Source organism: Macrobrachium nipponense, chromosome 4 (genome assembly GCF_015104395.2).
Source record: "Macrobrachium nipponense isolate FS-2020 chromosome 4, ASM1510439v2, whole genome shotgun sequence".
Taxonomy (NCBI): Eukaryota; Metazoa; Arthropoda; class Malacostraca; order Decapoda; family Palaemonidae; genus Macrobrachium; species Macrobrachium nipponense.
The window spans coordinates 77,053,884-77,186,012 of record NC_061100.1 but is presented as its reverse complement, the minus strand read 5'-3'; the positions used below and the strand labels follow the sequence as shown (position 1 = coordinate 77,186,012).

Genomic DNA, 132,129 nt, shown 5'->3' with positions numbered 1-132,129 from the left:
CTTGGATCAACACAGCAAGTCATATAGCCTCAGAAGGGATTTCTTATCAGCCCACCAACTATATCTAGAAACAACTTTTTAAATATTCAAAGGTTGTTTAACATTAGTCTTTAGGGCATTAATGTGGCTGGCCCAAGTTAATTTATGGTCAATAGTCATCCCCAAAAATTTTACTTCATTTCATAAGGAATAATAGATCCTTTTACACTAAGAGTGGGAACCTCTTCCATGCCGGCACTTGGTAAATCTTAATGCAACTGTTTTGGAAGAGGAGAATTTGAAACCATTCTCATCAGCCCACTTAGTAATAGCATTAATAGACCTCTACAGATGTTTACATACTCACAGTGAATCATATCCTGTCCAGTACTATACTGCAAGGTCAGTGACAAAAAGTGAGCATTTAACAGGAGGCAAGATTTTTTTCAACTACACTTTATTGCCAATGAAAAGAGTACTATTAGTACACTTGGATTGCTTCCTTGGGGTACACTTGAATTGCTTCCTTGGGGAACCCCTTCTTCCTGCACAAAAGGTTGAGAGAGGGAGTTTCCCACTCTTACCTTAAAAAATCTGTCTGTTAAAAAGGAATATAGAAACCTGATCATTCTTCAACATATGCCCATCTTGAACGATTGTTTCATGATGCCAGTTCTGCAGGTAGTGTCATACGCTTTCTCAAGGTAAAAAAATATGTTAATGGTCTGACATTGTTAAGCAAATCCTTGCTAGATTTGGCTGATCAGCCTCAGCAAGTGATCAAGGTTGAAGTGGTTTTTCCTGAAACCAAATGGAAATGGTGATATTAATCCTTTAGTTTCCAGGTGCCAAACTAATTTAGTATTTATAATTTTTTCCATCAGCTTACACACACAGCTGGCAAGAGCATTCGTCTATAGCTGGTGGCTTGGGAAGCATCTTTATCAAGCTTTTTAATAAGAACAATCATGGACATTTTCCAGTCCTTGGATAAAATTCCAGTTTCCCATATATCGTTTATAATCTTGAGTCAATATATTTAGCTATTGTCTGGGAAGTGTTTAAGCATTTCATATATGACTGTATCCTCACCTGGAGCTGTGGATTCACTTGAGGAGAGTGCCTCCCGAAATTCTCTAACGGAAAACTTTTAGTTGTATGGTTCAGATTTTCCTGAATCAAATTTCAAGCCATTTCAGAATTCCTAATTCTTTGAAATTCTGGTGAATAACTGTTAGGGCAGGAAAGTTTAGCTAAGTGTTTTCCTAGGTCATTGGTAACTTCAGTGGTCTCTGTGATCAGTGTTATTTATTTTTAATGAGGGTAATGGTGACACAACAAATTTTCCACTTAGTTTCCTTATTTTGTGCCATAGCACTCTCAATGGGGTCTTAAAAGAGTTTATTCCATTATTAAAATAGTAAAGCCAATATTCTCTTTTGGCTTTCTTATAAAAGTGCTGTTGCTTGGCTAGAGCACATTTGTAGATTAATTTAGATTGAGGGGGAGCCAGTAGTTTTGTAATGTCTGTAGACTTCCCAGTCACTTTCCTCAGAATACCGTCTTATTCCACCAGGAAACCGCAGGTCTATAAGGTTTGCCTTTTGTTTTTGGAATCGAGCCTTCAGCACTCTTCAGAATAGATTCAATAAAGTAATTATAAGCATCTAGATGAGAGTGAAGGGATTAAAACTCTCTATCCAGATTGACACCCTTACTGAATTTATCCAAGTCTGTGTCCTCTACCTTTCACTTAGGTATAACTTCAGGTGGAGCATTTGGAACATATTTCAAATGGATCGGGCAATGATCACTTTGATTAATTTCCCTTTACTGTCTAAAAACTGACTTTCCCAAAGGGGGCTGTGGACATTAAAATCTCCTGGAAGTTGGTTAATTAAGGACTGAATACCTTCAATGTTAAAAGCAAGGTCTGGTGGAAGGTATAAGGAGCAAATTGTTACCCTCTTTTCCAAGATGACTGAAATAGCAACAGCTTGTAGAGTCGTATTCAATTGTACAGTTGTCAGTGCTGCAGAGATTTATTAACAATAATTGCGGCACCTCCATAGGCACTATCACCAATTGGGGGATATGATTTAAATATTGAATAATTTAGTCCAGGATTATGAGTAGAGTTGCCTAACATTGTTTCCTACAAGCATATAATCCCTGGATTGAATTCATGCATTAAAACTTTAAGGTCTTCTGTACGGGCTCTAAGACCTCTACAGCTCCACTGAAGAATATCGAACATGAATACTAAGGTGGTAAAATGCGCTACTTCCAACTCCTTTTGATGGGAAGTGCTGTTCCTAGGGTGGAGAGAAAAATTCTCCTTCATAAGAAATTGTTTTCTTAATCCCTTTTCACCTGAATTGGAGTTCAGGGTTTTAGCTGACCTTCATATTTCTGATTATGATCATGATGATTAGAATTTCTACTGTGATTCTGTACACATTAATCCCATTTGTCTTACGGTGGCGAGACTGATCAGAACTCATGTTTTGGGGCTGAAAATACTTTTGGTGTCAACCTCCTATCTAGGTGGAGAGATTTCTCCCAAAACACTGAAGCCATTTGAAGTTTTTATTTTAAAGCTGTCATAATTTGGGACGTATTTCTTGTGCGCTTCTTAGTAATTAGTTGTAATGTAGCTTTGTTATCATTTTTGTTTGTGGCTGTGGCAATTGATGGGTCAGAGCTAGCTCTATCTAATTAGGATTGCCCTTTTGGCTTATTCTTGTTAGAAGTATTTTGGAACATCTTCCCGAATTATTAGTTAATTTTGTTTTTGGAGATGAATCTGCGATTATCATAGAAGTCAAATTTGTATCGACTTTGGAAGTTGAATTTTCTGTGCTTTTGGAAGAACAACTTTTGGTACTATTGGACTTCAAAGCACCAACTGATGATAGCTCTGGTCAATTTGGAGATTTTCATTATTATTTGCAGTCCGAGAAATAGCAAGTTTGTGACAGCTACTATCAGATGCAGTTATTGGCGGCCATTCATTGTTGGAATTTTTATTAAGTTTTATTACTGAAGCATAGTTAGAGTTGGCACTTTTTTTCCCCATTACCGTGAGTTTTGCTTCATCAATGCTAATACATTCATTATCAGCCACTGCCAATACTTCTTCAAATCTATAGCTGGGGCAAGCCCTAGAATTTGGAGAGTGACCACCCTTACATAAAGAACAGTAGTGGCCTGCTTCGCACTCATCAAAATGATCGTGCTCTGCAGAGGGAACATTTTTACCGTTTTCACAAGAGTTTTGAATGTGGCCATATTCAAAGCATTTGCGATACTATTTTCGATTTCTTTTATATTTTTTAACCTGCATCCTCTCATGGCCAACAATGATGGTATCAGGTAAGTATCTGGAACAGAAGGTTAAAAGGATAGCTGCATCCCCTCCCAATTTTTTTACAAGATACACAAGAAGGACATCCATGAAGAATCTGCTCCTCTTTAACCCTTAAACGCCGACTGGACATATTATATGTCGACTAAAATTGTCTGTCAGGTGCTAAGTGGATGTACGGTACATCAACTACAAAAAGTTTTTTTTAAATATTCGCGGAAAAATAGTTATAGGCCTAATTTGCAAAAAATTTTAAATTACGTGCCTTGAGGGATGCTGGGAGTTCACGGATCACGCTGTTGTTTTGTTTACAAGCATTACCCAGGCACGCAAGCGCGAATTGCTTTCTTCTCGCACTAGAAAGCATCAGTGACGCATCTCAGAAATTCTTTCGTCACTTTGTCATAATTTTTGCACCATTTTATATTAGCCATTACAGAGTTTTATATATAAAAAAGTGCGCAATTTCATGTAGAATACAAAAAAAACCATGGTTGTAGCTTTCATAAGTTTTGAAATATTTTCATATAAATCACGATAAGTGCCAAAATTTCAACCTTTGGTCAACTTTGACTCGACCGAAATGGTCGAAAAATGCAATTGTAAGCTAAAACTCTTACATTCTAGTAATATTAAATCATTTACCTTCATTTTCGATTTATGGTGAATTTTAGAAAAAACTTTTTCCTTACATCCGCGCAGTAACTCGGCCGAAAATCTCAGAAATTCTTTTATCACTGTTGTAATTTTTGCACCGCTTTACATTAGCCTTTACATAAAGTTTTATACATGAAAATGTGCGCAATTTCATGTAAAATACAACAAAAAACAACCCATGGTTGTAGCTTTAATCAGTTTTGAAACATTTTCATATAAATAATGATAAGTGCCAAAATTTCAACCTTCAATCAACTTTGACTCGACCGAAATGGTTGAAAAATGCAATTGTAAGCTAAAACTCTTACATTCTAGTAATATTCAATCATTTACCTTCATTTTGCAACAAATTGAAAGTCTCTCGCACAATATTTCGATTTATGGTGAATTTTTGAAAAAAAAAACGTTTTCCTTACGCCCGCGCAGTAACTCGGCCGAAAATATCAGAAATTCTTTCGTCACTTTGTCGTAATGTTTGCACCATTTTATATTAGCCGTTACATAAAGTTTTATATGTGAAAATGTGCACAATTTCATGCAGAATACAACAAAAATAACTAATGGTAGTAGCTTTTATCAGTTTTGAAATATATTCATATAAATCACGATAAGTGCCAAAATTTAAACCTATGGTCAACTTTGACTTGACCGAAATGGTCGAAAAATGCAATTGTAAGCTAAAACTCTTACATTCTAGTAACATTCAATAATTTACCTTCATTTTGCAACAAATTGGAATTCTCTAGCACAATATTTCGATTTATGGTGAATTTTTGAAAAAAAAACTTTTCCTTCCCTCAGCGCGCGGTAACTGCCGAAAATCTCAGAAATTCTTTTGTCACTTTGTTGTAATTTTTGCACCGTTTTACATTAGCCGTTACATAAAGTTTTATATATGGAAATGTGCACAATTTCATGTTAAATACAGCAAAAAATAACTCATTGTTGTAGCTTTTATCAGTTTTGAAATATTTTTTATATAAATCATGATAAATAGAAAAAATTTGACCTTTGGTCAACTTCAACTCGACCTAAATGGTCAAAAACTCCAATTGTAAGATGAAACTCTTACAGTCTAGGAGTATTCAATCAATTACCTTCATTGTGCAACAAACGGGAAGTCTCTAGCATAATATTTCGATTTATGTTGAATTTTTGAAAAAAACTTTGTTTTACGTCCGAACGTTACGAATTCATGCATCATTTTGTGATAATATTTTCTCTGTGTTGCTTTAAATCGTTTTACAATTTGTTACATACCAAAATCATTGTAATTTAGTGTACAATACAAAAAAAATTAACTCATTAGCTTTAACCATTTTGCTCACAGCGCAATTTTTATACAATTATATATGAAATTTTTTTGCGCTGTCATATATTCCAATATCTATATATGATAATGATATTTTTTTTCATTTCTGATGGTTGCATAGTAAACTTCAGGCAATGACAAAAAAAGGCCAAAAATGAACTCTTAATCTTAAAAACTTAGTGTACTGTGATTTAAAAAAAAAACTTTTTTTCCGCTTCAGTGCTAACTCCCGAACGCCGCCGGCATACGACAGACACTTTGGTAAATAGAGGCTTGGTGTTTAAGGGTTAATTGAAAACATGCAAGTTTTTTTTTTTTTTTTTTTAGCAAACTACCCCTTTCAGTTTCTTAAAAAGTCTGTGATGAAAAACCTTCAAAATTTTCATTTTCAGGAGGCTTAATGTTGGATAGCAAAATTGCTTGAGTTTCATTACCAGCTTTTATTTGAAAGCTCTTTCCATAGCATTTTAAATTTTCAATGGGAATGGAACCAACCTTGCTCTCAATACATTCAACAGCTTTTATAAAAGTTTACCCTCCCTCCTTGTAGCTAGTAGCAACATGCCATGCAGGGGGAGGAAGCATTCTGGTACATGGGGATCATCCATGTTCTTCAGTCTTGGGAATAAAATAAAATGGCTCATCATTTACGTTTTTCACTGAAAACCTTTAGAGTTGAGAACTGCATCATGTAGAATGTGGCCATGGAGTCTTTGTTGGGCCTCACTAGCTTCCAAGGGTGAGGAAAATTTAACAAAAGCAGAAAATGACTGCTTATTTTTTTCTAGAAGTAATTTAATTCTCTCAACTTTGCCAAATTGTTTTACTACACTATGCAAGCATTCATAATCTAATGACAAGCCTATGTTAGTGCAATATTTGAATTAAATCCACCAGATTTACTAACAAACTGGTGTCTCAGTGTTTGGCTCTGTTTGATAGCCAAGCTGATATCCATGTTCATGCCAGAAGTCACTGCCAGTAACAGTAAGTCGTCGGATCCAGGGGAGGGGAAACTAGTAGCCAAAGCCAAAAATTTAAGCCAGTCCATGTGCAGAAGTCCTAAAAGTGCACATCCAACACCCAAGAACTCCCACACAGACCCCAACAGCACATCACAAAGGGCTCCCCATCCTAAACACTGCCGAACCCTACGAAGAGACCTCAAGATGCCAAGCATGTACATGTACAGTAAGTGCCAAAAGTGAAGCTACAATTTTCAGAGGATTTTGCTTGAAATTCACCAACTGGCAACTACAACACGTACCTCATAACCTTATTTTTTCTACATTGAAAGCTCTATCAAGCAAAATAAAGTTAACATATGATGCTCAAATATCAAATCTATGATATCTATAACAATCATAAGAAAAAATTACTTTAATATTAATTATTTCAAAGTACTATAGTAATTATTTAAAACTATAAAAATTAAGCAATTTGAAATTTTTGTTCAACACAGGATTACCAACATTACCTTTGTATATTTCGAGCAATGTGGAAACAAATATTTAATATCATAGTGTATTATCAATTATTTTAGCGAAGATGCATAAAATCATACAAGTATCAATAGAATATAAAGGGAAAACATCCGTAACATTAAACATAATCAACCATGAATGCACCTAGATTCAATAGAAAAGTTGAGTGTGGTTGGTAGTTCTGATTTCAGCTTCTATACCCTATTAGCTCCTTCAAGGCAATTTAGGCGTTGTCCCCCACGTTGCCAAATGTACTTCTCTCGAGTTTTTAAAGGCCTACCCTTCCCATTTACCCCTTTTAATCCGTGCGTCAGTCAAGGAGGGGTTAACCTCCTTGGCATTTGTTAATGTCTCCTGGGAGCAGTATACTTCTGGGTGTGCCCTATTGCATCGACCCTCCTTCGAAAATATTTCCATTCTTCCAGGTCTCCCTTTTTCATATAGGCCTAATTAAATTTCTTTTTGGACCTTTCTTGTGATTATCACAAGCTACTGGAGTTCTGCACTTTTAATTTACTTGTTTTTGTGTCAATTTACAGCATATATATATATATATATATATATATATATATATATATATATATATCTATATATATATATATATATATATATATATATATATATATATATATATATATATACTATATATATATATATATATATATATATATATATATATATATATATATATATATATGAGAGAGAGAGAGAGAGAGAGAGAGAGAGAGAGAGAGAGAGAGAGAGAGAGCTATTGACATTTGAAAAGGATTGTGTATGTAGAGTAGACAGATAAGAGAACGCAGCATAAATGTACATAGGTTACGCAAATAAGATTATCGGAAGCTGTTTAATTTATTATCCATTCATAATATGGTCCTCCGTTTCTTTCCAGTAAGTATTCATAACATTTTTCTATTCTTATATCTTCTTTTCTTTACAGACTTAGTTCCAACTTTGCCATTTACTCGGAATTTCTCATTGTTTTTTTCTTTGTTTTTGTATCAGTTTTTATCGTTAATGTACAAAATACCTTTGCGTGAATGCCATACCCGATGGAAAATATCTATTTATGTTTTCTGGGCTCAGCCTGTGTCGCTCCGTGAAATAGGTTCCCTTGATACTATTTCTAGGTATAAATATTGCTATTCATACCAGAGACAAAGAGAAACAATAGTGCCAAGATAAATGGCTCGCTCACCTTTTAATAAAAGGTGTCGGTATAGATAAAGAGCGAGTGGACACCACTACCAGAGGTCCCTTGCTATTTAGCTTCTTCCTCCGCCAAAACCTCAACTACAGAGGAGCCGAACTAAAGCCCCGCTACCCTCTACTACTACAGTGAGCGCCTCTGACGTCATTCCTTTTGATAGCATCGTCGCTAACACACGCTTCTTTCTTTTGTGCTGTGTTTTTTGCTTCGTCTTTTGGATTTATCTGTCAAGATGGCTCAAGCTTCTGCATCCAAGTTGAGTACTGCTTTTAAGGTTCTAAGATCTCATTTTATGAAGATCTCTCTTGTTTTATTGTGTTTAAGGAGGAGATAAGGTAGTGTGAGCTTCATTGTCCCCGCGCCGGCTTCTCCCTCCTCGCCCGCATGGCGGTTCACGTACTCTTTTGGTCTCCCATACCATAAGAGTTACCTTTTAGCAGTATTTTATTGTTACCATATCTGTTTTATTTTGATTTTCATGCAGTTAGTTTGATATTTATTCAGCCTAGCCTTTCACGGGGACCCTCACTCCGACCACATGTTTGGATCGTAGCCTAGCCTAGCCAGATCCCGATTCGTTAGGAGTTGTATTCTTTTACGTTAGGACCTTGCCCCTTCGTATTTGTGTCTTTGCTCCTAGTCTTCTGGCCCCGAATCTCGGTACAGCATACTGACTAGCCGCTTGTGGGTTAGGTTAACTCACCCAAGTCGTCAGCCTTGCGATTAGCCTACCCCTCCAGGACACTCTTTCTCTCACTCTGTTATTTATTTCCTTTCCCCCGTGTTAGTCTAGCTAGATATCTTGTTATTATCATTATCTGTATCACGTGGTTATTTATTGTTTGTGTTGCTATGTGCGACTTGGTTGGCCTACTGGCCCCTCATGATCGTCTGGTCCTCCCCACCGCGTGTCTGTTCACCCGGTTGGAAAGGTTCTTAGTTGATCGCGTACGAGCCACCCTGTTGCTGTCCTCCTCCCCCTCCCCTCCTCTTATCCCCCTCCACACAATGCCCACCCACCTCGGTGGTGTGACGGCACCACGAAGGTTGCCTCACGTGCTACGCCCTGGTTGGTGAAGCCTCCACCGAAGTAAGTCTCATTGCTCCGCCACTAATGATACATTAGGTCCATTCATATTATTATTTGTACTCATCTATGTGCATATTTATATTTGGAATTGTTCTAATACGTATACGACCTCGGTCGTTTCACCTCAATTGCTAACTCTAACCCTTCTTACAGGGCTTGGAAGCGACGAGGACAGCATCACTGGTCTCCCTGAAGGCCTGGGTTGGGGGTTTTGGGGGGAATTCTCCCAAAGGACGACCGTATATCCTGGCCCAGGATATGGCGGACCTGATTTTCCCAGGAGCCAAGAAAGGGTCAGTTGTGGACCCCCAAGTTGCTCACCATCCCAGGGCGGATAAGATGAAGGTTGCGTCTTCTTCATCTTCGAAATCCCCTAAACACAGGTCTCGGAAGGAGAAGGCTCAGGCCCCCTCCTTCGACCCCGAAGCTTTCTCCTCCAATATTCTGGAGAGGGTGGGAGATGTTGTCGGGAACCTGGTCAACGCTAGGTTCCAGGAAACGTTCTCCCAGCTGTCAAGCTCAGTTGAGGCCTCGGGTCAGTCGATCAAATCCCTGGCGTAGAGGATGACAGCCCAAGAGAATGCTATGACAGGCATTCGGGATTCGATTACGGCAGGACATTCGCAGTCCGGTCAGGTAGTTGTACGTTCCGTCATGCCGGACTCGTCGAAACTTCCTACCTTCAAGCCCAACAACCCTTGGAGGATCACAGCATACGCTCCCTTTGTGGAAGGTATGCTCTCAACTGAAGGCATTGGAACTCGGAGGCTTGAGGACTTCGAGTTCTACCCCAAGGACCTTCAACCTCCGTTTATGGGCTACGTCCGGCTAACAGACGCAGCCATGATGAGAGAGGATAAAGTCCCAAAGGAGACTGTTATCCTCCCTTGCGAACAGGCGCAGCAGGCTTGGCTAAGGAGTTTGGATGGGTGGGATTGCGAAAACACTCGCCTCACCGCCTTCAAAAGCCTTTTCACTATCTTCACCACGGTGGAAGGCACTCCGCTCCCACTTACCTTTAAGGTAGTGGAAGCAACTTACCAGGCAGCTCTGAAGGATGAGCCTATGCCCCAGCTCCGGGAAACGGAGCCGACCTCTCTTCTGATCCCGGATCAGAGAACTACTTTGAAGGTGCAGCGCCCACCTTCACTGTAGGAAAGTTTAAACCAGACTGCGCCACAACGCTATTCAGCGAGAGGCTCCCCAGACTGTCCGAGTCGTTAATCCAGACGGAGTATGACGCCTGGACTAGACTTAGTAGGTCGCTTTCCTCCTTGACGATGGTGGAGATGACGGATCTTATTTACGAACAAGAGCCGTTGTTTAAAGTCATGGCAAAGTTGCTTCTGCATACAATGCAGTGCGACTTCTATGACTTTGTTGTCGCGAGAAGTAACTGCAAGAAGCATGTTCTGGCGGAGGCCACGATCCGCCATGAACCAAATAGGCTGATCGCTTCCTCTATTTGGGGGACAGACCTCTTCCCTGCTCTGGTAGTGGCTGAGGTTCTACACGAAGCCTCCAAGATCAATCAGAGCCTGAAGGTCAGGTAGGGTCTAGTGACCAAACAGAAGAATGAGTCTTCCGGACCCAACCCCAGATTGAAGTAGAAGCCTAGGAAGTTTCAGTCCTTCCAGGCTCCACAACAGGCTCTGGTCCAGGCGGTGCAGGTACCTCGGGTACCACAACACTCCTCGTCAAAAGCACATCCGCAACAACAGTATGTGCTTTTGACACAACCACCCCAACAGCCCCAGCCATCAACCTCCTTTGCTGTCACGCCAGCCTATAACTTGGCTTTTGAGGCCCAGTCCTTTCAGCCGTTTAATAGGTTCGCCAGAGGCAGTCGGGCCAGGGGTGCCTCTCGCCAAAGAGGATCTGGCAGGGCCACCAACAGGGACAGAGGTTTCCGGGGAGCACGGGGAGGTCGCCCCTCAGCAAACCAACAGTGAGAGTCCCAAGGTAGGAGGGAGGCCGTACCTCTTCCGCCAACGGTGGGGGTTCAGCCCTTGGGCTCAAAGCATAGTAACCAAAGGTCTGGGGTGGAGCTGGTTAGAAGGCCCTCCTCCACCCAACAATTTCTACCAAACACCAACAGCGGAATTGATAGAGTATACCCAGGATCTTCTTCTCAAAGGAGTAGTATCAAGGGTCAAGAACTTAAAATTTCAAGGACGCTTGTTCAGCGTGCCAAAGAAAGACTCAGGAAAGCGAACAATCATCCTAGACTTGTCCCATCTAAACTTATTCATTCCCTGCGACAAGTTCAGGATGCTGACTGTTTCGCAGGTACGGACCTTACTTCCCCATGGGGCCGTCACAACCTCTATAGATCTTACAGATGCCTACTATCATGTTCCAAGAGCCAGACACTTCCCCCCATTCCTAGGCTTCAGACTAGGAAGCAGAGCTTATTCCTTCAAGGTAATGCCATTCGGGCTCAACATCGCCGCCAGGATATTTACGAAACTGGCGGAAGCAGTCGTCCAAGAGTTGAGAATTCAAGGAATAATGTTAGTGGCTTATCTGGACGATTGGCTCATATGGGCAAAGACCCCCAAGGAATGCCAGAAGGCAACGGTCAAAGTAATGAAATTCCTGGAACACTTAGGGTTTCAAATAAACAAAACCAAGTCCAGACTAACACCGGAATCTCGATTCCAGTGGTTAGGTCTACAATGGGACTTGGGTTCACATACTCTGTCAATCCCGCCATTGAAAAGGAAAGAAATAGCCAAGTCCACAAGGAGAGGATCTTAGGCTCACTCCAATTTGCCTCAGTCACGGACATTCTCCTAAAAGCCAGACTGAAGGATATAAACAGGGTCTGGCGTTCAAGAGCAAACCGCAGTTCCCGGTACAAGCTAGCCTCTATCCCGGTGATCCTACAGAAACGTCTCTGCCCATGGACGGAGGTAAAGAACCTATCAAGGGCAGTACCCCTTCAATTTCCCCCACCGTCTCTAGTGATCCATACGGACGCATCACTAAGTGGGTGGGGAGGGTATTCGCAGTACAAAAAGGTCCAGGGAACCTGATCCCTACCATTCCGCCAGCTACATATCAATGTACTGGAAGCCATGGCAGTGTTTCTTACTCTGAAAAGGCTTCGTCCACACAAGAAATCTCATGTCAAGCTGGTCCTAGACAGCGCAGTAGTAGTCCACTGATTTGGGCGGATCCAAATCAAGTCACCTGAATCATGTCCTAATAGCCATATTTTCTCTGGCGGACAAGAACAAATGGCACCTGTCAGCCACCCACTTAGCAGGGGTAAGGAACGTGGTAGCAGATGCTCTGTCACGCTCCGCCCCGCTAGAATCGGAGTGGACCCTCGACAAGGAGTCATTCAAATGGATCTGTCAAAAAGTCCCGGGGCTTCAGGTAGATCTCTTCGCCATGGAGTCGAATCACAGACTTCCTTGCTATGTGGCACCCAACCTGGACCCTCTGGCTTATGCCCTAGATTGGAATGTGTGGGAAAAGATTTATCTGTTTCCCCCAGTGAATCTTCTTCTGAAAGTACTGAACAAACTCAGGTCGTTCAAAGGCCGGATGGCTCTAGTAGCTCCCAATTGGCCCAAAAGCAATTGGTTCCCACTACTTATAGAATTGGGACTCCGGCCCCTACAGATTCCCAATCCCAAACTGACCCAGTTAGTGCAAACAAGGACTGTGTCCGCTTCCTCAAGGATTCAGAAAGCCCTAACTTTATGGATTTCATGAAGTTTGCAGCTCGCAGGAACGCTAACATTGATCCCCAAAATATTACATTTTTGGAGTCAGATAAAAGGGAATCCACCTTACATCAATATGACTCAGCCGTTAAGAAACTGGCTATGTTTCTTAAGGGCTCAAATACACAGATTATGACCACAAATTTGGCCATATCCTTCTTCAGAACATTGTTCGAGAAAGGTCTTGCAGCAAGCACAATTACTACTACCAAATTGGCTCTTAAAAAGATCTTCCAGTTTGGTTTTGGTATAGATCTAACAGATTCTTACTTTTCCTCTATACCGAAAGCTTGTGCTAGACTTAGACCCTCCGAGAGACCTAAGTCAGTTTCTTGGTTTTTGAATGATGTTCTTAAGTTGGCCTCAGAAATAAATAATGAATCATGTGATTATATAGCCCTCCTGAGAAAAACTTTATTCTTGCTAAGTTTAGCGTCAGGAGCTAGAATTTCAGAACTGTTGGCTCTTTCGAGAGAACCAGGCCATATTGAATTCCTTCCCACAAGAGAAGTGCTTCTCTCTCCAGATCGTCAATTTTTGGGCCAAAATGAAGACCCACAAGATAGGTGGGCCCCATGGAAAATCCCACCACTTCCACAGGACAAGTCCCTATGTCCTGTCAATTCCTTAAGGGCTTACCTGAGTAGGACGACCTTAAGATCTTCAGGTCCATTATTCATCAGGGAAAAGGGTGGTACGATCTCCTTAAAAGGTATCAGACAACAAGTTCTGTATTTTATTAAGCAAGCCAACCCGGAATCCTTTCCACGAGCTCATGATGTGAGGGCAGTTGCCACATCCATCAATTATTTTCAACACATGAATTTTGACGATCTTAAGAAATACACAGGCTGGAAATCTCCAACAGTTTTTAAGCGCCACTACTTAAAGTCTTTAGAAGCCCTTAAATTTTCAGCAGTGGCAGCAGGAAATAGTTTCCCCTGACACTGCTTGATATACTTATCAACCTTTCTCTGTAGCCTTCCCTTCTACCTGCCTCACTTCACCCTTGCTTAGCTAGGTCGCCTCTATTGTACATATTGCCTTGGATGTAGTTGTTCATACATTGTTTGCTTTGCAGTAGGGCTCAGTTCCCTCGTTTGTTTTGTATAATTGTCAACTTATTTGTTTCTGTAGCATACATGTTTACCACTAAGTAGCTTTAAGGTTATTAATCTAAGTAGCTTTAAGGTGGTAAATCATATGGTTTTATCTTTCATGTACTTTTGCACCATTTTGTATCTTTAAGTTGTACATTATACCAACTAATTTTACTTGTGTTTATTTCATCTGCTATTTCAATGTTTTGTGCAGTCTTCCAAGCTTGGTGGAGCCAATTCTCTGGCACTATTTCATGGAGCGACACAGGCTGAGCCCAGAAAAGGGATTTTGACGGAGGAAAAATCTATTTCTGGGCAAGGACCTGTGTCGCCCAGTGAAATCCCACCCTCTTATTTTGTATTCCTCACCCTGCTTGGCCCAAGCTTGGGTGCTATCTTCAGGAATGACGTTAGAGGCGCTCACTGTAGTAGTAGAGGGTAGCGGGGCTTTAGTTCGGCTCCTCTGTAGTTGAGGTTTTGGCAAAGGAAGAAGCTAAATAGCAAGGGACCTCTGGTAGTGGTATCCACTCGCTCTTTATCTAGATTTATAATAAAGGAATCAACAAAATTATCAATGGCTAAATCCAGTGAAATATCTTCCTGTTGAAGAGTCTCTGCATGATTAACTGCATTTTTCCAGTTTTCTGCTGTTACTTGTTTAACGCTTCACTTACAAGTGGTTTGAGGTCAGACATTTTAAAATTATTCTTCTTTGCAACATACTGTTTGACCTGGCTCCATATTAATTCTATTGGGTTATATTGACAATGGTATGGTATGGAGGAAATCTTACCACTTTGTGACCATGTTCACTCGCAATATTGTCAATTTCGTACTTGCGTGGCCATCTTGATGTATGTTGCTTTACCACTGCAAGCAGATCATTCTTCAAGCGATCGTCTCCGGGGGTTTTTCCTTTTGCGATAAGCCATCTTTGATAATTGCCTTTCTATCGGATGCAGTAGGTGGCTTGTCCATTTGAAAAGTGATAAGAGGCATTGTCCATTACTATGATCGAGGATGCCGGTATATTTCGAATTAACTGCGTAATGAACCACTCCTTGAATACTGTATGATTCATTTGTTTGTGGTAATCGCCATCATTTTTAGCTTGGAAAACAAGTTCGCAATTCGGAACAAACCCGTTTTAGGTTCCAGCATGAAGGACGATTAATCGACTACCTTTCCCAGTAGAGGGCTTAATCCCGGTGGCTTTCTCCGAATTGGTGTCAATCCAACATTTCCCTACTGTGTGGTTTTGGTTGATCCAAGTCTCATCCAGGTATACGAAGGAATCATAACCCCTTCTCTTTAATGCCTTCATTTCTCTTAAAAACTTAGTTCTGGCCGATGCTACATCATTTCTCTCAAGCAGAAATTTTCTCCCATTCACAATACTATATCGGAAGCCAATTTCACGAAGAACTTTGTGCACAGAGTCCCTGGAACCTTTAAAGCCAATATTTTCTTTTAACACCTCTTTGATTAAATCAAGCGTTGGTACTTCCTTCCTTACATAAAAGTCTAATACAGTTCTACGCAAAACGCTCTTGTCAAAATCATCAAAATCTGTCTCGGTTCTCGGTTGATGCTTCTCCCGTTCCAGGAAAACTGCTGTGGCGCATCTCTCTTCCGTATCTTTGCCTTCTTTGCAAATCCTGCTGATTGTTCTCTCAGGGATCATTGTTGCTTCTGAGGCGCATTGCAGTGTTTTTCTGACATCCACCAAGGGTCCATGGTTTGCCTTTTCTTTGGTAAAGTACTTAACGATCCTATGAACGATTTCTCGAGCCCGTGGATGAAGATTAATGCGAGAACGAGGACCTCCTTCCATGTTGTTTGTAAGGCTACCGACTCCTTAATGAGTCAGTGACAGTGAGTGTTTTGACGAGCTTCCCTTGTGAGGGCGCGGGCTGTTTGACATCTTTATGCCCTGAGCTTAAATTGCCGAAATTAATCATCAACCAATTATATTTGTGTTGTACAACTTATGCTGCCTTCATATACCATAAAACGTTAGAGTTGGAATATTTGATGTGGCAGCGCCGGCAACGGAGGAGACCACACCTAAATCGCCATGAAGGAGCCGATAGGGTATAGCACCATAACATTTAGACTCTGCTTCAGCTTTGGCTTCGGTTTCGACCCCCAACACAAACATAATATTATCTACCCAACCTATGAATCACCAGCTGTGTCGTATGGGCGGGTATGACTTTGCCCTAATTCCCCCATCGCCAGCCAGTGGATACCAGGGTGGGGGTGGGGGGTGCCTTGACCCCAGGCCCCAAGCATCAGCCGTAGTCGCAGCCACTGGATGAACACAGTGATTTCTGACACTTCGGAACAGTAATATTATGCAACCTCTTATATCCAAACAAAAGGAGAGAGGTTAAAAATAAGTGCAAAAAAATTCTTCTGGAAGAAAAGAGAGCAAAATGAAGAGAAAAAAAAAAGATTCTTCAAGGAGACAAAAGAGCAAAACAGAGGAGAAAGAGCAAAAGAGAAAGAAAAGGCAAAAAAGAGAAAAAGAGACTATGTGAAACCAAGCATAAAACACCATCTGCAAGAAAGGCTCTTGCTGCTGCTACCTTCAGGACTAGGCCTAGTTCCGGGCATAGCAAGGATTACAATGCAGGGCCATTGTCTGTTGTTTAGGCAAAGATAGAAAAATTAGGCACACCAGGACCTGTCCTTGCACCTGGGAAACAGACTCGCTATATAAAAAATAAGGAAGACGGTTGCAAGCAACCAGAACACCCGTAAAATCACCACCTGGTTAAGTCGGGAGACGACAGACCCCAACCAACCCTCCTCCCCCTCGACTCTACCTTTACTCACAATCCAAACTCCACCTTTTTCACGTCAATCTTTTGCCTCAGATCTTCTAATCATATTCCAACCGTGAAATTTAAGACTGAATTTGCATAAGTGGACGTATCATAAGGGTGTGATATCACTCAAATTTATATTCCCACGGGCAACCAGTAATCAATTCGATCCAGTCAAGCATTATTGTATAAAATAAATTCATGAGATTTTTGGGGATTTATATATTACACACACACACACCAATAGGCTTAGTCCTTGATTCTTAAAACAGGCCTTTGGTTATTCCTGACTAAATAAAAAGGTCCTGAGAGAGAGAGAGAGAGAGAGAGAGCATAATAGGAGATACTCGAATTAAAATAATGCTCGCCAGGCATATTCACACTCCAGATCATATGGACAAGAATAGTCTCACTTATGCACTAAAAAAAAAAAAGGTGGAAACCTACAAAAATACTTGTTTGATATGACCCTGAATGCAATTCCACATACAAAAATTTGCACGAGAAATTCGATGAAATTATTAAATAATAAGCTGGAAAATATATTTCCTTGATTATTAAAATAGGTCTAACCATGTGTTAAAGCTAAATGCACATACAACTTGGATTTTTTTTTTCACCCCAACTTGTCTTATTTATATATTTCATTTAATCAGGTGCTAAACTTCTTTGTGCTTTATCAAAAGAAATCATAATAACTTTCGATATAACGCTATAAAAGTAGAAAGTTAATTTACAAATCACATTAGGCCAATGCTTAAGCACTCGGTTCCTGCTGCCACTCAATGGTGAACACTCAATATCACCCGCTGAGAGCCGCAAATGTTTCTATGGGGAATTTTTTTTTCTTTCTAATAATCAATTATTGAACTAACAATGACCATTCACTGGGGGAATACTTTCTGTGGTTCTACAGTTAATCAGTGATACGTATTATCAGATAAAGAGGATGACAATAATTGGAATAAAATACACTAACTGGCAACCCACAAGTTTCTAAAGAAGTATGATCAATTTTGAAATTTGTAGCCTCACTTTTGTCGCTTACTGTACACACCAGACTCCCTCACACAAACTGGGTCACCCACCCACCCAAAACTGCTTGGTTATATCAAGAAAGTATCATGGATCAGTCAGGTATTCTCATTCTCCACCAATGGCACAAGTGGGAGTTGACTCCCAATATGTAGTCCAACCCATACTCTACCCTTACGAGATAGCACCATTACATTTGCAGTGGCCCAGGTATAAGCCAATCTGCCTGCTAGCAGTTCTGCTCCCCGCACTAATGAGGACTGACTCCCCACTCCAAATGTATTGGTGGGATTCTGGACAAAAGCCAGGAGTCCCATCCCCAAAAACCACCCCCTGGATTCCAATGGGCTGACACCTAGAGATGATTCTATCCTCAAAATAGCAATAGGAAAATCCCATAACTATCTTTTAGGTGCAAACCATATCGGGTGATGACTCAACCACCAAAACTCCCATACGTTAATTACCTTTGAATGCAAAGCCCTTCCAAACCACGATCCCTTCTCAGACTCGCCTAGGCAGTTAAATTTTGCAAAAGTGGAAATGTCCACACCATTTAAACCAAGAACTATGTAGGATGATTCGTCAGGGCCCGGGTCTGAAGGCCAGGGTACCTTTGCCCCTCGCCTGGTTAAGGTATCCTACTTGAGGGGTGAAAATTGTAGGGCTGCACTCTAGCTTAAAAATCTCTATCCTAGGTAGCAACAGAATGACCACCTTGCAGACCTTATAAAATATGTTTAAGAGCAAGGGAAGGAAAACGACCTTTGGCTTGACAGTTACTGTGAAATGAACGTATTGTCAAGTGCTTTGATGAAACCATTGAGTCATTGGTCTTGTCAATCAGTCCGTTAGCAGCACCATGTCAATGTTTAGCAGACACAAGGGATCTCTAAGATGGGCCAATTTTTCAGGGTTCATTAAAAGTATCAAGATAACATGCCCAAGGCAACATATCTCTTGTCCAGATAAGTTAAGTATATCTTAGTTTTACCAGACCACTGAGCTGATAAACAGCTCCCCTAGGGATAGTCTGAGAGTGACAAGTAAGGACAAATGTTACCCACATTCAATGATGAAGAGTGATTATCATAATATATATGTGATCCTGATGTTTATTAACACATTGACAGATAACTGGTGGTGCTACTGCTTATTTTTCTTTCAATGTATTAATTTTCTCCCACTGTACTATTATGAATGATGAGAAGGATTTTCTCTTAAACCTACCTTCTTTAGTAGTAAATGGTAAGAATTGTGAAATAATGAATCTGACATTATAAATTTAAATATTAAACAAACTTGGATTGTGGTGTTTTTCACACTACAGGAAAAAATGCCCAACATTGAGGTAGCAATACTATTGAATCTTCAGATAGGTCAAAGTCATCTGATCCAAGTGTATTTAATGAATAACCCACACAATCCAATTTCTGAATGAATAGAATATTAAAAATAACCCACACAATCAAACATATCTATAGTGAAACAAAATACAGCATCAGAACAAATCCTTGAAAGAAATTTGATCAGAATCTTCAACATTTTCAGTTTTTCCACTTGTAAAACTTTTAGGGTATTACAATTTATTCAATAAAATCTATGTAATATAATAATTAAATATAAACACTTTTGGGCCATCCATGTAGGGTTAAGAATGTTAACTCAGTAGTCTAGTTGAACTATATACATATCCAAAGAATTAATGTAAGTGTTACCCCTTGATAGAATTTTCTTCCCAGACTGAAAAAGGTACAGTAGTTGTTTTTCCCACATATTGCATAAAGTTCCATGTCCTTTTTTTCTGTCATTACTGTTGCAGTTTTGTAAGTGGTTTTGACTATGAACATTTACAATACAGCTATGAATGAGTTTCTTTTGCAACAACCATTAAAATAATCAGTAGTAACTAAACGGATACTCTTCATATAAATTTTCACATTACAAACTATCTCAACCTACAAGGTAACTCATTAAGGCAATTCACTTTTTTTCAAAGAATAAGTTATTTTTAGTTTTATACAGTGACTTGGAATTGTCTGCAACAGGGTACTAGATCAAACCTTACAATTCTAGGGGATCATAGCACTGCCATCATCACCACCACCATCATTCCGTCACTTTCTACAGGAAAAACATTGTACTGAACTTTACACTTATATTTCAAGGTTAATATATAATATTGCAAAAAACAAAAAAAACTCTTTATTTACTTACAAATTTTTACATAATCAAAAACTATGGACATCACAACTGCATGTAGAATACATGTTAAGCTGGGTATTTTCCAAAGTATTTTCTATCTACATCCTTCAACCATATCTGGCAACCAGTCATGTTATTTTGTATGATGTATTTGAATGTAAATGGATTGATATTTTCTCTTTCCAGCCTTTCTTCCTCAGCTCGGTCAGCTTCAAGCATTTCTTTGCTTACAACCTTTGCAGGAAAAGGTAACTTTTCAGCAATCATTTTCATGAATGGATACACCTGTAGAGGAAAAAATATTCAGTAAGGGTAACTTGGGTACTACATAAGCAGAAAAAGCATGTGAAAAGTAACAAATAAACTCCGCAAAAAATGACTCCCAATAGTTTTCAAGAAATTTTACAGAATTCAATTGTACTCTGGCCATTGTCAGAAATACAGTATATATAGTAAGTCTGAGTTTTATAAAACTAAATTAACTTACAATACTCAATAATTTCCATCCATGCCAAACAAACAAATCTAGCAGTTTAGAATCCCTGAACAAAAAAAGGAAAGGCTGAGGTTGAGGACTGAGGATCTTCAAGCACTGAACGTCAAGGTTTACAATTGCAAAAATATTGATGCTGTTTCTTCTTTTTATTTTTGTTAAGAAACAAACCTTGTGGTCACCGTCGGCATGTTGTTATCCTTTGAGTGATATGGAGGCTTTGTTCCAATGAAGGACTATACCTGAATACCACATACTTTTAAACTTGTGCCAGTTGAAAAATTGCTGAAATTTTATCAAATGTCCAAACAGATGGCTGTCTCCACAAATCTTCTCCCTCATCACCATCATTATCATTTCTAAAGTTTCTCATTGGTTAGGGTTCTTAAACCTGTCATTTGTTTGCCTTGATGCTGATCATGATCATGACACATTGGCCTTCTTACCAATTTCCCCTTGCAACATTCAACACATGACTTCTGCATCAATAGTAAGGAAGCCCTTGAACTACTGACTACTTCCCTAACAAGATGACTTCAAACACATGATCAATGTTTCAAGCTTTATAACAATTATAGCGTGATATTGCAGTCAAAGTTACGTCCAAGACATCAGAAATTCTCCCAAGCATGAGGCAACAATAAATTATCTCAACCCTAAGGGCTGGACAAAAAAATCAATATACGTATACAGCAACCCAGCCCGGGGAAACTTTATGGTTGGCCAATTTAAGAAAAAACATGTCAATGGAAAGAGAAAGATATGCAAATGCGCATGGTGCAAGAAAAAAAAAAAAAAAATTTTCCCTACCTTCTACGAGAAGTTGAAAATGACTATTTACAACCACTTGACAAGACAATCGTAAATTTCATGTCTAATAAATAATCTTACTTTATTTTTGTAAAATTATAATTACAGCTCACATAGTATCAAAACAGATAAGAACTAATATCAGTGACAAATTCTGAGGAGATTTGTTGTAAAACATTTACATAAATTTACCGAGATCGAAGATGCAGTAGCTTTTTTGGATTACATATACATGTCTTTTCTAATATTTCTTTACAAAGTTACAATTATAACTGACATACTATCATAAAAGATAAGAACTAAAACCAACAGCAACCCCTGGGTATATTTATGAGCAAATTTATAAAAAGGAATCATATGAGAGAGAGAGAGGCAGTACATGCTCCCTTGAAGTCAAGATCACAACTAACTCATGAGCCACCTACTTCTTGGTCTTGGCTAGTCTAAAAGTTGCCAATACATAGTGAATTTATGGCCTATAAAAGTATTGGAACCTCTCTCCCACAAATCGATGGTGTGTAATACTGATGCTCACTATGAGTGAATCCATCCACCACCCAAAACCTGTTAGTATTACTACTCATATGAGGGTATCCATCCATTAAGGATTACTTCATTTGATAATACATACCTTGATCAAGTGACTACAGGAGTGCTAAGAGATAGGAATACGTTCCCACTCTCATCCATTACTGAAGCCTCCTTCTCTTATTCTTATGGTCTATGTCCTGCTCGGTAAACAAGGCCTGGTTTAATCTCAAAACCTGCTGCATTGCCACAATGCACAAGAATTTAAGTCCAATTTTCAAAACCTTGAAATTAATGGACGTAAGTACGATTTTCTCCAAAGTTATTCTCCCTCTTTCTTGTGTGAGTTTTTTGAGATCTGCGAATACTGATTCTCCCAAGATCATTCAAGTTCTTGAGGTTATAATACTTGACATAGCATGACAGCTTGAGAGAATATTTGTGTGGTAGTAGGATTAACAACAAACACTTCCATATATTTTTTCTGTTGTCCTTTACTGAATGGATGTTCTGTTTATTCTAAGCAACCTTGCAGCTAAATCTGGCAAAGACTATAATAATTCTGAAAAGCTCTTGGCAAAGACTATAATAATTCTGAAAAGCTCTAAGATTTCTATTTAATCTTTATAAGTAGAAATTTCACAAACATTCGTAACTTCTGAGAGCTTTATTACTATTTAACTGTTTTGTATGAGGCACTATTCATAACAAAGGCTGCAATTTGTGAATGAATTAAATGACATAAATATTGCAGATAAAAGTACTGAAAAAGCTAATGATGTCAGCTAAGTCATGGTTAAATGGGGGGGCAGCTCACCCACACATTATGCTTTCAAATTACTTCCTCAAAATGGATTTTGTGCACTAGTCAGTGGATGGCAGAATCAAATTTAGTATTTCGGAACTTCCAGGAACTTTTGGGGCTTAATACTTTCTTCATAGCATTTCTAAATCTATGAAAGTCAAAGCCAAATATGTTGTCTTCTTTTAATCACATACACTAGAACAAACACCAGACTGTCTTACAATTATACCAATAACTTTTTTTTACTGGCCTAAATGTGCTAGGTTTTTGTTGACTGATGAATATGGAGGATTAATGATGGTAGTTTAGATTTGCGGAACTTTTGGGGCTTAATACTTTCTTCATAGCATTTCTAAATCTATGAAAGTCAAAGCCAAATATGTTGTCTTCTTTTAATCACATACACTAGAACAACAGACTGTCTTACAATTATACCAATAACTTTTTTTACTGGCCTAATGTGCTAGGTTTTGTTACTGATAATATGGAGGATTAATGATGGTAGTTTATATTTGGCAACGTCTCCAAGGGTTGCGCGAGAGAGAAAGAGAGAGAGAGATTGGTGGGAGAATAAATGGGAGTGCTTGAATGGCGGTTGTAAGCGTGCGTCTATTGTGGCGCTCTGTTGTGTACATCAGTGGCGGGAGTCTGTTACGAGTCGAAAGCAGTGAGGCGTTCGTTGAAGGCATAATGTTGGTTTTGGCAGCAGTCTTGTCCGTTGATGGCCAGTTGATGGGTTATTTGATTGATTTTGGTGTTTTAAAGTTGTTGTGCGTGTGTCGGTCTGGTTGTGGTGAAGCTGAAAAGGTTGGTATTGTGTTTTGGTGGCTGTGAGTGGTGCTTGGGGCAGTGTTGGTGTTGGCAGGTTGTTGTGCTGGGGTAAGTCATGTGGTTGTCGTGTTGTTTCGAGCTGTTGGTGTTCTGCTCAGTGATTTGTCAGGTTGTTGTGGGGTTGTGGTTCTCGGTTGGTTGATTGGTTGTGGTGTGATTATCAGCGGTGGTTGTCTCGGCTAGCCTATATCCAGCGGACAGCACAACCTAGCCCTGGCTGACTATCTGGAACCTGAGGTGAATATGTGTTTCTGTTTTGTGTGTTCGGTATTTCGTTGAACCAATTGTTCTGCAGGTAAAAGGTAAAGTAAAGGGGAAAGTGGGGCTGTGGGAAATTTTGTCAGCTTGTACGATTTAACCGTTTACAGTCAAACGTTCCCATTTTGGGAATATAATTTTCCTTTATATTCCTAGCTTCACATTTTCAAATATAATGGTTTGATCATGTTAAGTATAATTTTTAACATATAATTAATCATTATATATGATGAAACAAAAAAAATTTGAAAATTTTCCATTATTTTTTACTTGTGTTTTCTGAGATTTTTTTTAATATTAGCGACCCGAAATAATGATTTTATTTCAATAAGAAAAAATTCATATTTTATTCGTCATATATACCTTAAATACTTCTTCTTCAATAATAAATTAACACTTTGGTATGCCAGATACCTTGATTTACTCAACATCCAAGGTCTGCTTTCCATGAATGGTAAAAACTTTTATGGGTGAAGTTTTATCATTTTTTATTCATATCAACATTATCAAAATCATTACCATCATCATCACTATCATTATCATCATCATCATCATCATCATCATAATTTTTGTTGTTGTTGTCGTCATCATCACATTATGTCATCATTTTTCGTTATATGGGTGCTATATCATCATCAATTTTTTTGACAACCACCACCACCATCATCATCACCATCATCATGTTGTTGTAGTTGTTGTTTTTATTGTTGTTGATGTTGTCGTCGCTGTCGTCATCGTCGTTCGTTGTTTTTTATGCTGTTTATATCTATATTTTTTTATTAAAATCACAATTTTCTATAGGACTGACTCTGCACTTCATACGCAGTTATGGTGCATCATACTTCTTAGTGGAAAAACATAAGGTTCATAAATTATAACTGAGCTGTTTTGATCAAATGCCTTATCGATTCCTACGTGTTGCTGCTGAAATAGTAACTCAATCAAATTCCGCTGAAGATATTATCTTGATATCGTCATTCTACCTCCCTCTACTGGTGACCAGCCTGCTGATAGTGATGAAGAAAATTATGATAGCCTTGATAGAGAAGGGTTGCTTGATGTGATTAGTGGAGAGCTTGAAGTTCATGAAAATGAAGATGAAGAGGTCAAAATCTTCAGAGAAAATGGAAGCTGGCGTAAAAGGAATGTTTGAGATATATAAACTGTTCTTCCCAGATGAGATCATTAGTCATCTGACAGCACAAACGAATTTGTATGCTCAATAAGATAAAAAGGACAAGGATTTCTGTATTGATGAGGAAGATATGACAAAGTTTTTGGGATTAGTTTTGTAAGTGGGTATCATAGTATGCCCTCTGAGAATGACCATTGGTCGACAAGTGATGACTTAGCTATGCCAATATTTCATAACACTATGAACAGGGAAAACTTCAAATCCACCAATAAGTATTTTCATGGTGCAGATAACAATAATCTGGCAAAATAAAAAATGGCAAAGATTTCACCCCTGCTTGATATGCTCAGAGAGAAATGTAAAAAATATGGTATTTTTCATGAATTCCTGAGTATTGATGAATCAGTGATCCCTTATCATGGCCATCACAGTGCTAAGCAGTTCATACGAAATAAACCTGTCAGATTTGGTTATAAGATGTGGATGAAGTGCACAGGAAAATGCCCCCTTTCACCAAAGAAGGAATTTGAGAAAAAGAGAGAGGTTCTTGCGACTACGTACAGATCAGATGTGCAACATGGAATGATAACGGTATTGTTGCAGTTGCCAGTAACTACTATGGAGTCAGAACCATTCAGAAAGTTAATAGATGGGTGAAGAATAAAGCAAAAAGGACAGTGCAGCAGCATTATCTAATAAACATGATATTGTTATGATACAATAAAGTTTGTTCATACTTACCTGGCAGATATATATATAGCTGTATTTTCTGAAGTCCGACAGAATTTTAAAAACTTCCGACACACGCAGTGGTCGGTCAGGTGGTTAGTACCCATTCCCGCCGCTGGGAGGCGGGTATCAGGAACCATTCCCATTTTCTATTCATAATTTTTATTTCCACTGTCCCCTGAGGGGAGGTGGGTGGGTACTTGATTATATATATCTGCCAGGTAAGTATGAACAAACTTTATTGTATCATAACAATATCATTTTGTTCATGAAACTTACCTGTCAGATATATATATAGCTGAATCCCACCTTTGGAGGTGGGAAGGGACAGAATAGAAGGATTTTGGGAAACAAATGCATGCAGATGATTTACATCTTGGTTCCACCTGTTAGCATAGCTGACTTCGTGATTACTGTCACCCAAGTCTGCTTCTGCTTTACTAGAGTTGCCAGCGAGGTAGAGACCTATAAAGCTGGTGCACTCCAGATGATCTGTCAACGGGGGCGTGACCACAATGTGACTAGACCATATTGACCATACCATGAGGGCTAAGAAGTAAAATAAATATATATATATAAATATATATATCACCACCTGACCAACCTAGCCAAAGTTAAGGTGTGTTAACTAAGGCTTAAGAGTTAAGAAGTCGCCGTTGTCGGCGACTCAACAACTAAATTAAGAGCTCTTCCTAACCATTTTCTACAGGATAGGATGAGTGGTACTTCTTGCCCCCAAGATTGTGTCTGCAGACACGTATGGCCCTAGCGAGCAGCAGATCTCATATGCCTTCTTCACATCTCGCAGGGAGTGTGAATTGAACACAGAGTTGCTTCGCTAAAACATGGTACTCAGGATGTTGCTGAGTGCCATGCTCTGTTGAAATGCTTACGAGGCCGCGCCCTCACCTCGTGAGCATTCAGATAACAAGATTTCAATTCTTTGTGCAACACAATGAAGGAGCATTTTTTAAAAGAACTCCTTAACACTAAAGCCAGGGTGTTCTTCGATATGGGCAAGTCTGGTCTTTTTCGGAACACTGCAGATTGCCCGAATGACTTCGACTTTCTTGAGTTTTATGTAGATAAAACTTGAGAGACCCGAGAGGGCACAGACTCTCTCTGGCTCCTGCCCACTAACTTGTGCCATCCTTGCTTCCAAGCTCCTGGCCCAAGGACAAAACGGGTTTCCATTCTTAGGCCACAACGGAAGGCTTAGAGAGCACACCGCCTTGTGTTCTCTAAAGCCAAAACTTGTGACGATGGCTTAAAATTTCACTAACCCTCTTTGTCGTATCTAGGGTGGTTAGAAGAAGGCCTTCCTGATCACATACAAGAAGTTAACAGGTAGGAGAGGTTCGATGCTTTGACATCAAGAACTTCAGACTACGTCTAAGTTCCATATTGAAAGCTTCGATCTGGACATGCACAGTCACTACGTCTGTACTAAAGTCAGGTGACCGACCAGTTGACCAGTCAGACGAATCAAGGACACCAAGGCTGTACCCTGAAGACCATAAGGCACTATTCTTCGCTGAAGGATGAGTGTCTGGACTGCCTGGGCGATTCAATCTAAGCAAACCTTGGGGGTGTATCAACGCAACCCAACGTCGTCAGCGAATCAACTCCTGACTCAAGCTTCTGGTGCCAGGAGAAAGGAGCGAGGAGCAAAAAGGCGATTCAGTCCCGAAGGAAGAATGCCTGACAGTCCAACCTGGTCTCATGTTACACGATCATCGGGGGTGTATAAACGCAACCGACTTCGTCAACAAGAAACTCAGGGCTACTATATGTCGCCTGATCTCGCACGAGTGTCTGACTCCGAGAAAACAGGTGAGACAAAAAGTAGATGGTTGAGCGAGTTTCGAGATTCCACAGAACTCCACAAAAATCATGAAGGGCTTTGTTGTTTGACAGACGCAAATCTCTGAGCCCAAAGGCCGTCAACAACATATTTGCGTATTCTTTAATAGTTGTGACTGCCAGCTTATCCCATTCTTCAGACGGAAATGGAAGACGGTAATCTTATTCCTGTCAACATCTCGATAGTCTGAACGTAGTCAGACTCAGAGCGGAGAGGTTATAGGTACCTTTCGAGTTAGAGTAGACCGACTCTCTCGGAAAAGGTCCTTGGAAAGTGAACTAGGAAGTATGTGACCTCTGTGAATCCAGGATCCTGAAGGCCAACATGGGGCGATCAGCGTCATTGTCGCTCCCTGTGACGTCATAAATCCTCTTATTACATTTCCTAAGCGATTGAAAAAGGGGAAAAGAGACTAAACATCCATCCCCGTTCAATATCATAGGATGGCGTTTAATGGTACCGATCCCGGATCGAGAATAAGGGAGCAGAGAAGAAGAAGCCTTTTCGTCCTCAACATATCGAAGAGAAGAATGAAAGGGCGTCCCTAAAGTCTACACAACTCTCAACTTACTTCTAAAGAAAGATTCCACTCGGAAGTGAATAGTTGCTGCCGTCGATCGAGACGATTCGTACGGACTTTTGCAATCCTGTAACGAACCTGTAGAGGATCGTTACATTCTACGCCTGTTGTTATAATAGGCTCTTTCTCGTAAACTCGAACAAGGACCGAGAGAAGATACTTCTTAAGATATGAGAGAGCTGTGGAATATCAGAGTTGATCTGGACCACTGGTTCCCAAAAACTCGTTTCGAGGACTGGAGGGACTACCGAATCGCTTTTACTTCTTTCAGATTAAGATCCAGGACATCTGAAACCCTATCCAGATGTCCGGCACCTTCTTTCTATCACCTCAGGTGATAGACGCACTGAGAGATGTTCAGAATCATTCCTAGATCTTGAATAATATTTCAGTTTCCCGGTAGGAAAAAACTGTGGTCTGAATTGCAGTCTATTCGGGGAAACAAACTTCTTCAGGAAGGAAATGGTCCCCAGCAAGCTCATCCATTCCCTCCGCGAGTATGCTTACTTCCCTAATAAGGCTGCGCTTTGCCTAAGCAGGAGAGCATATAAAAGTGCAATGTTGCGGTAGACTCGTAGTTCCATACCGTGCGGTAACGAGCACCGAAAGGATTAAGAGATAACTCTGTTGAACATAGTAAGGCAAAACGAATGCAACGTTTATTCATTCACGTAAGAAATCCCCTCAATCTTAGGCTAAAGTCTGTGATTGTAGGACAGAGATACAGTTAGTCAATCAATCCCGCAGGAGAGACATAACCGTCAGCACAGAGATACGGTTAGTCAATCAATCCCGCAGGAGAGAGAGAGCCGTAACCTACAGAGCATGACAGCGCACGATCTGTTACTGGCTCGGTTGGACTGGAGGACAGACACAGCGTGACAGCAGCAGCCAGCAGCTTACGAACGTCGTCTCTTAACTTTATGTCTGGGTTGCCAGCTACCCTATTCTACGAAGAAATAGGTCCGTTATTTTTTGAGCAGAAAGACTCTCAAGCTGGTATATTTAAGCGAAACAGAAAACGCTAAATATATAGATGCGTTTGTGTCGTCAGAACACTACCATACAACGGTAAAAGATAAATCGGAAACTCCTGGAAGGCTGCAGGGAGTAACGATTAAATGTCCTTAAAATAGACAATAGACCTCTCGGTTGCCATCCGAAGAGGTAACTACAGCAAGCGTATATGACTTGAACCAACCAGAAGTAAAATAACGCAAGGCAAAATATGAAATTATATCACAATAAAGTTTGTTCATACTCACCTGGCAGACATATATATAGCTGAATTCGGAAATACAGCTACATACATATCTGACAGGCAAGTTTCATGAACAAAACTTAAGAGAATCGAAGCAGTCAGCTCAAGATTCTTATGTTATTGGACATAAGCGTTCATTGACGTAGTCTACAAGTCTATTTCTTGTACGAGTCTGCGAATGACGAATGAGAGCTCTTCCGAATCTTGTCACTAAGAGCTTATTCGCTTACGCAATATCAAGTTAATGAGATGTTTGTCAATGAGAACTAACCCATTTACGGGACAAAGAGATATTTTGTCAATGAGGGGATACCCACTTACTTGACAAAACGATAGTATATTGTCAATGGGGGAAAGTCACTGAATTGACAAAACGTAATCCAGGAAGTCGAGCATTTAATTTTTCCGATTCCCGTCTCAAACGAGGAAGGGGCAAGAATCCTGTTAAGAGACTGGGCTTACGGCAGGTAGAACGACGATGTTCAATTCGGCAGCGTAGTCCCGACTAGAAACTAACAAAATCTATCATCTGAAAAACCCTTTCAGATGGGCTAAAAAGCTTGCAAAATTATCCTGGGAAGAGGAAGAAACTCTCCAACCAGCTTCCTCTCCCGTATCACAACTAATGCCTGCTAAAGCTTAAAATTTATTGGCAGTATGGCAAAGGAAGTCCTGTCTTGCGCTTTCCTGAAGAGCGTCCTTTTGATGAGTGCCTTTGCAAGAATCCTACTGAACGTTGCCGAGAGTCCTGACGTGCAGGACATCGAGCCTTTATAACCCGTAACTGCCTTATCGCAAAGTCTTGACTGCGGTAGTGGCAACTTAAATTTATTGGCAGAATGGCAAAGCTTGCGGTAGAGCAAACGAGATCTTCCCTTGAGCTTTCCTTAACTCCATCCACCTATGCAAAAAGCAATATTAATTGACAGAGACCTCTTGAATTCACGAAACCCGATGTCTTGCTGGGTTTCGAAGAAGAAGTTGTCTGTTCACTTTAAGCTTTCTCCGAAGCACTGCCTACTTCACATTCTTTGCAGGTGAGGTAGAAGGTATCACCGAAGGTAGAGGTAAAAATTCTTTAGGCCCAAATCTGAAACAAGAGCTTGAAGAGTTCAACAGAAACGTTCAGCCAGGCGATACACCTGGCGTGCGCTGGTGCACGCTCGGCGTCCACTGGCGCGCGCTCGGCGTCCACTGGAGCGCGCTCGGCGTCCACTGGCGCGCGCGCTCGGCGTCCACTGGCGCGCGCGCTCGGCGTCCACTGGCGCGCGCTTGGCGTGCACCCGCGCGCGCCTGGCTTGGGCGTCCGCTCTCAAAAGCTTCCTGCTACTATGACTTCTTTTACGTATTTCTCGGTGGAAAGACGGACACGAGTTCAGGCGACGTTCGCCTTCTTACTTCTCACTTGAAACGCATAACGAGAGAGAGAGAGAGAGAGACGTGAAGCGTCCTCTTCTATAAAGCTTCTATTAGAGGGCGCGAGTCCTTCCGAAAGCTCCAACCCCTGCACGGGGAGGACGCTTCGGCGGACGAGAAGCAATCTTTCAGGATTCGTGCACGCGCACGCACTTTGGCAGTCTGGGGATTTTCATAGAAACTGCCGAAGGCACGCCAGATCGGCGTGGGGGTTCCTTGTAACCCTCCTTAGGCTTTCGACATGCTCCCTCCCCGGGTCCTGGGAGTCAAGCAGAGGTCCCGGCCTAGAGGACAAAAACGAGGGGCCGATCTGACGCACCCTCCACTACACAAGGGGTATCACTGCACTTCTGCACTTCACTTTTACTCTCTAAAGCAAGCACTTTCGATTCTAAGTTACGAATCGAAAGAGTATCAGAGAAAGGGCAATTCCTCTACAGACACTGCTTAGGGCCCGAAGGCAACAATGCAGGGTTAGGAGTAACAATTACAGAAGTAGCACTTCACAGCAATGAAGGAGAGCGAGCACCTCTCGTAGACATATTCATAGCCCGTAGGCCATACTACAGCGTTAGGCAAAATAAAGTCTACAGGAAGGTTAGCAGGTTCACTACCCTGACTTTTGTTACTGATTAATTGTGTACATACGAATCATATGTCTTCCTTACGGAATTAGACATGTTTACTGATTATTTGCGTACATACGAATCATACGTCTTCCTTACGGAATAGACAAAGTCTCACACTCCTTACATGACAAATCTCAACAAAGAAGCAAGACCCATACCCCTCGTACATACCAAGTGCGGATCTACCGAAGCTTTCGGTAGCCACACCCTATCTTTGCAGACAACCCCGTCTGAAACTAGCCTAACTAGATTCAGATATTTTATGCAAAAATGAATCAAATTCAAATCAATTTAAGATAGCGTATGCCTAGCCACAAATCCCACAAATCCAAGTAAATAAATCAAAAGACAATTAGGATACTTAGCAGCAATGATGTTTCCAAAATCCTAAGACGGAGGTACTGAAAACAGGTGTTTTCAGCACCGGCGACAGAAAAATTATGAATAGAAAATGGGAATGGTTCCTGATACCCGCCTCCCAGCGGCGGGAATGGGTACTAACCACCTGACCGACCACTGCGTGTGTCGGAAGTTTTTAAAATTCTGTCGGACTTCAGAAAATACAGCTATATATATATATCTGACAGGTAAGTTTCATGAACAAAATGTATAATAAAGGATTGTTTGGGGTAGATGTATGTGACAAAATGTTGTCTACCTACAAGCCAAGGCTGAGATCAAAGAAATGGTGGTGGAATATTTTCTTACAACTACTGAATCTCTCCATTGTAACTAGCTACAGTTCTACCAGCATGTGAATCCTGGCTCTCGTGTAACCCATAAGGATTTCAGGCATAAAGTAGCCTGTACACTGGTAAAAATCCAAACATCCAGCAACAGACAAGGGGAGTGCAATATAAGATAAATCACTTCCTTGAGCAATGATCTCAAGGTAGGTGCTATGTGTCTGTAAGAAAAACACCCACCTGAATTGCAAAGTGTGATAAAAGACTCCCATAAGAAGTGTAGTATCACATTCCACGAGAAGTTCAATTTGTTCTCAAATAATCAAATAAACAGCAAAGTAATCAATATTAATGGAACAACGTCTTTAAAACAATGTTATATTGTAAGATTTACACATAAATGCAGTTTTTTGTTAATTTTGGTAAAAATTTCTATTTTCACTTTTTATACTGAGACTGAACCCCCCAAGTGTCCAACGTTCCTATTTTGGGAATATCAAAAAACAATAAAGGAAATAATAAAATGAGGATTTTTGGTTTTCTCATCATAAAGTGCACCTAAACGAATAAGTTCTGAGATATTCATGCCTACGTACTCAATTAAATCAAACCTTAAAGGGATATGAATGAAATCACAGCTAAACTCAGCTATTTCTCTAAAACTGCTTGCCAACAGTAAGGTGGACAGACACAAGAAGTGACATTCTTACCTTAAGAACCAATGGTCTATAAGCCCACATGTAACAGGCACTCTTCGTAAACTAAGACAGTAAACTCAAGAATGGAGTGTCTAGGATTCATAATGATCACAAACTGGGCTATAATGGGTTGGTTTGTAAATCGAACAAACATGACATTTTTATGATAAAATAAAATTTTACTTATACTTACCAAGTAATTACATAGCTAAGTTTCTAGCACTGGCAGCTAAAATTTGGAACTCACTGTAGCAATCTTTTTTTGATTTGGGTATAGGTAACTAGTCCCACCCACTTTTGGGAAGAAGAGGAACAACTGAGCCAGTTACTTCAATTTGTTTATAACTAAGAATCCATGTGTGTGGAGCAGGGGGGCTCCCATTCTGTAATTAATTGGTAAGTATATGTAAAATTTTATTTTATCATGTAAATAGGATATTGTAATGATACAATAAAGTTTGTTCATACTTACCTGGCAGATATATATATACAGTGGTCCCCCCGTATTCGCGGGGGATGCGTACCAGACCCCCCCGCGAATAGTTAGAATCTGCGAATGTTTGGAACCCCCCCTCTAAAAATGCTCATAAACTGTCCTGGACATGCAAACACCAAAGTATCCCTTAAAGACCATCCTTCATCAAATATACATAAAATATCCTATTATGGTTCATATTAATCTTTGAAATATTATTAATACTATTTTTAAAGTAAATCTTACATTTTATGTTATACATAAATACTATACTATGTACGTACTGAATAACTTAGTTACGTATGTGAAAATAATTCAGTCCCCCCATAAGTATTCGGTCATGCACGTTTTCTTTCATACTGTTACTATTTGAGACATCCATTTTCTTTTTGTGAAATCACAAATACCAAATGTCTACTTAATTAAAGTATTATCCTACATCAAATATACCATTGAATTGGTATTATTAATATCATTTTAAAGTAATCTTAAACATTTTACCATTAGAAATATATAAACAGCCAATAGCAGAGAGCGAGAGGAGAGAGAGAGAGAGAGAGAGAGAGAGAGAGAGAGAGAGAGAGAGAGAGAGAGAGAGAGAGAGGGTTGTCCTTATTTAAGAGTGAAATGGATAGATTATTGTAGTTCTTTAAAATACTATCACATGTGAATTTTGAGATTAGTTATATTATTATTATTATTATTATTATTATTAGCAAAAATATTAATAAACATACACATGTACCATAGAAATTATCTCATATATATCAGCAAAAGAGAAAGAGATGGCAACACTGGATTTGACAGTTGGAACCCAGCCAACAAGCTGGCTACGCAACAAGACACGGGGTTACATAATTCTTTTTATTTATAAACTAAAATCTTGCTAATTCACTTTAGTATTTTCTTTAATGAATTTATATTATTGCTGTTTACATTAATATTGATATTTGAAAATTAGTAAATCATCATCCAAAAAAAATACATCGCTTTAAGAGAGAGAGAGAGAGAGAGAGAGAGAGAGAGAGAGAGAGAGAGAGAGAGAGAGAGAGAGAGATTATCGTAGTATTTGTAAAATACTTTCACATATGATTTTTGTAATTACAGTTATATTATTATTTTTATTATTATTATTATTTGAAAATATTAATAAACATATTACGCATATATGTACCATAAAAATCTCTCATCTCAGTAAAAGAGAAGAGAGAGAGAGAGAAGAGAGACGGAGGAGACGTAGAGAGAGAGAGAGACGAGAGAGAGAAGAGTGAGAAGAAGAGAGGAGAGGAGAGAGAGAGAGGAAATTTGATGCCACTTGATGACAGCAACAAATCAGCTCCTTCCCCCTCCGGTCACTTAACTTGATATGTATATCTGAGTTTTTTTTAGAAAGAATCTGACTGGGATTTCCTTCATTCTTCCATAATTTTTAAAATTTATAAGCAAAAATGTTACTAATTCACTATGGTATTTTCTTTAATGAATTGATATTATTGCTGTATAAATTAATATTAATATTTGAAAATAGTAAATCATTTATTTATCATACAAAAAAACATACATCTTTGTAGTAGAGAGAAAGAGAGAGAGAATTATTATTTTTATTATGTGATATTTAAACTTATTAAACTTACTAATACAGTATTAATCAAAATTAATATTTGAAAATTAGTAAATCATTTTTGTATCATAAAAATGTATTTAGTCATGAAAATAAACATCAAAATACACTAATTGGTGATTATTTTCGTCGGAAAATTCCGCGAATGGGCGAGTCCGTCCGCGAATAATTTCTAGATAGGTTCCAAAGAAAAACCCGCGAATGTGTGAGTCCGCGAATCCGGAGAACGCGAATACGGGGGGAACACTGTATAGCTGTATTCTTCCGAAGTCCGACAGAATTTAAAAAACTTACAACACATGTAGTGGGAGTCAGGTGGTTAGTACCCATTCCCACCGCTGGGAGGCTGGTATCAGGAACCATTCCCCTTTTCTATTCATATTTTTATTCCCACTGTCTCCTGAGGGGAGGTGGGTGGGTACTTTGAATATATATATCTGCCAGGTAAGTATGAACAAACTTTATTGTATCATTACAATATCATTTTGTTCATGAAACTTACCTGTCAGATATATATATAGATGAATCCCACCTTTGGAGGTGGGAAGAGACAGAATAGAATTTTAGGAAACATATGCATGCAGATGATTGATATCTTGGTTCCTTACCTGTTAGCATAACTGACTTCGTGATTACTGTCACCCAAGTCTGCTTCTGCTTTACTAGAGTTGCCCGCAAGGTAGTGACCTGTGTAGCTGGTGCGCTCTAGATGATCTGTCAACGGGGGCGTGACCACGATGTGACTAGACCATTTGACCATACAATGAGGGCAACAAAGCAATAAAAACACCACCTGGCTTAGTCTACCAAAGGTTAGTCCCACTAAACTGGGCTAAAGGAAGGGAGATCCGCCTCAGGCAGTCGACCCAACAACCAAAAACACACAACATTAAAACTCACCTAACCACTAAAGGATAGGATGAGTGTTACCTCCTGCCCCCAAAAGTGTCTGCGGCGACGTATGGTCCAAGTGAATAGCAATGTTCGTATGTTGCTTTCACCTCCTGCAGGTAGTGTGAAGTGAACACCGAGTTGCTCCGCCAAAAGGTGGCACTCAAAATGTCACTGAGTGCCATATTTTTGTGAAAGGCTACCGAGGTAGAAATAGCCCTCACTTTGTGGGCGTTCACTTTTAAAAGCCTCATATCACTGTCACTGCATGAGGAATGAGCTTCTTTAATGGTGTCTCTCAAGAAGAACGCTAGAGCGTTCTTAGACATAGGAAGATCTGGCTTCTTGACAGAGCACCACAAGTTACCAGAAGGTCCTCTACACTCCTTCGTCTTTTCTAAGTAGAATTTGAGAGCCCTGACAGGGCACAGGACTCTCTCTGGTTCTCGACCCACGATTTCCGTCAAACCCTTAATCTCGAATGTCTTAGGCCAAGGGTTGGAAGGGTTTTCGTTCTTTGCCAAGAACGTCGGGCTCAAAGAACAAACGGCATTGTGGATCTCGCTAACCCTCTTCGCCGTCACCAGAGCAGTTAGGAAAACCGTTTTTCTAGTCAGGTTTCTAAGCGAAGCCGTGTGAAGCGGTTCGAAATGGCTGGACATAAGGAACTTAAGAACTACGTCTAAGTTCCAAGATGGTACTTTCGGTTGAGGTACCTTCGTAGTCTCAAAAGACCTTAGGAGATCGTGAAGGTCTCTGTTATTGGCCAAATCCAGCCCTCTATGACGAAAGACTACCGACAGCACACTTCTGTAGCCCTTTATCGTCGGCACCGCCAGTTTCACTTCCTTCCTCAAGTAAAGGAGGAAGTCCGCTATCTGGCTCACAGAGGTTGAGGTGGAGGAAATGCCCTTCTTTCTGCACCAACTCCTGAAAACAGCCCACTTGGATTGGTACACTGCAAGAGAGGAAGCTCTCCTTGCAGTGGCCATCGCTCTTGCCACAGGTCTTGAAAAACCTCTCGCTCTGGCCAACTTCTGGATAGTCTGAACGCAGTCAGACTCAGAGCGGGGAGGTTTTTGTGGTACCTCTCGAAGTGGGGCTGTTTGAGTAGATCTGTCCTTGGCGGCAGAGTCCTCGGAAAGTCTACCATGAAGGACATGACCTCTGTGAACCAGTCGGTCGCAGGCCAGAAGGGGGCTATTAGTGTCATCCTCGTTCCCTCTGAAGCTGCGAATTTCCTCAGCACTTCCCCTAGGATCTTGAACGGGGGAAAGGCGTACAGGTCTAGCCCCGTCCAATCCCAGAGAAGGGCGTCTATTGCCACTGCTCCTGGGTCTAAAACCGGTGAGCAATACAGTGGAAGCCTCTTTGTTCTCGAAGTTGCGAAGATGTCCACGAGAGGACGTCCCCACAACTTCCACAGCTTCTGGCATACGTCCTGGTGTAGGGTCCATTCTGTCGGCAGCAGCTGACCTTGCCGACTGAGGAGGTCTGCACGGACGTTCTCTACTCCTGAGAAGAACCTCGTCAGGATAGTAACGTCGTGCGCCCTCGCCCACAACAAGATCTCCTTTGCAAGGTAGAACAGGGACCGAGAGTGGGTTCCTCCCTGTTTCTTGAGGTATGACAGAGCTGTGGTGTTGTCCGAGTTGATCTGCACGATCCTGTGAGAGACTTCGTCTTGAAAAAACTGGAGCGCAAGATGAACTGCTGCCAGTTCCTTGAGGTTTATGTGCCAGGACACTTGTTCCCCTCTCCAGGTGTCTGACACTTCCTTCCCCCCTAGTGTCGCTCCCCACCCCGTGGTAGACACGTCGGAGAACAACACTAGGTCGGGGCTCTGAAGCTTGAGGGAAACTCCCTCTGCAAGCTTCAACGGATCGAACCACCATCTTAGGTGTTCTCTCACCTCTTCTGAGATCTCCAAGATCACCTCCAGGTCGTCCTCGTGCTTCCAGTTGTCCGACAGGAAGAACTGAAGAGGTCTGAGGTGCAACCTCCCTAAGGAAACAAACTTCTCCAGCGAGGAAATGGTCCCCAGCAGCCTCATCCATTCCCTCACCGAGCATGATTCTTTCCCAAGAAAGGCTGACACTTTGCTTAGGCATTGTTGCTGTCGCCCCTGGGACGGAAAAGCCCGAAAAGCCACTGAATCCATCTGAATCCCCAGATAGACGATGGACTGTGAAGGGGTCAGATGTGACTTTTTGAAGTTCACCAGAAGTCCCAGGGACTTTGTTAACGTCAAAGTCGAGTGAAGGTCCTCCAGACACCGGGCTTTCGAGGAGGCTCGAATGAGCCAGTCGTCTAGGTAGAGAGAGATCCTGACTTTCGACAGATGAAGCCATCTCGCAATGTTCTTCATCAAAAAGGTGAAGACCATTGGTGCCGTGCTCAGTCCGAAACAGAGTGCCCTGAATTGAATAACCTTCCCCTTCAGGACAAACCGCAGGTACTTTCTTGACTGGGGATGGATGGGGACGTGAAAATATGCGTCCTGGAGATCTAGTGACACCATCCAATCCCCCGGTCTTAAAGCCCCAAGCACTGACTGAGGCGTCTCCATCTTGAACCTCTGCTTGATGACAAAGAGGTTTAGGTTGCTCACATCTAGGACTGGTCGCCATGCTCCCAACTGCTTCGGCACCAGGAACAGTCGATTGTAAAATCCCGGGGATTCCAGGTCGAAGACCTGTTCTACCACTTCTTTTTCGATCATCTGATCGAGCAGATCGAAAAGAACTTGTTGTTTTTCCCCCCGGTACGAGAGCGACATATCCCTGGGTGTCGTAGACAACGGGGGTGATTTCAGGAAAGGGATACGGTAACCCTTTTCCAAGATGTCCAGCGACCATGCGTCCGCACCTCTCTCTCTCCAGGCTTCTGCAAATAGCCGAAGTCTAGCTCCTACCGGTGACTGAAGGACTTCTTTTTCACTTCTTGCCCTTTGGAAGCGCAGGGGCTCTGCCTCTGGAAGTCCCTCTTCCTCGAAGGGCCGGTCTCGAGGAAGATCCACCTCGAAAGGGCTTCGAATTCTTTGAATTCGGAACTCCCGAAGAAGTCGAAGGGCCTGCAGTTCTTCGAGACAATTGGGCGAGGAGATCCTGCGTTGCTTTTTCTTGCAGACTGGTTGCAAGGTCCTTAACCATAGCCTGGGGGAAGAGATGATCCGAAAGAGGAGCAAACAGCAACTCTGCCTTTTGCGAGGGAGAAACTGATTTCGCAGTAAAGTTGCAAAACCGGGATCTCTTCTTCAAGAGTCCTGTGCAAAAATGCGTAGCCAGCTCCTCCGAACCATCCCTGGCGGCCTTGTCCGTACACGACATGACGCTGGACAGCTCCCCCAGGCTAATCGAATTGGGACTCCGAGACTGGGTATCTAGAACTCCAAGACACCAATCCAAGAAGTTAAAGACCTCTAACGTACGAAAGAGGCCTTTAAGGTGATAATCCATCTCTGTCGTAGACCATGTCACTTTGGATGAAGAAAGGAGGGACCTCCTCGAGGCATCCACAAGACTTGCAAAGTCTCCTTGTGCAGAAGAGGGAAGTCTGAGACCGACGTCCTCCCCTGTCTCATACCACATCCCTGCTTTTCTGCTAAGCCTAGAAGGCGGAAGAGCAAACGAGGTCTTGCCTTGAGCCTTCCTTCGCTCCATCCAATCGTGGACTTTGCAAAAAGCCCTCTTAGTCGAAAGGGACTTCTTCATTCTAACAAACCCTGAAACTTTGTTGACCTTCGAAGACGAAAGTTGAGAGGGGGGAGAGTGAGGAGCTGCAGGTTGAAAAGTGTCTCCGAATGCAGACTGAAGAAGGCGGGTCAAGACCTGGTAGTCTGAAGAGACAGGCGCAAGTGGTTGCTCATCATCAGCTTCTTCTGAAGCCCCGCTCACCTCACCTTCCGACACAGGTGAAGTAGGAGGAACTAGTGACAGTACAAGACTTTCAGGTCCAAGTCTTAAACTGGAACGCTGTTGAGAAGTCGAAGGTAAAGCAGACTCATGAGTTTCTTCCAAAGCCTCCGATACATGAGCTGGTAAAGGCGAAGAATGAACACGGTGCACCTCTTGAAGGCGTGAAGAATCTTAAGAGTGTCCTCGAACACGCACGGGCGTCGACGAGCGTTCACATCAGCGTCCACCCGAGCGTCAACTGGCGCGCGCCTGGCGTCCACTGGCGCACTCTTGGCTTCTACTGGCGCGTGTTTTGGAGGTCCAACTGGCGCGCGCCTTCGGCGTACCACTGGGCGCCCGCCTGGCGTCCACTGGCACTCGCTTGGCGTCCGGCCGAGCGTCCAGGTCAGGCTGAGCTTCAACAGAAGCGTCCAAAAAAAGCGGCATGCTCCCGACAGGTGTCAAGCTTACGAGCAGGAGCAACTGCCTTACGCGAAGAGCAAGAAACAACATCTTCGTACCCTCTAGAAAGCCGCTGGGGAGCCGCACGAACTCTAGAAGGCAACGATACAGGTGAAAGAGACGAGCGAGGAGATGGAGAGGGAGACTGCCTGGATCTCTTGACGGGCAGCCTGTCATCCTTCCTCCGACGACGTGGTTCCGTCTCTCTCTTGGAAATCACACAAGCAAGTTGTTGCTGTAAAGAGCGAAGAATCTTCTCAGTAGGAGAAGACTCCCTATCAGGAGAGGGGCTGATCCTGTGAGAAGGCGAGGGGCGAGGGGACGCCTTCTTCCTTCTCACAGGAACCGCCACTGAGCGAACTCTGGAGCAACTGGGGCGCTCGAAGGAGTCATCCTCTGATGACGCCCTACTCCTCTTCTGTGGCGGGAAGGCCGCGAAGGCACTATCAGGCGAAGACCGCAGATTAGCAGAAATCCCAGGACGTAAAGCATCCCGTTCACAAACGCTCCTTTTCAACGGGCGTGAATCCGACTGAGAGCTCCACCCCTTATGCGGGGAGGAAGCCTCGGATGACGAAAAGCACTCCTTGAGGAGGCGTGCACGCGCACGCTCCTTGGCAGTCTGGGTAGCGTCAACAGAAACTGCCGAAGGCACGTCAGATCGGTGGGGGTTCCCCGTAACCCTCCTTCGGCTTTCGACATGCCCTCTCCCTGAAACCTGGGAGTCCGGCAGAGGTACATGCCCTCTCCCTGAAACCTGGGAGTCCGGCAGAGGTCCAGGCCTAGAGGCGAAATGGGGCCGATCTGACGCACCCTCCACAACACAAGGGGCACTGTCACTGCACTTTGCACTTTAACTTTTGCATTCTAAGGCGAGCACTTTCGATTCCAGATTGCGTATCGACTCTAGAATCAAAGCAAGGGTATTACCCTCCACAGACACTGTTTCAGGGCCCAAAGGCGGCACTACAGGGTTAGGAGAAGTAACTACAACAGGAGGGTTAGTAGGAGAAACATGAACGCCCTGACGTTTACAATCTGAAACGCTCCTGGAGGAAGACCTCCTCAACCTATCACGCTCAAGCTTACGAAGATAGGTTTCATACGCCTTCCAAGCAGAATCAGAAAGACATTCACACTCCTTGCAGCCATTCTCATACAAACAATCATGCCCTCTACAACTCTTACACAATGTATGTGGGTCTACCGATGCTTTCAGTAGCCTACCTCTACATTCATCCCTACTACAAAACCTGGCGCTAGCCGTACTAGACCCAGACATCTTAGTTTTAAGAGAAATCAAGCCAAAATCTAATTAAATCCACAAGTAACGTGTGCCTAGCCACCGATCCAAAGTCAAAATACCAAAAAATCAATCAGGATACTTAAGCAGCCAAAAGTTTCCAAAATCCAAGACGGAGGTACTGAAAACAGATGTTTACAGCACCGGTGACAGAAAAAATATGAATAGAAAATGGGAATGGTTCCTGATACCCGCCTCCCAACGACGGGAATGGGTACTAACCACCTGACTCCCACTACGTGTGTCATAAGTTTTTTAAATTCTCTCAGACTTCGGAAGAATACAGCTATATATATATCTGACAGGTAAGTTTCATGAACAAAGTCATTTTTACATAAGTAACTTACTAAGTAATTACATAGCTGATTCCACACTGACAGGAGGTGGGGTATTTGGACTATTCTACCCCAAAACCATTATATAATAATGAATTTGTGAATAGAAAAAGGCTCACATTTTAGAAATACATGTTGCCTCCTTACCTTGTAAGAGAGCTGCTGCAGGGATATACTGACTCTGGTTGGCGCTCATCTTACATGGTAGAGGCTGGGTAGTTTGGCTCAGGTCGCCTGCTACCTTAGTGAGAGCTTTGAAACGAAGCTTATGGTCTAACGCTTGCAAAGACTAAGAACATAATGCCCCTGCCCAGGGCGTAATACCAACAAAGACCAGAACAATAATGTTCCCTATACCATAAAAACCAAATTCCAACCCTTAACCAAATACAACTGGAGGGTCTCCCAGTGTCAAGTATCCCCAGACTCCCAAAAACTCAAAACCTTAATTCAAGGCAAAAAAGGTAAGATGGGATGCTTCCTAGGCTCCCTTCCCCAACACCATGCCAGCCACTGATAAGGGGGCTAACATACTGCATTTACTGCACTACACTGTTCCTATCTCTTTTAGATAGTGTGATGCAAGCACTGACTTGCATCTCAAGAAAGTCGCTTGAAGAACATCCAAAAGGAATAGTTCTTCTTGAACATTAAAGAAGTGGAAATTGCTCTGATTTCATGTGCCTTTACCATGATAATAGGCAAACATTCCTCACCTATTTGAGAATGTGATTCTCAAATCTATTCCCTTAAGAAGAATGACAGGGCATTCTTAGAAAGAGGATATGAGGGATCCTTAACTGACATCCACAAATTACTGGAAGGTTCTCTAGCCTTCTCCGTCCTCTTCAGCTAGAACTTCAGAGCTCTCACTGGGCAGAGGACTCTCCTCTTCTTCAGGCCCTAGTAACTATGATAGACTCTTACTATGAAAGAAAGAGGCCAAGGTCTATTAGGATTCTTGTTTTTGGCGAGAAAATTAAGACAGTGAACAAATCGCATCTCCTTTAGAGAACCCGATTCTTCTATCCATAGCCTGTAGTTCACTCACTCTTTTTGCTGTAGCTAAGGCTATTAGAAAGTGTCTTCTTTGTCCGAGTCCTGAATGAGGCATCTTCCACTTGTTCAAAAGGGGGCCTGAAAGCCATTTTAACACTACATCTAGGTTCCAGGCTACTTTTCCTCTTTTATAAGTATCAAAAGATTTAACCAAATATGTGATGTCTTGGTTTACAGACAAATCTATTCTTCTATATCTGAAAACAGAGTTGAGCATAGGTCTATAACCCTTAATGGTAGATGCAGATAAGCCCCTGAATTCTCTGAGAAAAAGAAGAAAGTCTGCAATTCCTGTTAGCTCAGAAGACACAATACCTTTCTGTTTGCACCATGTGTGGAAGATTGCGCACTTATTCTGGTAAACAGCTGCAGAAGATTTTTCTTCATTCTGAAATTGCTCTTGCAGCCTTTTTTGAAAACCTTTTTGCACTAAGCACATAATTTGTTGACAGTTTGAATCCTGTCAGAGCAAGATGAAACCTCCTGAAGTGAGGTTGTCTGAACAAATTTGTCTTCTAAGGAAGCAATCTTGGGAGGTCCACTAGAAGTTCCAACAGATCTGGAAACCACTCTTTTGGTGGCCAGAACAGGGCTATTAATCTCATGGACACATTCTTGTGAGTTAAAAACTTGTTTAGTATATACCTCCCTTATCATCCTGAATGGAGGAAAGGTGTGAAGAAACTTGTCCATCCAATCCTGTAATATTGCGTCCATCGCCAATGCTAGAGGATCTGGTACTGGGGAGAAGACTGTGGGTAGTCAAAAATTTCTGTGTTGCAAAATGGTCGATCAAAGGTTTTCCCCACAACCTCCAAAGGGACTCACAGCCCATCTGATTTAGTGTCCATTCTGTCAGGATCACTTGATTTTGCCTGCTCAACTGATCTGCAAGGATGTTGAGTTTCCCTTGTACAAATCTTGTGAAAATTGTTGTCTGATTCTCCTTGGACCACAAAAGGAGGTCTCCTGCTGCTTTGCACAGTGAAGAGGAGTGTGTTCCCCCTTGTTTGCTGATGTATGCCAGTATGGTTGTGTTGTCTGAGTGCACTGCTACTGTTCTGTTGTACACTTCCGAAGCAAACCTCTTGAGACCTGAGTGAATAGCTTGTGTTTCCTGTGTCACAGGAAACAACCGAATTGGGCTGACTTTTTCTGTCCAAGCTGGCCCTGAGGTAGAACTGAAACTCTCTCATATGGAGTCTCCCTAATGACACGAACTGCTTTACTGAGGCCAAAGCCCCAAGCAGGCTCATCCACTCATTGGCTGAACAATGTTGTAGGGTGAGAAACTCTTCTATTGTCTGAAGGCAAGACTCCACTCTTTTGGGGGACAGAAAAGCCCAAAAAAGACAAGAGTTCAGAGTCATCCCCAAATAAACTCTCTTGAGATGGAACCAGTTGAGACTTCTGAAAGTTCATCAACAAACCTAAATCTTGAGTTGACATTAGCAGCGTTTTCCTTAGATCCTCTGTGCACTGCTCCTTTGTCTCAGAATGAAGGAGCCAGTTGTCCAAACACAGAGCCACCTTTATTCCTTCTAGATGCAGCCATCCTACTAGAGGTGCTAGAACCCTGGTAAAAACTTGTGGAGCCGTCGACATACCAAAACAGATTGCCTGGAACAAAAACACTTGTACTTGAAATACAATCTTAGATATTTCCTTGATTTTGGATGCAATGGAATGTGGAAATACACATCCCTCATGTCTATGGAGACTATCTAATCTCCATGGCGCATTGAAGAAAGAATGGAACGATTCATTTCCATGTGAAATTTTGTCTTTTGAATGAAGACATTCAGGGAGCTCACAATTACTACTGGTCTCCAACCTCCTGTTGGTTTCGGCACCAGAAATAGATGATTGTAAGCACCTCTGAGCTCTTCTCTCTAAATAACTCTTGCTCTCTTCTCGAGATGGGAATGTACTTTCCATGAGCTGAAAACTTCTTTAAGCCTACTGAGCAGGCAGTCAAGACAATACACTTCTTGACTAAGGGTTTTTTTTCAGGAATGGAACTAAATACCCAAATCTTAGTATTTCCATTACCGATGGTCCTGCACCTCTCCTGCTCCATACATCCCAAAATTGCTGGAGTTTGGCTCCTACTGGGGCACGGAGAAGATCACTTTCACTTTTTGGGTGCAGGTCTTGTTGATGTCCCCTTAATGGCTCTAAGTTGACATTTGTTCTTGGTTGATCTCTGTCTGCTATCACGAAATGGAAAAAGCTGCAAAGGCGACAACGTTTTCACACTAGTTGCAGTAGCTTCTTTCGGGTGTCTCGTGGAGTGAGCCAACAAGTCTTGTGTGTACTTCTCAAGACCTGTCACTATGTCATTAATCAATGACAGAGGGAAGGAACGCCAAAGCTCCCTCTTTTTCAACACCCCCATAGCATACAGGGAACCTATTTGTCTTGCTGCGTCCCTTACTCTCTTGTCCGCAAAAAATAAAGACATCAAGAAGTTCCAATTCTATGTCTGAAGGGAAGCTGGGATAGTCTTGAATCTTCTTCGCCAGGGCTCCTTTTGACTGATCCAAAAACCCAATTACCTCCAAAATCTTGAATATTTTTTCATAAAATGATCAAGGCTCTGCTGAGGAAAATGTTATCTTTGCAGCAGAAAATACCAACCTTCGGGCTGACTCTGTGAGACTAGAGAAGTCCCCTTGAAAGAAGGCAGAAACTCCCAAAGAAGGAGCTTCTCCAGTCACGTAGTGCACATACCTCCTAGAAAGAAAGTGAGAAGGGGGATAGCTAAAGCAAGCCTTCCCTTTTTCTCTCTCGTCTGCTAGTCAAATGTCAACTTCCTTATGAGCCTTCTTAACTGAAGTTCATCATACCATCTTAGGCAGTTTGGCTGAGTCAGGCATAATGCTTAACTGAAGCATTGTAGGAGAAACAGGAGCTGCTGGAGAGAAAAAGGCAGGATATGTGCACAGCAAAAACAGTAACGCTGGGCGCTCAGAAAAAGTTGGGAGCTTTGCCACCGGCTGGTGCTCTAGAGCCTCTGAACGCTGGGGCACTAACTGGCGCGCTTCTGGGACAGCTGCACTACTAGGCGCAGAAGAGCACTTACGTCTATGGACTGTAGGCGTGCTCCCAGGAGAGAACCTCTCTGGGCTATCCCAAAAACTGCACGAAAGTACAACCTCTTTAGGCTTCTTACACAGAATCACTGGCGCCGCAGAAGCGTCCGCTGCATACCTTTTCAGTGGTCTGGAAGTATCACTATAAAGTTATTGGCACCTCCTTTCCAAGCTGGATGCCTCAGAACTAGAGGAAAAACGGTGGCCTTCCACAAAGACACCTTTCCAGTGCTGTCTGCTGTCTTCACTGGGGATTTAGCAACAGGTAAGACTGAGGCCAACTGCCCGTGGGCAGACCCTACTGACCTCCCTTGGGCTTCCAGTATGGCTTCTCCCTGGTGCAGGAGAGTATGCCAAGGACCTTTGCATGTGAGAATCGGCGGGACGGACAGCCAGCTCGTCCACTTATGCTTCACTCACATCACTTTTGCACTCCATAAGCACTTTCACTGACTGACCTGAGTCACTGTATTGAACAATACTTTGAACTTACTGTCAAATTTACTTTCCAAGGCAGCAAAGGTGTTGGGGTTAAGAACCTGGGAGCTGGGATCAGGATTAGGAGGAATAATAGAAGGGCTGGGAATGGGAGAAATAGCAGGAACAAAGGCAATTGGAACCTCAACAGATCTATCTGAGTCCTAACTAGCAGTCAGTCTGTCTTGTCTAATACTAACCTTTCTTTATCTATCCCTTGCTAACTTAGATAGATAAAAAGCTTAAATCTTCCACTGCCTGATATCCCATCCCTCATTCCATGCAAGTATTATCTACTGAACAGTTTTGCTCTCTACAGTTAACACAAATTGTACAAGTGTCATATCTAGCAGAAGTTAATCTAGTCCTGCAGACCTTACTCAATAACGAGTGCTAGATACACTAGTGTCAAACATCATTGGTATAAGGGAATGTCAAAATCAGTAACTGAGTTAATTATCTAAATTAACTGACTAATCATCTAAAAATTATCAAGATTCCTGACTAAATAAATGTTGAATGGCTACCAAAAAACGAGTACTTCACTGATTTCCAGGAAAAATAGAAGAGAATTCAAATTCTGAACCAACTGCCGACTCACAACCTCATTGTAATTCTGCATTAACAAATTGAAGTACCTGGCTTAGTTGTTCCTCTTCTTCCTGAAAGTGGGTAGGATTAGTTACCAATAGCAAAAAAAAAAAAAAAATTAAATAAATATTGCTGCTGCAAATTCCAAATTTTTGCTGCCAGTGCTAGAAACTATTGGCTATGTAATTCCTTGGTAAGTTACTTATGTAAAATATGAATTTACCAGTATAATTAAAAAGAACTCCCATAGTAGATTATTCTCATTAATTACAATCCATGCTGCTCTACCTAGTCTGAAATTCATTACTTAGTGTCTACTCAGTCTTAAACCACCATATCAAGTATCAAGAAACAAATTACTGTAAGTTTGCAATATTCTTACCATAACCTCTCTAGTAAATAAGATTTCACTAGCATTGCAAAATAAGTGTAATTTAGGAATGTACAAAATTAAAATAACTTCATATCTTTTACAATACTAGTAGCACTTACTTCTTCAAATGAACATTTGCCTCCAACCTCAATGATAATCCGCTCAGCCCTTACAGGAGTAACATAGTGATCAATTGAGCCTTTACCACCACCCATACGTTTTCCTTGACCTCTTTTAGTTCTTGGTAACCAAGGTGAATCTATTCGCCAAACTGCAAACATCTTTTTTGTATTTATTTTTCGAGCTATACCCATTCGGATCATTTCAATGTGACCCCACTTAAGCATCCCTCCTCTTTTTGCCTGAAAAGAAAAATGCTTGTAAGATGTCCTTCCCAAGTATAAGTCTTTTTATCATGTCACAAAAGTTGCAAGTCACACTCCAAAGGATTCTACTTATAAACCTCTTCTGAGTAAAACTCCAGACTAGAAGCTTAGGCTTCATGCTTAGTCAGGCTAGAGAATGGTTAGGATAAAAAGTGGATCTTAAACCCACCCTGAGTTCCTACATTTCAGAACACATATATATGCATATCATTTTCTATGAACAGTAAAGCCCTGAACTATGAAGCTGTGGATATGCAAGTCATTTTTATACTTGGTAGAGTAGACCGTCAAAATAAACACAAGTTATAAACCGTCATATTATTCAAACAAATATTCACCTTCAACCTATAAAGTATTCTAAGGGAAGTCACCTGACTCTTCAGGGCCTAGGCTGAGATCTGTCATGACTAGATAATTAACTTTGCTATGACATGAAAAACTATTTCTCACAAACTACCTCTTTTCCTTAAGCATATCAACATCAAAATGGAGTCATAAGGCTACGGTCCTGGACAGGTGCCAAATCTCTTGGTTTTCATATTCAATATAATCAGTTAACAACAATATTAAGGAGACTCTTACTGGGCTAACAGCCCACACTGATACAACCGACTCATATTAAAGTTATTACATACCATAAAATATACGTACTTTAAGACTGAAAATAAACAATGCTGTGTTCACATGTGGTCTACTTCAATTAAAATTGCCCCACACATATAATTCTACAAAAAAATATGAGAAATAATTCTCTTTTAAAGGCAATAAAATGAAGAACAATAATCACAAACCTGTCATTTAAAGGAACTAAAGGTTATCAAAGTGTATGAAAAGAAAGTCACAGAGCAGCATATCCAAGGATTACTGATTTCCAAAGAGGTAATGTGGGAAGAGGTATCCTAACAAGTGTTCCTAGTACCTAAGATGAGAAGGAGAAATTTTCCCCCAAGTTCATGAATACAGTGATCAACATAATACTTGCAGAGCAGAGAGAAAGAAGAGAGGAGGGAGATCAAGAGATGATGTGAGAGAATCTTAATCAAACTGCAAAAATTCATTTGCATTGCTTCTACCTACTATTCTTCACCAAGACTGAATCTGCCTATGCTCAGTAAAAATACTTTACAAAATCAATGTAAAGCAAACAATTTACAGTACTGCCTTTAAATAATTCATACTATACTTACAATAATTGCATATTGTCCATGCAATAGATCTCTCTGAATTTCTTCCTCCCCTTGAATTAGATCTATTCTTCTTGTCATTTTTGGGGCTCTAACACCAGGGGGATATTGAGGCACCTTTTCAAGAAAGCGCAATTTCTGTCGTTCCTTAGGTATGGTGATGTCTGATAACAATGAAAATCTTTAATGTACTTTGCAACTTACACAATATATGGTTTAAACATCTCTATGTCACTGAAATATATGCTAACCAAACAATTTTCACATAAAATAGAAACTAAAGGAAAGCTGAATTTGGTAAGACAAACAAACAAAAACTTATTTAGATGCAGTACTCACGTTCATAACTTGGAGGCTTGGGGAAGTTCTTATACTCTGCCTTTTGTATCCATGTGCCTTGTATGAAACAGAAAAATTAGAAGCAATTAAAGATGGCAAAAATAAAACACACCAGACACAACCCTGAGGTACAATTCAAGTTGACTACTTGCTACTCTAACAATGAGCAAGAATATTTCAAATTTTCCATGCAAATGCCCAGTCACAACATACATATTTAACTCTAGTTAGGGGAAAAATTAAAGAGAGCATTACTGACTTCAAATATTTTTTGTCTGTCTTTTCACCTACACTTTATACAGTAATAGCTAATGCATTATGTTACAAAACTGGCTCCAAGGTTAAATACAAACTCATCTGGTATTCAAAAAAAAAAAAAAAAAAAGAGAGAGAGGAGTAATGCATTAATTACAATGGTGAGTTAAGAAAAACTGAGGAACTGAAGGTAAATGCCTATTGCACTTTAAATCTTATAGGAAAAATAGAGCATTTAAGTTAATAAAGACAATCTCACTATAGTTGTACAGGAACTAATGAATTGAATTTTGCCTTTTGTGCAATGTACTTCTTAAAACAAGAGCCCTGGTATGCCACTTTCTCTTGAAATAAAAGGAAAGCAGTGAATATTCTGAAATCTAGGATTTCATAAAAATGGTGTTACATGCAGTTATTTGCATTGTGTTGTGCATGTTTCAGTTTAACCATTTTGTGATTCTGAACTGCAATGCAGTGGTCCCCCCGTATTCGCGGGGGATGCGTACCAGACCCCCCTGTGAATAGTTAGAACTCGCGAATGTTTGGAACCCCTATAAAAATGCTGAAAACAGCCTATTTTGTTAGTTAAAACTCAAGAAAAACCACTAAAAATTTTCATACTTGGTTTTTTTAATAGTTTTATCACAAAAAGTGCATTTTATAATGAAATTGATAAAAAAACCAGGAATTTGTGGATATTTCTCATAGAAAAATACCGCGAATGCGCAAATTTTCCGCAAATAATGCAGGGAAACGTTCCCGAGAGGAATCTGCGAATGTGTGAGTCCGCGAATCCGGAGAACGCGAATACGGGGGGCCCACTGTACCATCCTCATTTACTAAGGGTTGTAGAAAACATTTTTTTAAAAAGGAGGCAACATGGTGTCCCAGAAGCAATTTGATGTACTGTATATCTACAATTGCTGATATCTTCAAGGTTAAATCAACACTATGATACTATATCCTCCAATAAATTCTGATTTGACCTGCTCTACTAATGCCACCACTTCTTAGTTCTGTTCAGCATCAATAATCTAGATGTTGTGACACCAGTTTTAATAATAGTATACACCATTCATTCATTCATTCTTAGTTCTGTAGCTTTTGTTTCTATAAGCATTAACAAGGACAGGTGATCATGGCATCTGTGAGCTATTTGAAAGAGTTCCATACTTGATTCCCATAACAATTTTGAGATTTACCAAGAAATCTCATAACTTCACTCAAGCAGGAATTTCTTGACTTGTTCCAACAAAATTGGTTGAATCTGCTTTTGAGGCCCCTCAAATGGTAAAAGTAAGATCATCTTCGACTCTATCAGCATGTTAACAAAATTAAGAGCATTTGAACTGAACATCCAAGCCTGATATGATCATATGACCACAATACAAATGTTCACTTCTATATCTAAATGAGTCTGGTTCTTAAGTACAATAAGGACTGTCTTATGGATCAATTAAGCACTGAAAAAATCCTTTCTCAAACAGAAATAATGAGAACAAAATTCTATGATGAAATGAGCTATTCAGATTAAAGGCTGATCAACTTGAACTAAAAGTTTTGAGTAAATTAGTCAAGTGTCAAACTCAACTGACATGTTGGGCAATACTGCAGCTCCTCTCCCTCCAAGTGATAGTTTATGAAATGAGTCTAATGCTCTTTTGTTCTGAACAAAGAAATTCCTTGGAACACCAGTGTGATAAGAATTGATTTATTAGTTTATTACTTGGTAATTTATGAATTTTATATACTAGTTTGTTTTGCTTCAAATTGAATAAAACACTCTTACTATTAAGGCATTGGTACCATAAACAAATATTTTTCACAATTCTGGGCTGTGAAAGTTGTCCAAGACCAAACAAAAGGCATCTTAATAAACCATCACCAAAACTGGTGCAATTCCGGATGAACCATAATCAAACAGCTGTACCCCTACTTGAGAAATCATGTGTCAACCTTAAAACTGACACCCATGGACATTATTATTTTTTTTGTCACAAATCAATAACATCAGAGATGTTTTCATTCCAGCAAAATCTGCCAACATGAGTGCTCAAAATCATTATAAATGTTTTAATGTCAAATTTTCCCTTGAAAGTTTTCTCTCCCCCTTAATTCCTAACAGGCATGGACTTTGTTTAGCCCATTTTTCTAAATGTTCCTGGGCCTCCCTACAGGTCTTCATTTTGCTATGTACGTATTTCTATACCAACTGCTTGTCTAAACCATATCAATCTTTGATATCTCAGTAATTTTGCACCTTCTTGAAGCTAAATTTCTGCACCAATTCCTAATTCATAATACAATCTTTTCACTGTACTCCAGCCATGAATCTTACCATTATATAGTGATACCTTTTCAAAACTCCATTTTCCTTGTCAGTCCCCATGCTCCTGTTGTACAAAGTAGTACTGTATAAATAGGTGGCATTACTTACTCTTCATAAGAACTTTTCTTTACTAGGATATTTTCATTCACCAGTAATGTAGCTATCTCCTGCCATTTTACCCATCCTTCAGTTACTCTCTCTCTTACTGTTCTCATAATTAATTCTTTATAGTCATATGTGTTCTCAAGGTAACTCTAGAACAAATCATGTGATTTGGCTACCCAGTTTTTGTCCAAAGCACTGACAATAGTGTAGAAACATTGAGATATTTAGTTGGTATAATTTAGTAATACAATAGTTGCTGATTCTATGACCTTTAGTTAATACAGTACTTGCTGATTTTATGACCATCTAAAAAAAAACAGAACAACTCTGAAAAAATTCAAGTACTAGTGAATGAAAAATTACCCTTGCTATGAATGGCACAGGTTCGGAGATCGAGAAGGTTGGTGTAACTGCCTGTTGAGTTTGGGATTACTTAACACAGTAACCAGCACTTCGATGATGGGCTGTTATTTTCTCGCCCTGCCCACCTTTTTAGATGCTCTTCGGGAGGAAACTATCTTCTCCATTTACACTTTAATGTATTTTTACATAGAAATATATTTTTTAATATATAACTGTGGATTTTTTAACAATAAATCTCATTACTTACCAGATATGACCAGATCCAGAAAAATACAAATATTATGTGCTTAACAAAATAAAGTACTAATCTGGTAAATGCAAAGCCATAGTAGATGCTGCAACAAAAGCCTGATGATTTCCTGCTTAACCCCATAAAAGTTTAATTCTGTATTCCAGGGTAAAGGACCTGTCATGCCTCACTTTGTGAGCACCTGAGCCTGTCACTGTTTATTTCTGCCTCATAAAGATTCTGCATTCACATCAAACAAATATTTTGTGCATGTGTTTCTGCAATTATATGTTAATGTAATGTAATTACATAAAGTGAAAGTTAAATTTAGATTTTTAAAAAATGTGTTATTTAAAATGAAAGCATCATTCTTTGTTCACCTTGTGAGCACATGCTCTGAAATTCTAAGGTGTTTGATTCAATACAGTGTAACTGTAATTACTCATGTACAGTACATATACATAATGTAAAGAATACTACTATATGTAAAGTATACACATTATTGTCATTCTGAGTCATACTTCAAAACAATAATTATGGTGAATTCTCTTGAAAATGACTGTGTACATCATCAATGCTCATCTTTTGAGCTCTTAAAATTCTAAGTTGTGTGTGAAAAAAGACCAGTTATTCATATGTGTTCTACAAAACAGGCAATAATTGTTAAACGCTCGAAGCAACACATAATGTGCAAAACATTCAAGTCATTGCGTCCCTCTTAATTTAAATTGCAAGCCTGTTGTATTCAAGGTAAGATTACACACACACACACACAATTACTGTAATGCAACTCTCTCTCAAGAGATATTTACCCTAGAAATAATAGATTAAGGATTTGCGCAGCGACACGGAGCTGAGCCCAGAATGGGAGATTTCAATACAGCAGTACATTGGGACACAATGATCACATCAAATGTAGAAGGAAAGAGACTTTTAGATTTGTAAAAAAATGATAGTTAGTATACAATAAAGTTTTGTACATACTTACCTGGCAGATATATACGTACTTAGCTTACGTCTCTGACGTCACGACAGAATTCAAAACTCGCGGCACACGCGACAGGTAGGTCAGGTGATCTACCTTACCCGCCGCTGGGTGGCGGGTGTATGAACCAATCCTACTTTCTAGTCAGATTTTCTCTTCCATCTGTCTCCTGAGGGGAAGCTGGGCGGGCCATCAATCGTATATATCTGCCAGGTAAGTATGTACAAAACTTTATTGTATACTAACAATATCATTTTTGTACATGAACTTTCCTGTCAGATATATACTTAGCTGATTGACACCCTTGGTGGAGGGTAAGAGACAGCTCAATAACATAGAAAAGGGAAACAACACATGTTGTAGGATATAAAAAACCTTGGTTCTTACCTGTTTAGGCAGGAGACTTCATAGTTACTGTCTATTAGTCTGCGTTGCCTGAAGAGCTACAGCGAGGGTGTGACCTACAGCTGAAAAGACTCTTTGGGTCTACCAAAGGGATTTGTTATCACTTACTTGGTAGAATCCAAGTAGGATCTTGTCAAAGGGGATTCGCCCGCTTATATGACAAAACCTGTCCACTACCATTGCAAGGAGCTCAAACACCAACTCGATCACCTAACCAATCTAATTGTTGTTAGAAATACGACATGAAAGAGATGCCTACCCGCATCCTCTTCCATACAACCATAAAAACACAATAACAAAAAAAAAAAAAGGGAAATAACTACAAAGGATATGCTTCAGCTCCCTGCCCCAGCACTGAATCCGCCGATAGGTATGGGCCTAACGCGAAGCACTTATCATACGTAATTTTCACGTCTCTCACGTAGTGGTTGGCGAAGACCGAGTTGCATCTCCAGAAAGTCGCTTTCATGAGATTCTGTAGCGACATATTCTTCTTGAAAGCCAAGGACGTGGTGGTGGCCCTAACTTCATGAGCCTTGACTTTAAGAAGCTTAAATTGATCTTGATCGCATGCAACATGGGCTTCCTTTACAATGCTTCTAATAAAGAACGCCAGAGCATTTTTTGACAATGGCTTGCTGGGATCTCTTACAGAACACCAGAGGTTGTCCATATTGCCCTTAAGTTTTTTCTTTCTATGAAGATAAAACTTAAGGCTTCTTACCGGGCAAAGAGTCCTCTCAGATTCTTCTCCTACAAGGGAGGATAAGCCTTGCACCTCAAAACTCCTGGGCCAAGGAGTGGAGGGGTTCTCGTTCTTGGCTAAGAATGAAGGAAGGAAGGAACAAATCACAGAATCTCCTTTGAATCCCACATTTTCTTCTAAAGCTTGTAGTTCACTTACTCTTTTGGCGGACGCCAAAGCCATGAGGAACAGGGAGTTCATTGTCAGGTCTCTAAATGAAGCTGACTGAGGTGGTTCGAACCTTGAGGACCTCAGGAAAAGAAGGACCACATCAAGGTTCCAGCTTGGGGTTCTATTCGAGACTTTCTTGGACGTCTCAAAAGACCTTATCAGACCATGAAGATCCTTATCTTCCGAAATGTTCATGCCCCTGTGTCTGAACACTGCGGCTAGCATGCTTCGATAACCTTTTATGGTTGAGACTGCCAGACCACATTTTTCCCTAAGGAAACAGAGGAAGTCTGCGATTTGGGTTACAGAGGTACTGGAAGAGGAAAGCTTCTGGTTCCTGCACCAACGGCGAAACACATCCCACTTCGACTGGTAGACTCTAAGGGTAGAAGGTCTTCTTGCAGTGGCAATAGCCTTTGCAGCCTTTGCCAAAAAACCCTTTGCTCTGACAAGACTCTTGACAGTCTGAATCCAGTCAGATTGAGAGCGGGGAGGTTCTTGTGATACCTGTCAAAGTGGGGTTGTTTGAGCAAATCGATCCTTTGTGGCAGGGATCTTGGAATGTCTACTAACCATTCCAGTACCTCTGTGAACCAGTCTTGGGCGGGCCAGAATGGCGCTATCAGCGTCATCCTTGCCGCTTCTGAGGACGCAAACTTTTTTAGTGTCTCTCCCAGAATCTTGAAGGGAGGGAACGCATAAAGGTCTAGATGTTTCCAGTCTAGCAGAAAAGCATCTATCGCTACTGCCCTTGGGTCTGAGATCGGGGAGCAGTAGATGTCTATCCTCGCGTTCTTGGAGGTAGCGAAGAGATCTATGTGAGGTCTGCCCCACATCTTCCACAGTTCGTGGCACACGTCTGAGTGAAGAGTCCACTCCGAAGGAAGGACTTGATTTCCTGACTCAGGAGGTCTGCCCTGACGTTTCCTTTTCTCCTGTACGAATTTCTGGTGAGGAGTCTTATCCCCCTTACCTCCGACCACAGCAGAAGGTTCCTTGCTGTTTCGTACAGGGAGAAGGAGTGCGTCCCCCCCTGCTTCCTGATGTATGCCAGGGCTGTGGTGTTGTCCGAGTTGATCTGTACTGCTGCATCCCGGACTTGGGGCTCGAAGGCTTTTAAGGCCAGCCAAACTGCCATCAACTCCTTTTTGTTGATGTGCCAGGACACCTGTTCCCCCTCCCATGGTGCCTGACACGTACCTTGATTTCCGAGCGTCACTCCCCAAACCTGTGTCCGAGCGTCGGCTCCCCAACCTGTGTCCGACGACGTCGGAAAACAACACTAGGTTGGGGTTCGGAATGTGTAGGGATAGACCTTCCACAAAGCGAAGAGGGTCTGCCCACCAGAGAAGATCCTTCTATATCTCCTTTGAGATCTTGAAGGAGAACTCTAGATCTTGAGATGAGGACGGCTCCAGTTCTGGTGCAAAAAGAATTTGTAGTGGTCTCAGGTGCAACCTTCCTAGAGAAACGAATTGCTCCAGCGAGGAGAGTGTCCCAACAGACTCATCCAACTCCCATCACGAGTACCATACATCTTTCTCTAGAAAGGTTGTGGACCTTCTCGTAGCATCGAGCTATCCTTTCTGGGGAAGGATACGCCCGAAAATCCGGAGAAACCATCCGAATCCCCAGATAAATCCGTTCTTGGCTGGGGATTAATTGTGATTTCTGGGTGTTCACTAAAAGTCCCAGCGAACTTGCCATAGTCAAAGTCTTTTGTAGGTCCTCCAGACATCTTTCTTTTGACTTGGCTCTGATCAGCCAGTCGTCCAAATAGAGGGAAACCCTCACTCCCTCCAAATGTAGCCATTCTGCTATGTTTTTCATGAGCCCCTAAACACTTGGGGGGCTGTTGATAGGCCGAAGCACAAGGCCCTGAATTGGAAAATCTTTCCTTTCCACATAAACCTCAGAAACTTCCGTGAAGAAGGATGGATAGGCACATGGAAGTAAGCGTCCTGAAGATCTAGGGACACCATCCAGTCCCCTGGGCGAAGAGCAGCCAAAACTGAAGACGTCGTCTCCATGGCGAACTTTCTCTTCTTCACAAAGAAGTTCAGGGCGCTTACATCCAGAACCGGTCTCCATCCTCCTGAGGCTTTTGGAACTAGGAAGAGGCGGTTGTAAAAACCCGCAGAACAAGGCTCTTTCACTAGTTCTATAGCTTCCTTCTCTAGCATTTGCTCTAATGCTAGAGCAAGGGCTTGGTTCATGTAAGGGTCCTTGTACTTGGCCACCAACTCCCTTGGAGTTGTAGTCAAGGGCAGCCTTGATGTGAAGGGAATGAGGTACCACTTCCTGACGATCGAGAGGGACCAGTTGTCCGCCCCCTTCTGAGCCCAGACCTCTGAGAATCTTAGTAGTCTGGCTCCTACTGTAGTCTGGAGGACTTGGAAGCTACTTCTTTGATCTGATCGATCGAGAGAAGGTCATCCCTCTCTTAGGGGGTCTAGTTCCTCTAGTGGAAGAAGATCGGGAGGGAGGACCCCCTCGAAAGGGCTCCTGCCTCGAGGGTGTCTCCTTCTTTGTCTTAGTCTGGAAGGCTGCTCAAGGAATCCTAGCCGACTGCGCCAACATATCTTGAGTGGCCTTCGCCGAGAGGGCTCTCGAGATGTCCTGGATGATCCTCTTCGGGAAGAGCTGGGGCGAGAGCTGCGAATATAGCAGCGAGGCTCTCTGAGCGTGTGATACCCCTTTCGTTAGAAAAGAGCAGTACACCGCCCTCTTCTTGATAACTCCTGCTCCAAAAAGAGAAGCCACCTCGCTTGAACCATCTCTCACTGCCTTGTCCATACAAGTCAGGACACTATGAAGATCATCAGGAGAAAGGGAATCCGGGGATTGAGTCCTCTTAGCTAAAACCCCCAAGGACCAGTCTAAGAAGTTGAAGACTTCCAGGACTCGGAACATTCCCTTCAAAAGGTGGTCAAGCTCATTCATTCCCCACATAGTCTTGGCAGAAAGAAGAGCTGAGCAACAAGAGGAATCCACCAATGAAGAGAAGTCCGAGTCCGCAGAGGAGGGAAGAACCAAGCCCAAAGGTTCTCCCGATTCGTACCAGAAACCCATCTTTCCTGTCAGCTTGGAAGGCGGGAAAGAAAAAACTGTCTTCCCTTTTTCTTCTTTGGAGAGAAGCCAATCCCCAAAACCTCTAAGGGCCTTCTTCATAGAGATGGTAGGTTTCATTTTTACATATGAAGAAGTCTTCGTTGTTTTTGAAGTCGAATACAGCGAAAGAGGAGGAGGAGCAACAGGAGTAAGGGCATCTCCAAACTCTTGTAGAAGCAGGTCCGTAAGTCTCTTGTAGGAAGATACCGAAGAGTCCTTGGTCAATTCCTCATCTGTAGCCTCTTGTTCTTCCTCTACAGAAGAACCATGAATATCCTTAGAAGGGAAGGCCATCTTATCAGAAGAAGAGCGCCTACTAGGAGAGCGCCTACTAGTAGAGTCACGCCTGTCAGGCTCAAGTTCTTGTCCAGGGGGGGGCGGTTGCCTGGAGAAGAGTGTCTGCTTGGAGAAGAGCGCCTGCCAGGCTCTTGGCGCCTGCCACGAGGAGAGAGGCTCTCAGGCGAAGAGCGCCTACTAGTTGAGTAGCGCCTGACAGGCTCTAGGCGCCTGTCCAGGGGAGAGCGCCTGTTTATAGATCGGAACCTACCAGGCTCTTGTCGCTTACCAGGCTCCTGGCGCCTGCCAGATTCTCGGCGCCTGCCAAGAGGAGAGAGGATGTCTGGCGAAGAGCGCCTGCTTGGGGAAAAGCGCCTACCAGGCTCAAGGCGCCTGTCCAGGGGAGAGCGGCTGCCTGGAGAAGAGCGCCTGCTCGGAGAGCGGCGCCTACTAGGCTCCTGGTGCCTGCCAGGCTCTTGGCGCCTGCCAAGAGGAGAGAGGATCTCTGGCGAAGAGCGCCTTCCAGGAGCGTGCATCCTTACAGGCTCTTGGCGCCTGACCACTGGAGAAAAGTGTCTACTCGGGGAGTAACATCTATCAGGGTCTATATCGGCCGAGGAGCGCCTGCGAGGCGCTTGGTACTTCTCCGAAGGAGACAGGAAGTCGACAGGACCTCGCTTAGACTTCTTAACCGGGAGAGATACATCCTTCTTACAGCGAGAACTCCCTGCCAAGGAGTCAGCCAGAGCCGAAATCTGCGCCTGCAAACCCGCTAAAATACGAGCAGGTGATCTCTCGAAAGCCTCAACTGGGGACGAGGCTCAAGGGCGGATAGGAGAGGAGTACTCCTGAGATCTCCGGGGTCTCTTGATGGTTCTCCATGACCCCCGGCACCTGTTAGGGCTGGTTCTGGAACAGGCAGGGGAGCTGAAAAAGAACAATTAATATTTATAATGCTATTGCTAGTATCCTTGTCTTCATTTACCTTAGCAATGAGATTTGCAAAAAGGCTCCTCATACTCAAAGACAACCTATCTTCTAATATCCCAAATAAAACAGGTTCAATATTTTTCCTCCTCTACCTTCTTAGGTTCTGTTGTTTGCCTACGCTTATTCTTAGAAGCTAGTGCCTTCCTATGTTTTAAATAGATATCCATTTGGTCTACCTACCAATCCCTACATTCATCACATCTCTGTTTAATAGTACACTGCCCCTTCCTAGCTAATGCATTACCCCCGGCACCTGTTAGGGCTAGTTCTGGAACAAGCAGGGGAGCAGAAAAAAAAAACCCAGTAGTATTTACAATGCTATTGCTAGTATCCTTGTCTTCAATTATCTTGGCCATGAGATTTGCAAAAAGGCTTGTCATACGTACTCGAAGGCAACCTATTTTCTAATTTCCTAAATAAAACGGATTCAAAATTTTCCTCCTCTGCCTTCTTAGGTTATGTTGTTTGCCTATGCTTATTCTTAGAAGCTAGTACGTACCTACCTTCCTATGTTTTAAATAGATGTTCATTTGGTCTACCGACCACCCTACATTCATCACATCTCTGTTTAATTGTACAATGCCCCTTCCTACAGCTAACGCAAAGAGAATGTCTATCATGTCTGAGTGTACTCATCCGTTTCTTGCAGGCTGTGCAGGAATGGTGGGCTCCTACGTCACCACTGCAGGGCTACTCCAAAGGCGCAGCAGATGAGGCGGACTTCGAAGGGATGGACGAAGGTGCTTCTTTCTGGGGCGTGTCCATATTCAGAAGCAGAGTCAATCCATGTCTTCAACTGTAGGCAAAATCCAACTTGTACAGTCATACCCCTACATACGAAAAATCCAGGTTACGAAGGCAAAGACAAAGATTTTTTTGCTTTTGTGTACGAAAATAATTCAGGTTGCGAAAGGGTGTATGTACTGTAAAGTCAGAGATTTCCCCAGGCTGCCGAGAACAATTTTAAAACTCGCACGCCGCCAACTCAGTAGACTTGCCACCATCCTCCCCCTCTCCCATTGGTTCCTAATGCTAGTCACCGCTGTAAGACTCTGCTCTCCTATTGGTCAGCATCTGTCCCATCATGTATCTATGTAAAGGCATTCCTTGACCATTTTGTTGCGGGAGTGTTATCGTAAACACCTGGAATTCGTTCGTTCACAAAGATTTAGTTTGTTAACGTAAATTCGTGTTAGTGATTTCGCTTTCGTTGTACTATAAGTTACTTTATCTTGTTGTGTGTGAACTTAATTACGGTACTTACATTATTAGCCATAGGTCCCAAGAATGTTGCTGAAGTTCACGGAAAGAAGAGTATGCTTTCTATGGAGACGAAGATGGAGATAATCAAGAAGTGTTAATGTTTTCTTCCATTTTTTAATGTGTTTTGTAAAGTTTAGTGTTAATGTTTTCTGCCATTTTTTAATGTGTTTCGTAAAGTTAAGTGTTCATGTTTTCTGCAATTTGTCCTCCTCCTCTGTCGCCACTTCCGGACATCGCCTCACTTGAAAGGTAAGGTTCCATATTTTACTAAATACGTACCTACATGTACGTACAGTATTTCTTGTACCCTGTACACTAATACACTTTATTTACAAGTACAGTCACGGTTAGGTTAGGTATTGAATGGTCCAAATTGTTGTATTTCATTGTTTATTGGTCAATTTAGCTTTATTATAAAATTTACTGTGGTGTTTTGTAGGGCTTGAAACGAATTAGGCAATTTACATGTAAAACGTAGTTCTAGATACGAAAAAATCAGGCTACGAAGGCCGCTTCAGAACGGATTGATTTCGAGACCTGAGGCACTACTGTAATCCAAAGTCGTCAACAGAAAATATAGGCCAATTTAAGCTGTGAGGGTTACATGGAGTTACAAGGATTAGGATGTCTCAAAGACTTGTTAGTCCATCCGATGAGACATCGTATGCTCACTTATCTGTCTGTAGGAGCAGGTTTTACTGTGCATTCACAGTGTCCTAATGATTTTGTCTAGCTTTATTTTAAACTCTTCCACACTGTTGCTGTTTTACAACTTCTGGTGGCAGCTTATTCCACGACTCACATATGATTTATGTAAAGAAGTTCCCACAATGGGATGAGTTGTATTTCTTCAGTTCTAGTTTCCAACCATTATTTCTTGTCTGGTTTTCATTTAATGTAAATAGGTTACTGTCTACTTTTGTTATGCCGGTCAGTATTTTAAATGTTTCTATAAGTTGTCCTCGCAATTGTTGTGTTTCTAAGCCATGCATGTTCAGGCTCTCTAGTCATCTTTGGTAACCTATTAGCATGATGGATGGAATTAACTTTGTGGCTATTGCTTGTACTCCTTCTAATCTATTTATGTCTTTTCTTAGTGTTGGTGACCAAAACTGTACTGCATATTCAAGATGGGGTCTAACTATTGATGTGTAGAGCTGCAGCACTGTTTCCTTGTAAGAATTTACTTTTCTCTTACTTCTGTTTTTGGCGACAAAATTTAAGCCCTGCTCTTTTACTATCGAGTCTTCGATTAAGATTGTTTCCTCTCCTGCTTCTGAGAGCACAGCAAATCTATTCGTTGTGTCGATTCCTTTTGGGAGACAATTGTGTTTTCTGGCTGCTATCTCTCTTCTACCAACAGCTCTCTTGAATTCATCATTTTTATTATTGTAAGCTTCTTTCTTTGTACCTAGTCTAGTACTTGTTTCTGTTTCATTTCTGGTTCTGGTCTTACGCAACTGTTTTCCAATCTCTACTATACTCTCTCTATTTTCTACTATGTTGTTGTTCAATTCCTGTATTTTTCTTAAGGTTTGTAACTTCTCTTTGTAGGTCTCCAGTTTCCTTTTCCATCCTGTCTTCTCTTCTCTTGCCTTCAAATTTGTCCTTTGTCAACTCCTTTAGTTCCTTTGCTAATTCTACTTCCCTCCTCAGTTTAGCTATCTTCTGTTCTTGTTGACAGGAGAGACAGACACTGAGAGTACCTAGCTTTGATGAGCATGCCTCTTTGTAGTCTACGCACCTCTTGTTAACACTGCATTTTGCATGTGTGCTTTAACTTTAACTTTTCTTGAGTCATCTTTGTGTCTTGGTTTCAATATTTAGAGAAACGAAACGGGCAATGAACCGGGAAAAGGCCAAGAGAGGAAAACAAAACTCTCCCCCAGGCGGTTAAGAAAGACTGGCGAAGATGATAGGTGTTTGACCACTCTTCACCCGATCTACGCATGCATTACCAGATATCACAAATTCCTTGCTTTCATCTGCTTTTTAACCGGATCCAGCTAGGCGCTAGAAATTATCCTATTGTTAAGACCGAGGGTTTTTAGCTATGAAAAATGATATTGTTATTGTACAATAAAGTTTTATACATACTTACCTGGCAGATATATACTTAGCTATAGACTCCGTCGTCCCCGACAGAAATTCAAATTTCGCGGCACACGCTACAGGTAGGTCAGGTGATCTACCGGCCTGCCGCTGGGTGGCAGGAATAGGAACCATTACCGTTCTAGAACCAGATTTTCTCTTCCAACTGTCTCCTGAGGGGAGGCTGGGTGGGCCATTTAATCGTATATATCTGCCAGGTAAGTATGTATGAAACTTTATTGTACAATAACAATATCATTTTCATACATTCAACTTCCCTGTCAGATATATACTTAGCTGATTGGCACCTTTGGCGGAGGGTAAGAGACAGCTAATTACTGATTAGACAGGTAAACAACATACGTTGCAGGTAATAAAATAAAAATACCCTGGTTCCTACCTGTTTTGGCGTAAGATTTCATAGCTACTGCTTAGAAGTCTGCTTCGCCTCAAGAGCCTCAGCGAGGATGTGACCTATGGCTAAGAGCTCTTGTGAGGACTGTCGATGGGGTCTTTTCCACTTACTCGACAGAACCTGATGGCCTTTGTCAATGGGGTCCTATCCACTTACATGACAATACACCTATGCCTAATGGCATAACAAAGGAGTACAAGACTGATCCCGATCACCCGATCCTAACCGTGGATTAGTACTAAGATTGAAAGGAGTTATCCCCAACCACCTTTCAAACAACCTTAAAATTCAACATCAAACTATTTTAAAATTAAAATCAAACAAAAATTAAAGAAAATTTAAGGATCAGTCTTATCTCCTTCACCCAGCACTGTATCCGCTGATACATACGGACCCAGAGAGAAGCATTTCTCGAATGTTACCCTAACATCTTTTAAATAATGGGAGGCAAACACTGAGTTGCACCTCCAGTACGTAGCTGCTAAGATGTATTTCATTGACATGTTCTTGTTGAAAGATATCGATGTAGCAACTGCACGTACCTCGTGCACTTTAACTCTCAATGCTGCAAAGGATTCACTTTTGCATTTCATGTGTGCCTCAGTTATCACGTTTCTAACAAAAAAGGCTAAGGCATTTCTCGACATTGGTCTCTTAGGGTCCTTAACCGCACACCAGAGACTCTGATTGCAACCTTGTAGCTGTTTCTTCTTCTGCAAGTAGAATTTTAAGGCTCTAACCGGACATAATGAGCTCTCAAGTTCCTTTCCCACAAGTTGAGAAAGCCCTTTAACTTCAAAACTCCTGGGCCAAGGTCTCGAAAGATTTTCATTCTTTGCTAAAAACAAAGGACGGAAAGATACCACTGCAGAGTCTCCTCTAAAGCCCACTCTCGAGTCTAGAGCCTGCAATTCGCTGACTCTTTTGGCAGTAGCGAGAGCCATCAGAAAAATACATTTCCTCATAATGTCTCTGAAGGATGCTTGATTAGGAGGCTCGAACTTCTCTGATGTGAGGTATTTAAGAACCACATCTAGGTTCCAGCTAGGGGCAAGTGAAGTCTTCGATTTTGACGTTTCAAATGATCGTATCAAGTCATGAAGGTCTTCGTTATCCTCTATGTTCAGGCCCCTGTTCCTGAACACAGCAGATAACATGCTCCTATACCCCTTTATCGTAGATACCGCCAATTGAGAGACCTCTCTCAAATATAGCAGGAAATCGGCAATTTCGGTCACAGACGTATCAGAGGAGGACAGCTTCTTCACCTTGCACCATCTACGGAAGACTTCCCACTTCGATTGGTAGATCCGCATGGTAGAGGATCTTCATGCTCTCGCAATTGCTTTTGCAGCTTTGCGAGAAAAGCCTCTCGCTCTAACCAATCTTTCAATAGTCGAAAGGCAGTCAGGGCGAGAGCGTGGATGTTTTTGTGATACCTCTGAGCAGATCTGTCCTTTCGGGAAGAGATCTGGGGAAGTCCACCGTCCATTCCAGTACCTCTGTGAACCATTCTCGAGCGGGCCAAAAGAGAGCGATTAATGTCATCCTCGTTCCTTTCGAGGACACGAACTTTCTTATCACTTCCCCCAGTATCTTGAACGGGGGAAAAGCGTATGCATCTATGCCCGACCAATCCATGAGCAGGGCATCGATTGCTAGGGCTCTGGGATCCTCCCCTAAAGAGCAGAAGTTCTCCATCCTTCTGGAAAGGAACGTCGCAAACAGATCTACTTGAGGTTTCCCCCATAGAGACCACAGCTTCTGGCAGACTTCTGAATGAAGGGTCCATTCTGTAGGAAGGACCTGGTTCTTCCTGCTCAATCTGTCTGCCCTTATATTCCTTCCTCCTTGAACGAATCTTGTCAGGAGTACTGTCTTTCGTTCCTCCGCCCAAATTAATAGAGCTCTTGCTAACTCGTAAAGGGAGAAAGAGTGTGTCCCCCCCTGCTTTCTGATATATGCCAGAGCCGTGGTGTTGTCCGAGTTGACCTGGACCACCACGCCTCTGACATCCTCTTCGAAATGCCTCAGAGCCAAATGAATGGCTAGAAGCTCTTTCGCATTTATATGCCAGGACATCTGTTCTCTCGTCCAGATGCCTGACACTTCCTTCGTCCCTAGTGTTGCTCCCCATCCTGTTTCCGAGGCATCGGAGAACAATACTAGGCGAGGGTTCTGCAGAGACAAGTACACTCCCTCGTTCTTTTTCAGAGGTTCTAACCACCATCGTAAGTGGTTCTTGATGTTTTGCTGTAGAGGAAAGGAATCTGCCAGTTCTCCTGTCTTCCTGTTCCACATTCTCCTCAGGTAGAACTGCAGAGGTCTCATGTGCAGCCTCCCTAGAGAAATGAACTGCTCTAGCGACAAAAGGGTGCCCAGAAGACTGAGCCATTCCCTCGCCGAGCTTCGCTCTTTCTCTAGGAAGGCCGAGATCTTCTCCAATCCTCGCACAATCCTTTCTTGGGATGGAAATGCTCAAAAACCCCGAGAATCCATCCGAATCCCCAGATAGACAATGTCCTGGCTGGGGATCGTCTGAGATTTCTCGAGGTTCACGAGCAATCCTAGAGATTTGACTAGATCCAGAGTTGTTTCCAAGTCCTCCAAACACTGCTGTCTTGACTGCGCTCTTATGAGCCAGTCGTCCAAGTAGAGTGATATTCTCACCCCCTTCAGATGTAGCCATCTTGCTACGTTCCTCATCAATGCTGTAAACACCTGAGGAGCCGTCGAGAGGCCAAAGCACAAAGCCCTGAATTGGTAAATCCTTCCCTGCACCATGAATCGAAGATATTTTCTCGATGAAGTATGCAGGGGGACGTGAAAGTAAGCGTCCTGAAGGTCGAGGGAGACCATCCAATCTCCAGGACGCAGAGCCGCAAGGACCGAGTTGGAAGTCTCCATGGAGGACTTTGTCTTCTCCACGAAGCGGTTCAATGCACTCACGTCCAGCACAGGCCTCCACCCTCCCGAAGCTTTTGGCACTAAGAAAAGGCGATTGTAAAAGCCCGGGAGTGAGGATCCTGCACTTGTCTCGATGGCCTCCTTCTCCAACATTTGCTGTACTAAACCCAACAGGGATTCCCTTTTTGCAGGATCTTTGTACCTCGCTGACAGCTCCCTCGGTGTCGTCGTCAATGGAGGTCTGTCTCTGAAGGGGATGAGATATCCTTTCTTGAGTACTTCCAGAGACCAAGAATCTACTTGCCTCGAGGCCCACGCTTCTGAAAACTTCAGTAGCCTGGCCCCCACTGGTGCTTGGAGGACTGGTATCTCACTTGGACTTCTTCATCGCTCTAATGGAAGAAGACCTTCCTCTTCTTTCCACTCTATGGGGCTCGGCCTGATGAGCTCCCTCGAAAGGGCGGCTGAGCACTTCTTGGCTCCCTCTTCGTGGCAGGAACAGCTGGTCTTGACTTTTTAGCTGATTGTACAAGCAAGTCTTGTGTTGCCTTCTCAGTCAGCGAGTGAGAAATATCCCTCACTTAACTGAGAAGGGAACAGCTGTTTAGACAGAGGGGCGTATAAGAGAGACGCCCTCTGAACTGGAGAGACTGCTTTCGTTAAAAATGAGCTAAAGACAGCTCTCTTCTTTAGAATTCCTGCCCCGAAAAGGGATGCCACTTCTGCTGATCCATCTTGCACTGCCTTATCCATACAGGCGAGCACACTATGCAGGACTTCGGGTTCCAAGAAATCGGGGTCTTGCGTCTTCTTGGCCAAAGCCCCAAGGGACCAGTCTAGGAAGTTAAAAACTTCAAAGACATAGAATACTCCCTTGAGGAGATGGTCCATTTCCGACATAGTCCAGCTTGTCTTAGCAGATGGAAGCGCGTGTCTTCTTGCCGAGTCCACCAAGGTCGAGAAGTCTGCGTCTGCAGAAGCGGGAAGAGCGAGTCCCATTGCTTCCCCCGTGTTATACCAAAATCCCTCTCCTTCCCGATAGTCTGGAAGGGGGACAGGTAAACACAGTCTTCCCCGCCTCCTCCTTGGATTTAAGCCAATTCCCGAAAGCCTGCAAAGCCCTCTTCATTGAGATGGTAGGCTGCATCTTCAAAAAAGAGGAAGACATTGAAGTCTTCGTGCTTGAGAATAAAGACCGAGGAGAAGGAGGGGCAGCAGGACTCAGAGACTCTCCAAATTCTTTCAATAAGAGGGCTGCCAAGGTCTTATAGTCCAAAAGACCTGCCCCCTTATTTGCTTCCGAGTCCAAAACATCTTCCAAATCTTGAGTAGTGACACTAGGAGAAGAGTGCGCAACCGGAGGAGGACTCCTCTCTAAGCAAGGTGAGGGGCTCTTAGCAATACCGACTCTAACCTGACAAGGGCTACGGCCGCCTGTGCGACGTCTTGAGTCCCTGCCAGGAGAAGGCCAATCTTGCCCTTTGCCTTTACTTGCATTAAGACTATCCTGATAAGGACGACGGCCGCCTGTGCGACAACTAACGTCCCTATCAGGAGAAGGTCTTGAATGTTTAAAACCTCTCACAGAATCAGCCACATCCTGACAAGGGCTACGGCCACCTGTGCAACGTCTAGAGACCCTGTCAGGCGAAAACTGATCCTGCGAGAAGTTCCAAAGAGGAGCCTCTTGGTCCGCTTCTAGCTCCATGTCCGATGAAGATGGAGATCTTGGTTCATGGCGCCTGGCGCCTGGTTGACACCTGGCGCTTGGAAGGTGTATCAATCCTGGACAGTCTATCATGGCTGGTAGTCGCCTCAGGCGCCAGGCGCCTGGAAGGAGCCTCAGGCGCCAGGCGCCTGGCAGGCGTCTCAGGCGCCAGGAGCCCGGACGGAGACTCAGGCGCCTGGCGCCTGGTAGGAGTTTCAGGCGCCTCATGCGCCTTTCTGTATTTATGGATACTTGTAGAATCCTCCCGCCTCGTAGGCGTTTTGCACCTGGCAGGCGCCTCGTCTGAGCTGTCAGAGACTTCCACCGGACGGAATTTCTTAACGGGAAGGAAGCGATCCTTTCTCCTGGGAGGATCCTTCTTCAAAACTCCCACCAACGAAGATATCTGCTGTTGCATTTCCCTCAGGATTTTAGTAGCTGCGTCTTCTTTCTCCGTATCCGATCTAGGGGAAGGAGGATTTGATGAATACAGTGGTCCCCCCGTATTCGCGGGGGATGCGTACCAGACCCCCCCCGCGAATAGTTAGAATCCGCGAATGTTTGGAACCCCTATAAAAACGCTAAAAACAGCCTATTTTGTTAGTTAAAACTCAAGAAAAACCACTAAAAATTTTCATACTTGGTTTTTTTAATAGTTTTATCACAAAAAGTACATTTTATGATGAAATTGATAACAAAAACCAGGAATTTGTGGATATTTCTCCTAAAAAAATACCGCGAATGCGCGAATTTTCCGCAAATAATGCAGGGAAACGTTCCCGAGAGAAATCTGCGAATGAGTGAGTCCGCGAATCCGGAGAACGCGAATACGGGGGGTCCACTGTATATCTCCTTCCTCTTCTTTTCCAGCGGATATTCTTCCGGGACATCTTCCGGGCTGATGAAGAAAAACACTGTTTTAGGATGCCCTTCCAACGGCTATCCTTGGCAGTCTGGGATGCAACTACAGAACCTGCCGAGGGGACGCCTGACCGGTGGGGATTCTCTGAAACCTCCCTGCGGCTTTCGACATTCCTTCTCCTCTGGGCTTGGGAGCTTGGAAGAGGTCTAGACCTGGGAGCGAGACAGAGCCGATCAGATGCACCCTCCACTTCACTGGGAACACTTTCACTTTGCTTACCTTCTAAATCCTTCAATTTGCGTTCCATCTTCAAAAGGGAAGCTTTCAAATCTGCAATTTCCGATGTTGAACTTGCAGAATCAGATAATTGAGAAGGTAAAGCTGTATGGGAGGAAGCAATTACATTAGAGATAGGCACTAGACTACTAACTGGCTCGTTAGAGACTGACCTACTCAAACTTTTGGAAGAGGCTTTTCTAGCCCTATCCCTTTCCAATTTTCTTAAATATGAATTAAGAACCTTCCATTCCTACTCATTTAAATTCTTACATTCATCACATGTATTCGATTGTGAACATTCATTCCCTCTACATCTCTAACAAGTAGTGTGAGGGTCTACCGAAGCTTTCGGTAGTCTCACATTACAACTTTCATCCACACACACTCTGAACGAAAAACTAGAGTCAGACATTCTGAGAAAAATCCAAATCCAAATCCAAATCCAAAAAACAGTCCACAAAAGCGTATGCCAGGCCAGAGATCCAATACGTCACCAAAATATCAGTCTAGAAGATCAACGGCAATGAAACACGAAAGTCAAAGTCAGGAGGAACTAGCAACGATGTTACTAGTACCGGCGACAGAGAAAATCTGGTTCTAGAATGGTAATGGTTCCTATTCCTGCCACCCAGTGGCAGGCCGGTAGATCACCTGACCTACCTGTAGCGTGTGCCGCGAAATTCGAATTTCTGTCGGGGACGACGGAGTCTATAGCTAAGTATATATCTGACAGGGAAGTTGAATGTATGAAAATACAAATTGTATTAGAAAATTTGTCATTTCAATTCATTATTCTTTCCATTGTGACCAGTTGACAAGGAAAAAGGAGGGGTGGTTGAGTACTCCCACAGTCGCCCCATCCGCTTATCCATGGACAGTTTTCCATAGTTCGTCGCCAGGATACCTTTTATCGCTGCCACACTAACATATGGTCTCGCTGTTGTTAGACGATCCCAAACGTGTCGCAGCTCCCAACTGAGCAACACAATTAGCCTAAGCAAATTATTTTTCACCAGGAGTGAACAGCAGCATCCCTTAAATTACTAAACTCCCAACAGTCATGAACAGCCAGAATCTTATGACCTGAATGCTTCTCCACCAACCATGAAAATCCCCAAGGAATGGCCACACCATCAGGGCCCATGGGTAGGAAGTTCCATAATCAATGTCACAGAAGCTCGTCTGGGGTTTTTAGTTGGCTAGGACTCCAACAAGGAACAAAATCTCCACAACCTCAGAGCAATTTATCCTTCATTCACAGGGTAGTGGTTGCAGGGGTGGTCATTCATTACACGAAGGAGTGAGCTTAATGGGGCACAATAGCAACACTCCATTTCTGCATCCCCAATTGCCCCAGGATCCCTTCAATCCTGGTCTTTGGAAACCTGCAAGCATCTACCCTGCGTTATTTAAAGAGGTTTCAAAGCCTCTGTTCTGACGCATGAGGTAGCTGTCAGCTCCTTACATTAATCTTATGTCTAAGTTTTATATATACTTTTTTTTTTTTAAAAGATGTACAAGGAAGAAATCCTTGCGGTCACAAGGTAAAATAAATCAGAGAGAGAGTGGAATGGTAAGGTGGTAGAAAGGTGGTTTGAAGGGAAGTAAAGTAGAAGATTTAAAAGAGGTCGCAGCTCAGGGCTGAAGGAATGCTGCAAAAAACACCTTAATTATTGCCTACTGTGCACCAGAAAAGTCACACTGCAGGCATTACTCCCCGGGCTACAAGACCAAACAGTTTGCTTGTACCAGGATACGTCCTGTCAGACAAGCGAACAAGAAGCAATTGAGTTGGCCGGCCTCTAGCGGCCAGTATTTGCACCAGTGTTGCCAATGGGACCTCAGGTAACTCATCTGTCTAGATTTCACCTGCAGTGTTGGTAGCGCTGACAGTTAAAATTACCCACTTTGTGGGTAAATGTGTGGGGATATGGTTCGGGCTGGTCAGTGACCAGGGCTAATTCAGGTGTTCAGGAAGTGTATTGCAATTTGAGAATTATAATCAAAATCACTTACATCTAAACAAAAACAATTATGACAGTTAGAATGGAAAAAGCAAAGGTCTCCCATTTCAAAGGCACCACTTTTGCCCCGTAACACGACAGGTGAAAGAATAACTCGCTGAAAGTGTGCACAATGGTGACTCGCTTGTCTTGAAGTATAAATACCCTACCTCTGTAACCAACACTGGCACCCTATGGGTAAAATTCACCTTTGAGTGGTATAAAGGAGCTTACCTTGTATGTAAAATATTGGATTGTTATTTGCAGAGGAATAAATTTGTACATACGTACTATATTAAGAAAATACAGTATCTATGTTTATCCACGAATATATGGCTTTCTGTACATATTGTACTCTTGATAGGGATTATAGATAAATATCCTAAGAAGAACAAACTTTATTTTATTCAGAGAAAACTAATGATAGCTAAGATCATTAAAGTAATCATGCTTTTAGGAATGACTGGCTAACATCCTAGATATCTAAGGGTCCCATAAGGAATACATTCAGTTATTGTATACAAAACAGGTGCTACTACACAACAATATATTTCAAATTTTTTCCTGACAGTGGTGATTGCTGAGATACTGCTGAAGGAGCAGATCAGCAGCATCACCTGGGGATATGAAACCATTCATAACTTCAAATTCCATTTTCTTTAAGTTTTCCTCGATTTCAGGAAATTCTAAAAAGGAATTTATCAAGTTTTCTTTAAGGTGAGTCCACAACCAGGCACAGCGCTGTGACTGACGACGCCTGATCAATTCACCACTGTCTTCCATTATTTTATTGTAGTCTTGCATAAGTGCCCAGAGTTCTGGAACACCTTCACCAGTAAGGGAAGATATACGCTTAACTGGTGTTTTCCAGTATTTGTTCTTGGGAGGAATGAATTTAAGAGCAGATATATACTCATACTGCATACGCCTAGCAGCAGGTACTAAATCTCCATCACTTTTATTAACTACAACCAAATCACTCATTTCCATAATGCCTTTTTTAAGGCCTTGCAACTCATCACCACCACCTGGAGGAATTACTAATGTAAACAGATCAACCATATCAACTACTGAAAATTCACTCTGACCAACACCTATAGTTTCAATAATCACAATATCATAACCTGCAGCTTCACACAACACAATTGCTTCATTGGTTGAACGAGTGACACCGCCAAGGTGACCACGTGATGGAGATGGCCTGATATAGGCATTCATATCTCGAGACAGTTCTGGCATTCGAGTTTTATCTCCAAGCAGTGATCCTCCAGTTCTGACAGAGGAAGGGTCAACTGTTAGAACTGCAACTTTTTTATCCATACCAGTTAAAAATTTTCCAAAAGTCTCTATGAATGTTGACTTTCCTGCTCCGGGGGGTCCTGACAAACCTAGCCGAAAACTGAATGACTTGTGCCCACGCAAGTACTGAGAATTTTGAGCATCCTTTAACACATTAGTTAACAAATGTCTTGCAAGAATCTTCTTCTTAGGATGTGATGTTTCAACAAGAGTGATAGCTTCAGCTAAGCTTGCACGTTGACCACTTCGTAATCCGTCTAGTAATCGCTGAACCAGAGGATCAACTGTCCCTGTCAAGCAGGACAGATTTGTTATCGGTAGTTTAATAAATGAAATGCTTAAGTTATGCTATACTAACTCGTAACAGCAAAGAGGCACCTTTCATTCAATTTTATGGGCATGATAAAAACTCCTATACAGCATATCACAAAATACGTAGTATGTAATGAAAGATCCAGATATATATAATGAATCCCACTACATTCAAAGTAAAAATATGATATATTCCTCTGTTTCTGACCCATGTTTCAGTATACAAGAATTAATAAATGTCTTTGCATATTACTGGTTCATAAAAAATCATATAGTACAGTACAAATACAAATTTCATTAACAGAAAAAATCAAACATAAAATCAAATAGAAACAGTAAATAAAAATACCAACTCTTTTGATTATTTTTGTCATAGAATGATAGAAAATTTTAAAGATACTACGAGCATAAAAAAATAACTTTTGTGTTTCAAACATTGTTAAAATTAGGACAGCAGAAAGATCCTCCCAGCTCCTGGTTTAAGATCACAACTGAAGAGGTTATGATTCACATACGTAGATGCATGGCAGTTGATTTTGATTACCAGTTGGTTTTATGTCAATAAAACTGAAATTTTTCATGTAAAATGACAAATTTTCTAAAGCAATTTGTATTTTTCATAGCTACAAACCTTCGGTCTTAACAATGGGATAAGCTTCTACCACCTAGCTGGATCCTGTTATATCGCAGATGAAAAGCAAGGAATCTTGTGAGATCTGGCAATGCGTGCATATATTGGGTGAAAACTGGTTGAAAACTGGTCAAGGACCACACACCCACGCTACTGCGTTCAGTCTACATATTTCTTAACCGCCTAGGTGAGAGTCGCGGTTGCCCTCTCTCAGACTTTTACCCGGTTCTTTGCCCGTTTTCGCTTGTGATTCTGTGTGTGTGTGTGCTTCTATTATGGCTTCTTCTGCTCCTTCCCGGCCTCACCAACGTATGTGCCCGGGAACTCAAGGTTTCCTGTGTTCTCATTTCCTGGCTTCTTCAGCGACAGACCCACACTCCACTTGCAGTAGGTGTCATTCTAATGTTTGTACCATAACGAATCCCTGCCCAGAATGTAATGCGTGGCCTAGAGAGCAGTGGAAGTTATTTTATAGTAAGAGGGAGCATCGTAGAGTTTCTACTCTTCCTTCATGGGAGGGATTTTCATCGCCTCTCCCTGATGCTTCATCTCCTGCCGCAGTCACACCCCATACTAGTGCAGTGCCTTTGTCTACTTCTTTTTCTTCCATCGATTCATTGTTGGAAGTATCAGGAGGCCCTCCGGCTGATTTATTATGTAATGTCGCCCCCTCTTCCTCAGGAGTTAACTTACTTCCCGTGAGGGTGGAGGCTTTTTCATCAGTTTCATTTGTTTCAGTTGGAGACGTCCAAATGGCGGCACTCTGGGGGTCGCTTGGGCTACGGAGTTCACCCTCCTTGGAGGGTTTGCTGACGCACTTCATGGAAGCTCGCCTCCCACCTCAGGCTACCCAAGCTCTCCCCCCACCTACTAGCCTCGTCTTTATTGGTAGCCGGGATCAGCCGCCACTGACGCTTGCCGCTTCTTTGAGTCAAGAAGCCGTGGCGTCAGTGCTGCTGGTGATGTCATGGGGTCAGCCATTATGAATCACTCCGCCAGTGGCGCCTCCTTCCTCCTTGGGTCAAGGGGAAGCCATGACATCAGCGCCGCAAGTGACATCACTTCTATCAGACGTCGCTCCCAGTTTCCTTTGCTGTGCTGCCTTGCTCATCTGTGTTATCATCGTTTGCTCCCGTTGCCATCCACTACGCCCCATCTCCCTTCCATGTCATCGGCGCCCTCTCTTGCTGATTCGTCTGAGGCTTTATATCAGCCGGTTCTTAAGAGATTGGACTCTATTTTGGAAGATAGGTTTGCTTCCATGTCGGCTGGGAGGACTGGGAACAAGCGTGTTGCAACTGGCCCCTCCTCCTGCCAAGAGATTGTGTAAGGTGTCAGTGCTGTCTTCCTCTCCTTCTTCGACCCCATCTCTGCCGCGTCAGCATATCAAGCATTGGAAGGTTAAGGACTTTGTTCCTGCGAGTGTTAGTGTTTCATCCCTGGTGCAATCTGCAGTGGCTGCTTTCATCTTCTGCATCGAGTCGCGAGTGTGTTGCAACCTCACGTGTTATGCGGATGATGCTGATTCTTCCGCTCCTTCAGCACCAGGGCCTATTTGTTGACGTAAGGGTCTCAAGGAACCTGTGGAGAGATTGAAGGTTGTGAATGCAAAAATAGTGCAGCAGTAGTGTGTCTCTCCCTCCCCTTGATGCTACTACCCAGGGTTCAACTCCGAAGAATTCTTGTTCTTTGTCAAGTGTTTGAGACGCTTCTCCTTCACACATACGCGAGTCATCTATTGGAAGTGTGCATAGGGATGTTCCTAGCGTTGTGGTTGGTTCGTCGCAGGAGTTGGCGCTTGGCTCCAGCCCAGTCAGATCGGCTGACATTTCAGACTGTTCAGCTGCTGCCTCTTCTGTTGGTTTACACGAGGAAGGCGTGTTGGATAATTCTGCATCTTCTTCTCGTCGTCAGTCTCAGGAGTTTTTGTCTTCCTTTACTGAAGTTGTCGATCTCATTCGTGGATTCAACAATTTGGAGAGTAGGACTCAGGCTTGGTTGTCTTTCACTCCTTCCTGCTTGGAAGCCTTGCTGGGGGCTATGCAAGATCCCAAGTCGTTGTTTCAACTTCCCTTATCAGGGCATGTCCAGTCGGTCTTGTATAAGGTGAACGCCTCTGTGTCAGATTGGGATGGGTCTCTTCACTCAAGGGGCTCTGCCAAGTTGCTTCCCCCTCCACTCATGGGGCATAGCAAGTATTATGCTACGAACTCTGCCTACTTAATGTCTCGTCATCTTAACCCGGACGTCATTCATCTGAAGCCAGGGTTGACTTTGGAGCAGGTTAGGTCAGTGGCGCCATTCTCGTCTCCTCAGGATGCCTCACTCGGTTTCTTGGTTGGACTTCTGGTTGATGGTCATTGCCAAGACCGCGTCTGACAGGTCCCCAAAGGAGTTGGTGAGTGCTTCTTCTCTTGCCAGTTTGTTGCAGTCTAGGGGCAAGGCGTTCTCGTATCTCGCAAACCTCAGCGTCAATTTGTGGGGTAATCTTTTCCTGATCAGAAGAAACATGGCTTTGTCCAGGATAACAAGATCAGAACCTGAGTCCTTGTTGGCGTTGAGGAATGGAGACCTTTTAGAATCTCAGTTTCTGTTTCCTTGCACTGGGCTGGAGGACGCGACAGACCAACACCAGGCTGACACGAAGGACAGGTTAGTGCACCAAGCTGTGTTAAAGTCAGAGTCTCTTTCTTGAAGACATCTGGCCCCTCCTCATCCCCCTACCCAGCAGCAGTCTCGGAGATTGTCGCCTGGTAGGCCGTCTAGGAGTTCGGTTTCAGCAGGACCTTCCCGTTTGTCCCAGTCTTGGTCAGAGGACCAACATTTTTCATAGATACATACTGTGGTAACCTTAATCTAAGCCTAAAAGAAGGTCTCCAAAGAAAAGGCTGGTCAGGTCATTGGGACCAGTAACAAGATGGCTATAAGTACACATGGCAAGCTCTCGCTATACTTTGGATACAGGGACATATGCAGGGTTTTTCAGAGTAGGAGATTTGCTGTAAGAGTAAGGTTTTATATTAGAAAAAAAAAGTTGCTTTAGAAGAGAAATTGCATTTTGTTCCTATAAAAACTACTCACCCCTTAAAAAGATGTGTTGTCCAACTAAGAAGCTGCAGAGTGTTTGCAATAATGAGAACATGTAGTATATGCAAAAACTGAAAGCCATTCAATCACCACCTGGAAATGCCAGTTGCCACACCACATTTGTGAGCAAGGCAAGGATGACTACTGAAACCTTCAACACAGCCTGGCATATAACAATGCAGAGGTTGATATGGCCCAATGTGAGTTTAGTCAGGTATGTATTTGTATGAATATTATACTCTCAGAAGAGTTAGGGAAATCTATTCATACAGAACCTTAAATATTAGATGAAATCTTTTGGCAATAATAATCCGATCAAAACCTTCCCACACCTCCTATTTTAAGGAAGACGTAGAGAATCACAGTCTCCACATAGGATACTCCATTATGCAACTCACCAACATCAGGCCAGACCAGCATGAACCAAGACTATTGGTTGCCTGCAGTGTGGGAAAGGCCACCCATACTGCACTGCAGGTCATGTCCTCCATGATATTTTGCAATGCATTAAGCAGCAATTGCAAGTCCTAAAGAAAAGGTATCTAAGGACTTGTGGGTAACATCCCTAAAGCAGAGGGAAGAAAAGGTGGTATAGCAATCCCTGACAACAGACCTTACCACCTGAGCAACCAACAAATCCCTCATAAACAAGAGAGACAGAGTAATTTTTCAGTTGGACCTATGATGGTATCTGTCCGAATTTAGACATTCGAAAGAAGTCCCTCATCGTGAGACTAGTCTTACAGTACTTCTCACTCCTTATTATAGTTGAGCATGCTTGAGGAACCGGTAAATTTCCAGGTTGTATCCCCAGGAGAATGGAACCTTTGCTTATATGCCAGAGAGGTTTCAGTTTTTCTTAACCTTCACTCTCTCCTAGACTGTGCTATTCATTTAAACAAGACCACAGTGCTTACATTTTTACTTTAGCACTCTCCACCAAGCAGCAGGAGAGTGTTTACTGCGAGTTATTAATAGTTTTTTCTAATCCAACTGAATTTTCTGGCAGATAAACAGAACTGTCAGGAACTCACTCTTACTCCCGAGTGGATCTGGAAACTCTGATCTGTCAGGTTATGTGCTCTGTCAGGTTATGTGCTACCTTTCGGGCAGGCCGACCTTGACTCTGCCACCTTAAAGGAACCTTCCAGTATGGGCAACAGATGCCATACTTCAAGATCATTCCAACCTGGACCTTTACCTTCTTCTGCTGTTCAACAGGGTTACTGAACGGCTGAACTTTTTCCGACTCTTCAGAATGCTACAATGTTCCTTGCAGCCCCATTCTGAACCATAATTTATTGTTCCTGAATTGGTACGGTTGATTGGTGAACTCTCCAAGAATCTCCTTTTTTTTTTTTTTTTTTTGCATCTTCTCAAACCACCTCATTTCAAGAGACACCACCAAAGATGGTACACTTTTACGTGGACAGGCTTTGGTCTGTCCTGGTGTTTGTCAGGAAGGAGGGTTTTTTTTCCAGGGATGCTACAAGAGACATTTGAAAGATGCAGATGTCACCTAGCTCAGTCAACCAATCTAAGTGAGCAATGTTCCAAATCAGGTGTCTTAGAATCTAAGTCTCTTCTGAGACACTTATGACTCAATGGCAGCACTGCCTCTCATGTTCCATTTTTTACGGATATCGAGCTATGTCTGACTCAGTAACACAGTTTGCTCATTTACCCTGGGATTTTTAACTGGGAACAAGGACCCTCCCATGACCTGGATCCATTTTCTCTATAGCTGAGGACAGTGTTCTGGGGCTACCAGGTACTCCCACCATACCAAGTTTTTACCTCACCCGACTTCCAACTCACCTGGTGCCAGCTTCAGTTGGACTCCAGCTCTTCCCCAAGCTCCTAGGAGTGCCAGCCAATTCCCAACTGATTTAGTTACCTAGCAGCCAGCTCAGCTGGCGCCACCTACAGCCTGGCACCAGCTCAGTGCACCTTGTTCTTGCATGGACTTGTCCTAGATTCAGGAGAGCTTTTGGCCTTTTTTAAAGTGAAAGCTAGACATCGGAACAACCTCTACCTCATTAGCTTTCAGGCGCTGTATGCACCTGACATCTATTCTACAATCAGCCTTTTCTGAGGCACTCTCAGAATTAGGAGAGCATTGTCCTCTGTTTAAGTGAAAGTTAAGGATGTCAGAACAGCTTCTACTTCATTATGCCATAGATGTCAAAGCCTAAATTCCCAAATTGGAAGACTGTCTTATAAAATGAAGTATCCAACGTATCCAGGCACTCTGTTCAATCACCCTGGAGAATGGACGACAGGACTGTTTGGTTCGTCTCTGTAGTCAAACAAACTTGTAAAACATTGTGCAGACTTGCAGACAACTAAGTGGCTTAGTTGCCAATCATGCCAATACTTGTCAGCCACGGACATATGGCCATCAAGGTGAGATCAACTTCTATATGATAATGTCTTGTGTGGACTCAATGACACCTCACACAGACTGAGCACATATGTGGAACTGTACTTGGCTAAAAACTAATATCTAACACATTTATAGGAACTTAGAAAGCCCATAAAATAAACAAAAAGCCTGCCCTTGAGACAATGATCTTGAACAAAACCAGAACTGACAAGTTCTGCTGCAGTCAAACACATTGCTCTAAAAGGAAAAAATCCATCAAAAGGAGTTAGGCAATCAGCAGCAGGAGCCTATTATGGCTAGAAGAGTCGCGCACTCTGGAACAGGTGCCGGGTGCATGGGAATGGGCACCGCTTGTGAGATGGCTCATGGCACTTCTCTTCTGCTTGGAGCCCAAGAAAAGTTTCTCATTAAAAGAACACTCAGGAGGGAAGAAAACATCATTCAAAAAGAAAACGATTTGAGGATTAGAGACATGCCATCAAGGCGCAGCTGTAATTCTCTTAAGAGGTAGACAGCTGAAGGCGAAGAAAAGGGCTGATAGCAACAGTGCTACTCCCGGTAAAAAAAAAAAAAAAAAAAAAAAAAAAAAAAAAAAAAAAAAAAAAAAAGGAGCCTTAAACTTCCCTTCTTGTGATCCCAACGAAGGGGTGGAAAACTAAAAGAACTAAATCAACAGGACTAAGAGACCAGCAGACTGCCACTCCTTGAAGCATTTACAGGAGAGAGGCAAAATGTAAAACCATCTGACAGTGCCTCTTCAACGGCTGATATTCACCACTGGAGAATGATTGGGGACAAAGCTGACAACAAGCTCAACTGAAGGTCAACTACCTGGTGCAAAACCCTTTTGGAATCCAAGGACCAACATGACAGTATGCCTCCTCTCGGGTTTAGAGTCTGACAGGGACTGGATTTGGGAGATTCAAAGGAATCAGATAGCCACCCTCTCCTCTATACATCCAATAAGTCACCTTTTCAGGGACTGTCTGTTGACTTTTGGGACTGGCAACAGGCTCGACTGAGGGAGCAACTACCCAGGGAACTTCCCACCAGCCTCCAATGGATTTTCAAGCATCTCCTCCCAGGTTTAGGGGAGTATGACAGTGACTTAGATTTAAAAGAATTGCCAGACCAGATAATTACCTCCTCCACTACACAATATTTCAAATTCACAAGGTTAATTTTGTTAACCCATAAACAAGACTGGCAAAGTCACGGGAAGGAAGCAAGAGAGCTAGGAACAGGAGCAAGTGGAGAAAAATAACAAGAGTCAGTAGTAGGAGAGAAATGATGAGGGAAGACAGTTGGTGCTGGGAGTTCTCAGCTGTCACCAGGCTATAGTTGACGCCAGGCTAGCTGGGGGGCAGATGAGCTAGTGGCTAGGGAGCTAAGAGCTCAAGAGCTGATGAAAACTTTGGGTGCTCACAGAACAGTCCCTGTCTCATAAAAATGGCTACTCTCCTCAAAAAAGCAACTAAAATTAAAGCACAATTTATTCCTTATTAGGTACTGCCCCTAAACTTCCAATTTTCAGCTAAGAAAAGTGTAAGATGTTAAATTGATCAGTCCGGAGGCAATCACAATATTTACGTTTATAACTCTACTCGGAAAAGGAAGGTTAACCTTTACCAACCATGATAGAAGTAGACAGAGTACCATCAAACAGACATATCTCAGTTCCTATCAAACATTGTTTGAGATTACAGATACAGTCACCTCTCAATTAATGCAAGGGTTACATTCCTGGAGAGCTCACATTAATTAAAAACCCTTTATTTAAACATATTGTTCCCACATGAAATCACAGTAATAAGGGGGGTTTATGTTTCTGGACTTGAGGAACTCTGTGCTTTTTTTGCTAAGTACCGAACTGGATAACAACAACATCCATTTAGTGTATTTCAACCATCGTACGATAATAAACGATAATAAACAATTACCGTAGTTATGTTATAAACAATGTTATGTAGAGTAGGACTGATTTATTTTTATGTAATAACTTTATTTGCTATAGATCAAAGATCAGCAAGGAAATTTGCTGTTAAATTTAAACCAAGTTGTAGCTGAAGCTGAGAAAACTGTTCAAGCTGCTAATGACTGTTACCATACATCGGCAACATGGATAAAACTCCTTTAAAGTTATGCCATCAAACACAACTGCAGATAAAATTGAGGGAAAATAATTTTAATCAAAACAACTGGGCTTGAAACAACAAATTTTAATGATCATCAGCTCCTGCAATTGTCGACGGAGAGGAACTAAATTCTCGTCTTCTTGAGTTAAAGTCATAGCAACTGGGGTTGTGGACTTCGACACGATCGACACCGGAGGTCTCGGGCCAGTTGAAGTATCTGTCGCATGCGAAGTCGAAGATAAACTTTCGACAGTCTGATCAGTCAAAGATCTCGACGGACTCAGAATCGGCCGTTCTACAATCAAGTCGAAGGCAGCTGTCGCTGTCGTGAGAACCCGAGGTGAAGTCCATGTAGCTACACTACATGACGGAAGAGGGTTGTCTACTTTTCTGTTCCTCTTCAGTCAAACATCTCTTCAATGGACGTGAGACTGAAGAATCACGCCACTTGCGATGTCTAACCGGCGACGAATCACTCCACTCTGTTGTCAACTTATTACTGAATGACACACCTTTCCAATAGTGTTTAGTCGAATCCTGCTGTCGCACCACAAGATCGACAGAGGAAGTGACTGTCTGTGGCCAAACCCCGACAGTCTCCCTTGGACCTCCAGTATGTCTTCTCCCATAGGGGGGGACAGGGATAGGGACCTTCGTCTAGGAGATCTATCGGGACAAACAGCCAACCCCCTCAGATTGCTGCACTACCACTTTTCACTTCACTAGAAGTCTATTCCAAGAAAGACTTTACAGATCATCCTAACTGCATAACAGTATTAGCTAATATGTACATCAAACTTCTTTTCAAATTTAGACTCTAGGCTGGCAATGGTGTCAGGAGAAACTCCGTGGGAAGTTGGCAAGGGAGTTATAGGTGCAGGAGTAGGAGGACTCAAGATTGGAGACATAGTAAGAGGAGAAGAAGAAGGGATAGGTTCAGGTGTTTTGATAAAAGAAGCAGAAGAAGCTATATTAGTCTAACTTTCAGCTCTAAGAGCTGCTTTCCTCTTCCTATCCTTAATTACCTTCCCTGAGTGAGAAAAAAAACTTTCCACTGCTGTTCACTCCAATCCTTGCATTCATCACAAGTAGACAATCTAGAGCACTCACAACCCATGCACTTAATGCACTTGGTGTGCAAATCATATACAGTGGTACCTCGAGATACGAAAGGCTCAACTTACGAAAAACTCGAGATACGAAAGTGGACACGAAAAATTTTACTGCTCTACATACGAAAAGTTTTCAAGATACGAAAGGTTTCTGAAAGTCTGAGATTCGCCCGATAACAATACAATTTTGAAACTCACGCCTCGTGCCGCCATCTTAGTTCTAGTAGACTCGCCACCATCCTCCTGCTCTCCCATTGGTTCCTGATACTAGCCAAGCCATGAGATCCTTCTCTCCTATTGGACAGCATCCCTCCCATCATGCATCTTACGTGGTGGCGTGCCTTTGCTCGGCCACTTCGCACCCGAAGCTTTATTGTACGCATGCGGCATTCGTTCGGTCCAACGATTTAGTTTAGTATAGTAAATTCGTTAGTGATATCGTTGTGCTACTTTATCATGTTGTGAGAACCTAATTAGTATACGTACTACATACGTAACTTAATTACGTACAGTACATATAGTCATGGGTCCCAAGAAAGTTGCTGAAGTTCACAGAAAGAAGAGAATGCTTTCTATGGAGACAAAGATGGAGATAATAAAAAAGTATGAAGCTGGCTTGCGGTTGAGTGTGATCGCTAAGGAATACAGCCGAAATCCGTCGATGATAGGCACCATCCTTAAGCAGAAGGAAGCCATCAAAGCAGCTACACCTTCCAAGGGCGTGACTATTTTGTCCAACAATTGGAGCCATGTGCATAATGAAATGGAAAGGCTGCTTCTTGTATGGATCGAGGACAAAGAAATCGATGGCGATACGATAACCGAGACGGCAATCTGCCAGAAGGCCAGCGCTATTTTTGACGATTTGATTGCCCAAGCCAAAGACGACGGCGGAGAGGGGACATCAACGGCAACCCCAGAGTTCAAGGCTTCTCATGGGTGGTTTGAAAAATTCCGTAAACAGACTGGCATCCATTCGGTGGTGAAGAAATTGAAATTACGTAAAGTATAAAAAAGTAAAAAGAAGTGTAGTAAAAATAAAAAAAAGACAAAATAAAATTTTATTTTAAGTTTTTTTGTAAAGTTAAAGTGTTACAGTTTTGTTAAGTGTTTTGTAAAGTTTAAGTGTTAACAGTTTTGTTAATGTGTTTTGTAAAGTTTAGTTTGTTTCTCTGACATTTTTTTATGTGTTTCGTAAAGTTAAGTGTACGTATCTGCCGTTTGTCCTCCTCCTCCTCTGCCGCCACTTTCGTCGGAGATAGCCTCACTCGAAAGGTAAGCTTCCACATTTTACATTACAGTAATAATATTTCTTGTACACTAATATACACTTTATTTACAGGTTTTGCATTTATATTATTAAGTTACGAATTGAATGGTCCAAATTGTTGTAGTATTTCATTGTTTATAGGTCAATTTACCTTTATTATAAAATTTACTGGGGTGTTTTTGGAGGGCTTGGAACGGATTAGTCATTTTACACGTAAAATGTGGTCCAAGATACGAAAACCTCAAGATACGAAAGGCGCCTCGGAACGGATTAATTTAATATCTTGAGGTACTACTGTACAGTCATTACCCCTACATACGAAAGTCCCTACGTACGAAAAGTACAGGTTACGAAGGCAAAGACGAAGATTTTTTGCTTCTGTGTACAAAAATAACTCAGATTGCGAAAAGGTAAAGTCCGAAATTCGCCCAGGCTGCCGAGAACAATTTTAAAACTCGTGCGCCGCCAACTCCGTAGACTCGCCACCATCCTCCCGCTTTCCCATTGGTTCCTGATCCTAGTCACCGCCGTAAGACTCTGCTCTCCTATTGGTCAGCATCTGTCCCATCATGCCTCTTTGTAAAGGAGTTCCTTGACCATTTTTTGCGGCAGCGTTATCGTAAACACCCGGAATTTGTTAATTCACATAGATTTCGTTTGTTAACGTAAATCCGTGTTAGTGATTTTGCTTTCGTTGTACTGTAAGTTACTTTATCGCGTTGTATGTGAACTTAATTACTTACTTTATTAGCTATGGGTCCCAAGAATGTTGCTGAAGTTCCCGGAAAGAAGAGGATGCTTTCTATGGAGACAAAGATGGAGATAATCAAGAAGTGTTAACGTTTTCAGCCATTTGTTAATGTGTTTCGTAAAGTTTAGTGTTAATGTTTTCTGCCATTTTTTAATGTGTTTCGTAAAGTTTAGTGTTCCTGTTTTCTGCCATTTGTCCTCCTCCTCTGTCACCTCTTCTGGACATCACCTCACTCGAAAGGTAAGGTTCCACATTTTACTACATATGTACGTACATGTACGTACAGTATTTCTTGTACCCTGTACACTAATACATTTTATTTATAGGTAGAGTCATGGTTAGGTTAGGTATTGAATGGTCCAAATTGTTGTATTTCATTGCTTATTGGTCAATTTAGCTTTATTATAAAATTTACTGTGGTGGTTTTGTAGGGCCTGGAACGAATTAGGCAATTTACATGTAAAACGTAGTTCTAGATACGAAAAAATCAGGTTACAAAGGCCGCTTCGGAACGGATTAATTTCATAACCTGAGGCACTACTGTACTGGTTTAACTAACCTAGTTTTGCACCCTCCAGCGCAAAACCTAACTACTGAAGGACTAGAGTCCGACATGATGGTAAAGTCACAAAATTGCAGAAAAGAAATTCAGCTAACTAGTTTCAATCCCACAAAAACAAGAAGTTGAATACTTCACCAATATTGGTAAGAGATACTTCCCAACAAATGAAGAAAATGTCTGCACCACCACCGATGTTCACCAGAAGCCAGCAGAGAACGAATTGATGTTACCTGGATAGCTCCCTCTTGTAGCTTGTAGCTCCCTCGAGGGGAGGGAGATGATGTCACCTACATCAGTGATGGCAGCGCCACCACGGAAGTTTTGAATCTATTGTCTGCCATTCGTAGGGAACCTACAGCTGTATAATTGTTCAGTAAGACACTGCAATAAAACTTTTGTTTTATTGATAAATAAACAAAGTTTTTCCCTTTATTAATAAACACATACATACTGTGCTATGTCTTTATGTCAATGGCCGTCATATGCAGTGCTGATGCGCAGGTGATTTGAAAACAATGCTCAGGCGCCAATTTGCGTTAAATCAAAATTTTCACGTTATTTAAACACTTTAAAATATTTTCTAGTTCGTGTTACATCGAAAACGCATTAATTGAGAGGTGACTATATGCATTATTTACTAAAAAATTCAGTCTGATATGGAACAAGATATTAACATTTATTACTCTATAGGCAAAGAAAAGTTAGCCTTTACTGACAATAATTGAAGTACCCTGAGTACCATCATACATACATATCTCAATTCTTAACAAACATTACAGAGACTTGTAGATATGCATTTCATTACCAAAAAAGGGATTTTGACGTAGGAAAAATCTATTTCTGGATTTGGCCCGTGTCGCTCCGTGAAATAGGTTCCTTTAGCACTATTTCTTTAGAAGGAAAGCAATTTACGTTTATTTCAGTAAATTACATTACTGGCAATTCCTGGGGAGGGCAAGACAATTCAAAATTTCTCATTACCATGGATAACTCCACTGAAGAAGAAAGATCCAGGCCCCTTCAGCTTAAAGACCTACGACAAGGCTGAGTGACAGCCTTCACGGCAGAAACTGAAAGGATCTTGTCTCAGCAAAAGTAAATAAGGAAGTCTGCAATCTGCTGAACACATGCTTTGATAAGATACCCCTTATACAATACTAATCACAGATGATGGTTCACTGAATGAGACGGTGATGATGGCTCCTCTGAGTGACCCATAGAGGAGCGAAGAGTTCTTTACCTGCTGCTGGAGCAAGTGCAGTCTAGGGACTGAGTATGAGCAATGCAAATGGGCTGCACTTGCCCCTCTTTATGTAACTTATCGGAGGCACAAGGTAAGGGGTTGTCTTGAGTTTATGTAAAAGGCTCTGGTTTGTATTTACAAAGGAGGATTTGCTAATTACAAAAATAATTCTAGATCTACCACAAATTTCCAAGAGTTATATTGATACCCACTTGGATTTTTTTACTGTTACCCACTTGGACATTTTTTATGATATGCAGTTTTGTTAACAATGCTGAAACATGATTAGTTCTTCTCTTATAACTTTTACCAATTAAGTGAGATTTGGAACTCAGGCATACAATAACTCTTGTTCGATTTGAGTTCCTTTTTTAGTGTTTGAACATTTCTGCTATTTACTTAGTTAACAAATGATTTGAAGATACTGGAACCCCTTACGTATATCCAAAAATTATATAAAGGAGCACCATGAAATACATACTGGGGTTTTTAAGTGGGAGGAAATATTAGTAGTACAAGGATTCAATTCTAACAACCCCATGATACTTCTGCAAGTTCTAATTCTTATTATGAGAAGGTTTACTGAATGTTTTTAAGTGATACCATGCACTTGATAAGTAGACTAGGACATCACATGGAATACAACCTAACTTGATCTACCTCCACCTAACCTTAACTCAGCTGAGGGCCTGGTGACCTAGGTTAACGCCCATCAGTTAAGGACCCCATGTCCCACCGGTTGGACTACATCACAGCCCTATTTATTTAGATTTACATTATATCTGGTCTGATAGGATGTATTGTGTCGGAGGAAACAAAGCCCCTGTCCAGTTAAGAATCTGGCACCCTCAGCCGAGTTAGGTTAGGTGTGGTTGAATTAAGTCACAACCCTCTCATGGTAGTTACAGAACTCTATGTTAAGTCAGGTAGGTGGTGCAGGTCTCCAGTCTGTTGAAGTATGGACCTGGCACTGTTGGTTAGGGCAGGTTGAATACATCCTAATACGTATTGCACTCATTTTGTGCTTTCTGCGTCACACATAAACCTCACCTCACTACTATGGCTGCCTGTAATTGTAGGATATAAAGGGAGCCCAACAATGCTAAAACTATTCATACGCTAATGAAATGTGTGCAAGAGTAGGGTAGTTCTATGAGAGAGCTACACACGGAGATATAGTTCATTCAAGAAAAGGATTTATATATAGCAGTACAGGAGAGATAAAATAAGGAATATACAGATAGGCTAATAAAAAATTTACTGTCTTTTGCTCATGTTTTTACGTTCATCCATGATGGGCTCATACTCAACATGACAGAAGCTCTGCGAGATGGCGTGTTTATTACCAGCCCCTCCAAGTTGAAAATAAAACATAAATAAAAGGCATTAAATTTCTAAAGTTATCTCACCTGTACTATAATATAGCTGTACCACACCCTTTTCTGTACTGTTCAGTCAAAAATTTTATTAATAAACAAAAAATATTTCTGTGCTGAGCTCTTCCTTAGAATTACCAAGAAAAGTTCAAAGCCCACATTAAAATATGGTTAAACCATTCTTTCACCTATGAACTTCAATTACGGTTTAATGCAAAAATGTACCCAGAAATGAACAGACGAACTGTAACAAATAGGTAACAGGTCGGATGCAGAGTAAGAGTCACAAATTACTTGTGGGGGGGGGCAGACCAGGGGGAGACTCCGGCCAGGTTAAGACATGACACCTTAGTTAGGATAGGTTAAGGTAAGTCTAGCTTTATTAGGATAAACAACAGGGCTGTAACATAGCAGCCACCTCTATTGGAATGTGCCTACTTCCTGAAAAAGCACTGGAATTATGCCATTTTGTAATTTAGGAGAAACTATTTACTTCAACAGGAGTGTAGAGGTCTTGGTGTGCTGCCAGGATGGTCCACTACTCTTGACTGATGCTCATGGAAGCGAATTAAGGTTCTTTTAAGGAAGGTGGCCGCTATGTCATTTACCATATATAGTAGCTATTTATTCCCTTTGAAATGCCTACTAAGCCTACAGTAGCCCTGACCCTTTACTCTGCATTCATTCTCAGTAAGCAGGTGCTTGGGGGAAACAACCACCTAGAATCCATAGTACTCAGGTAGATCACCCTTATTCACTTGATATTTAATTGGTGAAACAAAAATACAATTACATCTTTAAGCTTACCATTCAAAACATTGAGGTTTCATCAACATAATGTGATATATAAAAGAGCCATACGAACTAAAATAAGCATGTGAGGTCTTCATAAAATATGTTTTCAAGGCAGTTTTAAAATCCAATAAGGCGTCTTCTGCATCCGGTCCATTTCGTAACCAGCATCGATCCCACATCCTTCCCAGCGCTCATTTGAACAATATTAGCGTATATATGTAACGTTTATTGGTCTTACTCAAGATTGCAGTTGTAATCAGCACAATAAAACAGCATTTTGTTGCCTATATTAGTGAAAGTATGAGACTTCTTATTCCTGGGGTCATGGTTTGAACTGAAATTCATTTTTACCTTGTAATCAGTGGTTTTTATCCTTACTGCCATCACAAATGAAACTCCACAGTGCTTATTTGATTGTATTTATACATATTTTGTTCTTAATTAACTCCAAATTGCACTTGAAATACGTTGTTGACAGCGAAGCCATGGCGCGAACAATTTTTTTCTTAATGTACAGGGTGTCCAAAAAGGCTCAGTATACCATTATAAGTTTCTGAGCAATAAATACTTGTAATGGTATTGGGACTTTATGGATACCCTGTACGTACATTTGGCTGTCAAAAGCACCGGCGAGCAGACGACAGATTAGTAAATTGTTTATGACAAAAATTTTTGTATTTTTTTTATAGCACTTTTCATTGATTCAAGTCTACATTACTATTTTGATTTTGATTTTTAATAATTGTACTTATGCCTGAAATAAATTTAATGCTTGCATGCTAGGAATGGCAAAATTTCATTGTTACCAATTTAGTGGAGCTTCACACATACAACGATGCATTTACAAACTGTTTCCATGAATTCTAGTTGTCCTAGTAATGCAATAATGATAAAATTGCTCTAATATTTATGTATACAACAAATAGATATGCTAATTAAACTTATTTCCCTGGTTTTGTGTAAGTTTTAGTATACCCAGTTTGGAGGGTAAACACATACCAATTGGTAACACTGATAAACAATTGGAGAGCACGAACAACACTGTAGGTACTGTTTACAAGCAAAACTGTTGATATTTGAGTCAGGAATCTAGTTACTTTTTCAACAACGAATATTTTCAAATTAATAATCATGAATATGTATTAATATTTATGCAATTCATGACCTTATACTGCCGTTCAAGTATTTATTTAAATAATGATCTAATTTTGTTTGTTTGTATGGTGCTTTAAAGTTGCATGGAACCCGTGGTTATTCAGCAATGGGACCAACGGCTTTACGTGACTTCCGAACCACGTCGAGAGCGAACTTCTATCACCAGAAATACACATCTCTCACTCCTCAATGGAATGGCCGAGAATCAAACCCGCAACCAACGAGGTGGGACGCCAACACCATACCAACCACGCCACTGAGGCCCTTAGGGTAAAAAATTGCATGGTACAGGGGTGGACCATGTATGATCAATGTGTACAACCCCAAAAAAGGACATTAAAACGTGTCCTGACATCGGAGATGGGCATCAGACGCGACTTGTTGTTGGTGAGAAACGGAGCTAAAGACCTCTACTCCGGTGTCAGGACGCGTTATAATGTACTTTTCTTGGGGTTGTACACATTGATCGTATATGGTCCACCCCTGTACCATGCGGTTTTTTTACCCTATAGGGTAAAAAACCCGCATGGTACAGGGGTGGACCATGTACGATCAGCGTGAACAACCCCCAAAAAAGTACATTATAACGCGTCCTGACATCGGAGATGGGCATCAGTCGCGACTTGTTGTTGGTGAGAAACGGAGCTAAAGACCTCTACTCCGGTGTCAAGACTCGTTATAATGTACTTTTCTTGGGGTTGTACACATTGATCGTACATGGTCCACCCCTGTACCATGCGGTTTTTTACCGTAATTATCTAGTGAAGGCTTCTTCTTCTTCTTCTACAAAAAATTGTAGTTTCCTTAAAAAAGTAGTGGTTGGAATTTGTTCAAATGAGTGCTGTGAAGGCTGGGAAAGATGTTGGATCCTTTGCGGTTACGAACGGCACCTCAGGCGGTTGACCCCATATTGGATTTCTAAACTCCCTTGAAAACTTATTTTACGAAGACCTCACATGCTTAAAGGCTGATCCATGCGATGACGATGGATCCACTGCGGTGTTTCCCCCTAGTATTGGTATCTAGGTATAACCTAGGAAGTAGGCAGGTAGGCTGGGGTATGGTAGGCCAGGCCTCAGCGGCCGTTTCGTAATACCAGCTACCTACTACCTAATTATGAGAGTAGGGCTCGTTTTCACATACCTCCCATGGACATCGCATTGATTGGTGTTCTTGAGAGAGTTCTCAAGCAGTGTTTTGGAAACAGAGTTAATGCCATCGTGCCAATTTATGTAATTAACAACTTAGTCAAAAGAACATTTCCTCGGCTTAGTCGGCTGGAGTCCTGGACTATGTAGTAGTGTATTAGTAGAAGTGGAATTTGTCTTTGAAACGGCTCCTAAGCCGTCCTTTGCTCGTTTTATTCTTCCATTGTTTGTGCTTATTTAAATTTATTGTCTTTGTAATACCACAAATCTTTTATAAATTCTTTCATATTTTCAATTTCTTCTTTCAACAGGTCAGTAACTAGAAGTGCATTAGCCACCAGTTCCTCTTTATTTTCTTTATATGGCCGCTGCCAAAATTCGTTAGCCTTTATGTAATGATGCATCTATTTAACGGTACTTCATTGCTTTTCATATCTCTCCAAGGAACTCATATCAGAGTCTCTTGTTATATTATTCATTTTCAGTTCTTGCCTGGTGAGTATATTTTGAGTATATAATTACTTTCATGGGGAATATATTTAGTTATACAGACAACATAGAGTACCATTAACTTGCATACAGTATGTTTACTGGAACAAAACATGGACAAATGCAAATCTTTATAACAAAGTGATAGTTATTTTAATGACTCTTGTATAATAGAACAAACGAATGGAGGTATATGTCACATGTCTTTGCAGATACTGAGACGTCCACATGGGAACAATTAAATATATTATTGCCACCGTCAAAATCTGATGATATATCACCTTTAAACTCAGTAAGTGATAGTGAACTGGCAGAATTTGTTAGTTGGTGATACTAAGCAATTGTGAAATTTCTAAAACTAAATTTCTTTCGATGTAAATTTGCATCCTTTAAATCTGTAGGATAACTTCAAAGTTATTTCCATGATATTCAAAATAGCTACTAGAAAACGCAAACACATAGATTTTTGGTATTATGCCAAACACTGGGGCAACTAAGGCCATTCAGCGCTGAAACGGAAATTAACAGTATAAAGTTTGAAAGGTGTTACAGGACGAAAACCTCGCAGGTTGTACTATGAAACAATTGTTAGGAGAGGGTGGACGGTTAGATGGAAGAAAGATAATGTGAACGGAGGAACAGGAAAAAAGGAATGAAAATACATAGTTGCAGCGAGGGGCCGAAGAGACGCTGCATAGAACCTTAAGTAATGCCTACGTTTCACCGAATGAGGTGCACTGATGGCGCTACACGCCCCTACCGGGTAGAAAACGCAAACTCAATAAAGTAAATTCAAGAGAATGCTCAAACTGCTAGAGTTTAGTTCATAACACGCCCATGTAGGGACAACGCTTTTCCCCTATTTTCATTGCATCCAAGCATCAAGTTGCGTTGTTCTTAATTCCATCCGATAGAGTGTTCCGTGGCCTTTCCCCCGATGTATAATACGTACATGCAATTCCATTATTTCTGGGCTCAGCTTGTGTCGCTCCATGAAATGGTTCCTTTAGCACTCATTTCTAAGGTATAAATATTGCTATGAATACCAGAGAAAAAAGCTAATATGGAAACCCCAGAGTATTCTGGCTCGCTCACCTTTATTTAAGGTGTCAGTATGGTTTCTGGGGTGAGTGAAACCACTACCAGAGGTCCTTTGCCATTTATTCTCTTCCTTCTTCAATATCCCTCATCTACAGAGGAGCCGATCTAAGGCCCACTACCCGCTACCGTTACGGCTAGCGCCTCTAACGTCATTCCTTTGATAGCACGACCCACGCTGCACACGTTTTTCTTTGCTGTGTTGTGTTTTTCCTGGAATTTATCTTACCCATCATCATAGAACGTCAAGCTATTGCTGTATCCAAGTTAAGTACTGCTATTAATGGTTGACACTATTTAGGAGCTGCCTTTGGCACGTTTAACCAAATTATTTAGGTTTTTATAAGACGGTGTCCTATGCAGCGCCGTCCCCGTGCCGCCATACTCAGCTCACTCCCTCGTATTACCTTGTTTCGTGTCCCAGTCAGTCCCCCATACCTTTTGGGCTCGATACTTGGTTTAGCAGTACCTTCCTATGATTATCAGTGATGCATTTTATTGACGTTTTTGTTATCTTAGTCCACACGGGGGATATTGTCCGAGCACATGCTCTCGGTACATAGCCTATGTTGTTACCTTTCAGTCCAGATGTTCATGCATGCATGTATCTTTTAGTTATTAGGTTACTTCTTCGTTAGGCGCCCTTGTATGAAGGACCCTAGTCCTTCTCCCTTTTTGTCCTCGAGCCACCCTGGCCGCCTGCCCCGCGTTTTTTCGTCACGGCATATAGGCTAGCTGCTCGGAATTGCCAGGCTTTGGCCATCCTTCTCGCTTGGCTCTGCCCAGCTTCTCCAGGACATTGCTTTTTCTCTCTCGTCTCACTTTTCTTCCTTTCCCCCCGTGTTAGGATAGGATGTTCATTTTATATGTTACATGTTATTGAGACGGCTTCAGTTGGCCTATAGGCCTCCTTCGATCTCCTGGCCTTTTTCACCATGTGTATGTTCACCCGGCTGAGAGAGTTCCAGGCGACCGTGTACGAGCCACCCTGCTTCCGACCCTCCCAGTCCCCCTTCCCCCCACCTTGGTGGAGGGACGCTCGCTCACGCTGTCTCAGGTAGCCGATCCGAGCAAACCCTCCCCCTCCCCCTCCCCCCTCAAGGGGGATAGGGGAGGTGGTTGGAGGGCTCTCGGCGAGCTGGCCCGCTACCCTGCCATTCTCCCCAGAGGAGTAGGGGGGAGCCCTGCTCGGCCGAGCCTCGGTTGGCCACCAGGCTCGGTGGAGCTCGGTTCTCCTCGGCTCACTGGTCGCGTATCCCTATCAATAGACACCATCTCCTCCCCGCTCCGGCGGATGCAGGACCCCGGCGTAGCCAGGTCCGCTTTTGTATGGTTGATTATTGTGGAGGCTCCGGCCTCCCTTAAAGGGTACCCTATGTTGCATGCATGTTCTTTTACATATAATAACATCCATTGCCTTTAGTTTAAGTTTTGTTGGCGGAGTCATCCAACTCCGCCAGGGATCATCTCCCACCTTGTTCTAGTTTTAAGTTACTCCTACGGTGGAGTTGTCAAACTCCGCCGTGTAATTTCCTTACCTGGTCTCCACCTGCTCCACACCCGGTGCTTGTTCAGACTACTCCTTACTCCGGCGTATGGAATAGGTGGTTATCCTGATTCAGTGTTTAAATTGGTCTCCAGTATCGCCGGAAACACACTGTTCCAAGCTCTGTTCTACCAATCCTACTGGATGCTTCGCCATGGTACACGGCTAAAGAGCAGGTCGAGACTGGGCCATATTACTTATTAACACCGGAGCACTCCTGCGTCATGGCACATCACAACCACGGACCTAGTCCAGAAGGTTAGTGGTGATACTCATGTATCATTTCACTTACAGGTCACCCATTGTATGGAGGTTGGCTGCAACGCTGTCCTCCAAGACCCCTGTGGGCACAAGGTCTGCCGGACCCACTCCACCTGCACGATCTGCCTTAACGAGTCCGTGGTATGGCACCACGAGAATTGTCTCATTTGCTACGAGCTCGTAGACCAAGTCTCTGAGGTAGGTGGTGTTCCGGAGTACACACAGTAATACAATGAGGACCAATGAAATTTATGTCAATTTGATATGCGCTTTACAATAAGTTATGGTTTAACCTAGGTTAGTCTTAAGTATTAACGTTAACCCCTCTTTTTACAGGGCGTCCAAGCGGTCCAGGAGACTGCTTTATCCACCCTGAAGGTTCAGCAGACTAATTACAGCACACCTACCAAGGAGTGTTTAGGCATTCGCTCTGTTTACCCGGTTTTGAGGGAGACATTCCGCGCTCCACAGCAGCCAGTACCTTAGGGGAAGCCAACAGCCCCCTACCCCCACCTCACCTCAGAGTGCAGACACATCTCCTTCTGTGAAGCTACCACTGTTTGCCACCAAGAATCCAGCCGCATGATTCCAGATTGCAGGTGTCTGTGACGAAGTCTTGAAGGCAGACTTCATTGTGTCGGCCATGCCAGATGATGTCTATGAGCAGATGTGCCCATGGATGATCGCGCAGCCAGACGCGATATGCAACACCGATCTGAAAGCAAAAATGATTGACACCTTCTTCCTCCCCACCATCGACAGAGCCGCCCGAATCCTCGATCTGGTAAGGAGCCCCATTCGAGATAGAGACCCATGGGTCTCCTGGAATAGACTGATAGACCTCATCCTCCTGCCAGAGTGGGACATGATGGGCAATGCAAGGAGATCAGCCTTAAGCAGGAGATATTCCTCCGTCAGTTGGAACCAGAGGTAAGAAAGCAAATAACAAAGATCCACGTCCTATCCGACGAGGAATTGTTTGCGAAAGGCTCTGAGACTTACCAAGGCCTCCCGGGTGGTCACCTTTTCCACCCCATCGACACCTTCAACCAACTGCCTGATGGAGGACGACACAGCAGGAGCAGAAGCGGCAGAAATCAACACCATACAAAATGGATCCCAACACCGCAGCGAAGTGGAAACCCAGCATGGTGTTTCTACCATAGGAAAATCGGCAAATACGCCAAACAGTGTGAGAAACTATCCTCATACAACCAGTCAAAAAACGGGGAAGGCACCCCCCCCTATCAGCAGCCATGACCATGCTCCTACAGAGGCCACAACCCAAAGGTTTCTACGTCCATGGCGAGATCTCCGGCAGGAGGATGTTAGTAGACACCGGAGCTATGCAGTCGGTGTTTCCACCTTCGGAGGATGATTGCAGCCATGCTCCCAATGCCACCACTGCCCTGATGGCCACGAACGGGACCCCCATTCGCTCCTTCGGTACGAGATCTCGCAGGATATCCATCCTGGGTCGGACCTACGTGTGACCTTTTATCATCGCCGGCGTCAAGGGCCCCCTCCTTGCCACAGACTTCCTGGCACAACACAGGCTCCTGGTTGATGTGGGCAGCAAACGCCTCCCTATCCAGGGAGGAATTGGTTGTAAAGGCTCGGAGACTGACTGAGACCTCTCGGGTGGCCAACTTTTCCACCCCATTGAAGGAGGACGACGCAGCATGAGCAGAAGCAACAGAAATTAACGCCATACAATAAGCATCCCCAGCACAGCAGAGAGGTGGAAACCCAGCATGGTGTTTCTACCACAGGAAATTCAGCAAATATGCCAAACAGTTTGAGAAACCATCCTCATACATCCAGTCAAAAAACGGGGAAGGCACCCGCCCCCATCAGCAGCAATGGCCGGGCTCTTTCAGAGGCCACAACCTGTAGGTTTCTACATCAACGATGAGATCTCTGGCAGGAGGATGTTAGTAGACACCGGAGCTATGCAGTCGGTGTTCCCACCTCCGGAGGATGATCGCAGCCATGCCCCCGACACCACTGCTGTCCTGATGGCCATGAATGGGACCCCCATCCACTCCTTCGGTATGAGATCTCGCAGGATATCCATCCTGGGTTGGACGTAAGTGTGGCCTTTTTTCATCGCCAATATCAAGGTCCCCCTCCTCGGTGCAGACTTCCTGGCACAACACGGGTTCCTAGTTGACATGTGCCACAAATGCCTCCTCGACACAGGAACCTGCTGGTCTTTTCCCTTTGCCGTAGGACCAAGAATTCCTACCATCTGCTCTGTAGCACCCCACAAATACAACCCCCTTCTTCAGGAGTTCCCCGGCGTACTCAAACACGGCATCTACCATCACATCATGACCACTGGCTCTCTCATACTCGCAAAGTTTTGCAGGCTACCATCGAACCAACTGTAAGACGCCAAAAGGGCCGTCTCAGAGATGGAGCAGATGGGCACCTGCAGGAAGCCCTCCAGCCCGTGGGCATCACCCTTCCACATGGTCAAGAAGACGGACAGGACCTGGAGACCTTATGAGGATTACCGTCAGCTGAATTTAGTAACTACTTCAGATCATTACCCCCTGCTGAACATGCAGGACCTGACGGGGGCCCTTCATGGAGCAACATTATTTACAAAAATGGACCTTCTCAAGTCATATTTTCAGGTACCGGTCAACCCCGAGGACGTCCCTAAGACAGCCATCATCACGTCCTTTGGGTTCTACGTCTTCTCCTACGCCACCTTTGGCCCGAGGAACGCCAGAGCCACCTTCCAGCGCCTGATGGACAGCATACTCGACCTGCCCTTCTTTGTTTGCTATGTGGATGACATCTTCATTTTTACCAGGTCACTGAAAGAACATCTGCGACACATCTGAGCAGTTTTGCGGCGCCTTCAAGAGAATGGATTAATCGTCCATTTCAACAAGTGTACCTTCGGCTCCGAGAAGGTGGACTTCCTGGGGCACAAGATCTCCACAGAATGCATCCGCCCCATGACGTCGATCAAGGCACGGCAGAAATTCATCAGGATGGTGAATTATTACTGCCGATTCATACCCGACATTGCCCACACCATGTCCCCCTTGACAGAGGTCCTGAAGGGGAAACCAAAGAAGCTGGTGTGGGAGACAGCACAGTAACAAGCCTTCCTGCAGATGAAGATATCTCTATCCAGGGCGACAACCTTGGCTCACCAAGACCCTGCAGTGCCCATACAGCTCACCACTGATGTCAGCAACATTACCTGTGGAGCAGTCCTGGAGCAGGTGATTCACGGAGTGCCCCAACCACTCGCCTTCTTCAGCGGGAAGTTGCAGCCCGCCGAGACCTGATGCAACACTTTTGACAAAAATTACTAACGGTCTATCAGGCCATTCAGTATTTCTGCTACCTGCTGGAGGGAACCCTTTTACCATCAGAACGGACCACCAACCACTGATACACGCCTTTACCAAAGTAGGAGATGCCTGGTGTGCCAGACAACAGCAACACCTCGCAACCATCATGGAGTTTGGTTGTACCATCTGCTACGTCCCCGGCAGGAGAAAACCTGTGGCCGATGCCTTTTCCCGAGTTGAAATCAGCTCAGTCCACCTCAGGATCAACTACGAAGACTTAGCCTGGGAACAAGCAGCCGACCCTGAGTTGCTAGCCTACCTAACCGCAATCCCCTCCCTCAAGTGGAAAGACGTGCCCTTCGGCCCATCACCAACAACATTCCTCTGTGATGTCAGCACAGGATGCCCTCGCCCGCTAATCCCGGCATCCCGGAGAAAGAAGGTCTTCAAAATTATCCACAGCCTCTCACATCGCCTCCTGACAGAGAAGTTCGTGTGGCATGGCATCCGAAGGGATTCTCGGAAGTGGGCGAGACAATGCATCCCATGCCAGAAGAGCAAGATCTGCAGGCCAAGGAGAGATTCGGCCATATCCATGTAGACGTCGTAGGGTCCCTTCCTCCATCAGGAGGTCACAGATACCTCCTCACAGTCATCGATCAGTCCACCAGGTGGCCCGAAGCGACACCTATGATGGAGGCCACCACCAACGCCTGCACAGAAGCCCTTCTCTCCAGCTGGATCAGCCGTTTTGGAGTGCCGGACAACATCACGACGGACCGAGGAGCCGCTTTTCTGTCAGATCTGTGGGCCGCCCTGGCTCGCTTGATGGGGACGTTGCAGCAAGGAACAAATGCCTACAACCCTGCAGCCAATGGTATATTGGAGAGGTTCTATCGCTCCCTCAAGATCTCCCTGATGGCGAGTTGCTCCTGTGACAATTGGAAGACGCAGCTACCTTAGGTCCTCTGCGGCCTCCCCACCGCTCTGAGGGCCAACGGCGAAGCATCACCTGCAGAAAAAGTCTACTGGGAAAACCTTGGCAGTCCAAGGCGAGTTCTTCCCATCGTCAACTGATACTGAGGACATCTTAATTGCCAGGCTGTGAAAATCTGCAGGGAAATTCACCCCTGCCTCAAGACTTTCTTTGACAGGACAAATCATTTCCAGCCCAAGGTCCTAGAAACATGCAAGAATGTCTTCGTCCGCTATGATGCGCACCAGCCGCCCCTGACAAGACCATACCACGGCCCTTTACAAGTTTTCTGCCGCTCGGAAAAGGCCTACCTCCTGTGTATCAGTGGACAAGAGGATTGGGTCTCCGTCAACAGATTGAAGACAGCTTTCCTGATGGAGGAGGGCACCACTGGAGACGGACCCACCAGCCACCCCAGAATACCACCAGAAGACCTGCCTTTCACTGAGGTCCCAGGCTATACCAACGGCACCGCTGCCATCCGAAGACAGCAGTCGAACTCCCCAGGATTTGCTCCAGGGGCTGAATCCTGCTGCCAGGCCCTCTCAGAGGACACGGAAGACAAGAGCCCCCCGAAGCAGTTAGTGTCACAGATGAGGGGCACCTCCGCTCTCCAATGCACTACAATGACTAGCATTCGGCCTCCCAATTCGTATTTATCATCCAATGTTCACTGCCATAACCATTGTCTTTGGGAGGGGGGGAAGTATTTGTAAGGACAACGCTTTTTGCCTAAATGTACATATGCAGGTTTCTTGTCCGCATTGTACCTCATATCATAATATTAGGCACTTAGCAGCCTTGCCATCGACATATCATTCATATCTGTTAGCATCAGTATGGCAAATAATATTCATGTAAATTAACATGTCAAGAAACACAAATCCGGGTTGGATCATGTCATTTTTGTGTCAGTTTCGGTCACGCACTACAGATCTGCCCGCATACCTGTTTATAACCTGAGCTCACCTGTAAATAAATTATCATTACCCAGCTACCTGTCTCTCTCTCTCTAAACTTCACACTCTTACATTTAATTGAAATAAAATGTAGTCATAAATAAAATTTTTAGTTCTGTAACAGAGCAATTTAACGCTTATGTGGATGTTGTTAATGTAATTGTTGATAACATGTGTATGGGCTAGCCATATTCTTGGGAGTACAATATGTGAGACAAGGGGAGTGTGCCTGCATTGTACAGCACAGCAAGGAGAGTCGGTTGCATCATCCCGCTGGTAAGGATCACTAGTATCCATTATTGTCCTGAACTCTGTTTGGACTAATAAAGCTTCAGAGGTTAGCTACCTTTCTCTAGTCCTCACATGGTTCAGTGACAATCAAGAACCAAGGACTTAATCAAGATGAGTTGACATGTATGAATGGCCACGCCCGCAAGAAGGTCTGCAAACTTGCCAGCTGCCCCAGCAAAAGGAGCCGGCAGGATCTCACGTGCATTGCAGTCACAACAAGCGGCGATTGAGGCATTGACACGTCAGTTATCAGCACTTCATGGGAATACTTCTGTACCTCTACAGTCTCCTGTGTCAGGCACGGCCCCAGCAGCAGCGGCGCCCGAGAAGTGCAAGTTAGACATGTCCCTGTCTGCATTATGAAGTTGGAGGAGGTCGGTAGTGTTGGCTTCACCTGAACAAATGGGTGGGAATGGAAGCCGTCATGCACCTGCGTCCCTGGTGTGAGGCTGGATTGTAAAGAGCTTTGGACGCAAAGGTGTCATCAGATGAAATATTTGCGATGACATCCTCGGCGATGCTGGATACAATACAGGAGCTAGTGACATCGTTGTCCCACCAGGCGGTGCTATGGGACACTTTCTTTAGTAGCCATCAGTCAGCAGAGGAATCCATTAAAGTTTACTTTAATAAGTGTCTTCAACAGGCAATTGATTGCAGATTTAAGTGCCCATCGTGTTCTAGCAACTTAGCAGAGTATATCCTTGTTAGGATACCCCTATGTTGAAAAGAGAGTTGTATCAGTCAGCAAAGGAGTCTATGTCATTGGAGGATTTGAAAACGAAATGCTTAGCATTTGAGGCAGTAGCTCGTGACTCATTGGGGGTTAAACCCAATGTTTTTGGGGTGGTAGTCAAACTGTCTGATGAAGAGGAGCCACCTGCAGCAGAAGTCGGGGCTGCAGGTATAGGTAAGCAGCGGAAGGGCCCATCAAAGGATAGGTCTAAGTGTAGTAGCTGCGACAGGTATCATGGGCAAGGATGCCAAGTCTGTCTGGCAAGGGATGTTGAGTGCTTTAATTGTGGTGGTAAAGGGCATTTGGCCAGGTGTTGCCTGAAAGGAAAGAAGAAACGTCAGGGATAATAATTCTTTGGCGACTGTTAGTGTCATGTACTGGTTCTAGTAACCTGCCTAAAGTGAAGATAGACATTCGCATCCCTAGCAACGGGAAATGGTGTCAGGCAATGGCAGTGGCCGATACTTAGGCAGAAGTGTGTGTGGCTGGCACTCAGCATCTTAGTTTATTGGGGTTGAGCAAGGGTCAGTTGCAAAAACCGAAGTTGAAGTTGGTGGACATTGTGGGGAAGGCAGTACCAGTATGGGGAGCGACCTTGTGTCGCATTAAAATAGGTTCTGGGAAGATTGAGCATATGGTTTATTTTGCTAAATCATCATCATGTGTTTTCTTATCTTTAAATTCATGTAAAGAGTTATATTTAGTGCCAAGAGATTTCCCTTATGCTAAGGTGTCTAGTGTCTGTGAGAGCAGTGAAATTGCTTATACCTTTGGCAATGTCACATCGTTGGGTCCCCCAACGTATAATCCATCAGCCTCATTGACCAAGTTGGGCAGTATCCCAACGGTCTTGGCCCCCTCCCCTTGGTCGAGATGAATGTCGACTGATTGCATGAATGGCTCTGCAACATTTTTCGGCCACCACATTTAATACGAGCAAGTGTCCCCTCCCAGTGATAGAAAGTCCCCAATGCCATATTCATGCTGTGCTAAATGCTAAGCCTGTGGCATTTCATACACCGTTGCCTGTTCCCAAGCATTGGGAGAATGAGATGAAGAAACAATTAGAGAGAGACGTAAGACAAGGTATCATCCGCAAAGTGCCCGCTGGTGAGGCCACCGAATGGTGTTCTAGGATGGTAGTAACTGGCAAGAAAAATGGCCAGCCTAGACAGACAGTGGATTTTCAACTGCTAAATGCTGTATGCTTACAAAAAACCCACCACACAGCTGCCCCCTTTGATATGGTCTCAAATGTCCCGCCTCACACTTTTAAAACTAGTGGCTGATGCATTTTCTGGTTTTCATCAAGTGGAACTGGACGAAGAGAGTAGGAGGTTGACTACCTTTATTACACCATGGAGACGATATCAGTACCTACATACCACCATGGGCCATTGTGCGGCTCCAGACGTGTACATGAAACATTTTGATGATATCATAGCAAATGTTGCCAGAAAGTGCAAGTGCATTGAAGATACCCTACTATATGACACGAGTGTTGAACAAGCGTTTTGGCATGTGTTTGATTTTTTGGAGGTGTGTGAGAAACATGGGATTACACTAAATCATTCTAAATTCAAGTTTTGTAAATGTGAAGTAAAATTTGTGCGTTATCAGCTGGGTTGGGATGCCTACCAACCAACAGCTGATAGGCTATCAGCTGTTAAGGATTTCCCCATGCCATCAGAGCTGTCCATAACTGACACTCGTGCATGGCATGGATTAGTGAATCAGCTGGCCCCATTCATGGCCACGGTCCTTGTGATGGCTCAGTTTAAGGATCTGCTTAAGAAGCTATCAAAGAAAAGTTTATTGGGATGATCAGCTGCAACGAGAATTCGAGAAAGAAAAGAGTGCTATATGTCAGTTAGCCAAAGAAGGCTTGATGTACTATGACAAATCATGGCCGATGGCTGCAGTGACAAACTAGTGTAGAGGGGGTATCGGATTTGTGGTAATGCAACAACATTGCAATTGTGTTATGGTGGATACCCCTTTCTGTTGCCAAGGGGGATAGCGTTTGGTGTTTTGTGGGAGCAGACATCTCACCCCTATGGAAGCAGGGTATACTGCGGTTGAGGAAGAGGCCCTAGCGATAGTGTGGTGTCTAAAAAAAGCCACACTTTTCTTGTTAGGTTGTCCAAATTTGACATTGGTTACGGACCATCATCCCTTAGTGAAACTGTATGGCAACAGGGAGTTAAAGGATATTTCTAATCCCAAATTATGTATGTCAAAGGAAAGGACATTGCAGTATCATTTCAGCATGAAATATTTGCCTGGAAAAAGAAACTGCGGCCGACAGACTCTCCCGCTACCCCTCCCTCCATGTCAACCCTGAATATGAAGATTCGCAACTCAGTGATGACCTCACGGTTGCTATGGTAACGTCCTTGGTGGCAGCGCTTGAGGTGGAGAACGTTGTCTTAATTAATGGATCAAGAGACTGTCCATAGTGCTGCTTGAGATGACCTGGTGTACCAGTTACTGCTAACGAGAGTTAACAACGGTGATTGGCCTCAGAGTAAGAGTCAAGAGCTTGAGTGTTTAAAACTTTTCTTTGGTGTGCAAAAATGGATAGCTGTATCAGGAGAACTGATAACATATACCCATGACCAAGGATGTGTACATTTGATCATCCCAGAAAGTTTACGGCAGCGGGTAGCGGTTAACATGCACAGCGGGGCATCAAGGTCTCGACTCTATGTTAAGAAGGGCCCATCAGTCGGTGTATTGGCTGGGCATAACAGGTGACTTGAAGCATCAAAGGGTAGTGTCAAGTATGTGAGACGCACACCCCATCACAGCAGCAAGAACGTTTGATCATGACGCCCCCACCAGAGTACCCCTTTCAACAGGTTGTGGCGGACCTCTTCCAGGTCCACGGATGCACGTACTTGGCTTTTGCTGATAGGTTGACTGGTTGGGTAGAGGTGGTGCATCTGCCTAACGGTGCCGCGTCAGGACTTCTCATCAAGAAATTCAGAGAGTATTTTATGAGATGGGGTGCCCCAGAGGAGCTGGCTACCGACGGTAGAACCAATTTGTCGAGTGAGGAGATGAATTTCTTAAGGAGATGGGGTGTGTCATCCAGGATATCTTCAGCTTTATATCCCGAATCAAATGGGCGTGCAGAGGCATGTGTCAAGGTAGCAAAATGCACCGTCAGTGACCACTTAGGGCCTGGGGATAGTCTGGATATGGATCAGGTTGTCAGAGCCCTCTTGCAGTATCACAATACACCATTGCATGGAGAAAAAATGTTGCCAGCTCAGTTGGCTACTGGTCGATGCCTGAGGGACTTGGTGCCCATCGCCCACCAGTATTACCGAGTAAATAAATATTGGAAGAAATCTCTTAGGTCTAGAGAATTGAAAATAGCCGAAAAGAATGAGAAGGTCTCGGCAAAAACAGAAAGAAACTAGCAGACTCTGAAACCCCTTCAAGTGGGACAAAATGTATGCATTCAGGACCCCACATCCAAACTTCGGGATCATTCGGGTGTGGTAATAAAAGTCATTGGAACTGGGTACCGTCAGTACCGCGTATGGTTGGATAGAAGTGGTTGGGTGTCAGTATGCAACAGGCACCACCTTCGCGCCTCAGTGGCACCAGCGTCACCAGTACCTGCGGATCAGGATTCCCAGGAACCAGAATCTTTTCCGGAACCTCGACAAAGAGATGCAGGAGGCCACCTGCGTGGCATGACGATTATAAAGCCCCATGCACAATATGCATCACGATGCTCGCAGTGTTAGATGGATGCGTTGAAAAACGACTTTTTCAACAAGAAGCCGCATCACCGTGTTCATGGGTCAGAGCCATTTCATTACTCAGCTCAGTGATGTACCATGACTGAGAGGGGGAGGACATGCACTCAGCTCCAGCGCCGATGGCTCAATCGCCACCTCTCGCCAACCCCTTGAGTGGACAAGGACTAACACAATACAGTTTATTTGTAAACTGTACATTGTGGAATGAAGACATTACTAAAAAGCTGCATACCCTGAAGACACAATTCTACAGGGAAATGTCTGCAATCAAAGCATCACAGAAGTCTGGAGCTGACACGGAAAATCTCTGCACTCCGAAGTTATAGAACGGCAGCCCTGACCATTGAGATACAACGAATGAGATACCAACTGTAACCCTTACAGGTATTTAGGAGTAGACTTGTAAACTGAAATTGACCGTCTGCCGAAAATATATGGGTGGCTTATTTAACAAGTCCCACTAATTGCTTGTTAGATTTTGGGCCTAGATCCAATATATGAGATACCAGATGAATCTAATATATAATATATCTGCAGACTCTACTGATTATAGAATGACCATGACAGACATTTTGGAGGGTGGGTTCCCCTTGACAGATGCACTGAAAAGGGGGTATTAATTGGATCTAGATCTAACTTAGGAGATACCGAGTAAAATTTACACTACAAATAGCACTGTACATCCTAGAATACTGTTGTGGTAATGACAGATATTTTAGTGGGTGGTTACCCCCTGACAGATGTCCCACAATGAGTGGGGAGGGGGAGACAGGATCTGCATCCAACATTGGAGATACCAAGTAAAATTTGTACTACAATTGCACTGCACATCATAGAGTACTGCAGTGGTAATGACAGACATTTTAGTGAGTAGTTACCCACTGACAGACACCCCACAATGAGTGAGGGGGGAGGGAAGGGGGAGAGGGAGACAGGATCTGCATCCAGCATGGAGATACCAAGTAAAATTTGTACTACGATAGCACTGCACATCCTAGAGTACTGCAGTGGTAATGACAGACATTTTAGTGGGTGGTTACCCCCTGACAGACACCCCACAATGAGTGAGGGGGGAGGGGGAGACAGGAACTGCATCCAATATAGGAGATACCAAGTAAAATTTGTACTACAATAGTACTGCACATCCTAGAGTACTGTGCTGGTAATGACAGACATTTTAGTGGGTGGTTACCCTGTGACAGACAGGATCTGCATCCAGCATTGGAGATACCGAGTAAAATTTGTACTGCAATAGCACTTTGTATCCTAGAATGCTGTGATGGTGATGACAGACATTTTAGTGGGTGGTTTCCCCCGACAGACACCCCACAACGAGTGTGGAGGGGGAGAGGGAGAGGAAGACAGGATCTGCATCCAACATCGGAGATACCAAGTACAATATATGTACAATATATGTACTACAATAGCACTGCACATCCTAGAGTACTGTGGTGGTAATGACAGACATTTTGGAGGGTGGTTACCCCTGACAGACACCCCACAACGAGTGTGGAGGGGGAGAGGGAGTGGGAGACAGGATCTGCATCCAACATCGGAGATACCAAGTAAAATTTGTTTTACAATACACTGCACATCCTAGAGTACTGTGGTGGTAATGACATACATTTTAGTATGTAGTTATCCCCTGACAGACACCCCACAATGAGTGGGGAAGGGGAGACAGGATCTGCATCCAACATTGGAGATACCAAGTAAAATTTGTACTACAAAAGCCATGCACACCCTAGAATGCTGTGGTGGTAATGCCAGACATTTTAGTTGGTGGTTACCCCCTCACAGATATAACCTACGATTTGAAGGGAGAGATGGGACACCTAGAAATTATTCTAAACCTATCATTGGCAATATTAATATTAGAAATATGGTAATTATCTGAAAATCGTGAGCCTAATCAAATGTAAAAGACAAAATATTCAAGAAATATTGTGATGTTTCAGGATAAGAATTACTGCCGAGTTATTTTTTAAAATTCCTATTGAAGTATGGAATATTTCTCTTCATTAATTCCATTATATCTATATGAAAAAACTATGTATGAGACTTACTATGCTTGGTCTACTTTCATTAGTTTCACACACACAAACATATATATATATATATATAATATATATATATATATATATATATATATATATATATATATATATATATAATATATATATATATATAGTAGATATATGTATATATATATATATATTAATATATATAATATAATATATATTTTTATATATTATATTATATTAATAATATAGTATATATTATAATACTATATATATATATATATATATAGAATATATATATATATATATATATATATATATATATATATATATATATATATATATATATATATATATATATATGTTTGTGTGTGTGAAACTAATGAAAGTAGACCAAGCATAGTAAGTCTCATACATAGTTTTTTCATATAGATATAATGGAAGTAATGAAGAGAAATATTCCATACTTCAATAGGAATTTTAAAAAATAACTCGGCAGTAATTCTTATCCTGAAACATCACAATATTTCTTGAATATTTTGTCTTTTACATATATATATATATATATATATATATATATATATATATATATATATATATATATATATATATACAATATTAGCACTATCCTTTGGTGTGGAGTTACCTCACGCAAAGTAGTATTTTATCTGAATGGGAGGGGTCACAAGTGACAACAAGTACAAGTATGTGTGCTGAGCCATTTTTGAATAATTAAACCAGTCATATGGTGCCACTCTCAAGTCTTCTAAAAAAGAAATGTAAGATAAGTATTTTCGTTTTAATAGCGTCTTTGGTCATTTTCTTTTCTTGCCTATAGTTAGGGTACTGCAGCCATGTCGAGGTTCGTAGCCCAACGTGTCTTACCATAACTGAATGTTCTTTAGTTGCTGTTGGTTCGTGTGGATGAAATGAAATTTTTATCGGATATGGGAGTTCGATTGATATTAAGACCAAAGTCCCATTATAAAGAGCTGCTTTAACACCCGCACATTCACAAAGAGATGATGTATCACAACACAAATAATTACTGGAAACGGAAATGTGAATGAATTATTCAGCCTATAAACATTAAAACATTTTCACCCATTCAATTCCCCCTCCCGAAGTTGACGATCATACAACTTGGATCTCCTGACTCCCAAATTAAGTTGGCCTATAATATCCTATCAATTATCTAATACAGAGGCGTTCCTAGAGTATTAAGCACCCGGGGCGAGTTATTCCAGGCTAATATTCCTTTACACCTCCCTCCCCACACCAGCCCAATAACTTGAGAATTTTGATAAGGAATAAATATATAGCATTTTTGGGGTTGATCTCTTGTAATAGTACTTAAACAATAATAGTACATTGACATTTCATTCTTAGCCACTTGTAATACGTACATGCATATTGTAGGCTAGATAAAACCATAATCGTAACTAAAACAAATTTTGTTTTGCAACAGAAAAGATCTCAATGTAAAACAAGCATCTTTAAATAAAGCTAAATATTCTCCTTCTGATTTACTAAATAAGACAAATTTTACACTTTCATTCTACGTGACTTAGCAGCACCAAACTTGTCGATGGCATCATCAAAATTAATATTCTCTACATATTCATTTTCTATAGAAATTATAGCAAGACTGTTCAATCTTGCCTGACTCATTTTTAATCGAAGATAATTCTTTATAAGCTTTAGCTTAGAGAAACTTCTTTCGCAAGATGTTACTGATACACAAATTGTTAAAAAGAGTCTCATGCACAGAGATCATTCTGGCAAGGATTCTCCAAAGCCCCATTCGACAATGAACTTGAGAAACTGTAAGATTATCCACGTGTTCAGTCTTTAGTCGTGATTTTGGCGGCCTCCAGGTGTCTTCTGAGTCACACAATTTCCACTTTGACCTTCTCTTCTGGAATTTCATAAAAAATCTTAGACATGCTTGAGATGCTTTCCTGAAGTTGTTCTTAATTTACAGAGAGCAAAGTTTGTGGCTGAATGACTGCAAATGTTGACATCACATTATCCATGGCCTCTGATCGAACATTCAGTTCTTGACTAAACTTATCTTTACATTCAAACAATGATCTCATTTCCTCTTGCAATGTCAGTCCACTATCCCTAGCAAGCTCTCCAGGCATTCTTTTCTTTATTCTTCCTCATCTTTCCATGGATATCCCCATTTCTTCACATAGTTGACTTGCATATACAATTGCTTTCTCTACAATTCCAATGCGCTGATTTCTAAAGAACAAGTTCAAACCTTTGATCTTTACACAGCATTTCTCCAAGCTTATTCCGTCTGTTTGCAAATATTTTTGTGAGGTCCACTTCTTCCAATGTATCACACCAGAATGAGAGAAATGACAAAAATGAAAAATCACACACACTGCTTTTAGTAAACTTTCAGCTGATCCTCTTGTATCTACATTTTCTTTTTGTTCTGTCAATGTCTCCAAGGCTGTAATCAGTTTTTCAAATTGTTTCTTGACTGGCTTTACAGCGACATAATGTGTACTCCTGATGCAGAAATCACCCGTTTTCTGAGGCAGACTGCCTCAGAAAATCACTGATAATAATAATAATATTTTATTAAAAATAGTGGCAGAATTCACAGAATTGATTTTATATAAAATTCTTTCAATTCTCCTAATTATTTGTCTTTCTGGCCCACTTGTATTATAAAGCAGCTGTCCAATATTCACCTTGCTGTAGGTCGTCAACGGAATTTCGGACTGGTGTTATTAAAGGCAACTGGTTATCAGGGACAGGCTGGGGTCGTCAACAGGTATACAGGTGCATCCCGTAGCTCGGGAACAGGCCCATGTTGAACAATGGGAAGGAGCTCTCCTGACGTAGGCGCTGATGGTGGTGTCCTTATAGCACGCCCTTCGAGGGGACTTCCACCATCACCAATAGGGATGAGGCTCCGCCCACGAAGAGGACAGCCAACCAGCAACCGGCCCCCTGATGACATCACTCGCGACGTCACAGGTATTACCCAATGAAAAGTGAGGTACCATCTCCTCAAACCACCCGAATGCAATAAATAGCGTGAATCCATCCAACAGATTACGATTTACGGGCTGCTCTGTGAGCAAGAGCCAGTGCTGACACAAGGTCAGCTTAATCAAAAACAACAAACAACCGACACAGACCTTTGCACTCAGCTATCCCGTCCCGAAGGTGGCCAAACGAGCCGGTTGAAACGTGTAGATGCCTATAGAAAAACCAGAAATGGATAGACCACTGACGACCACGGCCTGTTCCCGACCTACGAGATACACCTGTATACCTGTTGATGACCCCAGCCTGTCCCTGATAACCAGTTGCCTTTAATAACACCAGTCCGAAATACCAGCGTGCCAGAAAGACAAATCATTAGGAGAATTGAACGAAATTTATCTAAAATCAATTCTGTGAATTCTGCCACTATTTTTAATAAAAACATATTTGAAAGAAGGTCTGTTTCCAGCATACACAAATAATAATAATAATAATAATAATAATAATAATAATAATAATAATAATAATAATAATAATAATAATAATAATAATAATAATAATAGTAATAATAATAATTGAAAACATCAAACGGAGGAATTGGATATAATCTATGAGCCTTTATGACACCCCCCGTCAAGCTGTCACCCTGGGCGGCCTGCCCCCGCCCCCTTCCCCCGATTTAGTACGCCACTGATCTAATAGTCCACTTATTTTCGGCTGCCTCACTCAAATTGATCTGTAAGCTATCACCATACAGCCTATGTAATGCGTTTCAATACATTCTATCGATGCTGGCTTTGACGACCATTATTCGGCTAATTTTCTCCCTAGTAATATTTTTACTTTAATTGTTCATTATGTTCAGTAGACAGGCACTAGCATCAATTTCTATCCTCAAGTCTGTTCAATGTATTTACCATTGCTAATATGATTTATAATGCGTCTCCAACAGTCATAAAAATAGGACAACCGAATGTGCAAATACGTCAGTTGTGTGCAAGGCATAGCGTGTCAATCACTGGAGTAGCGATCTCCCTTGTCGTCAAGGCCTAAGCATCTGCTCTTGGATATAAGCAGTGTCAAGCATAAATGGTTCCTGTGTAAATACAGGACCAGTAGCGAAGCACTAACTAAACAGTAATGTAGTACAATCACTAAACACTAACACTCACAATGCACTTACTCAGTAAGCACACACTAGCATTCATTCACTATACACACACACACACTCACTTAACATACACTCACGCTCAATAACACAAAACACTCTGAATACCCAACACTCACTAAACACTAAATTCTCATTAAACACTTAAAACACTAAATTTACTAAATACTCATTATACCCCAACCACTCGGTAAACAAAACATTCACTAAAACCCTAAACACTCACTGAATACTTACACACTAAATATTCACTAAACACTACCATTCACAAGACATTCACTAAAGGCTAACTTAACATTCACTAAAACCCTAAAGACAAAACATTCACTGAATACTGACACAATAAACATTCACTGAATACTTACACATTAAACATTCACTAAACGCTTACTTACTAAACCCTAACAATTCGCTAAACACTTACTCATTAAACATTAACGATAGAAAAATTGATAATCGCACTAATTTTTCATTTTTCTTGTTTTCTTTACATTAATGATAGGTGATTATTATTATTATTTTTTGGTCTAGTTTGCTCTTATATTTATTCATAATCTTCTTGAGAGAATGGAAATGTTCGAAATAACTTGGTGTGAGGAGAGATTGTTTAAAAAACAGAGATCCTCTGTGTCCTTTCTCAGCCAGTTGTATTATATCTGACGAATTTTACACCAGCCGAAAAAAAATCGACTATAATAACAACAATATTCATTCATAAAACTGATAATACAAAAATGTATCCACGATTTCATTAGTATGAAAGTCACTTGAAACCAAATGAAGGTAGTCCTGCTTCGATAAAACAAACCGAGTAGACTATAGCGCAATTATTATGATCTGTACTCTCAATATAGCCTATATATTACAAATGTATTACTATCTATTTAATGGGTGCGTATTACTCTATTTAACAAATGTTATGCACATAGACATTTTACAGCAATAACTCTAATAATGATAAGAACTTGTATGCTACTTTACAGTGCCAGTCTTCCAGCCACCGCTACATTAATTTTCATCTCGTAAACAAAGCTAAAGCGAGTACTATAATTGCAGTCACTTGCTTGCTGGACAAAATAATATGATTGAATTTATTATGGGCCTACAGATGACTGTTATTTATATCAAACAAATAAATAATTTTTGTGTTAGAGTCAGATAAATACAAAGGATATAGAAAGGATAAAAATATTTATTAAATATATCACGATAATGTATAATACGGGTCAATAGTAGCCTACTATACTAGTCTAGACGTTAATTATCAGGGCTTGCCCTTCCCCCTGCCCACCTGTTAGGGTGTGTCTGTCAGGGGGAAACCACCCACTAAAATGTCTGTCATCACCATCACAGCATTCTAGGATATGAAGTGCTATTGTAGTACAAATTTTAGTTGGTATCTCCAATGTTGGATGCAATTCCTGTCTCCCCCTCCCCCTCCCCACTCATTGTGGGGTGTCTGTGAGGGGTAACCACCCACTAAATTGTCTGGTATTATCATCACAGCATTCTAGGATGTGCAGTGCTATTGTAGTACAAATTTTACTTGGTATCTCCAATGTTGGATGCAGATCCTGTCTCCCCCCTCCCCACTCGTTGTGGGGCGTCTGTCAGGGGGTAACCACCCACTAAATTGTCTGTCATTACCACAACAGTATTCTAGGATGTGCAGTGTTATTGTAGTGTAAATTTTACTCGGTATCTCCCAAGTTGGATCTAGATCCAATTAACACCCTCTTTTCATTGCATCTGTTAGGGGGAACCCACCCTCCAGAATGTCTGTCATTGGTTATTCTATAATCAGTAGTCTTCAGATATATTATATATTAGCTTCATCTGGTATCTCATATATTGGATATAGACCCAAAATCTAACAAGCAATTAGTAGTGCTTGTTAAGTAAGCCACCCATATATTTTTGGCAGACGTTCAGTTTCACAGTTTACAAGTCTACTCCTAAATACCAGTAGGGGTTACAGTTGGTATCTCGTTCGTTGTATCTCGATGCTCTGGGCTGCGGGACTATTATGGGGTTTTGATGAGCTGCGTTTCCTGTAATAAAAAAAATATCTGTGTACTTTGTATGTATATTTGAACCTTACCTTCAAATAATCCTCCTTAAAGACATTATAGATGGCCTCACAGGTTTCAAGGATGATTAGATCGAGGCTCTGTTTTGAAATCCTAGTTGAATATTGGAGGCTTGCATACGATCCTCCAGCTGCAAGAAAGCATAGTGTAGCCTTCAGACGAGCTCTAGGTGATATGCTGTCTCGAAAGCTGGTGTCCTGCTTACAAATGCATCGTTAAATTTTTTCAAACAATTTATAAAATGCAGGGATTGGCATTCTTGTGTAATTTTCAAATTCTGTTGGATTTTCCACTTGTAGCTCCAAAAATATTTCATTGAAGCTTCCCTTCAAAGGTCTCTGAGAAAGCCATTGCTTACACCACAAGGTTCTATGTTTCTTCCTCAAAAATTTCTTTTTTGCAGCACACAGAGAAACTACACCCCACAGTAGAGTCTCCTGGCAAAGTACATCATCGGCAGACATCCTTTCGTTGAAAGCTGAACGGCAAGAACAAGTGAGCAACGTTGCAGTAGAGTTTGGCAACTATTAATTTTATTCAACACTACTACTGCATCACGTAGCTGATACTTGATGGCATAGTGTGTACCATGCTTAAGATGTAATTATGTTGAATTCTGTAATCTGTCGTATTTCAGTAATGCTGGGAGAGTTGTATTAATTATTATGTTATTATTTTCTCTTCTTTGTATTTTGTTATATTCACAGTTAGCTAGGACAGCTCCTGCAAAAGAACAGGGTACTATTGTATCTTGTAGAAAAATATTTATTCTTATATATATTTATACATCTTGTGGGGGCATGTATAGGCCAGCCGTATTCTAGGAAGTACAATATTAGTCCCGCAGCCCGGACCATTGAGATACAACGAACGAGATACCGACTGTAACCCCTACTGGTATTTAGGAGTAGACTTGTAAACTGTGAAACTGACCGTCTGCCGAAAATATATGGGTGGCTTACTTAACAAGCACCACTAATTGCTTGTTAGATTTTGGATCTAGATCCAGTATATGAGATACCAGATGAAACTAATATATAATATATCTGAAGTCTCTGATTATAGAATGACCAGTGACAGACATTTTGGGGGGTGGGTTCCCCTTGACAGACACACTGAAAAGGGGGGGTTTAATTGGATTCCAGCTTAGGAGATACCAAGTAAAATTTACTCTACAATAACACTGCACATCCTAGAGTACTATGGTGGTAATGACAGACATTTTAGTGGGTGGCTACCCCCTGACAGACGCCCCACAACAAGCCGGGAGGGGGAGACAGGATCTGCATCCAACATTGGAGATACCAAGTAAAATTTGTACTACAATAGCACTTCATATCCTAGAATGCTGTGATGGTAACGCCAGACCTTTTAGTGGGTGGTTACCCCAAACAGACACCCCACAACGAGTGGGGAGGGGGAGAGGGAGGGAGAGACAGGATCTGCATCCAACATTGGAGATACCAAGTAAAATTTGTACTACAATAGCACTTCATATTCTAGAATGCTGTGATGGTAACGCCAGACATTTTAGTTGATAGTTTCTTCCTGACAGACACCCCACAACGAGACGGGAGGGGGATACAGGATCTTCATCCAACATCGGAGATACCAAGTAAAATTTGTACTACAATGGCACTTCATATCCTAGAAGGTTGTTATGGTAATGCTAGACATTTTAGTGGTTGGTTTCTTCCTGAGACACTCCACAACGAGTGGAGAGGGAGGGAGAGACAGGATGCAGATCGATCTGCATCCAACAGTGGAGACACCAAGTAAAATTTGTACTACAACAGCGCTGCACATCCTAGAGTATTGTGGTGGTAATGCCAGACATTTTAGTTGGTGGTTACCCCCTGACAGACACCCCACATCGAGTGGGGAGGGGGAGTACAATAGCACTCAGGTGACCAGATTTTGAAAACTGAAATAGGGACACCTAAATTGGAGTGGTAGTTAAACAATATAGTTACGTACACAACTTACGTGAAGTCATGCATGCAGTGACGCAGTGCGAAGTCCTTCTCTGCTGGGTCCAGATTGTCCAGGACCTACTTCATTGACTTTTTTTTTTTTTTTAAAGTGTGTTCATTGTAGATTTTGTTACAAACATCTGTTCATTACATATGTGAAAGCATTACAGTATTGCAATCAAGCATGTTTTGCAGCTTTAAAGGATATTATAACCAAAGTGACTTCCATAATATATTGAATAAATTGCAGACAACAAAATACATATGATGGAAGCCTTTCCATAATCCTTTCAAAATTATTTTCCTCATTGTTGTTATTATGTTATTTTCCATTTGTCATATTTTGCACTGATCCAGCAGCCCTCAAGAGATGGTGTTTGGTTTGAGCATACCCCGTATTTTGCCAAATTTCACTAGTATATTGTATTTTTTTCCAAATATTGAAAATACGGGACAAAAGGTTTCCCAGGTAGGGTCGATATGGGATATGAAACAAATGTCAGGACCCTGATAGCACTGCATATCCTAGAATGCTGTGACGGTAATGCCAGACATTTTAGTGGGTGGTTTCCCCTTGACAGACACACCTTAACAGGTGGGCAGGGGGGAAGGGAAGCCCTAATAATTAATGTCTAGGCTAGTAATGTAGTAAACTACTCACCCGTACTATACATTATCGAGATATATCTTTTGTATTTATTTAATACAAATATTGTTTATTTGTTTCATATAAATAACAGTCATCTGTAGGCCCATAATAATTTGGTCATATTATTATTTTGTCAAGCAAGCAACTGACTTCCATTATAGTACTTGCTTTAGCTTTGTTTACGAGATGAACATTAATGTAGCGGTGGCTGGAAGACTGACATTGTAAAGTAGCATGTCAATTCTCATCATTATTAGATTTATTGCTGTAAAATGTCTATGTACATAACATTTGTTAAATAGGGTAATACGCACGCATTAAGTACATAGTAATACATATGTAATATATAGGCTATATTGAGAGTACAGATCATAATAATTGCGCTATAGCCTACTCGGTTTGTTTTATCGAAGCAGGACTACATTCTTTTCGTTTCAACTGACTTTCATACAAATGAAATCATGGATACATTTTTGTATTATCAGTTTTATGAATGAATATTTTTGTTACTATAGTCGATTCTTTTTTTTCGGCTGGTGTAAAACTCGTCAGATATAATACACATGGCTGAGGAAGGACACAGAGGATCTCTATTTTTTAAACAATCTCTCCACACACCAAGTTATTTCGAACATTTCCATTCTCTCAAGAAGACTATGAATAAATATAAGAGCAAACTAGACCAAAAAAATAATAATAATAATCACCTAGCATTAATGTAAAGAAAACAAGAGAAATGAAAAATTAGTGCGATTGTGAATTTTTTTTATCGTTAATGTTTAATGATTAAGTGTTTAGGAAATTGTTAGGGTTTTGTGAGTAAGCGCTTAGTGAATGTTTACGAGTATTTGATGAATGTTTAGTTTAGGGTTTAGTGACTGTTTAATGTGTCAGTATTCAGTGAATGTTTACTGAGTCTTTAGGGTTTAGTGAATGTTTAGTGTGTAAGTATTCATTCAGTGAATGTTTAGTGAGTGTTTAGGTTTTGTTAAAGTTTCCTCATTGTTTGAGTGGTGAATGTTTAGCAAGTATTCAGAGTGTTTAGTGAAAGTCTTGTGACTGCTAGTGTTTAGCAAATGTTGTGTGTAAGTGTTTATTGAGTTTTTAATGCGTGGATGTTCATTCACTGTTTAGTATTTAATAAGTATTTAAGGTTTGGTAAGCATTTAGTATTTAAATAGTGCTTAGGGTTTAGTGAGTGTTTAGTGTTTAATTAATGTTAAGGATTAAGTGAGTATTTAGTGAATGTTTACCGAGTGTTTGAGGTATCATGAGTATTAAGTGAGTTTAGTGTTTTAAGTGTTTAGTGAGGATTTAGTGTATACTGAGTGCCTAGTGAGTGTTGGGTATTCAGTGCTTAGTGTTATTGAGTAGGTGTGTGTGTTTGTAGTGAATGTATGTAAGTGTGAGTGTTTACTGAGTGTAAGTGCATTGTGAATGTTTGTGTTTAGTGATTGTACTACATTACTGTTTAATTAGTGCTTCGCAACTGCATGTAAAGAAATTCCTGTAAATTCCACAGGAACTATTTATGCTTGACACTCCTTAGATCCAAGAGTAGACGCTTGATCACAATGGTTGGAGTGCTTATGCCTGTTTTCGTAAGGTAATTTTTCTCTGTGACATTGGGTCAAATAATAATAATAATAATAATAACAATAACATATAATAATATAATAAATACGATAATAATAATAAATAATAATAGATAATAATAATAAAAGAATATAATAATAATAATAATAATAATAATAATAAAATATAGAACTTAGAGCTGGACCGAGACCTTTCAATATGGCCTCCCGAAGTCACTCTCGGCAGGGAGATCGCTACTCCAGTGATTGACGCCCTATGCCTTGCACACAGCTGACACATTTGCACTTTCGGTTGTCCGATTTTTATGACTGTGTTGGAGACGCATTATAAATCATATTAGTAATGGTAAATACATTGAACAGACATGAGGATATAATATGACGCTAGTGCCTGTCTACTGGAATAATGAACAATGAAAGTAAAAATATTACTAGGGAGAAAATTAGCCGAAGAATGGTTGATAAAGCCAGCATCGATAGAATGTATTAAAACACATTGCATAAACTGGCTGTCGTGCGTGCTGGCGGGAAGTTAAGAGACAAACGCACTCAGTTGGCTTTAAACATCAAACTGAGGGCAATTTTCGCCTTAATTTTATATCGAGTTTAAATTTTCTTCCCTGAATATATATGGTACAAGATATTTGGTGATAGGGTACAGATCAATTTGAGTGAGGCATCCGAAAATAAGTGGACTATCAGATAACTGACATGCTATTAAGGCCAACTTAATTTGGGATTCCGGAGCTCCAGGTTGTATGATCGTCAACTTCGGGAGGGGGAATAGAATGGGGGGAAATGTTTTGTAGTTAGCTTATCTTGAACAATTCATTCACATTTCCGTTTCCAGTAATTATTTGTGTTGTGATACATCATCTCTTTGTGAATGTGCGGGTGTTAAAACGGCTCTTTATGTTGGAACTTCGGTCTTAATAACAATCGAACTCCCATATCCAATAAAAATTTCATTTCATCCACATGAACCAACAACAACAAAAGAACAATTCAGTTGATGGTAAGACAAGGTGGGCTGCGAACCTCGACATGGCTGCAGTGCCCTAACAATAGGCCTATTCTGCAAAAAAAAAAAAAAAAAAAAAAAAAAAAAAAAAAAAAAAAAAAAAAAAAAAAAAAAAAAAAAAAAAAAACAAAAAAAAAAGACGACCAAAGATGCTATTAAAACCAGAATACTCACCTTACATTTCTTTATTTGGAGGAATTGAGAGTGGCATCATGTGTCTGGTTTAATTATTCAAAAATGGCTCAGCACACATACTTGTACCTGTTGTCACTTGTGACCCCTCCCATTCAGAAAAAAATACTACTTTGTGTGAAGTAATAACTCCACACCAAAAGTTAATGCTAATATCAGTATATATATGTATATATATATATATATATATATATATATATATATATATGTATATATGTGTATGTGTGTGTGAAACTACAGAAAGTAGACCAGGCCTAGTAAGTCTCATACATAGTTTTTTTTATATAGATGTGATGGAATTAATGAAGTGAAATATTCCATACTTCAATAGGAATTTTAAAAAATAACTCCTGCAGTAATTCTTATCCTGAAACATCACAATATTTCTTGAATTTTTTGCCTTTTACATTTTATCAGGCTCGCGAATTTCAGGTAATTACCATATTTCTAATATTAATATTGCCTATGATAGATTTTCAAGATAGATCATTTGAAGGTGTCTCATCTCTCACTTCCAATCGTAGGTTATGTCTGTCAGGGGAAACCACCCACTAAAATGTCTGACATTAATATCACAGCATTCTAGGATATGCAGTGCTATTGTTGTACAAATGTTACTTGGTATCTCCAATGTTGGATGCAGATACTGTCTCCCCCTCCCACTCTTTCTGGGGCGTCTGTCAGCGGGTAACCACCCACTAATAAGTGCTATTGAAGTACAAATTTTACTTGGTATCTTCAATGTTGGATGCAGATCCTGTCTCCCCCTCCCACTCTTTGTGGGGCGTCTGTCAGTGGGTAACCTTCCACTAAAATGTCTGTCATTACCACCACAATACTATAGGATGTGCAGTGCTATTGTAGTACAAATTTTACTTGGCATTTCCTAAGTTGGATCTAGATCCAATTAATCCCCCCTTTTCAGTGTGTCTGTCAGGGGGAACTCACCCTCCAGAATGGCTGTCACTGATCATTCTACAATCAGTACAGTCTGCAGATATATTATGTATTAGTTTCATCTGGTATCTCATATAATGGATCTAGACCCAAAATCCAACAAGCAATTAGTGGTGCTTGTTAAGTAAGCCACCCATATATTTTTGGCAGACGGTCAGTTTCACAGTTTACAAGTCTAGTACTCCTAAATACCAGTAGGGGTTACAGTCGGTATCTCGTCCAATGTATCTCAATGGTCCGGGCTGCTGCTCTATATGTGGGACGGGGAGAGTGTGCCATAACGTTGCACGGCACAGCAAGGAGAGTCAGATGTTGCAGCTTCCCGCTGGTAAGGATAACTCATATCCAGTATGGTCCTGAACTCTGTTTGGACTAATAAAGCTTCAGAGGTTAGCTATCTTTCTCTAGCCCTCACAACATGTTCAAAGTGAATCATTAAAACCATTCTAAGTTGAACAAACATAGCAAAATGTTGATTGCAATGAGTTCCCAAGCATTAACTAATAGAGGAAAAAATCGTAGCATTACTGAGGCCCAGTGTCAACAATTCTGCACACTTCCCAGCAAGGCACATCTTCACATTACAATTCTCAGATTAAACGTGATGTTATGATAATTTCATCACTACAACTATTTAGAAGAAGAATTTCAGAAGGTATCTGTTAGGTTCGAAGTTTCAAATAAAGCTTTTATGATGAAGCAGTTTACAATTTATTTAAATAATATAGATCAAGAATACTTGACAAACTCCGACTAGAGCTGTCTTCTTATAACACCTAAAAAAAGTACATTGTGGGTGTAAGGACAACAATTTTCCCTATTTTTTATTGTATCCAATCATCGAGTCGCGTTGCTCCTTTAACCATTCTATAGAGCGTTCTGCGGCCTTTCCGCCGATGTATAACACATGTAATTTCATTATTTGTACACCTTATTATCTTTAAATGTATGTTTGTAAGGAAAAACAAATCTACTGTCTCAGAGTCATTTCTGCTCTCGGTGCGAGTCTGTACTACTTATTCGTCCGCACCTGTCTATGTCAACCCAGTTCGTCTGTAAATAAATCCCTACGGGCTGCTCTGTGAGCAAGAGCCCATGCTGGCATAAAGCCAGCTTAATCTTAAACAACATCGTAAATAAATCATCAGTACCCAGCTACCTGTCTTAATCTCTGGTCCTCACAACTGGTGACCTCCCGGAGTTGGTGACACAGCAATTTAGGCCCAGTCTTTAACGGACTAATCACGGCACAGCTTCCCAGCGTGTTTTGGCGTTTATTTTTTCGAGGATGGGTAGCTGGGTGCTGGTCAGCCAACACAAAATTCAGGCGGCAGTCCAGAAACATCCATCAGACGTCGCGGCCTCCTTTGTCTCACCTGGGGGACGCCAGATATCTTCTCGACCTGCCGAACCTGCGGGCCTCCTCGGTTCTTCCCCTGGCGCCATTGCCGCACCTACAAGTCCCCAGGCAACCTCCGGCCGCCGCTGCTGCACCCAGGGTCCTGCTGTACCCACCCGACGTCGCTGCCACACATGTGGGCCTGCTCAGTCCCCCTGACGTCGCTGCCTGTGTGCCTCCTCAAACCCTTGACGCTGCCATCGCTCGGCCTGCCTGATGTCGCTGCCACACCTGCGGACCTGCTCACCCTTCCGATGCCGTCGCATGTAGTCCTCCTCGGCCCACCGACACCGCCACCGCACCTGTGGGCTTCCCCTGCCTGCTGACGCTGCTACTTGTGGGTTTCCTCGACCTGCTGACGCCGCTGCTCACCTGTGGTTCCGCTCTGCCTGCGCTGGTGACTTCCTCAGCCCAACCTATGCTGCCGCCACACCTGGGGGTCCCCACGGACTGTCCCAGGCCGCCGCCACGGCGCCACCACACAATGCAGCTCTCTCCGCAGTCTTGGTCGCCCCAGCCGACAGTAGAAACTCCCAGGTAACCGCCAGGGGAGGCATCCTGTCAGCCAGCAACACCGAAGGATTCGACACTCGATGACGCCCCACAACAAGTGTCACAAGGACACGGGGTCATCTCCTGCCTCCAAGATATTTTCATTCAATTAGTATTCCATAATCATTGTCTTGTGGGGTTGGGGGGGGAGAGTATTTATAAGGACAATACTTTTCCCTATTTTTTATTGTATCCAATCATCGAGTCGCGTTGTTCCTTTTTACTATTCTACAGAGTGTTCCGCGGCCTTTCCACCGATGTATAACACATGTAATTTCATTATTTGTACGCCTTATTATCTTTAAATGTATGTTTGTAAGAAAACACAAATCTACTGTCTCAGAGTAATTTCTGCTCTCTGTGCGAGTCTGTACTACTTATCCGTCCGCACCTGTCTATGTATATATACGGGCTGCTCTATGAGCAAGAGCTCGTGCTGGCATAAAGCCAGCTTAATCTTAAACAACAACAACAACAGGGTGCTGTAAAATTTATGATTCCTACAATGTATTTCAGTGTTATAAATGCCAGGAATTTGGTCATACTGCCGATAGTTGTAGCAAGACTCAGGTATGTGCCAAGTGTAGCCAGGAACACCGAACCAGGGATTGTAGTGTTAATACGTTAAAGTGTCATAACTGCTCAATGAGGAATTACAGTGATACGAATCATAAGACTTATGATGAAAACTGTAAAGTATACAAGAAGGAGCTTACCAGGATAAAAAAAATAGAACCGATCATGGACTCTAGCCCATTAGTTAAGTGTGATCTGATAAATATTCAATCGGTGGGGAATAAAACCATAAAGATTAGAAATCTTATTAATGAAATGGAATTAGATTTATGCTTATTAACTGAGACTTGGTTGCAGGGAAATATTAGTGATAACTCAAAGATTCAGGAGATGACGCCGTGTACTCATGATTTCTACCATGTACCAAGAAAGGATAAAACTGGAGGAGGAGTAGGTGACTTCGTGTCGAAAACCTTCTCTAGGGTTTCTATCATGAATGAAATAGTATTTGAAACGTTTGAATATATCTATTGAAAACTGACGACAAGAAACAGTAAGGTATTGGATGATATAATATCATTGTATAGACCACCAGGGAGTAATATGAGGAAATTCAGTGAAGAATTTAGTGTTCTTGGGGGTGTGGTAGACGATATTAAAAATACATTAATTGGTGGAGACTTTAATTGTTGGGTACATGATGAAAATGATAATAAGGAAGTATTTGAGATGTTTAATGAACAGTGTTTTGGTATCAACGTCAGCAGGTGGTCATACACTCGATTTGGTCATATGTGGGAAAGATTCTGACCTGATAAGAAACCTTGAAGTTGAACCAGACTTTGAGATCTCAAAAACACATAAACTCATCACTTTTGATGTTAATATAAATTGCATCAGAGTATTGAAGAAATGGATCACATATAGGGAACGGGAAAATTTCGATGCTGAGATTTTTATTGAAGTTAGTGTAGCGCAAATGTCTGGTGAGAACATACAATGTTAACATGTGGTAGATAGAGAATGTGTTGGGTGTTATACCAAAAAATATAATGACAATTTTGGAAAAATGTATGATACCAAGTGTCCTATAAAGAGCAAACAAATAGTTGTACACGAAAATGTTAGATGGTATAATAGTGAGCTATTAAAGGCAAAAAGACATAGACGTAAGATGGAAGGTAGATGGAAAAGAGCCAAATCCTCACAAGCCAGAAATCTATACAATAAGGCCAGAAATGACTATAACATCCTGTTAGAAAAAACAAAAAGAAAATTCTACAACGACGAAAGTAAAAAAACTAATAACTTGAGGGAGTTTCACAAAAACCTAGATGATTTGATGGGATTAAAGAAAAAATATGTCTTGCCTGAAAATGTCTGTGCAGAGAAATTTTCTATATTCTTTAATGAAAAAATTGATAAAATTTATTGAGGTTTCCCCCAAAATCAGCTAGAAGGACAGTAAGTTATGCCAGTGAAGGAGGGTAAAAAGTTAAAAAAATTTAAGGAAATAAATATGCGTACTTGTTAAAGATTATGAGAGAGATGAAGAATACATATTGTGGAAACGACCCTTTCCCAAATAGTTTAATAAGTGAAGCTCCAAACAAGCAAGTTGTATATAATATTTACCTAAATATAATTAACCTAAGTATATCACAATCCAGTTTTCCTAGCTGTGAAAAAACTGCTTTGATCAAACCATATACAAAGGAAAAGGTGATGTAAACGAACTAAATTCATATAGGCCCATTTCAAATTTATCTTCCATGTCGAAGCTTATTGAAAAAATCATAAGTGAGCAATTATGGGCGCATATTGATGAGTTAGAGGTATTCCCGGAAAATCAGTCGGCCTACAGAGCTAATCACTCTTCAGAAACTACCTTATGCTCAATAATGAATGATATGATAGGTCTTCTTGATGAAGGAAAGTGTGGAATTTTGATTATGTTGGATCTTAGTGCTGCCTTCGATACTGTTGTGCACGAGTACTTATTTGACGACTTAAAGTCCATTGGAGTGACTGAGGAAGCACTGGAATTTTTGCGAAGCTACTTAACGAACAGGAAGACTATTGTAGAAGTTTCTGGAAACCGATCTAGTGAGAGAATTCTTATGAAAGGTGTACCACAGGGTAGTGTTCTGGGCCCTATCTTGTTCAACATATATACTATAGAGCTATCACATATCTTGAAAAAACAAAAAGTGGGCTTTAAACTATATGTAGATGATACTCAGTTTTACCTTTCAATTTCAACAACACAAGATACAATGAAGAAAATTGTTGAGATGATGACTGAAATAAAAATATGGATGCAGAGGAAAAAGCTTAAATTAAATGATGATAAAACAGAATGTATGTTTTTTGGCACAAAGGTGGCTTTGAAGATTTACCAGTTATTTCAAAGTATAAAAATTGGTGACGCTGATGTTAGGATTGTGCCTGTTGTGAAAAATTGGGGTGTACTGATGGATTGTAATTTGTCAATGAGGGATCAAATAGTGAATACAGTGAAAGTGTGTATAACTATCACCTGAGAAACTTAGCATTTATTAGAAAATATTTAACAGAGGGCAGTACAAAAATTTTAGTGATGAGTCACGTAATATCAAGGCTTGATTATTGCAATTCTCTGTACTATAAATTGCCCAATACACTACTAAGAAAGCTTCAAAATGTGCAAAACCGGGCGGCTAGACTGATAAAAGGCATTAAATTTCGGGAGAGAATAACTCCTGCACTGATCGATCTACATTGGTTACCTGTTAAGGCTAGAATTGAATTTAAGATTTGTTTGTTGACTACAAGGCACTTACAAGTGATAAGCCTAAATATCTTCGTGATTGCTTGGTCCCCTACTCTCAAGTTACTAGTGCTGCTGTAAGAGTTAGACATGCTGATGACCCATATAGACTATTCGAAATTAGTGTGAATCATGCAATAGGAGGAAGAACTTTTTGTTATGCTGCACCGAGACTCTTCAACGACCTTCCACTTGATGTCAAGAATAGCAAAAATGCGGCAGCTTTCAAGAAAAACCTGAAGACTTATCTCTTTGAAAAGTGTTATAATAGTGATCAGAAAACTATTAAGCCTGAATACAAATGCTAGCGAATACTGAAAAGATACAGAGGAAAATATAAGCTGGAAAGAACAGACTCTTAGTGTCTGATGGAGGGCGAGAAATAAACCCCTAAAAGTAAAGTATGTCAACCTTGTTCGTCTGTAAATAAATCCACCCACCCAAGGCATAACTGACGCAAAGACTCGCCAGCAATCAACCTTCATCACCCAACATCCAAAAGCAAAGCACCAACTCTGACACTTTTCACCACCCCTCACCTCAGCCACATCAATCCTTCAACCTCACACATCAAGCAACACATACAACCACCCACTGGAAATAGGAATGGAATAAGGAACATGCTTACGGAGTTCACAAGCTAACTAATTAGCAATCTTTTCCTAAAACTCAAACCCTTCCTTCTTCCAATCTGTTGGCCTCTCTGACTTGCCAACACTCACTACTACTGCACTTTTCCCACCACTGAAGGGCACCTCAGGGTTTAAAAAGGTTGGACATCCTTACCCATCAAATGTTTCTTTCCAGCATCACACTCATCAATCTCATTCATTATCACCAAATAAAGGCTCATATCCTACCATTACCACATTCTCACCATCTTGAATTACGGGCTGCTCTGTAAGCAAGAGCCCGTGCTGACACAAGGTCAGCTTAATCTAAAACAACAACAAAGTATTTAAATCATCAGTACCCAGCTACCTGTTTTAATCTCCGGTCCTGACAGGCCTGGTCATAATTATGCACTAATGTGTGAAGGATCTTCACTAAGATCTTTAAGCAGCTGATGTAATAAGTTGGACGTGATAGGTCGTGAAATGAATTTACCCATAATGTCAGATGTTTTCAAGAAATAGAACTTCTGGTCACTCGGCGGCTTGCTTGACGCCATGTTTTCAGAGTTGCATTGGTATGGAGGGCATGATATATCAAAGAAATTGGGATATTTATATGCCATAACTACTGAATTTTTCAACTGAGAGGATTGTTTATTAAGTGTCCAGTATTCTGAGACTTAAGGCTGGGTACGAAGGGGATATATATATATATAATTATATAATATATATGATATATATATATATATATATATATTATTTTATATATATATATATAGATAATAGATATATATGTTACTAAAAAAAATTTTTAATAAAATAGATCGATAGATAGATAGATAGAATAGATAGATAGATGATAGATAGATTTGATAGATAGATAGATAGATAGATAGATAGATATTTCACCAATGCATTAATTATTGGTGACGAAATAGTTCCTTATATCGCTCCATAAGAAGAACGATTGTGTCCTTTACCTTCCTAAATGATTGCGAGACATTTTGTACCAATTAAAGTGTTTTGCATAGAAATAATAAACAATGTCAATGGAGAGGAGCTTGGATATTGCTTGAACGAGTTTGGAATGAGCCTCATGAGATTTAGATAAACTCATTATTCATCCCTTACCTTAACTGCTAACACACACGATATTAACAAACTAATATTCCTCCACAAATGAAGGTTAACATGACTAATCTTTGTATTTCTGATGTGATTTTAGTAAATTGACTCTAGGAAAAGAAGCCAGATCTCTTACTAAAATAAAGAAGAAGGACGAAAAGTGCATGACAACACAGTTTTAGCTACGAGACGTAAACACGAAGCGACTTCCATTAAAGAAACACGCAAACTCTCAGATACTAGTACGTCCCTGAGAAACTACCCTGCTGTACGTTGTATTTCCTTCAAGTTATGTAAGTAGAACTGTATCATTCTGTTATTGTCCCCAAGGCAGGCAAACATAAAGGCCAAGGCTGCCATCCAGCGTAGGTTGTCATGTCTAGACCTTTTTCCATGACCTTTTAGGTAGTACTAGGCTACCTAGTAGGTACTAGCCTACCTACTTCCTAGGTTTTAGCCTAGCTAGTCCTAGCTGTCCACGATGTAATGTATTTGTTATGCTAGTCTGTATTGCAGTGTGGTTAGTAGGCTAGGCAAATCTTCGTTGTAGGCTAGTTTGGTTAGGTTAATTCAGCCTAGAGTGGAAAACTAAGGTTACCTACAACACGCGTGTAGCTTTGTAATTTCAGAGGACTGTCAAGGCTTAGGTAGCCGTGGCTAAGCTTTGCCTAGGCCTTTTAGGTAAATTTTTGCTAGCCTATAAGGTAGTTGCCCCGCCTGGTTCCAGCTACTACTAGGTAGCTAGCCTATAGGGTAGAATATCACAACAGGCCAACCCTCATCACGGTGGACGGGTCTTATTCACTCGATATTTAATTGGTGAAACATGAATACAATTGCAACTCTAAGCATACCATTTAAAAGACTGAAGTTTCGTCAACATATTGTGATATATGAAAGCCCCATACGAATTAAGCATGTGAGCTCTTCGTAAAATATGTTTTCAAGGCAGTTTTGAAATCCAATATGGCGGCTACGTTTTGCATGGACGGTTCTCATCAGTGACGGCCACCATCTTTCCCCAGCCTTCCCAGCACTCATTTGAACAATGTTAGCGTATGTATGTAACGTTTATTGATCTTACTCAAGATTGCAGTTGTAATCAGCACAATAAAACAACATTTTGTTGCCTATATTAGTGAAAGTATGAAACTTGTTATTCCCGGGGTTATGGTTGGAACTGAATTCCATTCTTACCTTGTAATCAGTGGTTTTTATCCTTACTGCCATCACAACTGAAACTCCACAGTGCTTATTGATTGTAATTATACACATTTTGGTCTTAATTCACTCCACAGTGCACTCGAACCACATTGCTGTTCGTGTTTCCTAAGCAACTCACTCCGAAACAAAGTTACGAGCAGCCGACGACAACAATGATTATGAGATGCAAAGCTTTATTCCCTTAATTGTTTACTTTACTCAATATTTAGTTTAACTCTACTTCAAATGTTTATTTAATTCATGTCCAATTATCCCTTTTTTGCAACCAAATTAACCCCCCAAAATTACAAATGTTTCGGATGTATACTTACGAGCAGACGACGTGAGAAAAATGCTCATCGTTGCCAATCTAGTGGAGCGTCACACATACGCCGATGCATTTACAAACTGTTTCGATGAATTCTAGTTGTCATAGTAATGCAGTAATGATAAAATTGCTCTAATATGTATATATACTACAAATAGATACGCTAATTTCACTTATTTCCCCGGTTTTGTGTAAGTCTTATACCTAGTTTGGAGGGTAAACACATACCAATTGACAACACTGATAAACAATTGAAGAGCGCAAAACGCCGCAAAGAATGCTGTAGTCCCCTTGAATAAGTACGAATAAGTGCTGGTAAGAGGTGGGTTTACGATTGTTGTGATGAAAGTGCCCCAGCGTCTATGGGTACAAGTGGTGTGCAGATTTAGCACATGAATGGGAAGTTGTTGACACAAGCGACTCCGTAAACATCAAGATAGCGTCAATCTTAGAAACATTTTTTAGTTGTAAAGTAAAAATTTCTAAAGCGTTTTTGGTGAGATTTCCACTGCAGTAGGCCACCCTTTTCAGTACCCCTCTTTAAATCTTAAAATTTGGCCTTAATTTCTAACTTTGGAGAAAAATACTTACTTCGAAAGGAGAGTAGAGGTCTTTAGCTCCGTTTTTCACCAACAAGAAGTCGCGACTGATGCCCATCTCCGGTGTCAGGACGCGTTATAATGTACTTTTTCGGAGGGTGGCTAGGTGTTGATTGTAGGTGGCCTGCTTGGCCTGCTGTGATATTCTACCCTAGTTGATTCACATACTACTACTAGGGTAAAAAACCGCATGGTACAGGGGTGGACCATGTACGATCAACTTGAACAACCCCAAAAAAGTACATTATAACGCGTCTGGACCCCGCGTCCTGACATCGGAGATGGGCATCAGTCGCGACTTGTTGTCGGTGAGAAACGGAACTAAAGACCTCTACTCTCCTTTCGAAGTAAGTATTTTCGCCAAAGGTAGAAATTAAGGTCAAATTTTAAGATTTAAATAGAGGGTAGTGAAATGGATGTACAAGGCAGTCCAAATCTCACTAAAACGCATTCAACATTTTTACTTACAACTCAAAATATTTAGAAGATTGACGCCATCTCAATGGTTACGGAGTCGCTTGTGTCAATAAACTTCCCATTGCCTGTGATAAATCCGCACACCACTTGCACCCACAGTCGCTGGGACACTTTCATCACAACAATCGGAACACGGTCCCTAACCGGCTTGTTTGTTAGTAAACAACTGTTTTGATAGAAGATGACGACGAAGCGTGCACTTGGATAATTTTTTAAATAAATAGTAAAACATCAATATTTTACATATTTATGATGATTAATTTGAAAATATTCGTTAGTGAAAAACTAACTCGATTCTGACTCAAATTTAAGTAATTATTTTTTGGAATTACAGCGGGGCCTCGCTTAGTCGCGGATCAGCCATCACGGATTCAGTTATTCACGGGTTTTTCCTCGGACCACTTCTCAATCTATATCACTGGTATGAATAGCAGCATCAAGGGCTTGTCCGTTGTAGGCTAAGCCTTGTCCGGTTCCGGTAACCAGCAAATGCACGAACAGATTCACATTATGATATTAACTGACAATAAAGGTAATAAAGCCATTCTCACCTTATATATTATTGGAATATCTTCATAATATTATAGCCTATTCATGGAATAATTCCACATCATTGACATCAACTTGTAGTTGAACGGCCAGCAGAAATGTAAACATCGATTTCAAACATCTAACTCACCTGGTAGTTATAATATATAGCTTACGTCCCTGACGTCACGGCAGAATTTCAAAAACTCGCGGCAATCGCCGATTGGGTAGTCAGGTGCACCACCTGTGCGCCTCTACCAGGTACGTAGCACCATACCAACTATTCCTCAGATCTTCCCTGCCGCCGCTACGGTGACATCGTTGGAACTTCGCTCGTTATAGCCCGTGTCTTTTGCAGTATTATTTGGTGAAGTACACTTTGGCTTTGGCTTTCGCTTGATTGGATTTTGATTTCGTTTCGATATTGTTGGTTTGACCTTTGTTTGTTGTTTTTGATCTCTCTTTTTGATTTTCTCTCATGTCTGATTTCTGCTTCAAGTTTGAGAATGGGTGATGAAAGGTTGCAAGACTAGACTTGCTAAATCCTCTTTAGATCCTCATTCTATTTGTAGTAAATGCAGAGGAAAAGTTTGTGAGATAGGTGATAGATGTGATGAATGTGTGGGCTTGCCTGAGACTGAATGGATTGAAATATTACCGCTATGTGCGTAAATTAGAGAAGGATAGGATAAGGAGAGCGAAGAAGACCTTGTCTCGCTCCTCCATAGACAGTCAAGGAATAGATAGTTCTCTATCCCTCGATAATCCTATTGATTCCTCTCCCTGTTGTATCATTACCAAATCCAGTTTCAGAAACAGGTAAAAGTCCATCATTACAGGACATGATGACGGCCATTCAAGCCCTTGGTGAACGGGCGGTAGAATCCACCCTGGCACAAGACAGGGATAAATTATGGTCTAATATGAGAGATATTAAAGTGAATATGTGAAATTAGTGCAAGTGCAGTGGAGGGTGCGGCCGCTCGGACTTGTCGTGCTCCTAGTCCTAGACCTCTTCCAAGCTCACCAAACCCCTGTGAGAAGGAAAGTCGACCGACGAAGGGAGGCGAGAGGTTTTAGCTCCCGAGCGGTCGTCCCCTCGAGCGTACCTGTAGACGATCCCCAGGACGCTCACCCTCGCTATAGGAAAGGCGAGGTTAAAGTGTTTTCTTCGTCTTCTGACGACGCAGTACCCAGACGGGGCTGGCGTCAGGACTTCTAAATCCAGACCCATTAAAAGGAAATCCCAGGACGCCGAGCGTCTTGATAACTGGACGCCAGGACGATATACGTCAAGAGCGTCCAGGATGTAGTCATTGGAGCAGCCCCGAGCGCTTCCCTTCAGGTTCCGATATTTTGCTCTCCTACCAAATTAAGACGTAAGACGTCGCACAGGCGACCATCGTCTTTGGTAGGAGGCAAGGAAATATTGGAAAGGAAAAGGGGGAAACCTTCGGTTGCAAACTGCAACTCCGGATCGTTTCTCTTTCGATTCCGATGCTTGCTCTCCTGCCAAAATCAAGACGCATGATGTCCGCACAAGCGGCCGTCGTCTTGGCAGGAAGTAAGGAAGGATCGGACGAAGGGAGACTTTCGGTGCGTGCTACAACTCCTGTTCGCTTCCATTTCGTCTCCGACCGTTTGCTCTCCTACCAATATAAGACGTAAGATACCGCACAGGCGGCCGTCGTCTTTGGTAGGAGTAAAGGAAGCATCGGACGATTGGATGCCTTCAGTGCATGCTCCTGCTCCTCCTTCGGATTGGCGTTCTTCAGGCCTTTCATCTCAAGACGAACAGAATGAAGAGAGAGAGATTGACTTTGCAACTTCTCTAGTCTGTTCCCAGCAGCAAGAAGCTCCACAGTTTTTCCGTACTGCAAGATTTTAAGCAGAAACTCTCCTCTCTTATGCAGTCATATCAACCTGCTACTCTTACTGTTAAAACGCCAGGACGAAAAAAACGTTTTAAAGCACGACGACAGGACGAAAAACGTCTTGAAACAAGACGCCAGGATGAAAAACATCTTGAAGCAAGACAGCAGGACGATAAGCGTCTTGAAGCAAGACGCCAGGACGAAAGAAGTCTTGAAGGAAGACACCAGGACGAAAGAAGTCTTGAAGGAAGACACCAGGACGAAAAACGTCTTGAAGCAAGACGCCAGGACGAAAAACGTCTTGAAGCAAGACGCAAGGACGAAAAACGTCTTGAAGCAAGACGCCAGGGACGAAAAACGTCTTGAAGCAAGACGCCAGGACGAAAATCGTCATGAGACAGGATGCCGAGACTCCAGGCATCAAGAAACTGGACAGCAGGATGCACAAACGCAACATGACATCGCTACATCAGTTGTGTCTCAATCAGAAGAAAGGAATGAAAGACATCCCCCATTCTCCTTTTGATCAGATGCAAGTCGTTTCCGAGGAAGAATATCAAACAGATCTACAACCTTCAGCAGATCTTAAAAGGCTTATGAAAGTTTTTGCGGAACTTTTTCCAGAAAGTTTTGTGCCAGCTGCCCCTCGTTCTCCACCTTCAGAGTTCACTTTAGGGAAGGCTTCTAAAGAATCCGACTTTACGAAGATGGTATTATCGCGCTCTTCGAAAAGAGCCTTGAAATTAATGAAGGAATGGATGGACTCTAAGAAGACCAGGGAAAAACAGCTTTCTCATTTCCTCCGGCCAGATTAGCTTCCAGATCCAGCATCTGGTACGACACTGGAGAAGTCCTAGGTTTGGGAGTTCCAGCTTCTTCCCATGGGACTTCTCTAGTCTTGTGGACTCTTCTCGTCGGACGGCCATGGGGAAGACGAAAGTGTTTTTGGTCTTCCTCTGAAATGGACCACCTCCTCAAAGGGATTTTTAGAGCCTTCGAAGTCTTTAACTTCCTAGACTGGACTCTGGGTTCGTTGGGAAAGAAAATTGAAAACTTGAAGTCTACCAAAACGGAAGAACTCGTTCACCTTATGTCATGCATTGACAAAGCGCTTCGAGACGGGTCGAACGAGCTAGCAGCCCTTTTCTCAGCTGGAATCTTGAAGAAAGGGCCCAATTTTGTTCTTTTCTTCGAGTGGAGTAACGCTCACTCAGAGAGCGGAACTGCTTTTTCGCTCCCTTTCGACTCATCTTTTTCCGCATAGTTTGGTAAAAGAAGTATCCTCAGCTCTGACTCAAAAAGCGACACAAGATCTGATGACTAAAGCAGCAAGGAGAGTTGTTCCGTCAAGTTTTGCAGGACAGAAACTTAAAGAAACCACTCCTCTACCACGTAGTTCTCGGCCCTTTCGAGGTAGATCCCTCAGGAGAGGGAATGCAAGACCTATTACAAAAAAACTCCAAGAAAGGGGCTTCAGAGGAGGAAGTAATAAAGTCTGACAAAGTTCTTCTTCAGACAGTGGTAGGAGCCAGACTCAAAAATTTCTGGCAAACATGGGAGAAAAAGGAGCAGATCCTTGGTCTATTCAGCTTCTCAAAGAAGGATACAAGATCCCTTTCTGGAAAAAACCCCCTAGCAGAAAAACCGATTTTGGACGTGAGTTCCCTGAATTTTTTCGTGAAGAAAACAAAATTCACTATGGAGACAAACGAAATCAGTTCTTGCTGCAGTCAGACGAGACGACTGGATGGTTTCGTTGGATCTCCAGGATGCTTATTTTCACGTCCCGATCCACCCAAACTCCAGAAAGTACCTAAGATTGTTTACAAGACAGAAACATTTCAATTCCGAGTCTTTGTTCGGTCTAAATACCGCACCTCAAATTTTCACAAAACTTATGAGCAACGTAGCAGCAATGCTACACAAGAAACGCATCAGAGCCTCATTGTATCTGGACGATTGGCTCTCAGAGCCCACCCTTCCTACGCCAACTGTCTGGAGAATCTT

At 41.9% G+C, this 132,129-nt stretch overlaps 3 protein-coding genes across 5 annotated transcripts in view; 2 read left to right on the top strand and 1 right to left on the bottom strand.

Annotated features, from left to right (window-relative positions):
* Positions 1-19,989: 19,989 nt before the first annotated feature.
* Positions 19,990-90,229, bottom strand: LOC135210955 (methylmalonic aciduria type A homolog, mitochondrial-like). 3 transcript variants are annotated; one of them, XM_064243935.1, is made up of 5 exons: positions 89,967-90,142; positions 49,218-49,274; positions 48,882-49,042; positions 47,428-47,670; positions 19,990-20,292 (listed from the first exon to the last, which is right to left on the bottom strand). In XM_064243935.1, the coding sequence occupies exons 1-5, from the start codon at positions 90,040-90,042 to the stop codon at positions 20,074-20,076; spliced, it is 756 nt and encodes a 251-aa protein (XP_064100005.1). In that variant the 5' UTR covers positions 90,043-90,142; the 3' UTR covers positions 19,990-20,073. The 3 variants fall into 3 exon arrangements, with proteins under 3 accessions (XP_064100005.1, XP_064100004.1, XP_064100003.1); XM_064243934.1 differs by lacking the exons at positions 19,990-20,292; positions 47,428-47,670; positions 48,882-49,042; positions 49,218-49,274 and adding an exon at positions 71,104-72,292 and having other exon boundaries at positions 89,967-90,229; XM_064243933.1 differs by lacking the exons at positions 19,990-20,292; positions 47,428-47,670; positions 48,882-49,042; positions 49,218-49,274 and adding an exon at positions 71,104-72,298 and having other exon boundaries at positions 89,967-90,209.
* A 12,243-nt stretch (positions 90,230-102,472) lies between these two features.
* Positions 102,473-103,072, top strand: LOC135211404 (uncharacterized). Its single transcript, XM_064244715.1, has one exon. The coding sequence runs from the start codon at positions 102,473-102,475 to the stop codon at positions 103,070-103,072; it is 600 nt and encodes a 199-aa protein (XP_064100785.1).
* A 21,972-nt stretch (positions 103,073-125,044) lies between these two features.
* The window catches only part of LOC135210954 (cotranscriptional regulator ARB2A-like), a 199,625-nt gene continuing 192,540 nt past the window's right edge, over positions 125,045-132,129 (top strand). The window contains exon 1 of the mRNA XM_064243932.1: positions 125,045-125,406. The gene's annotated coding sequence lies outside the window, so the exon portion shown is untranslated. The remainder of the gene's footprint in view (positions 125,407-132,129) is intronic.

Bases quoted from the DNA above. Each gene is read 5' to 3' on its own strand.
- LOC135210955 (XM_064243933.1), bottom strand. From the start codon at position 90,042: ATGGCATTAACTCTGTTTCCAAAACACTGCTTGAGAACTCTCTCAAGA. The intron at 72,299-89,966 runs GTATGTGAAAAC...CCTGCTTGACAG, and splicing joins CAATGCGATGTCCATGGGAG to GGACAGTTGATCCTCTGGTT.
- LOC135211404 (XM_064244715.1), top strand. From the start codon at position 102,473: ATGACGCCCCCACCAGAGTACCCCTTTCAACAGGTTGTGGCGGACCTC.